The sequence below is a fragment of the Bactrocera neohumeralis genome, chromosome 5 (genome assembly GCF_024586455.1).
Source record: "Bactrocera neohumeralis isolate Rockhampton chromosome 5, APGP_CSIRO_Bneo_wtdbg2-racon-allhic-juicebox.fasta_v2, whole genome shotgun sequence".
Classification (NCBI taxonomy): domain Eukaryota; kingdom Metazoa; phylum Arthropoda; class Insecta; order Diptera; family Tephritidae; genus Bactrocera; species Bactrocera neohumeralis.
Window position 1 is genome coordinate 15,581,725 of NC_065922.1, and position 110,724 is coordinate 15,692,448.

The 110,724-nt window shown below is 36.3% G+C and overlaps 5 protein-coding genes and 2 long non-coding RNA genes across 8 annotated transcripts; 5 read left to right on the forward strand and 2 right to left on the reverse strand.

Moving 5' to 3' along the window:
- Nucleotides 1-21,882: 21,882 nt before the first annotated feature.
- Nucleotides 21,883-22,926, reverse strand: LOC126758821 (40S ribosomal protein S14a). The gene is made up of 3 exons (XM_050473205.1): nucleotides 22,850-22,926; nucleotides 22,286-22,541; nucleotides 21,883-22,223 (listed from the first exon to the last, which is right to left on the reverse strand). The coding sequence occupies exons 2-3, from the start codon at nucleotides 22,520-22,522 to the stop codon at nucleotides 22,005-22,007; spliced, it is 456 nt and encodes a 151-aa protein (XP_050329162.1). The 5' UTR covers nucleotides 22,523-22,541; nucleotides 22,850-22,926; the 3' UTR covers nucleotides 21,883-22,004.
- An 849-nt stretch (nucleotides 22,927-23,775) lies between these two features.
- On the forward strand, nucleotides 23,776-25,048 carry LOC126757949 (uncharacterized). Its single transcript, XR_007666806.1, has 2 exons — nucleotides 23,776-24,060; nucleotides 24,222-25,048. It is a non-coding gene; the product is annotated as an uncharacterized LOC126757949 (long non-coding RNA).
- A 332-nt stretch (nucleotides 25,049-25,380) lies between these two features.
- LOC126758233 (zinc finger SWIM domain-containing protein 8 homolog) lies at nucleotides 25,381-52,368 on the forward strand (the record flags this gene model as incomplete). Its single annotated transcript, XM_050472363.1, has 9 exons — nucleotides 25,381-25,819; nucleotides 44,423-44,665; nucleotides 44,750-44,913; nucleotides 44,986-45,296; nucleotides 45,366-45,860; nucleotides 47,181-51,260; nucleotides 51,329-51,667; nucleotides 51,739-51,888; nucleotides 52,265-52,368. Coding segments are annotated over 9 exons (6,288 nt in total), but the record flags the coding sequence as incomplete, so codon positions are not given.
- A 95-nt stretch (nucleotides 52,369-52,463) lies between these two features.
- LOC126757948 (DNA N6-methyl adenine demethylase-like) lies at nucleotides 52,464-55,307 on the forward strand. Its single transcript, XM_050471877.1, has one exon. It carries the CDS (start codon nucleotides 52,467-52,469, stop codon nucleotides 54,060-54,062), a length of 1,596 nt encoding a protein of 531 aa, XP_050327834.1. The 5' UTR covers nucleotides 52,464-52,466; the 3' UTR covers nucleotides 54,063-55,307.
- A 7,937-nt stretch (nucleotides 55,308-63,244) lies between these two features.
- On the forward strand, nucleotides 63,245-69,741 carry LOC126758436 (uncharacterized). Its single transcript, XR_007666851.1, has 2 exons — nucleotides 63,245-65,593; nucleotides 65,655-69,741. It is a non-coding gene; the product is annotated as an uncharacterized LOC126758436 (long non-coding RNA).
- Nucleotides 69,742-72,121: 2,380 nt separating this feature from the next.
- Nucleotides 72,122-89,364, forward strand: LOC126760560 (alanine--glyoxylate aminotransferase 2-like). Its single transcript, XM_050476271.1, has 4 exons — nucleotides 72,122-72,574; nucleotides 75,774-75,892; nucleotides 87,881-88,115; nucleotides 88,183-89,364. Exons 1-4 carry the CDS (start codon nucleotides 72,486-72,488, stop codon nucleotides 89,189-89,191), a joined length of 1,452 nt encoding a protein of 483 aa, XP_050332228.1. The 5' UTR covers nucleotides 72,122-72,485; the 3' UTR covers nucleotides 89,192-89,364.
- Nucleotides 89,365-89,718: 354 nt separating this feature from the next.
- On the reverse strand, nucleotides 89,719-99,778 carry LOC126760557 (putative vitellogenin receptor). Of its 2 annotated transcripts, XM_050476269.1 has the most exons (12): nucleotides 99,478-99,778; nucleotides 98,914-99,164; nucleotides 98,380-98,829; nucleotides 97,674-98,318; nucleotides 96,386-97,288; nucleotides 96,180-96,324; nucleotides 95,153-95,961; nucleotides 94,818-95,084; nucleotides 93,624-94,688; nucleotides 92,741-93,554; nucleotides 92,461-92,676; nucleotides 89,719-90,369 (listed from the first exon to the last, which is right to left on the reverse strand). In XM_050476269.1, coding segments are annotated over exons 1-12 (5,712 nt in total). In that variant the 5' UTR covers nucleotides 99,480-99,778; the 3' UTR covers nucleotides 89,719-90,224. The 2 variants fall into 2 exon arrangements, with proteins under 2 accessions (XP_050332226.1, XP_050332225.1); XM_050476268.1 differs by having other exon boundaries at nucleotides 92,461-93,554.
- Between the last annotated feature and the right edge of the window lie 10,946 nt (nucleotides 99,779-110,724).

Sequence of the window (110,724 nt, forward strand, 5' to 3'; positions counted from 1 at the left end):
AGCCATACACCTTTTGACGATGTCTACGGGCACTATCTGCAAGATGGCGTTAAGTGCCATGGTTGAAGTGGACCTTAGTGCACCACACATACTGATGAGCGTCGCCCTTTGACCGCTTTGGAGTTTGTTTCCAAGTGTGGTCGTTTCTAGAGGCCTCCACCACTTAAAGACTCCGTAGAACATAATGGGCTTGACCATGGTGTTGTAGAGAACCACTTTTGGTAAGAGACCCCACTTTTTGACAATGGCTTCTCTACAGTAATCTACGGCAATCGATGCGTTTTTTGCTCTCTCTTCGATATTCAGCTTCTGTGAAGCTTCCTATCCAAGATGAGCCCTAGATATTTCCCTGCATCCGTCGGTTGCAGGCAGATGACTCCCATTTGTGGCAGTGGTGCCACCGGGATCTTGTATCTTTTAGTAAATAAAATCATCTCGGTTCACATATCCTTATACATAGAAATATATTAACGTTGTCGAAGAACAATCAAGCCATTCTTTTGTATGCTTAGTTAAAAATAGGGCATAATATTTTATTTCGATCAAAGTGGACTTAGCAAACAATCACTGTCAATTGCAGCGTCGAAGACATTTTCATAATTTTCCAATTATATGAGAAGCAGTTATGCGTGTAAGCAAATGGGCGACGGCGACAAGCTAAAACTATAAAAAAGAAAGTATAAAAGCTTTGAAAAATGATGCAGCTGCGCTGGGCTAGCACTAATACTAACACAATTGCACAAGCCGTTGCATATACGAATTTCCATGCATGCCATTATATAAAAGTAAGTAAGCATTTATATAATATATATATATATATAACTGAAATGCATATGCAAAAGGGCCCTCCATTTGACTGCCACTACAGCCAACAACAACTACACGATCGTATGCTCGTGTGTGCCTCAGTCGATGGTACAATTTTTCACTCTCAAATCCGCATGAAAAATTAAATCGGAAAATGATACGGAGATAAGCAACAACAGCTGCAACCAATAAATGGCTGCAGCAGAAGCTGAAGATTTCACTTCTTGGCACAAGGAAGGCAGACAAAGATTTTGGCAAGCAAAATTTGGCCAACCGATAAAAAGAAGTAAGTAAAACGCAGAAGATACATTGTTTACTTACCGTCGGCGAGAGGAGTGTAGCGGATTGGCGAAGCGCAGCTGCAAATGTTGCAAGACGCATATTGTTGCATGGCGCGGTTCATTACATATAATACATACATATACAGAAGCACACAAATATGTGCACTTGCACGCTGACTTATTTAAATAAAATATTTTTCTTGAAAAACTGCTTTCACGCAATTTGGGTCATTGTCAGTGTGATTGCAAAGCAATGCATATTGCTGCAGTTGCACGCGCAAACACAAACATATTCCAATAAAAGTGTTTGTGTGTGTGTATGTAAGCACTCCATTTGCTACAAAGGCACGTTTTCTTTTGCGTATGGCGTGTTTTCCTCAAACAATAATCACATTTGAATATGAAAGCAATGATTTGGCGGCGTGACAGCGAGGGACGCATGCGGTGCGGCGTATTAGATATGCAATCAATTATGCTTTGCGATAAGCAATGATTATTTCTATAAAATCTTCTGTGATTGGAAGCAATATAAGCATAACAATTGGTATTGGTGTACTGTGGCTTGCGGGGCGTATGAGTAACATTACAAAGTGAATTGATACGGGCGAAAGTCTTATGGAAAATTCTATTAGATTTGTCCAAAAATGTTAAAAAACGATTCTAAAAATTATGTATTTGTAGATATTTACTCCTTTATAGCAATAATTGCCAAGTTTCCTTTGTATTCTATGTGACATGGCATGGTTGACATGGCGTATGAGTAACTTTTTTTACAACAGCGCGCCACTCGTTCTTCTTTTTCCATATTTGGCGCTAATTGGAGATTCCAAGTGTAGCCAGGTCCTTTCCAATGGAGTGGCGGTCTTCCTCATCCTCTGCTTCCCCTGGCGGGTACTGCGTCGAATGCACTCAGAGCTGGAGTGTTTTCATCCATTCTAACGATATGACCTAGCCAGCGTAGCCGCTGTCACTTAATTCACTGAACTATATTAATGTCGTAGTATATCTTGTGCAGCTCATCGTTCCATCGATTGCGGTATTCGCCGTGGCCAACGCGCAAAGGACCATAAATCTTTCGCAGAACCTTTCTCACGAAAACTCGTAATGTCGACTCACCAGATGTTGTCATCGTCCATGCCTCTGCACCATACAGACGGAGATGATGAGTGACTTATAGAATTTGGTCTTTCTTCGTCTTGAGAAGACTTTGCTTCGCTTTGGTTTTCGAGGCTGACGTTAATGTTGGTGTTAACGCTGGTTCTAAGATAGACGGAATTATCGACGACTTCGAAGTTACGACTATCAACAGTGTAATGGGAGCCAAGTCGCAAGTCTGATGATTGTTTGTTTGATGACAGAAGATACTAGGTGTGTTCCAAAGTAAACAAGACTTAAAAAAAAAGACAGAACAAATAGTTTTTTCGGCAAAATCAATTTATTTTATTCAAATTAGTCTCACTTTTGACTTCTCCATGCGCGGTTTTTTGGGTTTCGGCTTGTCCGGTGCCTTCCATTCAGAACTCTGGCGTTTCATTTCGGGATCATATTGGAAACACCAATTTTCGTCACCAGTCACAATACTGTAACTTCACTTCCAATCGATGAAATATCTTGAAATTCTCACTGGATAAAGATAGCAGATTCTAACGCATCAGTCGACATATAGATGGCGCCACCAGTAGGCGCTAGATTCGAAAAGTCCTGTTTACTTTGAAATGCACCTTGTATTTTGTCATGCCCACGTTCACTTCCAAACCCATTTGCTTGGCTTCTTTGTCCAACCTGGAGAAAGCAGAACTAGCGGCGCGGTTATTGAGGCCACTGATATCGATGTCATCGGCGAGATCGCCAGCAGTTGTACATTCTTATAGTAGATTGTATCTTCTCCATTCAGATCTGCAGATCGAATTATTTTCGCCAGGAGTAGATTGAAGAAGTCGCACGATAGAAAGTCGCCTTGTCTGAAACGAAGTTTGGTATCGAACGGCTCAGACGTTTTTTTTCAAACATTGTGATCACTTCTTTTAATTATTTAACCTTAATTAATATACTTTTATTTTCACTTTCAGACATCTCAAAAATAAATATTCCTTATGACCATAATGAAAAAATATTTTTAGGTCATCCTTGACATCCGGTCAATACATATTCAAGTGAAGTATGATGCAATGCCTACAGCCAGCCCGCACATAATTTTAGGCTATTGGAGTTAGACTCGGCGTTTCTACGGGCATTGTGTTATATTCGATCTTCTTAATGAGCGCGTGCGAAATTGGTATCGCAACCGAAAAAATTGAGTTTCATGAAGTATTAAATACAATGTTTTCATTCCCTCGAAGAGAAGAATAGATCAATGGTTCTGTGATCGACTCGGCGATGAAATCTATATATTCTTCTTCTGTAGTAATCAATATTCAGAAGGAAGCTTCAAACTCAATGACTATAATTCAGTCTTTCTGTCCGAAATTGTTACTAATTTGGCTTCTGTTCTTAAGCGACAATTATGGTAAGGTTATCAGTAGCTCTTACACTAAGTCTCACTGCGTCAGGTTATGCAAGAAGGCAATAGCTAGGCACTCAACTCAACTCAATTAATATCTTCTAGAATTAAAAGGAGGACGAGCAGGTGCAGCTAGGAGCACAATTCTCTTAAACTGTCGTAGACCATTGAGTTGCTTCAATGGTTGTTTGAAGAATTTAACCCTAGAGGAAAACCTCAAGTTTTGGAACACTAGCCACACTAACAACTGATCCACAAAGTTACTATGCAAGGCAAGTGTTATTGGAGACAGGCCAAAAATCTTCTATTTCTAGACAAAGGGAAACTTAGTAGTATTGGAGAGGTCACTACAGGACCCTACCATAAAGATGCCAACCGCACAAAATTGTAGAAATGGTTTTGAGGCTGATGAGACACTGGAATAATATTAATATAATATAAGAATTGGATAGGTTTTCTTAGAGGTGTCTAGGAACCCACCTACTGCAAACAGGATGATAATCGTGCAAATTTTTACTCAACCAAAAAATCACCACATGCTTTTTGGATAATTTATTTCTTTCCAACGAGTTATGTGTATTGATCCCACGCTAAACTTAAATCAAACCAGAACCACTCGCCGTGACTGACTAATATTTACTTTCCAACAGTGTCCTTCTCGCCAGCTTTGTGTAAAATGCCGCTGAAAAATATGTTATTATGCATATTTTCGTAATAAATAATCTTCGTTTGTGGCTTCGCTTGACTTACGTTGACCTTTGAAGCCGAGGCAACAAAGATGAAAGCCCGGCGAACCATGCACTTCGAGCAAGAATTTTAACGACGCTTTCAAACAATGCTCGCAACTAGAAAATATGTACGTAACTTCTTTGCTACTGTTATGTACACACATATGTTTGCACATATGCTTAGTTTGCGTATATGAAGGGTGATTCATTTCGAGTTTCTCTACTTTTTTAAAGGAAAACCACTGAAACTTCAAATTTAATGGAAACGTTTATTATCATTCGAAAGAACATACTGTCGCCTTAATTTTTCGAAGACTATCTCTTTTAAATGTTGGCCGCGACTATGTCTCAGATGACCCATCCGCTGAGTCTAATTACCGATGACTCGTTCGAGCATTACGACTGGTGACGGGCGAATGACACGCGTGATGTTTTGTGCCAAGGCTTGAATCGAAGTGGGATTGTCCGCATAGACTTTAGAATTTATATATACTCAAAGAAAAAAGTCTAACGGTGTGATATCACACGATCCAAAAACGTGAAATTATCTGCTCACCGAAGTGTTCTCTCAATAAATCCATTGTTTGACGCGATGTGATGAAAGTGGCGTCATATTGTTGTCGCCGAGATCACGAGCTAAAATTTTAGATATGAAATAGTCGATGATTCCATCGCCCCACAAACCACACCAAACCATTGTTTTTTCTAAATGAAATGGCAGCTCTTGAATCTCTTCAGGTTGTTCTTCGTCAGGAATGCGGCAATTTCGCTTATTTACATACCCATTGAGACAAAAATGGGCCTCAACGCTGAACAAAATTTGCCGCGAAAACATCGGATCTTCTTGGAAGTTTTCAAGAGTCCGTAGAGCGAAGCGATGTCGCTTGGCAAGGACGAGGACAGCCTGGCACGACTTACTGCTAAAATGCCAATTTTTAGGCTATTGAGAGAAGAACCTCCATTGGATCACCCGTTATAACAGTGCAATCAGTAGAATGTGAAACAAAGCCAAGCTCTAACTGTAGCGCTTTTCAGCGTCGCATGTGCGCTTGTTTTCTCTGGAAATATTTACACTGACCGAGCTTGTTGCATGTAATAATAAATAATCCCCTGCCAATATATACTAACGTATATTGTATAACGGAGTGTTTGTGGTGAAAGCTACTCTTAGTTAGCACATATGAATATATGTATGTATGTCTCTATATGTACATATGCGGTTACGTGCTCAAAAATGCTGTTACGAAAATGTGTGTGTGTATGTGTATAAAGTATTTTTTATGGCAACGAGTAGCGCGCGCTTCTAAGTGCATTGCCATGTTAGCAATGAAACACATTCCTGATATACTGAAGAACAGCGTTAATCAGATGTTTTATAATCACTGCACTTTAAAAAAATGGTGGATATTTCAAGGTCACCTTTCGGGTTTTGTTCTCCGAAAATGTATATTAAGTACATATTAGTCGGTGTCTTCTTTTGATCTTCTTAAGGAGTATATAAAAATATTTAATTATTTAACAATATTAATTTTGTCACCTTCAATGTAATCCCCACCCACATGTAATAATCTTATGCCAATCGATTTTTCTAGTCCTCAAAACACTAATTTTTCATAAAGACTTTTTGGTTTGACCTTCAGCTCCTTTAGCGAAGTTTGTTTTATCTCTTTGTTCGACTGAAAACGGGTTCCATTCCGATGATTGATGTCTTGTTTGCATATCAAACAACAAACCCATATCTCATCGGCAGTTATAATGCTCTCCATTAATGAGGAATCGAAATTCGCACGATCAAGCATGTCCGAAAAGACCTGTTTACGATATTCTTTTTGAAAAAAAATTCAGCTTTATCGGAACGAGTCGAGCAAGAACGCGTTTCATACCCACAATATCCACCAAAATCATTCCATATCCTTCACATTTTTAATATTTCCATCAGTTGAAGAGGCATGTCTTCAACGATCTCTCGACCGTCTTTGAAGGCTTTGTACCACTTGTGTTTTTGGTAAAACGGAATCACTGTTAGACTTTTCCAATATTCGCAACGACTCAGCACACGAATTTTTTTAGAAATACAAAATTTGAGACAAATTCTTTCTTCGATATTTTTATCCGATATCCGACTTAAGCAGTTGCTGTAAACAAACTGGTTGACAGATCGCGCTTATATTTGCCACAGTATTAAAAGACAGTTCTTCCATCTTAGCAAAATACATTTTTGTGAAATATCATTTACCCGGGAATTTAATTAGATTTTTCGGGTTACTGTTTTGTCACAATGTATCATTGTTGTATGCAAACTGCAGATGCTTACTCTTAAGTTTATGCTTGATTGCGCCACTACAGAGAATTTTCGGGGTAAAAGTCATGGCTTTTTAATTTCAGAATAAAATAAATTATTACTGACAATTAGCCAGTGGTTAAACTTCTAGGAGAGAATGATGAGATGCCGTTTCTTCGTCTTGTTCGACGAAAACTTCCAATACCTGGGCTAAATGCTTAGAGAAGTTCTGGACATTGCCGCTATCACATCTGCATAACTCTGAAGTTTACATATAGTTTCTCCAATCTTCTTTTTAAGATCAAAACTATCCCAACTATTCCAAAGGACTTGTTACGGATATGTTAAAAAGTCAATTTGTGGCTATTAATTTACTTTCACTTGAATTGAAAGTACTATTTCAAAAATGTGAATGTGTTAGACAACGGAGATCCTGAGTTCCACAATATGTCGAAAACATGAAGAGGTATGGAAAACGTTGGTTATTTTGGGACATACCATCTGAACAAAAGAAACATATTTTCAAGTATTTGCTAGATGGTAGAACAGTCTGAAGGCAGCTCTGATGAATGCAGAGGCTTCAGCTGTGTTGTCAAGCATATTTTTTACGATCTCAGCTTGAAGTCGTTTCTACAAAAGATTCAGGTCTTTAGCTGTGTTTTCGTGGGTAAAAGTCAAACCAGGAGATGGTGAACACGATTCCCCAAACGATGACGATGGAGCAGATGTTCCATTGCCCGACTATGAAGAAGTTCGAATAGCAATTACCCGCCAACAAAGCGGCGGTTGCCTACAGATTGCTGACCGAGCTATTCAAACATGGCGGGCGACGAAGAACTGATAAGGAGCATGCATCAGTTTCTTTGTAAAATATGGTCGGATGAAAGCATACCCAACGATTGGAATTTAAGTGTGCTCTGCCCAATCCATAAAATGGGAGATCCCACAATCTGCGCCAACAACCGTGAGATAAGTCTCCCAAACATCGCGTATAAGGTTCTATCGAGCGGATTATGTGAAAAATTAAAGCCTACCGTCAACAAATTGATTGGACCTTATCAGTAAGGCTTCAGGCCTGTAAAATAAACAACTGCCAAATCTTGGAAAAGACGTGTGAAAAGAAAATCGACACACACCACCTCTTCGTCAATTTCAAAGCTGCTTTTGACAGCACGAAAAGGAGCTCTCTTTATGCCTCGATGTCTTAATTTGATATCCCCGCAAAATTAAGCTGACATTGAACAATACCAAAAGCTCAGTCAGGATTGGGAAGAACCTCTCCGAGCCATTCGATACCAAAACGAGGTTCAGACAAAGCGACTTTCTGTCATGTGACTTCTTCAATCTACTGCTGGAAAAAATTATTCGAGTTACAGATCTGAATATAGATGGTACGGATGGTATGGATGGAAGCTTAGCAAATGGGTCTGAGTAGGCAATTGAGAAGGAAAGGCGTCTCATGACGAAGAAAGACCAAACTCTATAAGTCGCTCATAATTCCCGTCCTGCCATATGGTGCAGAGGCTTGGACGATGACAACAACTGATGAGTCGACTTTGCGAGTTTTCGAGAGAAAGGTTCTGTGAGAGATTTGTGGTCTTTTAAGCATTGTCAAATGAATATTGCCTAACCCATTCGAGGCCGTCGTTTAAGCAAGAACTAAAAACATTTTCTATTGCAAAAGCTTAGCACTTCAGTTGCTTGTGAAGTATGCCAAATTCCGCTTCATAAAAGACAGGCTTTCAAATATAATACACACACATACATATATGTATGTATGTATATACATTGAAATGAAATTATTTTAACCGCAGCAGCCTTTCGAGCGAAAGCGATAAATTGCAAATTGTTTGCAGTTCAATGCGTAATGACTTAACTGTGCAACAACAAGGGAACAAAAACGATACAACAAATCATATGTTGGCTTAACAAGAATTGTTGCCTTCGCACACGCACATACACACTCACACAACGCCCAACACACATTTGACATTTATGGTAATTGCACTTTTATTGCTAAGCAAGCGAAGGATATCAAATTTTTAAGTGCATATTTCACACGCCAACAGCCAAGGCGGCAGCATATTTCGCAACAACAACAAAAACAGCCACAATGGCGCAAGGCTAGCAAGCGCTGTTCCTGCCAACAATCGCGTTAGTGGGTTTTTGCAAGTGACTGTGTGTATGTGTGTGCGTGTGCGTGTGAGTGACAGCCGAAGGATAAATGAAATGTGACAATTTGAATAAAATGAAGCGGCAAAAGTGTGCGAGTGCGCAGAAAGAATTTCAAATATTTTACATTTAATTTATGAATATGCATACACCGACACCGACACATACATATATTACATATGCATGCGTGTGTGTGTGTGTTTGTGTGAAAATGCAATTAAAAGTTAAATTGCATCAAACGCAATTTACATGCAAAACTACTTAAGTATGCATGCAACATTTTCCTGCCTTCCTGCCAGGCGGTGGAGCGCCTCAACAACCGCACACACACACACACACACACACGCTCACATACTTGTCAAGCAGCTCACACCGTTGTGTTGTTAGGCATCCGCTCGCATTGCCACGCAACGTTACGGTGTCTTGCAGCCTTTTCCGGGCAACGCACCGCTGCTCACTTTGCTGTGCGTAACGCCAGCGCTGGCATTGTTGCCACATGCGCGTTGCATGTGCCGTTGTTGCATGCTTCACTGCCATTCATATTGTTAATGCTCTGTTCTAAAAGTAATGTCGCCAGCATTCTTTTTTCACCAACAACAACAACAATAACAACAAGTTGTTGGCATTTCCTACATGCCGTTATGCCAGTTTGTCGTCGCTACAATGAAATTCTGCAATTCTGAGTGATGTTGCTGGCGTGGCGACTTGCAACTGCGTGAATGGGTGAAGCAGCGGGCGACTGTTGCTCAGCAGTGTGAGCCGTATGACGTTTGTGGCATGTGTATGCGGTGCTATGCTGTGCTGCGCTATGCTACGCTCGAGCCGACGTGTGAGCTGCTGGCTTGCATATGCCTGTGTGCGCATTCTCATGCATATCATCCGGTTTATTAGTGTTGGTGTCGCTGCGTTTTAGTGATGAATTTGCACATGAATTGGGACGGCCGACAGTGTGACGCTGTTGCATGTGCCACATACCATTTTGTAGAATATATTTTTGTATATTTTTCTACTTTTAAATTCACTTAACGCTCTCTGGGTATGTTGTGCAACTTCCGTTAAACACATGCACTGGCAACTGGATATTTTAAATAAGTGAAATTCAGTTTGACTAGTTTTATGGGAGTCAAATGGTAACTAGTTGCGCGATTAAATACAATGTCACCAATAGTTACGAGCTGGAGTGTTTTCATCCACTCGGACGACAAGACCTAGCCAGCGTAGCTGCGGTCTCTTAATTCGCTGAACTATGTCAATGTCGTCGTATGTCTCAAACAGCTAATCCTTCCATCGACTGCGGCATTCACCGTCCGCAAAGGACCATAAATCTTCCGCAGAACCTTGCTATCGAAAACTCGTAACGTCGACTCATCAGATGTTTTCATTGTCCATGCCTCTGCACCATATAGTTGAACGGGAATAATCAGTGACTTATAGAATTTTGTCTTTGTTCGTCTCGAGAGGGCTTTACTTCTCAATTTCCTGCTCAGTCCGACGTAGCACTTGTTGGCAAGAGTTATTCTGCGCTCTTATTGATGTTAATGACCAGCAAGATAGAGGAAATTATCTACAATTTCGATGTTATACATATCCTTCAACAGTGTCGTGGGAGCCAAGTCGCGATTGCGACGACTGTTTGTTTGACGACAGGAGGTATTTCGTCATGCTCTCGTTCACTACCACACCCATTTGCTTTTTGGTGCAACCTGGAGATGTTATCAGCGTACGCCATTAGACTCTTGTAGATGATTGTACCTTTTTTAGTCAGATCTGCAGCTCGAATTATTTCCTACAGCAGAAGATTGAAGAAGACGGACGATAGGGAGGGAGTCGCCTTGTCTGAAACCTCGTTTGGTATTGAATGACTCGGAGAGGTCCTTCCCGATCCTAATGGAGCTGTTGATATTGCTCAACGTCAGTTTATACAGCCATATTAGTTTTGCGGGGATACCAAATTCAGACATAGCGGGCCTTTATGCCGCCCATTTTCGTGCTGTCAAAAGCAGCTTTGAAATCGCTGCTGTGGTGTGTGTCGATCTTCTTTTCACGGGTCTTTTCCAAGATTTGGCCATCTTGGGCTGTGGTGGATGGAGCCATGTGCAGAAGTTCACGCATGTGTGGAAAGTTCTTTGAGAGCCATTCACAAGGGAACGATTTCAGAAACGATTCTTTTACATATGCCTCAAACAGCTCACGACTTCCGGTCTTAGACCAAGAATCCTTTGGATAGCAAAAAAATATCCGTTTGAAGGCGGGCTAAAGTAAGAACCTCCCCAGGGTTGTGCGCTGGGTTTGGGACCTACAACGTTAAAAAACACCTCCAATGAAAAGAAGAAAACAGTCTCGGATGAGACACCCCCCTTTTGATGACGACCACCGCAAATGCTTAAGGGCATGCACATGGAATGTCCGGTCCCATATTTGAGAAGAAGCTGGTGAAGCTGGTACTCGAGTACGAGGTTTTGAGCTACGTATGTAGAACTACTTTTGAAAGCTCTTGCCTTTTGAAAACACAAAAAGCCAAAGGACATCAGCGCTAGCAGAGATCAGAACCATATTAGAAGACTTTTCAACAAGGCAGGTAGAAGGGGCTCTAGCGACGATTTCCCGTTGTATAAGGCAGTACTGGCCATATATTAGTAGGAGTTAAAGAAAACCAATAGACACTTAGGGAGAAATTTCTATGGAGGGCTAGAAGGCTATCATAAATCGTCAAGTTTTAGGCAAATTCTTGCGAAAAAGCCTGCTCCACTAGGGTATTCAAGAAATGTTGATAGTGAATGGACCGCGAGCTGTGGTGACTTGCTAAAGCTACGCCTTGACGCACACTTTTCGTTAAATCTTTGTCGAGCGAAACTCTTTCAAGACCCCAATCATATATGTATATACCCTCGTTAAAGAATTATATGTGCAAACTTATTTTTCTGTGTATCCCGTGAACTTGAAACGATAAAATTTGTTCCCTCCTTCCTTATATGCTCAGCCTGTCATCGTCCCTAAGAGCTAGAAGCAACTAGTTACGAAACTAATTTCAAACCCAAAAACTAAAATCAACTAGTTACGAAACTAATTACAAACCAACCAGTTGCCTACTAGTTAATAAAAAACTACATTCAAAAAATTCAATGTTATCGAATTTCTCACCATACAAAATTTATCAAATTAAAATTAGTAGCGATTTATCTGACACCAATGGAGTAATTAACTCTAAACGAGTTAACTTTCCTATGTGGTCAACTGTCTTATCTTATCTATACAGTTGTTGCACGAGCTTCAAATGTGAACGGAAGCTGCCACATTGGCATCGCCTCAGCAGCCAACTTCCGACCTGAAGACTTGACTGCAATTTATTACGTCGTTTCTTCTTATTCTTTTTCATTTAAATTTCACAGCTCGGCTGTGGTAAGTACGTGTGAGTGCGTGTGTGTGGGTAATTTTTATGTCAGCAAAGCGCTGGGAAATAAATAGCACAATAGCAACATGTGCTGCATGTGGAATGCAACAATCAGTCAAGCAGTCACATGCACCCACAAATAACCAAGTATATTTATATATGTGCGTGTGTGTGCGACCGGGTGCACAGTGCTGTTATCACGGCAGCCCTGCGTCACACAGTCAACCAGATATGGCGATGCATGCCACACTTGGCAGGCAAAAGCAATGATGTTGTCCATTTAGGTGGCAGACATTTGAAATGCATGCCAGCACACACTCACACATACACACATTGGCTGCACTTTTGAATTCGTTATATTTATTTGCAATATGTAGATATATATATATATGTGTGTATGTGTGTGTGTGTCTGTGACGACAAGTCGGAAATGCACAAAATATGGTAAACTTTTTCACATCCGTTTTTGTTTACATTCATTACTTTCGTTTTCATCTCCAACCATTCGGTTGTGCCACCTCTTCCCGTCAACTTTCCTCCCCTCCCCTCGCGTCGCTGGCATTGCGGATAGTTATGCGCTTCATAAATCCTTGAAAACTTGAACAACATTAGTCAAGTGATTGTTACTTGTGAAATTGTTGTCATAGCTGTGGCGGCATTGGGGTTCACCAGGCGTATACGTGACTTTTCTTCGGGGAGCCGACTGCTGATGTGCGTCGAAAAATTTTGTGCATTTTTCATGTGATTTGCGCAAATTCACATGTGTGCACACTTATACTTACGTATGTAAGTATGTATGTGTGTATGTAAGTGCATGGAAGCGAGCTGGGGCAAGAAATTGAAAATTTGACAGTCACGAATATTTGCCACATTTAAATTGCTTGTGTGCTGCTGGCAGCTAGGCACTTACGGTTAAAGTTTGACTTTTCCAGCAATGTTTAGTTAAAATTGTTTATTTTTGTTAGCAAAAACAACAAAAAAGTGTAAACGTTCTATGCAAATACAATGGTCATCTACCAGTAAGTTTTTCGGAAATAAAATTTAGAATGTTAAAAGAGTTTTTGTATTTGGAAAAAACACAAATATATCTTTAATATAATTTTTTTAAACTCAAATTATTTTCAATATTATATTTTCAACGTTATAGTCGTTTTACCGGCAGGTTTTATCTTACGACGGAGACGCGGCCTTATTTTCACCTCTACTGTGGGCAAAAAATAGTAAGACGTTTTAATTTAAATTTCACGCGAAACCCTATTCATTGAAATAATTTTTTCCTATGTTGGTATAACTGTCAGTGAGTTCTCTGTATCCTCTGCGCGGCTGTTGACTGGGCAATGGGTGTAACTGCTTACAGCGCACGGCTGCCACAATGTATGAAGACCCGGACCAAGAAAGCGCTGTAAGCATAAGAAAGAAGAGGTGAAACGGCTGACTTGGGCTAGAGAGGGCTAATCGCTTTGAAGAGCATATCGCTGCAAAGAGGCAGCATTCAAAGCAGAGCGAACCGAAGGCGCCCTCGAAAAAGAGGAAGTACAGAGACGTAGTCAGGAAGCTAGACGTCAAGCAGGCGGACGGCAAACCAACAATGTCCAGCCGGCAATATGCAGTCAGTGAGATTGCGAAACGACATTTCACCGTCGCGGTAATAGACCACAGTAAACCGCTGGCACAAATGGCACTGGAGCGGTGGAAAATAGTGAAAATAAAGCTATTGGAAACACTCTTCTCGAGAATATACGCCGAAGCAAGCACAGCTATGTCGTCATTTGATAAAGCAGGACGGCTTAGCAGTATCAAAATTTTGGAATGTAAAGTTAACCCGACGCTAACATGGGTAAGGAAAGCGGCCCCCTTTAAACATTTGTAGAACCAAAAAACAAAAAAAAAAACAGCAACAAAAGCGCCAAATGAATACAACTTAACGTATATTTTCATCTACTCTGCCTGAAAAATTCTTATCATTTTAAAGAAACCCTAATTTTTTACTGCCAAAACATAAATCTATTGTTATAGCTCCTCTTGAGATCTTAGAACAGGAAAAACTTGCTATCTTGATGAGAAAAATATAAAAAGAGTCAGAATTTACGAAATTTTGCATTGTTTTCTTCAATTGGTTGTGATAAAAAAAAGCATCGTCTTCTTTCTTCTTTAATTGTGCCCGTTTTTCCATGATTTCGTCTTTTAAATGTTACAAAACGATTTCGTCGTTTTTTCCGGCTGTTTCCTTTTCAAGATAATCGATGAAAACTGGATTCGTTTCATTGGACGGACACAGTCGGTTTTGTATTAGCAGAGCCGGCCACAGTTGGTTATAATATATTTCCTCTTCTAAAAAATGTCTAACTGTTAAAAAGATATCTCCGAAATTTTTGGTGAAGAAAGGTTGTACGAGCAAATGCCTAACATCCTTAGTTGAGTCAACTGAAGCTTTTCTTTCAATGCTTTGATATTTCGTGCTCTAAAAATAGGTTATATAGCATTGACATTGTTATTGGGCTACATTGCCTAACTTTCGTTATTATTACAACCTTATGATTGAACGAATTTCTCAGATTTGATAACTACCAATTTCTCTTATGACTTTTGGCATACAAAATCCACGAAGTGATGAGAACTGACGGTGCTATACTGATCTGGTATATGCTTGGTAGATATACTTAAAAGATATGCTAATCATTTGATATGGTTTTCTTAGTTTTTATAGATACGCTAGATTTCAAACATTTATAAAATATCATAGAAAAATTGCCATTGCCTTGAAATGACTTTTTCGATTTTGGATTTAATTACGATCGATATACCAAACCGTATAGTATCGACTCTTCTATTGAGCCTTTATTAAATTTCAGTCCCCCCGAACTGCAGCAGCTTTGATTGCAAACCACAAGTATGCTTCGGCACAGCAGGCAATTGCACAATATTACTACATTTTTGTTGTTTGTGCTACGATTGCCACAAATGAGCACGTGGTTGCATTAGTATTGCCGTTAACGTTGCATTATTGAAAACTTTGCTCATTTAAGACGCATTTACCACACTCAGTGCAGACTTCCTTCTGACCCACATATCTACAAATTGGTGGTTTGGAGCTGGCCATATGGACACTACACACTACACTACAAACTAGTTTGGGAAGGAATGCATTTATTCTAGCTGCGTTCAGAAAAAAGACAAATAAAAAAGTTACGAGTATTGACTAAACGCTATAGAAAATACGCTGCGTCTTATATACTACGTTCCCTTGCCGAAAACATACCACATGAAGAGCCCGAATAAGTTAGTTTACTACTCAACCCTTGCTGAGGCTTTCTAAAATCCCTTTGAAAATGGTTGAACTGCAGAAAGAAAACACTATTTCTACATTTATAGCCACATATATAATTTGAAATTTATAAAATTTAAAAAAAAAATCGACAAAATTGAAAATTAGTGAAAAAATCGACCTTTTTTTTGAGTAGCCGCCATTTTATGAAAAATTTTTTTATTTTTGCGGCTTCATGACATAGCGACATTCGTACTCATTAAGAGTCTGTCATTGTTTTATTTTTCAGATGACGACAAGGGTAGAAATCATGGCGATGAGGACACGGCCTCTTTTTTCCCCCCTTTTCTTCAAGGACGCATAACTCGATGAAACATTTTTTTTTTTTTTGAAATTTATTTTGTGTACTCTTCTAAGTTTAATAAACAAATGATAAAAAAACGGATAGTAAAAATATTTAGTGCTTCTTTCTTTATTGAGTGAATTGTTGAAAAAAGCTCGAAATTCGAGCCTCTAGACTAGAATACCCCCTTAAGAAGGGATCGAGAAAAAAGCAATTGCGTTAAGTCAAACAAACATTAGGCTTACAGAAGCCGCTATAAAGGTAAAACACTCCGTTATAATGTACCATTATTTATTTACCGATTATAAATCATTGTTCATTCTGGCTACGTAGATCCAACTTTCGTAGGAACCCGAATAACCTATCGTTCTAAACAACCTTGCCGTTAGTTTTCTCTTCTTTGGTGTTAGTTCAGCGAGGACAAGTATCTTCTTTCAACTATTATACATAGTATATAAAATATCATAGGTTATATTATACCAAAAGCTTCTGCAAACTCACATGAGTTATGGTTATCATGAAACACCGAAAGAAACACCCAACACAATTATAGTCCTGAATCTAATCACTCAGACTAAGGTAGTGTTTTGCAAAAAAAGACCTCTCTTGACAAAAAAAATAAAACTTTTTAAGTGTTTCATGACAATTATAATAATATATTGCCAATGCACTATAGGCTACTGACAATGCAGCGACTCTTTAATCTAATGGCATCTCAGCCAATATAGAGTACCTACCACTGAAAGAGATAAAACTTCACAGCATTAAAAATACCAAATGGAAAAGTTCTTAACTTTATTAGTGTTTCGCTTAGACTCCAACTTGACTTTATACGTCTATGGAACCAATATGAACTTGTTTGGTAAAAGACACAAACAAGAAAATAGCCAATAATACAAAATTATTGGGGCTATCAGTGCTGAAGAAACAAATTTGTCACACCGTAAGTGTTTCCCGCACGACTAGCTAATAAAAGTAGAGAAAGAGAACTATTGAAAGGAGTAAGAGCAGTGGCTAACGAATTGGCGCTAACTTGTAACAGGTGATCCAAGTAGAGTTACTTTTTTCAATAGCCTTTTTTTGACAGATCAAGCGTAGTCGAGTCAAGCTGTCATGTTATTTTGGTTCAGTATTGTTTTGCATTTCATCATGGAAAGACTTACTGACTGAACACCGTTTACAAATCGTTCAACTTTTTTACGAGAAAGAATGTGTTTCGCGCGCTTCTCTCAATTTATGGTCAACACAATCGGCCTACTGAACGTCCTATCCGCAACTCCATCACCCATCTTGAGACCCAGCATTCATTATTGGATAATATTCGCCCGAATGAACCACGTCCAGCACGCAGTGAAGAAAATATAGCAACCGGAACTGAGAAGGTACACGAAGACCGTGAAGAGTCGATTCAGCACCGTTCGCACTAACTCGGACTGACGAATGAAAAGACTTGGCTCATTTTACGTCGAGATCTTAAATTGAAAGAGTACAAAATACAGCTTGTGCATGAACGGAAGCCGCTCGACTTTTCCAGGCGACATTGTTTTGCTTTTTGGGCACTTGAAAAAATCCAAGAAGATTCGACGTTTTCAAACCTAATTTTGTTTAGCGATGAGGCCCATTTCTGGCTCAATGTGTATGTAAATATGCAAAATTGTCACATTTGGAACGATGAACTACCTGCAGAGATTTCAGAGCTGCCATTTCATCGAGAAAAACACATGGTTGTGGGCCGGTGGAATCATCGATCCATATTTTATATTTCTTCAAAAATGATGACGTTGAGAACGTAACCGTCAATGGCGACCGTTATCGCGCCATGATAAAATTGTCGGTTATCATGGCGCGAAATTGAAGTTCGCGATCTCGGCGACATTTGGTTTCAACAAGAAGGCGTCATTTCGCACACATCGCATCAATCCATGGATTTATTGAGAGAACACTTCGGTGAGCAGATAATTTCACGTTTTGGCCGATCGATTGGCCACCAAGATCGTGTGATATCACACCGTTAGACTTTTTTCTTTGGGTATATGTAAAGTCTAAAGTCTATGCGGACAATAACGCTTCGATTCAGGTCTTGGAGAAAAACATAACGCGTGTCATTCGCCAGTTACCAGTCGAAATGCTCGAACGAGTCATCGAAAATTGGACACAACGGATGGACCATCTGAGACGTAGCGGTGGCCAACATTTGAAAGAGATAATCTTCAAAAAATAAATGCCAAATAATGTCCTTTCGAAGAATAATAAACACTCGCCATTAAATTTTAAGCTTCTGTTTTTTTTTCTTTAAAAAAGTAAGGAACCTCGAAATGAATATAATAAAGAAGAAACTACGTTCGGAAAACTGCAAAAAGTATCGAAAATAATCGAGGAGCACGGATGCATAATCGGGCAGGCTCTGTAACTGTAACTTTTTCGCTTTTACAATAACAATAACAATAATATTCTTCACAACTTGAAGAGTTTTCTTCAATTTCTTGCACCATTGAAAGTTATACAAAAAGTTTCTGCGGAAAATATTTTCTCATTTATTTCACCATATTTCCAGCGAAGCAAGCGGATTTCTGTAGAAGAAAATAACACTCAAATCTCTGTATACGCTTCTGACCTTTTGCATCACACACAATTCCTCAAACTTAAATGACTTTTTTTTGTTGTTGCACGCCAGGCAATTACAATTTATTCTGCTTACTGTTCGCTTTTCGCTGTTAAGCGTTTCATAATTCCTTGCAACTACACACACCCACACAATCACTCGCTTACAACATTTTATTAGCAACATGTAATCAGAGTGTGTGAAATCTTCAAATTGCAATCAACTTTTGCAACATGTTCATTACTGGCGAATATATCAACTTTTCGCCAGCACCCCAACACATCCTTGGCCGCAGCGGCAGCGGCAGCGGCAACGGCATAAATATGAGCGCCAACATATGCAGGCAGCTACTGTTGCACTTGCAACACCACACACACTCGCATACACATCCACTTTGCATGGACGGACGCAGAAGACCAGCTCGAACGGCTTAAGTGTACACTTGAATTTTCTCGTTATAAGCGCCGCCCAGCGACCGTCCGTCCGTCCGTGCGCTCCTAATGCACAATTCTGCCAATTACGCGTAAAGTATTACAGTTAGTTGAGGCGTGGCGGCGCGGGGCGAGCCGGCGGCAAGCTAAGTGTTGCTGGATGCGTTGATGGCGTTTCATTCGATGATAATGCTGGCACATTAAGTACATTTTCTGCAATATGTGAGTGAGTGCGAATACGAGCCGATCCAGCTGTTTGCGGTCGGCTCATGCGGCGGCGGCGAGTTGTGCGGCAAGCAAGCGGCGTAGTGAAGTTGTTGCTTGCGAAAATGCCAAGCAGGAAGCTGCCATAGTTGTTGTCTTTGTTATTATTGTTATTGTTGTTGTTGTTGTGGCGTCGCTGTGGCATATGAATATGCATGCAACACAATTTAAAGCATCATTTAACTTTCTACGGCTATCCTCACACATTACACATACAAGTGTGTGTGTGTGTGTGTGTGTGTGTGTGTTTATAGGCATGTTTGTAAATGATCTTAGAAAGTTCCCCTGGCACACATGTCCAAGCGCACACACACACATACAAGTGCAGCTGACAAAGTTTGCGATGTTCTTCGGCACCTCTAAGCAGCACTTCAAATGTTAGCTATTCACATATGTATCTGTGAGTCCTGCCTGTGCCTGACACACATTTAATCGTTCGAGTCATCATATGCCGTAAACCTTGACCCCCTTTTGGGATTACAATGAGCCAATTAAAAGCCCGTGCAATTAAAGTAGCTTGAATTGTGCCAGCTTCAGGTTTTGTCATAAATTAATAGGTTAATTAACGTTAATGATGATATGAAAGTGCTTAGCTGCAAGATCTAAGATTGAGAAAATGTCTAACGAAGGTGTTTGTTAACGGTTATAGCTTGATTGTAGGGAAGAAGTATGTGCAAGCGCCTTAGAACACTTTCCTCAATCAAATCAAAGGAATATAATTATTATTATGGTTTTTATAATATACACAGGGTGATCCATGAAACTTATTTTTTTACGCAGTATAATAGTTATTATCATTCGAATGCACATTCTTTGGCATTTATTTTGTGAAGATTATCTCTTTCAAATCTTAGCTGCGTCTATGTCTCCGATGGTCTATCCGTAGAGTCCAATTTTCCATGACAAAACGTGAAATTACCTGCACACTGTAGTTTTTTCTCAATAAATCTATTGATTGATGCGATGTGTGGAAAGTTGCGCCGTCTTGTTGAAATCAAATGTGACCGAGATCACGAGCTTCAATTTCCGATATCGAATAGTGGTTTATCATGGCGCGATATCGGTCGCCATTGACGTTTCCTCTTTCATCGGCATCATTTTTCAAGAAACATGGACCGATGATTTCACTGGCCCACAAAGCACACCAAAAAGTGTTTTTTTCTGGGCAAAATGGCAGCTCATAGAGCGAAGCGATACCGTTGGGGAAGGTCGAGAGGCTTCAGTTCATACAAAAGCTGTATTTGGTAGGCTTTCAATAAAAGATCTCAACGTAAACTGCGGCAAGTCGTTCCATAAGTTAGTCCGAGTTGCTGCGAACGGCGCCGAATCGACTATCCACGGTCATATATTTTCTTCACTGCATGCTGGACGTGGTCCATTCGGTCGAATATTATCTAATAATGAACGCTGGTTCTCAAAAATTGCACGATTCTTATGTCATCGACGTAGTTAAGGAAAGACCTCCTGATATTCCAAGGAAGCGGCTTTTCTTCAAGAGGGCGACTGCAGCGATGACACCACAACAGAAACTGCTTGGAGAGGAATTCGTTATGTTCCTTGACCAGAGCCATACGGGTCTCTCCGGGTAGGTATTCGATCGGGGACATCAAGAGGCATCCCGGTTGTAGTCCGGAGCTTAGTGTACTGACATGTCTAAAGCTTCTTCGTCTGCGTTTCACTACATCAAGGCGACCATATTATTGCGGTGTTGTTAAGAATCGGATAATGGCCGACCGCTCAGTCAGTTCATAGTCCATCTCTTCAACCCTGGAAGGAGCGTGGATTGTTTGATGTCCTCAAGTAGCGTTGACTGTGTTCAAGGCTTTTGACAAGTCCAATGCTACAAAGATCGTCCTTTCACAAGTTGGTTTTTGGTTTATGCCATGAACTATCTGGGCGTTTTTGACGCTAAGTGCTGTGGTGGTGCTGTGCACTTTGCGGAAGCCATTCTTGTGGTCTACTAGAATCAGGTGGTGAGTGAATGTCGGGAGTAGCAAAGCTCAAGTGTCTTCACAACTGAGGAAAGAAGAGTAGTTATCGGGATTTCAGTAATGGGACCACTCTTCCGACTTTCCACATATTGGATATTTGAAGAGTGGCCAACGACAGGTTGAGGACCTTGATATGTGTTGCCTTAGACGCAATATTTTTCATCACGGCTGCTCGGCTAATAATAAAATCGGAATAAGAGAGTTAACACATCCGTTGCCACGACAGTCGGGTCTAAGTAACCGGCATCTATTTCTCGAAATTACTTCAGGAATGTTTGTTTGAATGTGTCTACCAGAAATGTATGAACAGTTTATAGGTGCTTCTTAAAGAAAGATAGTTAAAGTACCAGAAACTCGAAAACAACGATTACCCCTTTCCCATTTTCAGTAGTTCCGAATAGTTCGGAATATTCATATTATTTATGTAAAAAAAAAAATATTATTTCAGTTACACTGAAGTCATGACACCCTTCACAAATAAAAAAAGTTTTCAAACAAGAACAACTATAGCTTGTCCAATCTGAACAAATTCTACGGAGATTGTAAGGCTGCCTTCTCAAATAAAAAAGTTTTCCACACAAGAACTCAGTTTGTATATGATCATTGAATCGGCATTGCAATTCTCTTTTTGATAAAACCAGGATTTATCTAATATACAAGTTCTTCACCAGCACCAGCAGAACATTGCGATATGTTTTCAATTGAAATTTATAGTATTTTTCAACACTAGCGTCATTCACGAAACCGCTTAGAACACACCTCAAACACTACACTACCAAATCACAGTCATTCACCAGTGATTTCAATTAATAAAAACAAGCACACATTTAAGTTTTCACCACTTATATTAAAAAATCTGTATTTTTTCTAATGTTTCCACTTTTCTGCTGTACACAAATGTGTACGAACAACAAAATATACGCACAAAGAACAGAATACGTTCCAAGTTTAAAGACGGCGACCACGACGACCTCCCTTCCTGCGTGTGGAATCTGATGGGATTGGTGTAACATCTTCGATGCGTCCAATTTTCATTGAAGAACGAGCCAAAGCACGCAACGCTGACTGGGCACCGGGTCCAGGAGTTTTGGTCTTGTTACCACCGGTAGCACGCAATTTGATGTGCAGAGCAGTGATGCCAAGAGTTTTGCATTTTTCAGCGACATCCTAGAATAAGACAAGGATTGGTTAGTTTAAGAGCGTAAAAACTAAATGCAAATTATGCTTACTTGAGCAGCCAACATAGCAGCGTAGGGTGAAGCTTCATCACGATCAGCCTTCACTTTCATACCACCAGTGACGCGAGCAATGGTTTCACGGCCAGACAAATCGGTAACATGAACGAAGGTATCGTTGAAACTGGCATAGATGTGTGCAACACCGAAAACGTATTCACCATCACGTACTTGTGGGCCCAACGATACTTGGACTTCTTCCTTTTGAGCTTTAGCCTTTCTGGGTGCCATTTTTGTTTGGTAGGATCAACTGTAATTGAAATAACATTATTTTCGATTATTTTTGCCACTGTTTAAGTAGAAAACACTTTGCTAAGTACACATTTTTGATGGTGAATTTGTTTATCGAGTGTTATATGCTATACGCAGTGGAGAACACAATCGGGGGCTATATTTATTTGTTAGCATCCATTGACACTGCCAATAAGAAAGTTACATTTTTGGCTTAAACTGCTTAGAAATATATTTTGAAGCTTCACACACATTACTTTTGCAAACAAATTCACCATTTCTTAAAATATTTATTAAAAATATTAAGAGCTTAAATAAAACACAGACCAATTGCGTGAACCGGATATTGAAAAAGAAAGAGCAGCAGTTTTTAGCTGTCAAAAGTGTCATTAGCAGCGCAAACGTCAAAACTGCTAGAAAATCAGGGTTGCAAACTCGATTGCTTTGTACGATTAGCACAACGGATAAAATTTATATTTTTACTTATATTTTCAATCCAGTAATATTTATTTTCCAGGAAGATTTCGTGCTTAGAAACCTATTTTATTATTTTGAACTTGATATAATTATGTACAATTTTCGTATAACTATAATTACTGAATACAAGTTGCTCTGGATGGGTTTTATTAAAGGATGTAGAGTGCAACAAGAATTTGGAGATGCTTTGAGGAGCCATAGGCAGCAAAAACACATCATAACAGTTAGCTTTTATTAAACAAATTTCGGAAAATTCGGAACTGATATAACACTGTCATAAGATTTTATTACTCAATTATTTAAAAGGAAGACGAAGAAAGCATATAATTTAATAAAATCAAACCACAGTCCTCTGTATGAAGGTATTTGATTACAGATACAACCCTGCATTTTAGAATTCGCCGCACTGCAATATATAGCTATCACTTTCATACAGTTTGTTATCAAAAACATTCCTTTTCACTTACGCCACCGTAATCAGGTGAGAGGGAGATGATCATTTTCCTTTTCCCAAATGCATCGATAATCCAAAGCGTTGCCACTACGGCAAGTTCAACGGCCTTCTGTAAAGTTTTGAATATTTTTATAGAAGGAATTGTCTGTTTGAAGCGTTTTGCAACTGTAATAACGTAAATATTAATTACTTATTTTGCTTTTTTTTCATTATTTGATTTTATAATAATATATATAGTCGACTTAGTTCCTAATTCATTATTATAGTGTTTGAAAAATTTGTTTAGAAATTTTGGGAGATTTTAGCTGAATTTTGTGCCCCACTTCTTCATGCTGGCAGCATCGCTGGACCGTACGAGTGTGTGTGTGCGTTTTGTGTTCCAAAGAAATTCTGTGTGTGAAAATTTGGCGATGAAAAATTGGGAATTAGATGAAATTATCGCATAGAAAAACTGGAAAATGTGTAGAAAACTATATTAGAAACGGTTTAAATATGAATTTGTTGAAATGATGTGCGAAACGCTGTTATGAAATGTCAAAAATATTAAGTGAATGAGTGGCTTGAATCTGCCTACGATTGTCAGGGGCACTCGTTCATTTTCCTTTCGGTAGTAGAATCGAATAATTGTCTCAACTTAAATTATGTGAAAATTAGCTGAAAACTTAAAAAAGTGTTAAATTTATTTAACGAAAAAGTCATGTGACTTGACAGTAGTAATTCGAAACGTCCAAAAGAGTTGTAATCGCCTGAAATTGTATATTATTTTAGAAGACGATTTTCAATGAAAAGGGGTAGGGGAATATAGTTAGAAGTGAATGTTCATGCAAAGGAAAGCAAAAGTGGTGGAAGCATAGAAAAAAAGTTGGTGGAAAAAAAGAACTGGTTGCGGAGCGAAGAAAACAAAAGGCGAAGAACGAGTGGCAACAGTAACAACAATAACAACTGCCAGAACGTAAACAAGAACAAAGTTATGATTAAGGCGAATTAAAGTGTTGGATGACAATTGATAGCAAGAAAGTGGGTAAAAAAGAAACGAAGGAACATCACACGAATAAGGAGTTGTAAAAGAATTTAAAAAGACGAGCAGCTGGTTGCTCAGCCAACAATGCTGCTGCTGCTGCGCTGCTTTAACTGTGCATAATTTTATTTGTGTTGTGTAGCTGCGCTGCCTTGCGTCATCGTAAACGTTGACGTCCAAACGTTGTCGAACTCATCCGTGTACGATTGGTTTGTATTGTGCTATCGCGCTTATTCGTAGCATGCAATCCCGTTTGGTCGCTTCTTGATTTGTTTTGCGGTAGTGTTCGTTCGTCTTATTGTCGTCGCAATGTTCCGTGTTTCTCATGTTTTGGTAGGGGGGCAAATGAGAAAAAAATTATTAAATAAAAAGTAAATCAAATATCCCCAACATTCGTGAAAGGCCGCGCAGACATCGAGGACGTGTTTGTATTCATCAACAACGGACTCGTTTATGTAGCACATCTCATAAGACTTGAAACTTTAGTGTAGACCACTAAATGGACAAAATTTAATTGTCGTGATCGTCATCGTCGTCGAAATCGTACGGGAATATCAGTTGACAATTAAAAAAGAAATACGGGTTGAACACAGTAAACTGACTTGTAATATAATTAATATATATTTAACTGTACATATATACATATATTCATAAACAGTAACATACACATAAGTGAAGTTAATTAAAAACATACATAAATTTAACTGCTAGTGGATTAATTTAGACACATACGCACACACACACACACACTGAGACTCAGAAATTCTATGAACTCTTCATACGAAAAGGTTAAATCATCCGTCGCGTCGCGAGTGTAAAACAACATAAATTAAAAGAGTGCTTGTTAATCACGTACGCAGCCCGCACAATTTTTGAGAAAATATTCTCTAAGCAAAGTTTGCATAATATCGAAACACTTGGTATATAAAAACCAGCATCCTGGCGAACCGCAACGGTAACAACGGAAACGGTGGTGGTAGCGGTGGCGGCGGTAATAACGCTGCTGCTGGCGCCGCTGGTGGTGGTGGTGGTAATGCAGCAGAGGGATCGCGACGTAACGGCGCTGCTGCAGCGGCCAACGTTGCGGGGGGTGCTGGTGAGCAAGGCGCCGCAGCAGGTGCCGGAGCAGCTGAGTGGAATCCAGAAGAAATCGACCGTTTTAGCTTCGATGACTCTGATCGTTTTGAAGAAGATTCACTCTGCAGTTGGAGCTCTGAGCCAGAGTCACTATGTAATAATTGGCGCGGTTGGAAGAAACCATCAAGTTTTGGTTTGACCAACCCAATAACGGCCAGCGCTAGTTCAACGCCTGCTAGCATTGTAGCGCGTAAAAGTGACACTGATGGTGGTAAGTATATAATAACAAAACATATGACAAGAAGTACATAATTGTTAGGTACTTATATATTTACATATATCTTTATGTCAGTTTACTGTTTAATTTGCAGTTACAAGTTTTCTTTAACTGTAGATAGGCAAAGGGCAGGACTGCTTTTCGGTTTTGCAGTATTTAATTTCTATATGCATTAGAATCTTGTACTAAATTTGCTTTTGTCAAGAAGTTTGAGAAACAGAAGGAACCGACGGAGTCCCTATAAAATATAAATGTGCAATGGACGCATATAAATGATCATACTATACAAACTGATGGTTCAAAATCAAGTTTACTTTATGGAAATTATTGTCGAAGGCATCTGTATAATCTCCGAACAAATTGTGCCGATTGCACCGCTATACCATAGCATATACATATGTAGCTGTAATGCAAACCGAAGGCTTATCCTTGTATAGACAACTTTTTTATTCGGCAAGATATCCTCACGACAGTTCGTGTATGCAATCTTTTGTGTTTGTGTAGGGTATTATGCATCTGTTCAAGCGAAATTAATGTTTCTTTTTATTATTTTAAGCTCAAAATAATTCATAGACTTATCTGAAGAAATGAAGAAAAAGGAAGGGAAAATATTAAAAAAAAGTTTTGAGTCCGGAGTGGAGTTAAAGTTGATCAGAAATATATTAGAAAACCTAAAAATGTATTTCATTGGAACAATGGGAATCTTAATTTATTTTCCTCCAGTCAAATAGATACTAACAAATACTAACCTCTTCGTTACGTTTACAACAAAAAATGCAGTAATAAACAGAAAAAAATAAACAAACCACCATAAGAGAACAATCGAAAATAATAAAAACAAATTTTTTTCTTTTATATTTGAATGGAAATGTGCAAAAGGCAAGCGAAAAATGTAAACGCATGTGCAACTTGCTTGTTGCACCGAATACAGGCTATCAGTAGTTTGCAATTACAACAACTTTAGTTGGTAATTCTTTGGCGATTCTCTTTTACTGTCGCCCATTACCTTCACACGAGCAACTTGTGTTGCGCAACTCTGCTCGAGTTTTTTTCTCATTCTCTTTCACTTTACTTTAACCCATTGTCGCTTCTTTTTCCTTATAGGTATTTGGGCCACTCTATCACATATATTAATCAGCTCTGTCAATTAAGAAATACATTTTATTTATTAAAACAAACATATATCACCCTTTTTACTATCGTCTAAATCAATTTGTATGGCTTCCTCCATACATTTCACAATATCTTTAATTAATTCGATTTTTTCGTCATACTCCATTTTCTAAAATATTTATATTATATTATGTATATTTGTATACATATTTGCAAATTACTTACCAAAAGATGAAATTAAATTTTTTAAATATATTCAAAATATTAATTTCAAAAAAATATACGCAAATGCAACTATGTTGTCGAAAATCGTCGCATCGAACTCTACGAATAAGAACACAAAAATGCGAACAGTTGCCGCAACAAAAGTTGCCTCGCATGTAACCCTATTGCACAGAGCACTGCCTACCCTATTGCACAGAGCTAATTCCTGCCTAGTTGCAGTTTTTTCGAGCATTGAATCCATAGAACGCCCGCAGCTCCTGCGCTTCCAAGGCAACAACATGAACAGACACACACATGTGTGTGTATTTCATCTGCAAAGGCAATGACAGTGGACGCAACATACATTCGTATGCGTTCATCCGGTTTATTTTAAATGCACAAATACAATGGTACTTTGTTGCAGGGCTAATGTTGGTGCAACATTTTGCGTTTTTTTTCTAGTTCATTGGCTGCGTTGCTTGCGCGTTCTCGCAGATATTGCAACATTTTTATTTTATAACTTTTGTTGCAATATTGCTTTGAATTGTCTAAAAATAACAAGTTGCACTGAGTTCTTTTTAATTTTATTTTTTATTTTCTTTATGTGTTTATTTGTTTTTTTTTTTCATACCAGCTGGCTTCATGTTGTGCTCTTGCCTCCAGTGGCGGCAACATACTGCTCAATGTGTGTGTTTTGTGCATGGTGTTTTCCTTCTTTTGGATAGGAGTCGATGCTGTTTGTATCGCTTTGAAAAATCACGGAATGAAATGCGTAGTACCATATAATCCTCTGTGGCATATGCATATAATGTTTGTTTTTTTTTTACTATTTTGCTTCTAATAGGGTAATAAGTGCCTTATAGTGCATATGCCACATGTGTTCGCTTCTACCTAGCCATCATTCCTTTAACCTCGAGCATTTTACTTTTCTTTACGTTAGTTGCACGTAGTGTTTCATTGTAAGCCTCTGTGTTTGTGGCTGAGTTTGTGTGAGTTGAATTGCCTGTGTTCGACATCACCTGTGTCTTGTCCTGTTGCTGGTTTCGACGTATTGCCTTCTCTAAACGTTGATATGTATACAGAGGGGGTAAAAATAATAGTCCTGTGACGAATAATACTTATTCAAAATAAATTTAAATACAAAAATATTTTTTTAACGGTTTAGAATATAACAGTCAAATTATTGGATTAGCGCAATATTAGATTGAAAATATGCGAAAAAAAAGTTTAGTATGAAGTTTCAGTATTTTATAATTCTTTATCCGGCCAAGAACTCTCAACTCGGCGGAATTCTGCCCCTACAACAAAAACAACAGGGTAGATCTCCAAAAGTACAGCCCTTTGTCGGATAAAATCGGGGTACTTTTGTGGGAATACGAATTCCACGCTAGTGTCCTGCGTGGATCTATCCCCCATCTATGTACATATGTCCTGCTACCCCTACACATCTGACACCCCTTTTCCTATGGTCTGCACCCGTCGAAACAGCACGTTTGCTGAACCTACCGTTGAATGCCCTCGATGACAACTTATCTAATCCTTGCCATCCTAATGGGGACTAGATAACCATTAAAACGGTTATCAATCCCCGTTAGGATGGTAAGGGTTATCTGTGTTGTCATCGACGTCATCTAATGGGAGGCACGGGAAGCGTGCTGTTTCGACTGGGTCGGACCAAAGGGAATAGGGCGTTAGATGAGTGCGGTTGGTGGGGCATGCAAAGAGGTGGTCAGTATCATGCGGAGACTCGTTGCATGCAGAACATATATTGGGTATGTCTGGGCACGACAACCGGGTGTACGCTACAGCATCCACTCACTGAATATCTCTTTCCGACCCGGTCGAAACAGCCTATTTCCTAGACCAACCGCTAATTGGCAAATAATTATTTATTTATCATCAAATTTTTGTTTAACAGGAATAACATTTTTGTTGCTTTTATTGTTTCTCATTTATGCCTTGTAAAATTCTTCTGGCACAGTTCCGAAATTGTAACGGATAACTATAAATCGTTCTCTCTCTCTATTACCTTCTCTTTCTCTCATACCTTCTATCTCTCTCTTACCTTCCCTCTTTCTCACTCTCTCTCTCTCTCTCTCTCTCCAAAAGTCGTTCTTCAGGTAATAGCGACTTTATTGTCCACGAGTTTCAATTTGAAATGTTACCATTTTAGTCAAAATAACCTATAACCAGGAGTTAAAATCTTGAGTTGCAAACTGCAAAGGCAAAAGTACCGCCGCATTGCTATTTTTTAACCAACACTGTACATGTAAAAATGCCCATATGTAAGTGCAATCGTTATTATTTCTGCGTTTATTTTCATTTGCTCCTTGTCTATGCTTTCTGTCTGTCCGTCTGTCTAGCTTGTTTACTGGCCATCCTAGTGCTGTTCGGTGGTTGCTGAAGTTCGTGGCAGTTACAAGTTCTTGCCATTATTACCGTTTTCCAGCTCTTAAGATAAAGATATCCATCCACGTTCAACGCCGTGCCTTCACTACTTGCCACGTTCTGCCTTTGTTTTGACCATTCTCTTGTCTCTTTATCTGTTTCTCTATATATGTTTGTGTGTGTGCGTGCCTCAACTGCTTCCCCTTGCCACTAGTGCGCGGCAGTGGTTATCTGCATGTTGGTCATACGCCATTTAACAATTGCCTGTTTGCCAGTCCTCCAGCCTTTCTGCTTGCTAGCCTGCCATTTTCCGATGTCAAGAAACCATTTCAAGGATTCTCGCGCTGTTGTTTTAAATGAAATTAAAATGATGACACGATTTAAACTTTTTTCCAACACAGAATATACTTATGTGTATGTTTGTTTGTGTTCACGAGAGCTTCGTTCGTCCACTTGCCATACTAATTTGGTGCTTTATAAAATGTAAGTGGTTGTTCATTGATCTGGTGCTGTTGTTTTTATTGTTGTTATGGTTTTGTTAGTTTTTTCCTTTTGTTTCAGCATTTACTATACGCTCGTTGTCTGCTGTCAGTTGATCAGCTACTGATGATGCGGTATATTTAAGGTCCAGTAAAAATAGTTCCACTATTTTGTTATATCGGTTAAAATGATTCGATTTATTTTAATTTGTTTCTTGTAGTACCTACTTCTTCTTCTTTATTGGCGTAGACACCGCTTACGCGGTTATAGCCGAGTTAACAGCAGCGCGCCAGTTGTTCCTTCTTTTCGCTGTTTGGCGCCAATTGTCTTTCCAACGGGGTGGATGTCTTCCTCTTCCTCTGCTTCCCTCGGGCGGGTACTGCGTCGAATACTCTCAGAGCTGGATAGCCAGCCCCCGTCTCTTAATTCTACTCCATCGTCATCGATTGGGGAATCGGGTTCGCCTTCTCCAGGCGTTAGGCTATCACTGCTTTTTAGCAGGCTGGAGAAGTGTTCCCTCCATAATTTTAGTATGCTCTGGGCATCGGTTACTAGATCAGTTCTGGGGATTCCACAATAGTATGCTCCGGTCTTGAAACTTTCTGTTAGTCGCCGAATTATTTCGTAGAATTTTCGAGTATTACCCCTGTCGGCCAACTTGTCAAGCTCTTCATACTCACGCATTTTGGCCTCTCTTTTTCTGCCTGCAAATGCGTCTCGCTTCCCACTTCAACTCTCTGTATCCATCTCATCCCGCACGTGTTGTGGTCGATCGTAACGTTGCGCGGTAGGCATCTTGTCTGTTAGTGGTCCGAGTCGATATTAGGACCCTGGAGCGTATGCTCATTTAAAACACTAGGAACGTGTCTTCCGTCTATCACAACATGATCAATTTGCTTGGTGGCTTTTCGATCCGGAGACAGCCAGGTTGCTTGATGAGTTTTCTTGTGCTGGAATCTGGTACGACAGATAACCATATTTGGGCCCAGCGGAGACGATCAGACTCAACCCTCTAGGGGATGTTTCATCGTGGACAATGAATTTACCGACCGTTGCACCAAAGATATCTCCTTTGTGTTGGAAGAGCGTTGGCGCTCATGTTGGAAGAACGCTTCGCTTTGATGCCGATTGTGGCAAAACTTTCATCCACCGGGGTGAATGCAAGGACACGGCGACGCAGTCTCTCTTCCAAAAAATGACATGTCAATGCCAAACTTCCGAAGATTATTACTTTCTCAGACGAGAATCGATGGAGAAAATCTGTCGTCACATACGTTTACTTTATTTATATAGCTAAGAAAACTATAAACTGTCTCCACAAGCTCTAATTTGGACAATTTATGCCATTTTATGTGCTGTTTCCATGAGCCCAAGATGGAGAGACACCAAACTATGAAATATCTTGTATTGACCGAATATTGAAGTAGTCATTGAGTTCATTAGTGTCTGCAGCGGAGTTTCAACTTCAATATGTCATATTCTTTCGCCGTTGTTGTTGTTGTAGCGGTATAAAACACTATTCAAGCAATTTCGAGGAATGGTGTCGAGTTGAGAGTCCTTGACCAAATACAAATTGGTGTCCGTTCCAGTTTCTTAGACCCGACTGTCGTGGATACAGATTCTTCCGTCTTTCTTTATTAATGCTTCACAGACACTTTCAACCTAGTAATCTTGGAAGTTAGAATTGTGGAATAACCGAAAAAAGAGTCTGCATCATATTTTCTAAGAAAGAGTTGAAGAATATACATTCAAAACTTCGAGCAGAAAGTAGCATGTGATGCATAAATCAGAACAATTAAAACGAGAAGCCATAACATTCCGATTTCGTAACCTTTGCGAGGCTGACATTGAAACATCTCGTCAGTCTTACTCTCGAACAACCTGGAGGCAAACTGAAACGGATATTAGCCGTCTCAACGGATTTGTTGTAGGCTCAAAGCGCTTTGGTGATTCCTGTTAGAATAGAGCTCTTAATGACCTGATGATAAAACCAAACCCAGGCTCTTTAAAGAGATCTAGATAAAAGAGTGTGCTACCATTATGAATATACCATTATTTTTCGTTAGAGATTGTCCACTCTAAACCCTGTTGAATAACCCAGTTTTTGTCTTAAAAGTTAAAATTTATATACATGCAATTTCCATATGCATTTCCCTCATATAATAAAATTGGCAAGTTTTCTATGATATTTAGTTTAAGTTTTCCACACATTTTATCTAGATTTCATATCGTCACTTCCGTGTGCACCGAGCGCCGAACGTCGCGCGAGCTTTGAGCAGCAGCGAACATTGAACGCTGAATTGACCTGACCCGCTTCGATGGCAATCTTTGGCGCTGTTGGTATTGTTGTTGGCGTTGCAATCATTTTAATTGAGGTTGTCACCGTGGCGATTCATGCTTGTGCATAGCCATAGCCGTCGGAAGACGAGGTGAACACCTCAAGAAAATTAAACACGCGATAGGGTAAAAAAGTGCAATGAAGTGCAACGAAAGGGCTCCATATTTAAGTGGCGCTGGCAGTTACAAGCGACAAGTTACGAGGGTTACTGTGAACATAATTTTTAGCTGGTTAGAATAAGGTGGATCAAAAAACAGGAAAATTGTTTGGCGAATTAGAATAATATATATGAATGATCAGAGTAACTAATTGAGTGTTTGAGATATCTCTTTAAAATTTTACACATGTCCTTTTCTCCGAAAGAGGATGCACATTCGACGGAATCGCTGATGTTAGATCACTATATCATAGAGCTGGCAATCAATTGGACTTTGAAAATGAAGTCCTTCTATGAAAAACTTTTTTATTTACTAATATATCTTCAGAAAATCGACATGATCGGCTCACTATAGCATATAGCAAGCTAAAGATCTTCTTAAAGATATTTTCCGCTATAAAAGAGAGACTCCATTCGACTTAGATGTTGCGGCTAGGAAGATCTTCATTAAATAAATTATCTACGATATTAGATTAGGTTAATCTGGTAGGCCAATAAGCATAAGACCAGTTTGGTCCTTTGTCTACGATATTACTCCTAGCTCAATCACGACAGCATTCGCTTTTTCAGGATTTGTATAAGGAAAGGTACGATTAGGAAATATCAGCTAAGGTCTTATTAAGACGTAATTTTTCCAATTGAAGTATGTTGTTGTCAGACAAGAAAAGATTATTCCCCAAGTGATTTTGAAGAATGCTGTCGATTTCATAGTTCTTGGATAAATAACATTCCGGATCGGTTCCGGTTTCGTAGAACGGACTGTCATGGCGATGGGTTTTCTGGTCATATTACTTCTGTGTCTTTTCCTCTCTTTTTCTTATAAATACCGCTCATGTACTTGTCAGTCGTTCTTCCTTTTCGCTGATTGGAGCCAATCAAAGATTCCAAGCGCAGCCAGGTCCTTCTCCACCTGGTATTTCCAACAGAGTGGAGGTCTTCCTTTTTCTTTGCTTTTCCCGGCGTGTACTGAGCCGAATACCTTCAGAGCTAGAGTATGTTCGTCCATTCGGACGACATGACTGTTTGTTTAATGACAGGAGATATTTCGTCTTGCGCTAGACCCATTTGCTTCGCTTCCTTATCTAGTCTGGAGAAAGCAGACCTAATGGTGCGGTTGTTGAGGCCAATGACATTAATCTCAATATCGTACGCCAGCAGCTGAACAATCTTATAGAAGATGGTACCTTCTCTATTTAGATGTGTACCTCGAATCATTTGTCCAAGATTAGATTGAATAATTCTGGTATTGCTTAACGTCAGCAATATTAGTTGTGCTGGGATACCAAATTGAGACATTGCGGGATAAAGGCAGCCCCCTTTCGTGCTGCAGCTTTCAAATCGACGAAAAGGTGGTGCGTGTCGATTGCCTTTGCACTTAAAATCCAAACGTCGGCCATGCTTTCGTCCGACCATATTCCTCAAAGAAGCTGATGCATGCTCCTTATCAGTTCTTTGCAGCTGTGTTTGAATAGCTCGTCCGGAAATCCATCGGCGCCAGCCGCTTTGTTGTTCTTTAGACGGGTAATTGCTATTCGAACTTCTTTATGGGCGGCAGATGGAGTCATGTGTAGAAATTCACACAAGTGAGGAAAGTTCTCTGATCGCCATTCACTTGGGATTGGCCAAAAACGATTCTTTTACATATGACTCAAGCCGCTCACGACTTCTGGTTTTAGACCAAGTATCCTCTGGGTAGCCAAAGAACATCCGTTTGAAGGCGACTTATAAAGTGGGAATGCGAACCATCCCTCCTCAGGCTTGTGCGTTTGGGTTTGGGACCCGCCACGTAAAAAAACGCCCCCAATGAAAACTAATCAACAGCCTCGGACGAGAAACCCCCTTGTGATGACGACCATGGCACTTACATCTTACATAAGTGGTACATGATTTCCCTTTCTAAGAGAATTCGATACTATAAAAGTCAGTTCCAGTCAGAAAAAAGGAAAGAACTGTTTCTTTGTGAATTTGTCTGGAAAGAATATCTAGTTCTAAATCGGACCCGTCGAAACAGCGACTTTACTGGAGCTACTTTTAGAAGACTTCGTTAACGATTAACGTAGCTTTTCCCTAAAAAGATTTCAGGTCTACAAAAGCAACCTCGAGGTCTTCCTTGAATGACATAGGCAGTCATCCAGTACTAATCCTCAGTGCGACTATTCTATATATGAACATATCTTGAGGTTTCTTTAAGGCTTGCTTTTGATTCTGAAGGACCACACGGGGACGCCGTTTAGCTGAAGCTTACCGAATCTTTCCGATACGAAATTTTCCTTCCCTTGCCAAGATTTTGAATATACCTGTCCACCCACGTACCATATATGATAAGTCATATGGCTGTACATATGTATGTATGTATGTACATATATTTACTCGACATAACTTCTTATAAAGCGTTTATTTATGGCACAATTTATTGTTTATGGCTGCAAGAATGGCAAAAAGCAAATGAACGAACACGCTAAAATAAAAGAACCCAAAACAATTTGCAATGCTTTTCAAAGTTTTTTATTTTATCTTTTAATTTTTTTGCATTTTCTCTTGCGTGTACCAGTTGTCGTTGTTGTTGCGGTGGTTGCATTTACAATTTCCTTTTCGTTTTTTTCTGCGGTTATGATTAATTGTCGAATTTGTATAAACGGCGGAGGTGAGTCCACACTCCGAAAGCAACAACAATCAGCTGTGCCGAATGCGTACAACCAGTAGCTGACACGCTGACAGCCAGTCGCCGACTTAGTCAGGCGGTGGAACTGTGGGTAGTCGAGCGCTTTGGGCGACAAGCGACAGCACGTATACTTACATACATATGTATGTACATATATGTAGATAGATATGTGTACCTACTATATACGTGAGCAACGCCACGACCTGCACGTGGCAAGGACAGGCAACGAGTGCTGCCGATTGGAATACAAGACGAAGACGACAAAATGGCAACAAACGCAATGTTCAAGCTCTCATCTCTGTGTGTGTATGTGTTTTGTGGCACAAGAAGCGCTGAAGCGAAGGACGTAAAGGTAGCTGCGTACAAATCCACGACAAAAGCAACATCGAAAGTTCAAATTGTGTTGTGTTCGGGTGTGGGTCCATAAAACGTTCGCTGCCGCCAACAATAACTACAGCAACTTGCATTTTTGTTTGTCGGAGACGAGTTGAGTTGATTTAGCCATTTGTTTACTCGAACTATTCCCTGAGTTTCAGAGATATCGTTCGGAAATTTTACACAAGAATTTTTCTCCTCTAGATGTTGCTCATTTGCCGGAACTGCCGATATCGGACCACTGTAGCATATAGCTGTCATACAAACTGAACGATCGAAATCAAGTTTTTATATGAAAAACTTTTTTTTTAATTGAAACCGGATTCTTTGCAATCTCCGAAGAAATTGTTTTCGGACAACTATAGCTTATAGCTGCCATACAAACTGAACGATCGAAATCAAGTTTTTATATGAAAAACATTTTTATTTGACAAGACAGCTTCACGAAATTCGGCACGGATTATTGTCGAAAGTAATGTTACAATCTCCGAAGAAATTGTTTAGATCGGACAACTATAGCTTATAGCTGTCATACAAACTGAACGATCGAAATCAAGTTTTTATATGAAAAACTTTTTTATTTGACAAGACAGCTTCACGAAATTTGACACGGATTATTGTCGAAAGTAATGTTACAATCTCCGAAGAAATTGTTTAGATCGGACAACTATAGCTTATAGCTGCCATACAAACTGAACGATAAAAATCAAGTCCTTCTATGGAAAACTTTTTTATTTTTCAACATACATATACTCACCAAATTTGGCATACAATATAGTCCGAAACAACGCCACAATCCATATATTTTTTTTATAGATCGCAGCACTATAGCATATAGCTGCCATACAAACAGCTCAAAATATTCTTATATGAAAAGTTTTTTATGCGTAAAAGGTATTTATGTTTTTCTTATATTATATCTCCTTTTTGTTGTTCTTGTTGCTGTTGCTGTCGTTGTCCGATGTCACCGTCAGCTTTTGACTTCACTATGGTTAGCGTGCAATGGTGCACAACAACGATGACACAGCGTCTTTTGTTGCCATCAATGGTCGATTTTTTTAATAAATGTGTAGTTGTTTTTGTTGTTGTAAGGGTTTTGCGATATTGTTGTCGCGCTTCGCAAATATTTGAATGTAGATATGTAATGTAAATATTTTTAAGTTTCGGCAGCACACTTTGTTTTCAAAAGTGACATTGTTTTTGTTGTTATCATTGTTATGACTTTGTTGTTATTGCTGCTGCTGCTGCTCTTATCGCTGGTGGGGTTTGGTGGTAGCAACGTGCTAGACGCTGACGTTGCTAACGACAATGAAGCCGTCGTCATCGTCACCAACGCCATAGTCGCACTTATTTTGTGCGTGTGTGTGTGTGTGAGTGCGAGTTGCGAAAAGAAATAACAGCGAAGAAGCTGATGGAAGACGACGATGAATAATGGTGCCACTATGTCTGGACTTAACCGAAACAACATGTGTTTGTTTTCGTTGCTTACTCACTGTTGCTTTTACCATATTGTTATCGAGACGCACAACGCCACACACATACACATTCACATGCACAGATACTTTTATACATACATATGCATTGAAAATTAAGCTTACGCATATTGGCACAAATGTGTTTGTTTGTATGTTTGTTTTGCATTTGCCCCACTGCCCTGCCGCCTCACTTCGTGCGCTCGCTTCTTTGGCGCTGCGCCACACACACACATGCTACCCTTATTTCGCCTTTGGTCCTTTGTGATTCTTGCTCTTTTGTTCGGTACGCTTCGTCGATAACGGTGGCGGCGACGCGCATTTTCAGTGGAATTTGTCTGCTTTAATTAAAAGGATTGCAAATTTCATATCGAGCACATAGCCGTCATTTAATTAGCCGACGTCTTTGTTCAGTCTTCGCTTTGTTGTTATTGTTTTTGCCATATACATATATGTAGGCCTTGTACATATATGTACATATATATGTTTGTGCTTGAGTAAATACGCAGGGTTGCCTTGCTAATTGGCGCATCCCTTCAATTTTAACCGAAATTATAACCAAATTTGATGTGAAAACAGCGGTTTTAAATTCGTTATCGGATTCGATTACATTTAATAAAGTAAGACTGGGCAGAAAGAATAAAAAATTTAAGAAAAAAAAGACAACGAAAATAAAATGGTTTTAACTTTCTCTTTCTAAATCAATTTAAGCCCCAAATTATTACTCCATAAGAAATAAAGTCTTTATCCACATTGTCTTTTCAACGTAGAGAAGATATTTTGTTTATGTTGCCGGAGCCATCATCCATTCGCGGGACATTTCTAACTCGTTGTAGTCTACCTTCTCTTACAAGTAAAGATTTTAGATTAAATATGCACCGTTTTTTGCGACAACTTGTCATATTAATTTCCGCTACAAACAGGGTTAGATACACGACGTGAACCCTGAGTGAACCTTGCTCAAATTTGTTCTGAGTATTGTAGCATGCTCTGCATGCAATGAGTCCCCGCATGCATCAACTCCTTGCATGCTCAATCAAATCAATTACTTTCCAACTCCCTTTGGTTCGCATCCGACGAAATAATGACTTCGATGACAGTTAATCTTTGCATTTCCACTAAACAGGGTCTAGTTAATATTAACAGTAAGAACAACACAACTTGTCATTTGAAGGCAATTTCATAAATCCACTCTCATAAATCACACTCCCACGACTCTATTGAAAAACCCGCGACAGTCACAAACTTCTTTTGAGACGAAATTTTCATTCCAGAGACCGGAATAGGTAGTAATCAATTGGCACGCCAAGTCCGGAATATAAGATGAATTCACAAGAACCTTCTAAAGAAGCCAGTGAAGTTTCTGGGTAGACATTAACGATGTGTGTGTTCAGGTATTGTCCATACGCAATTCCACTCCTATTTCTTAGTACTGTGAAGTCGATGATTCCCCGTCAATCCCACCAACCACCAGCAAAATCTTCCAAGCAAGCTACTGAAGGTTCCGGTGAGTTATTAATAATGTGTGTGACCAGGTGTTGTCATGCAGGTACGCCATTACTATACTATTGCTTAGAGGTAGCCGCATCTGAGTGTTCGGCCGTAGATGGTAATTCCAAGTCGCTGATTCCCCGCCAATCCCACCAACCGCCGGCAAAATCTCTCTGATCATCTGGCTTGGCTCCCGTTTATGTCGGCTCATCGCGATTCGACCACGAACGTTTTCGCTTGACGTCGTAACTGACCCACTTTTCATCATCGATGAACATTCGCTTCAAAAAAGCATAGATTTATGCTGTGATTTGTGGAGATTTGCAGATGGAAATTCGGTTCATGAGGTTTTTAGTGCCAACTTGCACTCATACATCGAACTTCTGTTTGTATCCAGTCTTATTTATTTGGTTCCTAACAGTTTTTTGTGCTTAGCTCCTGGGAAACTGGAACAGCGCTCGCATGACTGGCGGACTCCAGAAAGTCTTAAAATTAGCTTATGAAAGTCGTCGCTAAAGTTTGAAGAATCCAATGCGAAGTCCTCACTTATGAAAAACTCTCTAGAATAAAACAAAAAATAGTATATTTAAAATTATTTATAGTAATCTTCTTATTCCATTTCATTTAACTCTTCTTTTTAGCTAAAAACTTCCTTTTAACTAGAAAAGCTTTGCGCCAGACCCGGGATAACCGTGGAATAGTTTGCTCAAAATTTAATTAATGTCTTCACGTCTGCAGCTACTTGAGACTTACATATGTACATACAGACATATTAAACTGAAATTTATGTTGGAAACAGTCGAAAATGTGGTAGCTTTCGACAGTTTCGTTCCGTTACTTTTTTGTCAAATAATTTGACATGAAACTACATTTATTTGTGACGTCATAAAGCTATTTGTTTGATGACAAGCGCGTCGCAATTTTGTCTATGGTTTCTTTTCTAATTAACGAGATCCCTTCTAGATCCTCGGACATAACTGAGCAAGTAACCGATGTGCATATTAAAATATAGGGTCAAAAAAGAAGCTACTTCTAACTGTTCATGAAAAAATACCGTACAAATATAATTATGTATATCTCCTCGCCCGCAAAAATATAAGTTCCCAGAAACTTGGCACTATTGTCCGCAAGCTAAATGACACTTGAGTGTAAAATGCTCTATTATTAATTTCCAATGAAAGACGATGGTGCCGTAAAGACAGGGGCGAGCAAACACACAACACAAAAACTGCATAAATATCTACAATGAAGTAAAACCTTTTTTCCGGTCATTTGATAAACTCCACCGACAACTGTTGCCCGATGCAAAGCAATGCAACATTTTTTTACCAGCGGAAGACAAGTCAAGACCACCGCTTATTGTTTGTTTGGCTGTCTATCTGTGCGTCCGTCCGCATGCCTCGGCGTATAATTCAGGCAATTGCTTGTTCCTAAAGTATCACTTACTCAGTGCCAAGCAGCAAGTCGTGTTGCTCTCGGCCTGCCCCGTTTCCTTCCCAGCTGGCCCTTTAGCTTCACCTGTTTGCAAGTGCCACATATTCACTCACTCACCCCATCCCCTCTCGATATGCTTGCTGTTGCATTATGTTTTTATTTTTATCCGCCGCCGCGCGCTTGTCCCTCCGTTGGCTTCTCACTTGGCCAATCCTGTCGGCCAACTACTCGAAACTGGCGCACTTACGCTCGATACAAAATGCCTGGCTGCCTGTGTCGGTGGTTGGCCTGCCCTTGTTCTGCTGTGCCATCTCAATTTTATATGCCCGTTCTCTACCTTTGCCGCCGCTTCGAATGTTTATCGCTTCGTGGTTGTTGCTTGTTTTGGCTTTTGGTTGGCAGATAGACAGACAACAACATTCAACAGCCACATTGCGTGCCACTTAAAGGTTGTTAGTTACACTGCACATACATACATTGTTGTTTTTGTTGTCTGTCTTTTGTGTTACCTTGTTGACTAGCTGTCCGGCTGCTTGACGCTTCGGCCAACTGACTAGTTGACTGCTTTACCGGTTATTGCTATTTTGTTCGTTATTCTTGTTGTCTGTCCGCTTTCGTGTTGTTGCCTGTCGCACGTTTGTTATCTTCAAAACTTGTCGTGTCAACATAACCAAAAACTGAAAACCAAATATTACATTAAAAAAGTGCAAAATAAAGAACAACAATAAACTGCTTACAAAGGCTGTCGGTTAAGTCAGTGACTTTTGAAGTTCCCCCTAACCTCAAATGCAGCACTGCAGCTGTCAACCGTCATCCATTAATAACCGAAACCAAAGTTTACGGTTGGCTTAGTTTATGAAAACGGACAGGGAGGTTAAAGGTAGCAATTACAAAAAAGTGTAATTAACTTTGCATTGTCATTAATCGATAAAATAGTTAGAACATAGACATTTTTCGGTTTGAAAGCCTTAGGTAATGTCAATCAACATTTGAAGACTGTCAATGTTCTTGTTGTAGCGACGGAAAAAATTCCTGAAGAAATTTCGAGGTATGGTGCCGGGTTGACAGTCCTTGGTCGGATAAAAATCCGGGTCCGTTCCGATTATTTAGACCCAATTGACGTGGGAACGGTGTATGTATGTATGTGAGTTTAACAATTGACGATTTCGTAAAAGCTTCCAAGAAAAGGTCAAATCAATATTTCGATATGCGAAAGTTAACTGTATAGACCCTTTCGAAAAAAGTCTGTGGAAGCTCAGTTGTAATCGGTACAAAACATCGTTGTGTAAGCAAAAACAATTCATAATTCGATTATAGATGAGCAGAGAAATGCATATTGGTTAAAGGGCACTTATCTACTTGTTCATGTAAAATTATGTCCTAGAAGGTCAGGGCGAGTTTCTTACAATACATTTTTCGGGATGTTGATGGTTATCCTCCTACTAGAGAACGGGTAAAAATTATTTCCAATAGCAATAATAATACTGTTACCACTAGCTAAAAATTCGATAAGAACTCGATATATTTTATGTTATCGATTTTCTGATAATTAGCGATAACTCGATACACATGTGTGGAAAGACACAATTTGTGTGCTAAAAATTCGATAAGAACTCGATATATGTTATGTTATCGGTTTTCTGATAATTATCGATAACTCGATACACATGTGTGGAAAGACACAATTTGTGGGTAAAAAAGGATACAAATCATTGATGAGACTAGAAATAATGTTGTTATCCTTAGCCAGGATGATTTAATGAATTTATCGATACATGTACATATCGATACATGTACATATGTACATACATATGTTTGTAGCATTATTTAAACCAATATTTTTGATGGTTTTCCTCTGGTAATACTCTTTTGCTCATGGAAATTGATAGGCAAATTTTAGAGGTAACGAATTATTATGAGAAATACCAAAACTGTGCTGTTATCGATATACATAGTTTTTATAGGTACTATAATTTTTCTGAAAATTCACAACAGTTTTATGCATGACTGCAAAGAGTTAATTTTAAGGTGACCAGAGCTTTCAAACTATTGATAGCACTAATATTAATACTATTACCACTGGCAGAATTTCGATAAACAATCGATATATTTTTATGTTATCGACTTTCTGATAATTATCGATAAATTTCTATAGTGTGTAAGAAACAAGCGACAATTTATGGTAAATTTTGCAAATACAGAATTCTTAATAACGCTAGTACTAATAAAAAAATTCAATAAAGTTATCGATATGTTTTTATATTATTGTATTTCTGAAAATTGCCGACTTCTTTACCCATCACACATGAATAGAGGAGATATACAGAAATCTGATTTGGCTATATCGATAGTTTCTAAAAATTATTGGTAATATTCGATAAATTTCAAAAAAAGGAAAGTACTAACTTTTTTTAAATTAACATTCAAATTAACAAGAAAAGGCATTCACTTGTTCCATTGAATTCACTATTTTTGAAAAAGTAATCGATATTTTGAAAAAGTTATCGACATTTTTGAAAAGGTTGTCGGTATTTTTAAAATTTATCGATCTTTTGAAAAAAGTTATCAATATTTTGGATATTTGCAAAAAATAAAATATCGATACATACATACATATGTGCGACGATTATAATTTTAACACTTATGTATAAAAGACTTTTGACTTTTTTTTTGTGAAGGGTATAAAAAATTTTGAGAAAATGCTGGTGGTCCAAATACGATAATTAAAAAAATGCACTGAAAAAAATTTTTAATTTGATTTTTCTTTCGAATCACAGCTCTCTCAAACTGCCCTCGTAGCAGTAAAAAGTATAAAAAGGTTGCAAGTATGAGCAACAATCGCACATGTGGAAGTGTCCAATCGATTGACAGTGCAACACACACTTGTGCATTTATAAGTATGTACATATGTGCGAGTGCAAGCACGTTTCCGAAACCGTTTGTAGGTTTTTTGCCTTTTTTATGAAAGAATCAACACGACCTCTGGTTGTTTGTTGAGGCATCCACTGGAGCAGACAGCCGCGTGGCACGAATGCCTTGCATCCATACCCTTGCATATGCCACCCATACACATACACATAGCCATATTTGTGTATATTAGGCACACATGTGCACATGCTTTATTTACTGAAGATTTTGTACACGCGCTTGTTTGTAAATTTTTAGCAAATAAGTCATTGGCATGAATAAGCGTTTGACCGCGGAGCATTAAAAATTTCCGTCGAACATATGTACCTACGTACATATGTCTGTATGGAATTGTGAATGCAAAGTGCAATTAACTCCTTTTGTTTACCGTTGTTCTTTTGTCGCTGCTTGCGTTTGATGCGTTCACGGTTATTTGCTACACCTTGAGACAACCAAATCTTTTGTGGTTTGGCAATGTGTCGCGCTTAGTTTCCCAATTGCTCGAGAGCCAGTAGAAAAATGTTTTATTTTTTAATTTTTTATTTCATAAATTTGATATTATTTTTATGAAAATTATAAATTTTTCCTTTCACTAAGTTTATGTTTCGAAGATGATAGATGGCGCTGTGATGAGATTTCTGTTTTTCAAGAATTTTTCTCCTGAAAAAATTTACTTTTTGGGGGTTTAGAACTCATTTCCTTCGTAAATCCTTTGCTAGATGGTGTTCAAAAATAATTTTTGATTTTACCAAGTTTATGTATCGAAGATGATAGATGGCGCTGTAGTGACATTTCTGTTTTCAAGAATTTTTCTCCCAGAAAAAGTTAATTTCTATGGGTTTTAGTACTCATTTCCTTCGAAAATCCTTTGGCAGATGTTGTTAAGACATAATTTTTGTTTTGTTAGAAAATTAATTTATTTGAATTCGGTAATTTCAGTTTTGATTGGTTTACATTTTACGGTCCTAAAGCCATTATGCAATTGGTTCGTGATCCAATACGCTGTCGTGTCGCATCGTTCGGGTTATAGTCAGCTGACATGAACTTGAAATGCGTTGTTTTTCGAACTGTATTGATATTGTTGTTGTTGCGGCAAAATTCTGCCGAGTTGATAATTCTTAACCGAATACAAAATCGGGTCCGTTTCCGTTACGTAGATCCGACTGTCATAGGAACGACGAACTGTCTTGATCAAATCGTACGTTGATGGTACTGTTGTTGTTGTTGTGCAGCAGAAAACGTTGCTGATGAAATTTAGAGGAATACTACCGAGTTGACAGTCCTTGACAGCATAAAAATTCGGGTCCGTTTCGGTTACAACTCCTATAAACAATTTACTGTTATTTTTCGGTAAATTACTGCTCGTCAAGATCCTCTTGAAAAAGTTGATTCCGAAGATTGGCACAGTAGCCGCCATTTTGTATCAAAATGTTATTATACATTTTTTATTACAATCAATACTCCTTTTCCTTATACCATCTAACCTTTAATTATTTATTTTATGTCTTAAAAATGAAAAAATTCTTTATTGCCCATTTTAAGCCTTACTAATTTAAAAATTTCAATATTCTTTCAGATGTTTCTTCACTCACCGAACTTGCTGCACGCTGCGTGGCTTCATATATCCCCTTCGAATTGGTCGAACACGTCTATCCGCCCGTACCGGAGCAATTGCAGTTGCGCATTGCTTTTTGGAGTTTCCCCGACAATGAAGAGGATATACGCCTGTACTCGTGCTTGGCTAATAGCTCAGCGGATGAATTTAATCGCGGCGATCAGCTGTTCAAGACACGCGCCGTCAAAGACACACTACAAATCGGTACGTATATACATACATTTGTAGCTGTCGGGTATGCCATGAGCTACTTATATATGTATTAATTTGCATTTTCTTTGCGCGCAGGTTTTCATTTATCCGCCACTGTAGTTGGTCAAACGCCACGTGCCCACTTCAATGTGGCCGTCACCTTCGATCGTAGGCGCATCTCGTCGTGTAATTGCACTTGCACCTCGCCCGCCTACTGGTGCTCGCACGTGGTCGCCGTCTGTTTACATAGAATTCATAATGTAAGTCAGCCACAATTTACCAAAATTAACAGTTATAAATAATAATTTTATGCAATTTCTTGTTTTCTGCAGCCCCTAGAAGTATGTTTACGTGCACCCGTCTCCGAATCATTGACGCGCCTACAACGCGATCAATTGCAGAAATTCGCGCAATATTTAATCAGCGAATTGCCGCAACAAATACTACCAACAGCGCAACGTTTGCTCGATGAGCTGCTGAGCTCACAGCCCACTGCCATAAATACAGTGTGCGGTGCGCCTGATCCGACAGCTGGTGCTTCTGTACACGATCAGACTAGTTGGTATTTGGATGAAAAGACATTGCATGCTAATATTAAGCGTATTTTAATTAAATTCTGCCTACCGGCACCCATAGTTTTTAGGTAAGTTCAAATGCCATTGCAGACCTCTCTTCCATACTTATTTATATTCATACTCTCTTACACCTTTAGCGATGTAAATTATTTAACAAACTCCGCCCCACCGGCGGCTGCCGAATGGAGTTCACTCTTACGTCCGTTACGTGGACGTGAACCCGAGGGCATGTGGAATCTATTATCAATCGTACGTGAAATGTATAGACGTTGTGATCGTAATGCTGTACGCCTGCTGGAGATCATCACCGAGGAGTGTATGGTGTGCGATCAGATATTGATATGGTGGTTCCAAACGAAATTATCGTTGATGATGGGCTCGCATGGGCATAGCGGTGGCAAACACTCGAATACTCATTCGAATTCGACAGCCCTCCAGCATGCATGTAGCTCGCTGTGCGACGAGATTGTGGTGTTGTGGCGTTTGGCGGCGCTAAATCCCGGCTTGGCGCCGGACGAACGCGATATGTTGCATGCACAATTCACTGCATGGCATCTGAAGATACTCGATCGTGTGGTGAAGTGTCGTATGATGCCGCCGTCGTACAGCAATAAGCACCAACAGAATTCAAGGTAAAGTAATTTTGAATTTTATTTGATTTTTAAGTGAGGATTGCGTTAATATTTCAGTTAGTGTTGTAATTCCTATGCGATTACTTTGATTGTAATCATTATTTTATTTGTATTTATAAAAGCTGAAAAATAAAAATTATATTTTATCGACTAGTGGCACTTGCAATCACCGAATTTTTAAAAATAATTGTAATCTAATAATCCTTACGATTGTTGTAATCATACTTTTTGATTACAATCTTCATGATATTATATTTTATTATTAAATTTTATTTTTAAATGATATACATATATCTTTAATTTTGCTTTAATAGTAATCGTCGAATATTTACTATTGATGTAATCATAATCATTATGATTATTGTAATCGAAATTTTTAATTAGAATCATTATGATTATAATTAATAAATATTATTTATTTTAAATAAGTCTTTCTGTAATTGTAATAATTGAAAAATAGAAATTACAATAATCATTACTATTATTGTAATCGAAATTTTTGATTACAATCATTATGATTACAATACTTCAATAATATATCATCATATCTTAGATATATTTTAGCAATAATTGTAATCATTAAAAATTTTAAATTACAATTACTATAATGATATTCATTACGATTACTCTAATCGTAATTTTTGATTACAATCAGTATGACTATAATAATTAAACAGTAAATATCTTTAATTTTGCTATAGTTGCAATCGTCGAATATTTGGAGTTTCAATTGTTGTAATTATAATCATTACATTTGTTGTATTGTATTTGTAATTTTAATTGCATTAATTATGGTTATAATTGCTAAATAGTATTTATTTTAAATTTTTTTTCAGTAATTGTAATTGAAAAAATACAAATTACAATTGTTGTAATCATAATTATGACGATTATTGTAATCAAAAATTTTGATTACATTCGTTATGATTATAATTCTTCAATAATATGTATGGCACATATCTTAAATTTTTGAAAAAAAGAACTGAAAAGTTTTGCTGTAACTGTAATCATCAAATACTTGATAACAATTACTGTAATCATAATCATTACAATTTTTAGATTACAATTTTTATTTAATTATATAATTTAAATATAAAATAATATATATATCTGTATTTAAAATTACTGAGTGTTAATAAATATTATAGTATTGGTATTCAGACATTTTGTTATTATATTTACAGTAAACGTATTGTTAAAAATTTATTGATTACAATTACAGTAATCATCATCAGTGATTAAAAATTATCGCAATTTTAAATTACCATCTCCATATTAAACATAAATAAGTATTTTTTAATTCCTAATTTTTGCTCCTAGATCTGATGCCGAAATGTTTGTTGGATTCAAGCCAGCTATTGAAGCTTGCTATCTGGACTGGGAGGAGTATCCAATACCGGGCATTACACACACGCACGATACCAATCCCATATATTACAGCCCTTTCACATGTTTCAAGCACACCGATTCGAAAAGCGAAACAAATAATGGACAACTAAATGCTACACAAGCGGTAATGGCTAACAACAAACACTACAACTACATCAGTTCATCTACAGATCACGGCGCACGTGGCACGTTCAAGCAACGTCACGAGCGTCTCTTCGTTGAACGTTTCTACATTTCGTCCAGCAATAATTCGAGTAACTCCTCAAGCGATAGCGTACATGCGCGTCTACATCAAGGACTAGGCTCAGCTGGCGTATCCAGCAACGCGGGTGGTGTTAATCCCGCGGCATTGGATGGCACAACCAGCAATGTTGGTGCAATGGTCGCAGGCGCCAGCAACGCCTTGGCCAATGTGGAAGCTGCCAACAGTTTACGTACCGATGCTGGACCAAGTGGGAGTGGTCATGGTGGTGGCGGCGGCGGCGTACCGGGAGGTGGTGTCACCATCAATAGCATCAGCGGTCCATCTGCTATAGCAGATTTGCCACGCTTACCGATGAGTAGTGTTTCCGGTGGTGGTGGCAATGCTGGTGTCGGCGCCGGCGGTGGTGGCGGTGATGGCAATCGTTCCAGCGCAAGTAGTGAAGGTTTTTGCGAGAATGAAGACTTTGGCGGTGACAGCAGTAGTAATAATCTTTGTGCGGAAGGTGGACAAACGCTGGAGCCGGCACATGCATCCATCGTGGGATCCGCAATGCGTTTGGAGCAAGCGGATGCACAACGCAACTTCACCACACTAGGCGCAGACGTACCGGTCATGGTTGGGCCAAGCGGCGGTTCTTCATATCATATACAAACGACCACTTCACTCTCATCCGACACCTCCTCGTCTACATCAAGTTCGTCCTCGAACTCCTCATCGTCATCGATGTTGATGGGAGCAGCCGGCATAGATACCACACCCGAAATTACAGCGAAAAGTAATAGCAACAAGTTAATATCTGTAGGAGATGTCAGACGTTTATCGAAAGATGAATCATTCTCTTCATCTTCCGATGAGTTCACCACACAAGATTCGCCAACAGCGGTAAAGTCAACGGAGCTTACGACAGGGGCGAGCACATCAGCTGCGGCGGCGGCGGCGGCTTCGGCAGCGGCAACAGCGCAAGCTTCATCGGCAATGGTACCGACACAAACAGCAAGCAAACAAACGCCGCCAGCCAGTACATTCACTGCTAACGTGCATGCAGCTGCAGCAGCAGGAACAGCGGGAAATCATCCGTCAGCATCCACCTCGAACGCAGCACAACACACAGCCACAGGTAGCAACGAGAAGCCGCACATCTTCTCGAATGTGCGTCCCACTGAGGATGCCTGGGATATACTTTTGGCACGGTCGGAAGGTCTACATGCGCATGGCCACGGGCGAGAAGCTTGCATACTAGCCGTACGATTGGCGGAAGAAATGTTGGCCAATCCGCCGAACTTGATGGTGGAACTCCCACAAATGCCGAAGCGTAAAGGTAAAAATAAAAACATAAACCCCATTTCACATCACCTAACTGTGCTGGCGTCGTCCACTTTGTCGAAATGTGCATTCCTGTGTACGGTGCTGTCGGAGAACTCCGAACACTTTCACATCGCATTCAGAATTTGTCTATTTGCATTGGAAATGCCACGCCCACCAGCTAGCACAAAACCGCTAGAGGTCAAATTGGCCAATCAGGAAGCTGACATACTCACGCTACTGAAGAAGATACCACTGAACGAGCCGGAGCTCCAAGTGATACGTGAACGCGCTGAATGCCTGCGCAACGGCACTTTTAAATCACGCGGCGAAGCATTGCTGCCCATAAATCTGGCGACATTTATATTCGATGCGCTAGTTATGCCCATGATAATGGTCAAAGAACCACGCAATCCCGCACTAGACGTGATGTATCGTCTGCCATCCGATGAAAATTTAGGTTTCGAAGCCGCTGTGGCCGCTTTGGGACTGAAAGCGAACGTCTCGGAAGCTGAACATCCGCTGCTGTGCGAAGGCACACGTCGTCAACGTGGCGAACTGGCATTAGCACTACTCTGTTATTACAAAGATGAACCACGTAAAATCGCCAAGATCATGGAGAAACTATTGGATCGCGAGATACATGTACTGTTGAAAACACCATTGCTGCCAGCCTACTATTCGAACAACCCACCCGTGCGCACCGCTGCTTCATCGATGTCGCGGCGTGAGGAGCACGAATATGCCAATGCCATCAATGGTGGCGCACACAATGCCAATCTCAACGATATGTTCCCGTCGGACTACGGTTCTGTAGGTGGCAATAGTCGGCCGCATAGTTCGACCAGCGCCGAACTGGAGGTAGGCATGAGCGCATTGAGCGTCTCATCGTCACAAGGTGGTGGTAGCGGCACGCTAACCAGCGCTACTGGCAGCAATCAACCGATGACCGGGCCGAGCGGTCAAACAAACGTCACTGCCGGCGCCACCAGTCGCAGTAAGGACAGCCGTTATAAAGGCAAGCGCGCTTACCCCTCCATACCCAATCAGCCGTCGGAGGCCAGCGCACATTTCATGTTCGAGCTGGCAAAGAATTTGCTGATAAAAGCAGGTGGCAATTCATCCACATCGCTATTCACACAAGCCACCACCAATCAAGGCCACCACGGCCCACATCGTGCACTGCATATATGCGCCTTTCAGCTGGGTCTCTACGCGCTCGGACTGCACAACTGGGTCAGCCCCAATTGGCTGTCGCGCACCTATTCGTCGCACGTCTCATGGATACTCGGCCAAGCAATGGAAATCGGCGCACCCGCCATCAGTTTCCTCATCGACACTTGGGAGGGTCATTTAACGCCACCCGAAGCCGCGGGCATGGCCGATCGTGCTTCACGCGGCTGGGACAACAATATGGTATATCCGGGCGCTGAATTGGCGCTGTCTGTCTTGCCACATGCCGCCGCTCTCAATCCCAACGAAATTCAACGCGCCATCCTGCAGTGCAAAGAACAGAGCGATCACATGCTCGAACGTGCCTGCATCACCGTTGAAAACGCTGCCAAGGGTGGCGGTGTCTATCCCGAAGTGTTATTCCAGGTGGCACGTTACTGGTACGAGTTGTATGGTCATAATACACCGAACAACGAACATGAACAGCACGACGATCATCTGGATCATTCGGCGGTCAGTTTGAGCGCGCTCATCGAATCGCATCAGCATCATGAAATGCAACAACAAATGCAGGCGCAAGTGCAGGCTCAACAGCAGCCGCAAGGCGGTATGGTCGGTCCACCGCCGGTCATGCCCGCAGCACCACCGGGCGGCCCCAATGCACCCGGTCAGCCGGGGCAGGTTGTGGTTAGCACAGCGCCGCAACCCTTCCAGCAAGGTGTTGCCACACTGGCGCCCATAGCCTTACCACCATACCCGCCGTATAGTTTTTGCCAAAATCTATACCATCACAATATCACCACCTATCCGGGCAACCAAATGCAAATGTACATTTCAACCGGTCCACCGCCACCGTATCCAGGTTACCCGCCAGCACAAGCGCAACAGCAAAATGCATCAAACATACAGCCGAGTGGCTCTGCGCAACCGAATTCCCCGTATGTGCACCAGTCGAGTGCGCCGAGCGGCGGTTTTCCACCACAAATGCCACCGCAACAGATGCCGCCACAAGCATACCAGGGTATGCAATGCGGCGCTGGTGGCGCGCCACCTACCGGCTTCCTGCCACAACTCGGCCAAGGTGGTCAGCCGCAAATGCCGCCGCAGAATATGCAAAAAGTTGCCGCTGCCGCCGCCGCCGCCGCGGTATACTTTGCGCCACCACCCCAGCATCCCGCTCAAGCAGCAGCAGCCGCCAACGCGGCCATGGCGCAGCACCAAATGCGTCAGCAACAGCAACAAGGTGTTTATCCGCCGTTTGTGCAACAGCCGCCGGTACATGCGGCGCCACCGCAACCGCCCTTGCGCCAACGCCACCCACACCAATTCACGTAAGTCCCATAAAAGAACATCTTTTCTTTAGAAATGTGTAATTTAAATTTTTACTTTTCAACTGCAGTTCAACACAGTTGCGCTACCTACTCGCCGCCTACAATGTGGGCATGTTGGCTATGGAGACATTAGCGCGCCGCGTGCACGACGATCGTCCGCAAGCGAAGTACGCACGCAATCCACCCTATGGTGAGGATGTCAAATGGTTGCTGCGCATCTCCAAGAAATTGGGCACCCAATATCTGCATCAGTTCTGCGTCTGCGCCGTAAATTCGATTGTCAGCCCCTTTGTGTTGCACGATGTGGCCATCGAATCGGCGCACTATCTGGGCCGCAACAATCACCAGTTAGTAATGCAGCATTTGCGCTCGGCGTTAACGCCTCTGGTGCAGAAATGTCAGCAGATGTAAGTTGCACTGTAATGTGAGCTTTTTTTATAATGAAGTTACTAATAAATATTTCATTATTCGCTTGCAGGTATATTCAGTGTATACACCAGAAGTTGTACCATCTGACTCAGGCTGATTATGAGGACTTCGCAAGCATTATCTTGGCAGCGCGCGCCGCGTTCCAGATAACACCAGAGGGCAGTGCGCAGTTCAAGGATTGGCTGCAATCGATTAAGAGGTGAGTGATAGCCGGCATTAATCGATGAATAACGGTTCTTGGTATATAGCAAAGGAATTTCTTTATAGTAATACTAGTTTTTACTGAAAGTAAAACGCTTAATGCGTTCCGATTTCAGTTTTTGAGGTTATGTCTTATACCATAAGGTTGAAAAATTGTTTGTTAATTCTCTAAACTGCAAAACTACTTGACCGTTTGAGTTTGTCCAAAAGAGCTCCTTTTTGGCGTTTGTTACATAATCGACATTTCAACCTAACCTAACATACATATGTACATATATTTTATAAAGAACTTAACAAAATTCCAGCACATTTTTACTACCACATTTCAATTTTGACCACCCTAATGTATATAACTACGATTTTCTGCTCTCTAGATCGAAATCCTGCAAAAAGGAATTGTGGACGCAAATCAATGCAGCTCTGCAAAGCAATTCCAAATGACAAAGACTTGATTCATTTAGTTTATCGCATTCAACAACATCAGCACCCAAAATCGACAATTACTTTTCCACCAATAATTCAACGACTTCGACAACAACAGCGGCAACGAGCGCTGCAAACGTCCATAACACCGCAATGGACAATACAACAGCAAAAAACACGATAGATAATGCCACCAACGCGAATGCTGCAACCACAGCGACGGTTGGTAATGAAACTGTGGTCAATAGCAATAGCTGTAGCGGTGGTGTTGGTGGTGGACGTACCAGCGGCAGCAGCAACAACCAGAACAACAGCAATCACACCAGTAGCACACACAATGGCAGCGGTAGCGGTAGCAACACACAACAGAACAGCGGCTGCAGCAGACACATGAAAACGAATATGAGCGGCGCTGGTGTGCCGACACTGCCCGCAGCAGCGCTACCCCTATCAGCAACATCCGTAGGCAGCACACCACCGAGCAGCGCTGAAGCGACAAATACCAACAATTTCGCTTATTACACGGGCGCCACTGAAACGGTGGCAGCAACAGCTGGCACAGCTGCTACGCAGCGACATGCTGTAGCAGCAACGTCACCATTACCACCCCCACCACAAACGTTGCCACCACCACCATCAGCTGGGGCGGCCTCATCAGCAACAGCGCACTATCCACCACCACACCAGCAACACTATGCCACGGGCAACGCAGTGGCGCCACTGTCGGATGCCTTTCACCACCAGCAGATGCAGCTACAGCTGCAACAACAATACGAGCAGCATTATCAACTGCAAACAGCCTATTATCACCAGCAGCAGCAGCCGCCGCCGTCGCAGTCGCAGCAAGAAGTTGTGGCGCCACAACAGCCGCCTATACAATACCAACATGCGACGGGCACAACAACAACAGTCAATCAACATGCTGCGCGCAGCAACAGACAAGCAACGCCGTCGACAGCCACACACCACGCAACGAACACATCACAAGCAGCAACAACACAGCAGCAGCAGCAACCCGCAGCAATGGCGCACGCGTTGACACACACCACACAGCAACAGCAACAACAACAACAACAGCAGCAGCAGCAAATATACCCCACAGCTATGTTGGCAATCGCCACCGCACCGCCGCCGCCAACAACGTACGGTGTTAGCGGTGGCAGCGGTGCCTCGGCGCCTTTGGCCAACATAAGCACCGTTAATGCCACACAAAACGTCAATGTGATTTCGGCCGCGCCGATCGTGGTGGAATTCAGCAATTTTCAACTGAATTGTATGCGCACAACGGCCACAACGACGACAAATGTTGGCGCTTCAGCAGCAGCAGCAGCAGCAGCGGCAGCAATGGTCGCAACAACGCAAGCGAACAGTGACGCGAACCGCGGTTTGGCGGGCGGCGCCATCGGGCAAGCGAACACACAACACCATCATCATCGCCACCACCATCACTACCACAATGCTGCGGCGGCGGGCAACATGCATGCGCATACACACCAACAAGCGCTGCTGCAACAGACACAACCGCAACAACAACAACAGCATCAACATCAGCACCAACACCCGCTGCAATCGGATGCAACGCTGGCCGACCGACAACAGCTGCAGCATCAGCAATATGCGCAGCAGCCAGCGCAGCCGCTCCAGCAACATGCCACACATTACGGTTATCACCAGCCGCATCATCATCACCATCATCAGAATGTGCGGCATTATCATCATGCGCCGCCGCCACCACCAGCGCCGTTGTAAGGCGTAGAAATAAAGTAGCAATAAACATGTTGCGGAACATGTTGCAGCAACATTGCTGTATACACACACAGTTTGCTATTGGTGGCCGAAAGTTAATGTTAGTAAGAAAAGTAGTAGTTATAGTAAAGAAAATAATAATAGCATAACATAATAAAAATAGTAAATAATACTAATTATTAAAAGTAATAATATTTATAAAAAAATTAATGATAATAAATAATAATGCATAATAATGAAAAATAATAATTTTTAAAAATATACTAATAACAACAAATTTTAGTAATGAAAGAAAAATTTATAAAAATAATAAAATAAATTAAAATTATAACAAAAATATAATTAAAAAAATTTAATTAAAGAAATATTAGTAGTAATAATAATAAACAAACAAACAAATAAGCAATTTTTGAACTTACCACCGTTTCTCATAATCATAGTTTGCTTTGTTTCGTTTTGTTTCATTTATTTATAATTTAACCTTTTCTAAAATGTATTTGGAATAATTTTTTTCGTTCGTTCGTTTATTTATTCAATTATTTATACGTTTATAAAGCTCTTTTCGCAATACTAATCCTGTTTGTAATTTTAATACAATTTTTTGCATATATTTACATTGTATGTACCGTTTTATATACATACACACACATATATTTATATGAATATAACTTCAGTTAGTTAGGGCTGGACTGATTATTTAATGTAAAGCAACATTTACCACATGCTTCAGGAGTTTTTTTTTATATATAATTTATTTAATGTTTATGAGCGCGACGCAAATGTTTTTTATGTAACATTTACACATTTACAATTATTATATTTCAATAATTAATAATTAATATGGAGAATTACTTGAGTAGACGTAGACACGCGAGCGAAATATGTATGCAACAATTGTGGAAAATTTATGAAAAAAAGAAACTAAACTTGTAAAATTCAAAGTTGAGTGTAAGAAAAACAACAATGGTAAAACAGTAGCAACAACAACAACACGAAAATCGCAAAAATCTACCGCTGACGGCTGGTTTTCTCTGTTTCCCAGCTGCAATGTGTTCAAAATCGACAAAAATTTAATATTGATTTTTTAATATTTTTCAACTCATATAAAATAAATAATAAAATAAAATAAAATGCAAAAAATTATTTTGGAAGCTGTTGCTTCGCTTACATGCAACATAATTCGTAATTTCAAATTGTAATGTTAAAAAAAAAATAAATTAATTGATTATGCATATAAATTTTATAAAATTTCAATATTTTTGTTTTAGCATTAGGTGCGTAATTGTACGTGTTTTATGTTTTTGTATTTTAGATTTAATTTTTTTTTATATATTTTAAAATTTTTTATTTAATTTTTTTTAATTTTTTATATTTTTTATTTTACATTTTTTTATTACTATTATTATTTTTTAATGTATTTTTTTCAATGTATTTTTGTATATTTTTTATTTTTTTTTATATTTTAATTTTCTTATTTCAAATTTTTTACATTTTTTATATTAAAATTTTTTTATGCTAAAAGGTGTTTTTTTGTACTTTTTTATTTTATTTTTGTTATTTAAATTTTTTTTTATAAAATTTTTTTTTATTTTTAAATGTATTTTTGTATATTTTATTTTTCTTTATTTTTTTATTTTTTAATATTTTAATTTTTTTATTTTAAATTTTTTTATATTAAAAAATTTTGTGATGTAATTTTTTTTATGTCAAAATTTTTATTTTTATAATTTAAATTTTTTAATATAACAATTTTTTTTATATTTAAAATTTGATATACCTTTTTTATATTAAACTTTTTTTATGTCAAAATTTTTTATTTTTATAAATTTAAATTTTTTATACTTAAGTTTTTATAATAGTTTTGTGTTAACAAACTTTTTATACAATTTTTTTTTTATAATTTTAATTTTTTAATATACCAAATTTATTTATATTTAAAATTTGAAATATCTTTTTTTATATTAAACATTTCTTTATGTAAAAATTTTTTGTTCATAAAATTTTTATTTGTTGTGTGTAATTTTTTTTATATTTAAAATTTTTTATAGATTTTTTTTTATATTTTACTGTTTTTTATTTTAAATTTTTTAAAAATATTTATTCATTTTAAATTTTTTTACAATTAGCTTTTTTATTTAATTTTTTTATTTTTTATTATTATTTTTTTTTGTTATTTTAGATTGTTTTTATATATTTTCTTTTAATTCAATATTTTTTCTATTATTAATATATACATTTTTTTACTTTTAATATATATTTTTATATTTTTCACATGTCGCATTAATTATTCATATACACATGCAACGCAAGCAAACGTTGCATAAATTCATATTTACATTTACAAACATATATACACATATAGTTTTACATTAAAATATTTTTTATTTAAATTTTTTCTTTGAAATATATTTATTGAAAGCAACCACACATGTATATTGTCTGTTGTGTGTAGCATAGCTGTAAACATGTTGCATATATTTTTATGCTGAATTCTAAGTTGCAACCGTTTTTCGACATTTTTTGTTTTTATACACGTTTTTAGTTTAGGTTTTGTGCTTTTGTGAGCAAATTTTTTTTATTTTATACAATTATTTACAAGAAATACCTACAATTACATTTACATTTACATACACACATACACAATTAATGCTAAAAAATATATTTTGTATTTTTACATACATATATTTTTTCAATTATAAAAACGTTTATTTAAAAAAATGCAAAAAAAAATTATATATTATAAAAGTAGTTTTGAATAAATATGATTTTTTGGATTTATCTCAAAACTCGCAAAAAAGATAAAAACAAATTGACTCTTTATTTTGTGTTTAATTTGGTGAGCTTTAACATTAAGTTTACTGTGTACAGTTATAAAGGAGGAAACAATTGATTGAAAGGCAGTTTATGGAAGAAAAAAAATATTTTTGAAAATATTTTGAGCTTAGTAAAAGGACATACATACATACATATGTATGTGCCAACTAGGCATTTTAGGAAAATATTTCCTATAATATATACACAAGCTACCATAAATATTGGAGCAAATATTGTATAAAAATTTCTTTTAAATTTTCAAAACCTTGAATCCTGTATCTACCATCTTTTCTTAAGCTTTAATATGTGGAAAATTTAGCTGCTAGACAAAAATATGCAAAGTTAAGCGGAGTGAATGGATACTTGGGCAGATATTGACATTATTGTTGTTCTTGTAACAGCAGCATTAAATAGTTTATTTCTACTTCTGGAACAGTTGTGTTCAGTTCAAAATTCTCGCTGATGTTTGAAATTGTTTAGCTCTCTTCAGTACCGCCATCTCTTATATGTAGCTTGATTTTAATTATTTTCTTAGGAATATTACTTCTGAGTCACCAAAACAAATTAAATGTAAAAAATATTGCTTGTGAGTCAAAAAATTTAATTAAGTAGACAAGTTCTACAATAATGCACATTGTGGTAGCGGCCTAATGTCACCAGCGGTATTTTTCATTTTCTGTAGTATCTTTTAGGCTGAAATTTTATTCACACGACGCTTATAGACAATTGGGTTTTTGTTGCTTGTAGTCACGTAGCATATCGAATTTGTACGAATATGTGATAATTTATTTATATAAAATATTAAAATAATAGATTTGTAACTGAAATTTAATTTTTACTCGATTTGAAGCGCTTTTTGCTGAGGAGTTTTAGTTTTTTTTTTATTTTAGGAAGACTAAATTGGAAAAATATAATTTTAAGTAAGTAATATTATGTATAAAAAATATTTGTATTTTTTGTTGGATTTTTTTATATTAACTTTTTTTAATGAACATTTATATTTTTTCCATATATTTTTAGATGATGACTTAAATTTTTATTTCAAAATATAATTAAAAAAATAGGGCAAAACACAAAATTACGGCAAAAAAAATTAAAAAAAGTTGATTTAATTTGAAATGAATTTTTTATTGTTGTTATGTAAGTGAAAAATATGCCGGAAAATTATGTTTTTATGTTTTAAAAATACAAATCAAAAAAAAAAAATTTTTTATTTTGAGCTTTACAATATAAACCGGAAAAAGTGTATAAAGACACCAGAATGGAAATAAATATGTTAAAAATTCGAAATTTTAGCGAAACTTGATTTATGATGAAAAGTATATAATTTACAAGAATTTTATTTTATACATATGTACATATGTATGTAGCTATCGTTAGTCGCCTGCTGAGATATTCGAAAAATATTAAAAATATAATTTTCACTACTAAAAGTGTTTGCAGATTATGCTTTTTTTCAAAAACTATATATAATCAAAAAAATATGTATTAATTTTTTTACAACTTCTGACTTCTTCATACATCTTCATACATAATGTTATTAATTGTATTTTTTCACTTTTTAATTTACATTTTTAAATTTTTTTACCTTTTCATAATTAAAATTTTTAAAATTGTTTACTTATGTTAAAATGTTTTTGAATTAAATTTTTTATACATATTTTTTTTATTTTTTTGTGTATGATTTCTCTTCAAAAACTATAAAAAATTAAAAAAAAAAATTATTAAATTTTTTTTTTGCAACTTCTAACTCCTCATACATCTTAATTGTTATTAACTTTTTTAATTATTAAGAAAGTTTTGTTTAAATTAATATATTTTTTGTTATTTTTCCACTTTTAATTAACATATCTTATTAATATTTTTTTTTTAATTTTTTCACTTTTTAATTAAATTTTTTTATGAATTCTTTGCAGTTTTTGGTTTTTTACTTTTATTTATATGATTTCACTTCTAAAACTAATTTTTCAGAAAGCCTTTTTAAATTTTTCGCTTTTTAGTTACATTGTTTATGAGTTTTTGGTTATTTTTATTTTTTTAATTTTTTTTATGTTTCTTTTTAATTTTTTTAAAATTATTTTGTAAATGGTTCCTCTTCTTAAACTATATATAATTTTATAAAAAAGTCGTATTAATTTTTTTGCAATTTCTGACTTCTTCGTAAATCTTAATTGTTATTAACTTTTTTTTAATTTTTAATAAATTTAACTTTTTTAATAGAATTTTTTATAATTTTATTTTTTTTTGTTTATTTTTTTTTTTTTAATATAATAAAGCAGATCCAATAAATAAAATAATATTAAAAACAATTTTTTTTTTTACATCTTAATTATTAATTATTAATATTATTATTTATACAATTATTTTCTTTTAATTTTTGCTTTCAAATTATTGTTATTGTTGTTTTTAGTTGTTTTTGTTGTGTTGTATTTATAAATGTTCCCGCGCTAATATATAAATAAATTTAATTTTGTGTTTTTTTATATTCTGCTCTATAATTATTATTTCTCTTTAAAAGTGTTCTTGTGCTTTCCCCAATTAAATTTATATAATTTCACAAAAGAATTTGTTATGTGTTTCTATTTTTCTACCGCTTACTGTTCATTTAAACTTACGTGTTATAGAATATTTAAACATACATACATATAAGAAAAACTGCCAACTTGCAATAAAAAAAAAAATAAATATAAAAATAACTGATTCTGCTACACTATATTTTTGAACTAACTTCGTAGGCAACAACACTACTCTTTCTTGATGAAATCCATGTAGTTAAATGTAAACTGTTGTAAATAAAGGTAAACAAAAAAATTAAATAAAATACCTACACACACTTCTTAAAAACGCTGGTTTTGTAAATAAGTCTTAAAAAAGTATTTAAATCGAGAATAAGCATAAAGGGTGTATCAATATGGTGTACTTGAAAATATAAGTGAAAATTTTTTAAATTATATTTTTCATACATTATTATTACAAAATTGTATAACTAAATATTAAAAAGAAAACTTAAATATATTTTACATTTTTAGAACAGACTAAACTATTTTAAAAATATTTTTTTTGTTTTAATATTTGAGAATTTTTATCATACGATTTTTTTAAAACTTTTTCATACAGTTTCAATTTTTCCGTATTTTTTTTAATTTTAATTAAGTAATTTTTATTTTTATTTAATTTTCAGAATTCTTTTCATACATTTTTATTTATAATTTTCAAATTTTTTTCCTAATTTTTTTTTTTTTAATTATTTTAAAGATTTTCCAGAATTTTTTATTTATTTTTTAGAAATTTAATAACACAAAAAAATTTGGCTTATCTTTTCGAATAATTTTTTCATTTGCAGAATTCTTTTTATAATTTTTTATTTCAATTTTATTCATACTTTTTTCAATTTTTTTTTTTTAGGTATTTTAAAGATTTTTGTTCACTTTGAAAATTTTTTTAATTTTCAGGACTCACTCATTTTTATTTTATTTTTGATTTTCAAATTAATGTTTTTAATTTTTCACAATATTTTTTGTTTTTACGTTTTAAAATTTTTTCCTTTTTTTAATTTTAAAAATTTTTCCCATAACTTTTTTTCAGAATTTTTAATTTTTTTAATTTTTTTCTGACTAACTATTTAATTTTTTTTGTTTTAATATTTTAGATTTTTTTTTCATAATATATTTGCAGAATTTTGTCATAATTTTATTTTCTATTTTAGATTGTTTTTTTTTCTTAATATTCAGAACTCTTTCAGTTTTATTTTATTTTTGATTTATTTCATATTTTAAATAGTCTGTTTTTAGATTTTTTTTTCATTTTTTTTTTTATTTTTTCAGAAATTTTTTTATTTATATGTTTTAGAAATTTTTCATATTTTTTTTAATTCTAAATATTTTTTCAAATTATTTGAAATTTTTTTCATAATTTTTCAAAATTTATTTTTATTTTTACAAAAAAAAATTGCAAATCTTTTCTAATAATTTTTTTAAATTTTTTACACAGAAAATTTGTTAGTTAAACAAAAACTGCTATAATTTCAAATAAATTCACGCCAGCGAAAATACTTAGCTAAAGCAATAATACGATTAAAATTTTAAAAATATAAATCACAAACATACATACATTGTACAGCAAATAACAAACGAGTTAAATTAATCAATCAAAACGCATGTATTGTGGTAGTTGAATAAAAAAGTTCGAAAAATAATTGTGTAAAAGAAAAAATGTGTAAAAAGTAGAGTTTTAATTCCAAATAACCAGCAAACTAAAATTGTACATCAACAGTATTCATATTGAAGACAGTAAAGAGCGTGACTTGCTTCATGCAATATTAAAAAAAAATTGTATATAAATGCTAAACTCCCTCCAAACTTCCCCTCACCTAAAAAATACAGCAATGTAATTAGCGTTTTCGAACAAGCCTATATGCATATGTAGATATTTACATGTATGTATGTATATATACAAGTATTTTTAAAGCAACGGCATTGAATGTTACATTTAGCAAAACATCGTTTGAACTCCTAAATATTTTCTTTTTCAAAACTATACAACTATTTTTCAAACTTTAAATTAGAAAATTAACATTAATTTTGAAAATAATTTAATCAATCAAACCCAATCTCAATTTTGGGGATTTTTTTGTTCCAAGTCTTTTAAGATCTTTAAAAAGACGCTTTTGCCATGATCTAATAATCTACGAAGAGGGGATCGCTTTGATGGAAGCTCCCAGATAAGTTCTGACACAGTTAAATAATGCTATTATACTTTCTGGTTGAATATAAAAGTCAAGTAAAATTAAATTTCGAATGATATTCTGGCCCCAATTTCTAGCTAAATGTTTTTTTCGAAACTACTCTTCAACTATATATCTAGAAAATTGCTCCAGAGGTCTCTAAGATTGCTACATACTGGAAACACCAGGTTTGAGAGAACTTTCTAAGCCTTCGTTTAGTTGTAATCAGGAAATTTCGATGCTTATGGTGAATTATCTGAAAATCTTGTTGTTTCATTTGGATTCTGGATGGACAATTCGTTCGAAAACGTTTAACAGAACATGTCTGCAATCACAATTTAATAATTTTGAAAATTAGCATTATATGAGAGTCAATATAAATCGATATCATAAATACTCGTATAGTTGAAATTATTCAAGTCTTTTTTAGATTTTTTGTACATATGCTATATATGTATATGAATATTCATGTTACATATACTAAGGCAATCCTCAATTGATCAAGTAATCCTTAGTACAATCAAGGCTAGAAGAGTTTGTGATTCCAAATAGTTTCACATGGATTAACATTGTCTGATCATTTGGTAAAGACTTACGGGACTCTTATACGTACATATCTAAGTAGTTATAGAGATCAAAACAAACTGACAGAATTAAACTGTTATATGTAGTCCTTAGAGAGCACGAAAAGAACTGTGTTCGAACTTATAAATTAGCAAAACGCTTAGTAGCCAATATAAATTTGCATAGGCGTTTAATTTCCCTTTCCGCCAGTTCTGTGGGATGTCTAAAGGTATGCGCTCCCAAGTGTATAAGGCTTGACCTCCCAAACGTAAGTCAAGAAGGAAGTGTTGAGTTGTTTTCAACTCATCTTCTTCCATACAGCTTCTGTAAATGGCATCTGGTAAGATTCCAGCACGGACACCAATAGAACAAAGACCAGTTAAAACGATCACAACTAGGGAGAGCCTTTCTGTAGATCACTAGATCTCTTGACACAGACTCGCTCCCATTCTACTGATAGCGGTTTTAGGGTGCCTTTCCTTGCTAGCTTAGATACTTCGAATTCAACTTTTTATAGGTTAAGTTAAGTTATACTAGCCGCCTGTGACGCAATACATAGACCTACTGATTCTTAGTAATGCCAGACGGAGAAAGTTTAATTTGAGCGAAGTTGTTCGTCAAACAGTACGTTAACATGCTTCTTGATTCAACATTTAAGAGCGACATGTATCTCTCTAAGTTTGATACGTCTGTCAGTCCCTTTTGAACTGCTAAGCTAATCGATATTTAGAGACTTCCATAATTTCTTGGACAGAGACCTGAGAGGTGTTATTCTCTCTAAAATTTTTTTTTCTTCAATATAGAGCATCGTCGTTACTTCTTCTGATCTTTATGTGGCTTTAGAAACATTGTACAACGTTTGTGGTGACTTCCGTATATCCTGTACTTTTCTAATTCTATTTTTAATTTGTAAAAATTATAAGACTTTCAGCTTTTTTTAAATTATTTTCTAATTTTGCTCGAATAATTTCCGAAATAATATCGATTACGATAAGTCGTAATTCTTTTATTATAGTAATTAAAAAACAAAAGCAATTTCTTTCAATATTTTTTTTTTTGGCAAATATTTATATATGTACATAAACACTCAAGTACATAAGCTTTTAAAATAAATATATTTGAAAGTAATGATTTATGCTTAAATAGTTAAAAAACTAGATACTTACTTACATACATACGAACACTTGTATGTATATACTTCAGCATACATATATAGATATACATATATGATAATATTTACACTATTAATTAAGCTATTTTAAAAGAAAAAAATACCTCATTCTTTACAATTTTACAAAATTAATTAATTAAAAAAGTTAATGATAAATATTTAGCGTATGTATGTACATATATCTATTGAAAAAGTAATGAAAATATTCATTTAAATACTCACTAACACAAGAAAGTAGTGGCAAACGCAAATTTGTGTATAGTAATCTAATGCAATTTTTAGCGGTTTATGTAATTACATTAAATTGCATTACATGGTGTAATTCAAGACGTACTTGAAACTAAATGCTTTGTATTTAAATAGAACACACAACAAAAATTTAGCAACGTCTTAGCTGGCAAAGAAACTGTATATATGTATAAATTAGTGTATTTGTGTGTGTGTGAGTGTAAAGGCCGGTGATTGCGCGGTGCAACACGTTAAAACATACATACACATGCATTTATGTAGGTTTGTGTGTGCGAAAAGGTGTTTTTGTGCTTAAAGGCAGGTCGGTAAACAAAAGGATCTGCTTTGTTATTTAATATTTGAAGAAGCCCAAAATTTTATAAGGCATTGTTGATGGTTATTTTTTTAATTCTTAAAAAAATTTTGAACAATTTCTAAATTTTTTTTCGTGTCTGAACACGCTTTATATTTAAGTTTAATTTGGGAAAGTACGTGCCAGACTTTTATATAAATATATTAGGGTGTGTTTTCTACAAAAAAAATTTAAGGCGAATTTCCTTTGAATATATTAGGATGTGTCTTCTTCATAAATTTTGTAGTACGACTTTTATTTTTATAACCAAGGGTCTTTTGAAATTCATATGAAACCTTAAAAAAAAATTATTGTATTATTATTTTATTCAATAAGTACTTAATAACACACGACCATAAAAAGTGAAACTTAGAATAGTACAGTCAGGTTGAAAAAACTGAATCTTTAGAATTTTCAATGAAAGTACAATGCATATTCCCTTGCAATTTAATAAATATTTATTTTGAACCCTTTTACTGTCTGCACATATTTTTGAGGGCTAATGTTGACATGCATTCATTTCTGATTTCGAGCATTTCATTAAAAATTATATTTTTCAAATATAACCTCAATAGACATGTCCATAGTATAATGAAACAAAAGAGGTACTGTTATCAATCATTCATACAATTTTTTCTGAAATTTTAAGGGGTACTCTGGTTTGGATGACTAAACTAAGATAAAAACTAAAAAAAAGGAAAAAAAAAATTTTTAAACTTGGATAAAAAATGAAAAACCTTGGAGTGGGGGCTGTCAAAAAATGATGTTTCCTAATCTAAAATATCCGATATTTTTTTCTCTAAAACTGTCGCTATCGGGTTGACCTTTGCCAAAAAAATTTACAAAATGTCGTCAACTTGAAAATAATTTTTTACTCCTTTTTTGAAATTTTTCGAAAATACATATTTAAAATTAAAATTTTACAAAATTCGAGGCAAGCGCTATAGAGAAAAGTATAACAAAGATTTTTTTGCAAACTTCAAAGTAATGAATTACGTAGAACTGGAGATATCAAGTCAACCACCTTAAAAAAGCAGTTTCGAGATTAAAACGGCTATAATTTCGGATATAATTTGAATTTTGAATAATATCTTTTAGGGAAAAAATTTTGGATATCTAATCTATCAAATAATGAAAAAAATGTTTCAAAATGTTTTTTTTTTTTGCTTTTTTTAAATTAAAATTTTGTATTGCTTTTTTCATATTTAAAACTTTTTTTCCTTTTTAAATTTGATTTTTTTTTACTTTTTTCATGTATCAAATATTTTTTTTTGCTTTTTTCATATCTAAAAACTTTTTTGCTTTTTTCAAATGTTTTTTCTTTTTCCAAATTTAAACTTTTTTTCTTATTTATTTCAATTCAATTTTTTTTTTTAATTTCTCCATAAGAATACCCCCTTAATAAAATCAATAAAAACAAACTATTAATAATAACTAACTATTTCTTTAATCCTCCTTATTATAGCGTTTTATGGTTAAAAAGGCTTGAATTTTATTTGGTTTTATGGCCTTAACCGATTCATTTCGAGTTCTATGATTCAAATATATATATAAAAATATATATTTTACAAACTTTACTTCAAATCCAAAACATCAGTAGTCGTTATATAACAGATATTGAAATCCTCTGTTATTGGTAGAAAGATGATTACTTTATATAGCTCTATTGCCTTTGGTTGGTTGTTAAAAATCAGATCAAATTTTATTAGGGTCTCGAGACAATTTAATAAATCTAATTTGAAGAAATTAGCTTTAAGGTCGTTATACTATAGGATGTATGAAGATACATTTTAGTATACTTTGGAAAGTGTACTTTAGAACCATAAATATTTTTTCTTTCGGTGTTTCCTCCTCCGAGAAGTAGTCATACCAACAAAAGATGTACGAAAAAGTCTGCTAGATTAACTATAAATGTTAGGAATGTATATAATTTGTCCAAGTTTTTAAGCCTATTTTTTATACCAAAACCAACTGAAGAAATGTGGAGAGATTTTTTCACTATTATAGAGCTTGTAAAATACTTCCAAGTCAACGTAAGAAAATAAATATTGGAGACTTGCGTCCATTAGTATTTCGTATCTATTCTGGGACTGTGCTTAAAGCTATTGACCAGTAGCGGATCCCCGGAGGGAGTTTTGGGGGCCAAGTTTCATGTGCGAAGTAGTTAATAGAACGATTCATAGAGTCCGCTATGATAGTAGATCAGAACGGGGAAAATAATTTTTTTTCGAATTCAGAAGAATTTACGAAATATGTTAACATCAATATCAAAAATATATTGGAAGGAACACTTTTTTAATAGAACCTCCCAGACAGAATCTGTCTATAAGAAGCGTGGTAGTAGACCAAAAATTCTTTGCAGTGCAGGCGTGTCACTTTTAGCGGCCATTAGCATCTAAACAGCGTAACTTATTTGACTCAAACTATTAATTTGATGTAGCCGCTCAGATGCACCTTCATTAGAGGCACTAAGCGCCTATATAGCCCCATTAGGAGCATGGAAATCGACCAGAGATCACTTTACAGTGACGGAGTGTCACTCTTCATCGCCAGTAAAACTATTCCAGATATAAAACTTGTGTTTGGGTGTGAAAAAGTTAAGTCGAACCAAGTGTTCTCATTAGATGCTGATTCATTTCCAAAACATAAAACAATTTGCTGACGTCACTTTAGCGATTATTCAAAGAAAATGCCAGTTAATTAATGTTTGCATTATTATTTTGGCACGTAAAAAATCAATATTTATAAACATAACAATATTGTTTTCATATCACTTCCGGTAATTGAGCTTCTTTGCATAAAATGTAGACACATAAAATTTAATGAGTGCAAAGACTTAACATTTTTTTCCCAAAAATACATATGCAAACACGTTTTATGCTCATTTCCTTATGAATTGAACTTTTAGGATCATTAAACGTACAATTAATTGCGTGTAAAAATTTCGGCTGCGCCTTAGTAACAACAAAAACAACTGTGATGCAATATCCGTCAACAGAATTATTGGCAAAAATTAACAACAAGCTGAAATTATTGAATGAGGCGTCAATGGAGATTATGCAAAAGCGAAGAATATGTGTTTATACTCACACACACACATACACGAACGAGATATGCAATATAAATATAACATAAAATTAACATAATTAAATGAATGATTTTAAAAGCGCAACATTGCAGTTTCGCCTTCGATATGGACGCTGTATCAGCAGGCATTAAGAGACTTCACACTCACGCGAAAATAAATAGTATACATGCAAATAAATTGTATTTGTACATAAATAACAAAATACATACAATTGCAGCTTGTGAGCTGTTGGTAGTAGATTTATGCGTTAAAGGAAAAATAGAGGCAAGAAAGCATGGCACAGATATGCACATATGTGGTGCTTTCGTGGCAAAAATGTGTACATATATGAGAATATACAAATATTTTAATGCCAGCTAGTATTGAAAAATATATTTTTTTATATTTTAAAAATTTTATTTTTTTTACATTTTTATTTTGAATTTTTATTTATTTTTTCATAATTTTTTTTATTTTTATTTTTATTTTAATTTTTTATTTTTTAATTTTGTTTTATTTTTTTTTTAAATTTATTTTTATGTGAAATTTTTTTTATTTAAATATTATTATTTACTAAGCAAAACTCACACATATGTACATATATAACTGCATATAGCATGTAAAAACTATTTTAAATAGCATTAAATTAAAAAAAAAATAAAGTAAAATTACGAGTTTTGAATAAAAAACTTTTTAATATTACAAAATATGTGTTTCAGTAACTTAACAGTTTATTACAACAACAAGAAAAACATGTAATTAGAAATTATGCCACAAAATTAAGCAAATAAAGTTTTAAAGCTCTCAAATATACATATATACATACCTACATACATACAAGTGTAAGTAAGCAAGCGCCAGAATTTTAATGAAAAAGTATATAAGTATATACATAAATAACAAAAAAAATGCAATAAGTTGACGAAAAAATTGCGATTTTAATGAAATTACTGTGCACATATTAAAAAATTATTTAAAAAAATAGTTGCGAGTAAAAAAAATTAAGTAAATAATTTAATTGGCGTTATATATACTATATATATACATATACATACATAAAATCTAGCATATATGCAATATATACAAACATATGCTGTAGTTATACATAAATTAAAAAATCACAAACACATTTAAATACATAAAAACACACGCGCTATACATAAATTTACATACTTACATTCAAATATACACATACATACATCTATATATATACATACATATATACATAAATAGTAAATGAAATACATAAGCAGGTATATACAGGCATTGTGTGCGTTTTAAAGCAAGAAAGTAGAGTTAGCAGTAAAAAACACATACTTACACACATCCACACACACATGCAAGTGATTATGTATTATATGCAATGATAAAAAGTGTTCTTGAACCAAAAACATACATACATACATACATAACTAGTTAAAAGAAAATCACCGTTATGCAAGTCTAACGGTGAAATGCGCAAAAACAAAAAATATTTGAAAAAAAACAACAACAACATATGTATTTAATTAAAGCAACTGGATTTAAGAAAAATTTTTAAGCTGTACATTGAATGCAAATAGTAGTTTTGAAAAAAAATATACATAAAAAGTAAAATAATATGAATAAATAAGCAGAAAAAATAAATGAAAAGCAGAAATTGCAAAATTGAAACCCCTGCATTGTAACGCCACTGCTTCCTTCCCGCTCAACAGAAAAACAGTTAGCTGCAATAGCAACAAATTTCATAGCCAACGAAAAACAATGAAAAGTAAAGCTACAACAAATACAAACATGCAAGCCATTATGTGCTTGTGTGTGTAAGCATTCTACTTTGCTGCATTTTTTTGCTTTGCCACTGTGAAGTTAGCACTTTTCGAAGTAAAAGTTGAAAGGTCGCGCCACTAAGTTTTCCCACGCTAAAATAATAAACGCTTTTATTGAACTGTAATCTGAAAAGACACACCCACGCACACATACAAACAAACAATAGAAAAAAATCCATAAAATTTCAAAAATAAAAAATTTTAAAAATAATTGCAACAACAAATTCTTTGTTTCTTTAGCTCCAAACAATGCCATAACTAGAATGTTATGTAAACACAACAACAGCGAACTCTAACAGCATCTTTAACCGAAAATGTTTGCAAAAAAAATCTTGTATTATGAATTACGCCATAGCGCAACAACAACTACTACAAAACATTATTGTCAGAAAAAATACATTTAAAAAAACAAAAACAACAATAATAGCTTACAACATATTTTTCTTTCATTCTTTGAAAATATTTTACTTCACATGAAACTTAATCCTTTTTCAACAATAACCAACAACAATAAACCAAATTACTTGCCACAAAAATCATTAAGAGAAACACACACAAATTAATTTGTCACAACAACAAAAAATAAACCAAACTTTTCAATACTCAACCATATTAACTGCTTCTGCTCACAGCCGTGTGCATGAAATGCATAACCGCTCACATACATATATTGATAACTGTAAACGTAAATAGATTTGATTAATTAAAATTATATACAAACAACCGACTACATGCATACATATGTATTACGTATAAACAAAAAATAAAATATTTGAATTCTCAAAATGCTAAATTTGAAACCGTAAAGCATATGAACTCCCCCAAAAAAGCAAAGCAGCGCATACTAACAGAAAACAGAAAATAAACCGAAATTAAGCAGAATTTTAAAGGCATAACGAAAACACTAAACATCATGAAAAATAAAGCAAAAAATAAACAACTTCAAGAAAAAAGACAATTTGAGTTTTATTTTCATTCGAACAATTGAAAAATCGGAGATTTTCTTTACACATTGGCGACAACATCTTCTTTATTGGTGTCCTTTTCTACCTAATCTCTTCAACGCAGTAGAGGTCTTTCTCTACTTCCATCGGCGGGTCCTGAAACGAATACTTTCACAGCTGGAGTGCTCACTTCCATCCGGACAATTTAATTTCCATTTATCCAAACATGAAAACACTAAACCGTCTGTTTCCAGGAACTATTTTTCATAATGTAATTTTTAAAACTTCTGCATATGTTTATCAGTTAACATAATTTTTTAACAAATCAAAATTTCATGCTCGACATATAATATGTATGTTTTTATTAGCTTCTTGCGGTTTTATTGTTTGTGATATTAATTGTTATTGTATCACAATAATTAATACTATTACTATTATATTATTATTTTTTTAGTTACAGTTGAACTTTTATAACTCAAATTTCCTTAATTCTTTCGAATTTCTCTGTAACTCGAACTCTTTAATTGGTAATAGAAGTCAAACTTCCTTCCATAAATCGAATTTTTCCCTTCAAAGGTCACTATTACTGATTGTATTGAGGTGATCTATGAGATTTGCTTTATATTTAGTAGGACTATAGAAAACGATGAGGAATCTGGAAAAGAAATTATTCAACTGCCAACGAAAAATGCTGCAAACCATTTTTTGCAATTTTAATTTCCTATTTAAATATGAATATTAATACAACTGCCGATCACTACAAAGGATTAAACAAATCAGAATCTTTTTTCATTGTAACAAACTTCTATAACTCGAAGTCTCTCTAATTCGATTTTTTTTTATGGATTTCGAGTTCGGGAAGTTCTACTGTATTATTAATAATTTTTGTTTTTTAAGTTTTAAACAATAAATTTAGCATAAAATGTGAAAATTCAATTGTTATGTTAATTCATTGACGTACTCTGCTTTCAGTCTGTATAATTAACAGTTGACTGTAGTAAGTAACAGCAAACGACCTCTGACTAAAACGACTGAATTCATACGAGAATGAATAAAGAGAAATGCTTTGAAGGAAAATATGCAAAGTCACACAAAGAATGTAAAGAAGCATTCTCTGAGTCTTTACATTCTCTGTCTGGACAAACTAACATTAGCTGTTATGTAACATTGTTAATGTTAATTTAACATTCGTAAATATTTCTTACATTACAGAGTCGACGAAAGTAACAACTGGCTTTAGTAATTAGCAGCAAACGGGCCCAACAGCTAATGTTAATGTAACATACATATGTACAAGTATAATTTCTTTTACAGAGCCGATGAAAGTAATCCCCGATATAGATAACGTTTCTGAAAATTTCCGCTCGAAGATATCAACGCACACATTCGCATACACAAATACAGTACGTGTAATTTCTTTCGTGGTTATCAGTGTGAAGTAGATATGTACATACATACATACATATGTATGTATATAAGCTACACGTGTTTCACATGTTGTAAAGCATTGAATTGTTGTAACCGCAGAATCGTTGCAACGAAATCCAAATCAATGTTACAATAACTGTACGGAACAGCTGTTAAGCGTGTGAATAATTGGAAAAGAATTTTATATTTGTATATTTTTTAATGTTTGTTTTCGATATATTATAATACGTAGATTTATGGCTATGTAAGAAATAAATATGCAATTCGTTAGCGAATCCGTGTGAAAATAGTGTCTCAAGAATATCATCTTCATTCCATAAATAAAAACTATATTGCTCATTGTAGCCCACAAGATCACATGCATAAAGTCATGCCGCATAAAACGTCCGACGGTCAATTTGTCACGCTGTCGCACTTTGTCCACATTTAGTCCATCATAATTTTTATGGTTTTATTGCAGATTCATTTGAGTTTCGCTTATCAGCAGCGCGAATACTGAGTACACTCACTTTTTTCGAGATTTGAGTACTTAAGCAACAACAATAAACAACTCAGTAGTAAATCACACTGGCAATAGACTCAACGCCTTGTGCGTTGTAAAGCTCGTAGCGCCGCGTACGTACGACATTGTGATATTCAAAATCCAAGTCATAGGCCCACAAACGCCATTGCTATCATTGTTAGAGGAAAAAGCGGCAAAGCTGGGAAGTGAACGCCTTAATGCCAGCATTAAGAGCAAGTATTGTCATCAACAACCGTCACACACACACACACGTAGAAAGTCATGTAGAACGCTTACTGGCAATAAAGCGCGCGCTAACCGGGCCTGTCTGTCGGTTTGTTTGCGCGCCCGCTTGCCTGTGTGTACTTGCTAAGTGCTGGCCGCCTATCGCTCGCTCGCTGGCTGGCTAGCCGGGCCTGCCTGCCCATCTGGCGCTAACGGCAGCGGCACATATAAAAACGCTGGCCAGCCGCACCGCATTCGTCATTCACTGGCAAGAGGCAAACCCAAGCAGCTGAGCGTGTCGTCGTCAGCGGACAAGTGCCACTAACGGAAGAAGAACAAGACAAGAGCATTTTAGCGGCAAACATACACTCGTATCTACTACACCTACACACACACACATATGTTAAGGTAACAGTGTGTGAAAATCACGCGAGTCATTTGACGACTTCGGTGCAACGGCAATTTTGTAAAATCAGTTGTTGACAAGCTGTGAACGCGTTAACAGCAATTTATTTTGTTTGGAAGTAAAACCAAAGTGTTTTGTATTGAATTTATTAAGTGTTTTAAGTAAAAGTTTTGAATTAAGTAAAAAGTTCCTTAAAAATGTCTTTCACACGTGAACAACTGGAATCGGCGATGAGCGAGAAGTTGTCCAAATCGGACACCATCAAATTGCGGAACAAACATATTGGGTAAGGACGAAAAAATTTTTTATTATTATTTTTTTAATTTCAACATTCAATTTTTAAGAATAAACTACATAAGTGTCTAAGTGATTTATTATGTATTTAGTAGTTAATTTATATTTATTAAAAAATATACAGTTTTGACTTAAATAATATTAAGTGGCTAAACAATTTTTCAAATATCTTGAGCAATGTTTTGAAACTTTTTTTTAAGAAAAAGTGTTTGGAAAATAAAATATTGAAAACAGATTTCGGTTTTTTAAAGAAATTATCGATATGTTATTATTAATTTTTTTAATAGTTTTAATTTATTTTTCATTCCAAATAAAATTTATGAGAACATATGCAAAGTGTTTTGAATTTTTTTCCAAAAATTTTTCATTCCAAAAAAACAAACGAAATTTTTGAAATATTTTGATGTTTATATTAAGAAAAATTGTTTTGAAATTTAAATATTAGAAACCATTTTTTCAAATGAATTACAAAAAACGAAATTTTTAAAATTTTGTGTATAATACATATCTTTTGATGAAAAATATTTGAAATAATTTTTTTCTTACTTTTCACTCCAATTAAAATTCATGACGACATATTTAATGTATTTTAATTTTTTAGAAAATACAAAGACGATTTTTAAAAAATTATTGAAATATTTTTAACTTAATTTTCATTCCAAGTAAAATTTCAAAATATTTTGATTTATTGTGGAAATTTTTTCATTACAAAATACGAAATTTTTTAAATATTTTGAATTTTTTAATAAGAAAAAATATTTTGAATATAAAATATTTGGAAACCAATTTTTTTAAGTAAAATTCATGAATTTTTGAAATATTTTATGTTATATCTTTTTAAGAAAAATAATTTAAATATTTTTTCCTTACTTTTCACTACAATTAAAATTCTTGAAGACATATTCAATATATTTTAATTAAAAAAAAATTCCAAAAAAACGATTTTTTGAAAAATAATTTAAATATTTTAACTTAATTTTGAATACAATTTTAAATTCAGTCTGCCAAAAACAAAGGTCTGTGCTTAAAATCATTTTTGTTCAAAAGTTTTGAAATTTGTAATTAAAATACCGAATTTGTTAAAATCTAGTACAAATTGGATTAATTTATCAGTTTAAGATTTTTAATGAAAAAATTAATTTTTCATTTATTACAATATTTTTATATTTATTTCAATTTTTGGAGTAACAAATTTTTTTAATTAAAGTATGGTTAAAAAGATTAGAAATTATTTACAGATAATTAGTATTTTATTTAATTTTTATAAATTTGTGGTGCGATTTTTTTCAAATAATTTATTATATGTTTTACGAATATGTTTAAAATCTTTCTTTTTTTTTGACAAATGCTGTTCTTATAAGTTTGGTAAAATTAATTTTTTATGTATTTTTTTACTTATTTACTTAATTCTCAAAAATTGTATCCTCATTTCTCCCTTCTTCGTTTATTATTTATTTAAATTACTTCTATTAATCCACTCACTTTCATTAAACTGCAAAACTTTTTTAATGGCGAATTCAAAGAACTAAAAGCCCCAAAGTTCATGCAGACAAAAGCAAACACAAAAGTAAATACATACAAACATATGTATACATGTATGTTTGCAAGTGCTGCTTAAGTGCATAAGCATGACACTCACTTCGTACGCTGATTCGTGGCACAAGGTCGTTGCCTTGGCAATTTCATTATCAAGGTCACCGGCGGCGCCAAAAGTACTGCATACGTCAAGTGGACGCACACTCACAGCCTGGCGGCAAGCAGCCTCCTCGTCGAAAGCACGAAAACAAGCGAAATCAATTTTTCAGCTAAGCTCTTGGCGGCATCCTTTGCCGCTGAGCTTATGTATAATAGGTTTCTACGCATGTAACTACATATGTAGGTCCTTATTTACCCACTTGTTTGAATTTTTTTTGAACCCTAATGTTGTCAGTGTGCGTGCTTCTTGGCAGGAGCTCTTCAATTTAGCTGCACAAAATAATAAAATAATTATTTTAATATTAATTTCCAGGTATTTAATGAAACTACAGGAAATTTTATTATAAAAAAAATATTATATTAAAATTCACTCAATCAACTTTATTATTATCAGAAACATTTTTTAAATTCAGAAATTCTTTAATTAAAAAAATACAATTTTTTAGTTCAGCAATTTTTTACTAAAAAAAAGTTTTTTAATTCAGAAAGCAAAAAAAAATATTTTGAAATTCGCAAAATTTAATTATTAAAATTTTATTATTCAAAATTTGTTAAATAAAAAAAACAAATTATTTTAAATTCAGAAAATTGTATTATTAAAAAAATATTATTGTAAAATTCACAAAACTTTGTTATTAAAAAATATTATTTTCAAATTCAGAAAATTTTACTATAATTTTTTTTTAAATTAATTTTTTCTTTAATAATTTTTTAATTAATTTTTTTTTAATTCAGAAAATTTTATTTAGAAAAAGTATTATTTTGAAATTCAGAAAATTATTATTATTACAAAAAAATATTGTTTAAATTCAGAAATTTTTTAACTAAAAAAATTATTGTTTTTTAATTCAGAAATTTTTTAACAAAAAAAATTATTTTTTTTTTTAAATCAAGAAATTAAAAAAAAAAATATTTATTTTAAAATCTATTTGCCTAACAAAGAAATTAAAAAGTTTCATACTCAATAATTTCTAATTTTAGACTTGTAATATTACCCATCTTTGTTGCAATGTTCAGAGATAATAAATCGGCTGATAAGCGTATCTTGTTCCAGCACATAAAAATTTATTTGCTTTCAATGTTGCTTTTTAAATGATAATAACAAGCTAATTTGGTACAGTGCTAACAAACCATACGCTTGGCTTATCAGCTATGTCCGATCATTTGTATGCGCTATTAACGGTATTGTGTGCAAAGCTTGCGTCACATAAACGTAGATATAGAGGGTTACCCCCCAGCAGATGACTTTAGGCTGTTGTTGTTAGTATCGTCTGAATTTCAAGTACTGTGAAGCAACACTTGACCAACTCTCTTTTTAGTCACACAAATTTTGTATTATTAACTATACAATGCATATATACTTACATAGTATATCATTATATATTATATCAGCTAAATTATTCTAAATTAGTTGTTAAATTCTCTCTTACAATGCAACAATCACAAATAATGTTTTTTTTTTTTCTTGCTTTTCTATGTTATGTTTCAAAAAACAGCCAAGCTTGCCAACTGTTCTACCGTTCTGACCCATTGAAAATTGTGCGTGGTCAGGGTCAGTATATGTTCGATGAGATGGGTACTCGCTATTTGGACTGCATCAATAATGTGGCGCACGGTAAGTTTTCTAACAAAAATATGTAAAAATTACTCATTTAATGTTAGTTATAGGAGAGAAACATGAAAATAAGAAAAAGAATAAAAAATAGAGAAACATAAAAATGAAAAGATATTAAATAAATTTGAATTAGAGCTCAAAAAATCAATTATGCGGGCAACTATACCCAGTAGCCTTGCGTAATACGAATGTTAGACAACAAAAAATACCAGGCTTATTAATTTTATTTCCCGCTTTTATGCAAATATTTACTATTTTCAACAAAAAGTTAAACAAATTGCAAAAGTAAAAAATTTCAAAACATTTTTAACAATTCATTTCATGGATTACCTCGCAATTAATTGATAATCTTAAACTTTAAAAATGTCTTTGAACTTTCTAATCATTTATTATTGCCCCAAAGACTGATACGCTTTTTAGTTAAGCTTATCAAGCAATATAACATTAATGCATATATAAAAAAATAAATAAAAATTAAGTTGCTATTAATATTTACCTAAGTTTGGCCTTTATCGCTAGGTGATCACTCATTATTTTTATTGAGGTTAATTTTGATTGATCTATTTTTAAATTTTTTGCGATTAATAATATAACACGATTATTTCAAGTGCAGAGATTAGTGCCTGCTTTCTGATTGTGAGTAATCTATTTTTGTTTTGTTTCAAAAAAACCTAAAAATTTGGTTGATTACGTCTCAGACTTTATTTTGGATTGGCTTTCTTCTATTTTTAAAAAAACCGCTTATATTTTCTAAATAGATCTTTAATTGACCATACAATTTTTGACTTTTAATCAATGTACTTTCACTCAAGTTTCCTCTAAGAATAGTAAAATTGGTAGCACAATCACTAACGATGCATCCTCCAAAAAAATCTTTTATATTCTTTTTTGGAGAAACACAATTTTTTGCTGTTTTTATAAACTAAAAATCTAGACCGCAATGAAACTATCACCTAAAATGTGATTTTTTTGCGATATCAATGATTAAGAAAATGTATCATTAGTGATCTTCAAAAGTTCAGTCAATTTCAATAGATTTATTTTCAGTTCCTAATTTAGTTAGCATAGAAAATGTATTAATATCATTCAAGATCACCTAAAATCGCAATAATAATAATCGCGCAGGTCTCAAATAATGTTTTTTGTTTTCTCTAATGAAACTGAAATTTAGTACGATCACTAACGATGATCGCTCCAAAAATTCTTTTATATTTTCTTTTGAAGAAACAAAAGTTTTAGCTATTTTTATAAATTAAAAATCTAGACTGTAATGAATGATCACCTATATCGCTTTTTTTGCGATACTATAAATGATCAAGAAAATGCATCAGTAGTGGTATTTAAAATATCAGTCAACTTCAATCAAGATCACCTAAAATCGCAGTAATATAATCGCGCAGTTCTCAAAAAATTTGTGTTTTAAGCTTTTTCTAACGAAATTGAATGATCACTAACGATGATCTCTCCAAACAATCTTTTGGAGAAACAAAGTTTTCATACAAATGCTCTGCTTATCCATTATTCCATTATTTGATCTGAAGTGTAGTAAAGCAATCGCTTAAAATAATATCTAGTGTGATTCCAATGATCAAGAAAATTTATGATTAGTGATCTTCCATAGATCAGTTAACTTCAAACGATTTATTTCCAGTTCCTAATTTAGTTAGCAATGAAAATGTATTAATATCAATCAAGATCACCTAAAATCGCTATAAAAATGATCGTGAAGATCCGAAATAATGATTTTTTATAACACAAAAATAAGAAAACTTTTATGAAAATATTACTAAAATTGTATAAAATAATACTAAAAATAATATATATGAAGAAGTGATAGTCCAAGCCTCTTGATCAAGGCACTTGATCATCTAATTAACCTCCTTTCATACATACTGCGTTGTTTCTCCTGATCATTATCATCTCAGCTCAAAAATGATCGTTTTTTTGCTTAAAATGCATTCAATGAACAACCAAACATACAAATAGAACACAATTATAGCTTCTTCCCTGTTCTTTCTTAAATAATTTGCATAAATGGTGTTACGTTTTGGCGCGTCAGTGGCATATCATTGCTCAAAGTCACTTTGCTTCAAGGTCTTTGTGGCACAGGAGCCCATATTATACATCTATACATTTAATTATGCATGGGTGTGTGTGTGTGTGCCTTATATCTCTTAGTCGCTCGACACCTGGCAATGCACCAAATAAACTGCGCGTTTCGCTGCTTGGGAGCTATTTTGTTTTGATAAGATTTGAAAAACAAATGACAGCGCAGAATAGATGTTTACTGATCATGCATTGCATTTAACTGCATACATACAAACAAAAACAATGCAAGGGCTGATAATTGAACTCGCTACACCTGTGTGTGAATGTTTTACATAATGTTAGATCGCTTTATTATTACACTCGGCTGTAATCGCGTAAGCGGTGTCTACGTCAATAAAGAAGAAGAAGTTTCTGTTAAAAAAAAAAATAAATAAAAAAATATTGAAAAGATCAGTAAAAAATATGCAAAAATATTTCAAAACAAGTTGCCATATTTTTCCACTCGACAATAATATGGGTATTGTCGTCTACGGCGGACACTCTATTGTTCGATTCAGCACGTTTTCATACCACTTACTTAATGTACATACATACGTACTTATTATACTTACATATATCATATATGTATGTATGTGTGTATGTAAATGCAATAAAAGCACGTGCTTGCAAATCCACCGAAATTACAGAAATACCTTTTGGGTATTTTCCGTCCGTCAGCAAGTTAGTAGGTAAATCAGTAAGTGATCCTCTTTAGATCAGCAACTTTTACTTTTTAGTTCGACTGAGGCAAACACACATACATAAGTATGTATGTACAAATGTACATCTGTGTGCTGTAAAAAGGAATATCCGCAAACAAATTTTGTCAACGCCTACACACGCTGGCAACGCGAATTCTTTGCACGCGTTCACGCGATCGCTCGCTGAGTTGGCTAGATGTCTTTTGTTTGTGACGTTTTTGTACTTTTTTCGCCAAAAATTTTACAACATTCATACATACACACATACATATGTGTAAGTTTTTCTTAACAATTGTTATTGTTTCTAGATTGATGCATCACTTTTTTTCGGCTTGCAGCAGATGGGTAATTTCCACTGCACAAATATTTGCCAAAAACAAAAATTACCACAAAGCAACAAACATACAATTGTTTTTGTGTATGTGTGTACACACAAAGCGTGAAAATGTCTGGTGTGAATGGCCTTTAATAAATATTTGTTTAGCTTCATGCTTCACTTTTGTTGTTGTCCCATTGTTATGACTTTTCAGCTGCGCTTTTTACATCACTGCAGTCATATGCATATGTATTGTATATACATACATACAAACATACTTTTGTAAAATTTATAATCAATTGATATGGATTTGTGCAGCGTCAGCACAAATATTTACTGTTTCGGTTTATATTGACATGCTCGTTTGCTGCCGGGTACAATTCCACTGCGAAGTGGTCGCACAACAAACGACTGGCGTGCGATCACGTGTTTTCACGGATTCATTGAGTGGCTTGTGTTTATGTAAATTTAGTTGCACGTGTTGTAAAAATATTGATGTAAAAGGAAAGCATGTAAATATGTAAGAACTTTATCTAAATATAGCAAATTTACGGCATTAAATATTGAATATTTGGGATGATTTTTGAAATTTTGAGTTATGAAAACTGAAAAATTTTTTTTTAAATTTTTTTAGAGGATAAATGAAAGAAACATGTTTTAAGTTTAAAATTAGTTATTTATACCTAACATATAACCAACTCATACCTAATTAATAACTAATTTATACCTGATTTATACCCAATTTATAACCTTTGGACTTTTAATTTTTTATCAACAATTTTATATACTATTTTTAATTATTTTTGCCTTGTAAATATGTAACAACTTCAGCAAATATAGCAAATTTATGGCATTAAATATTATTTTGTGCATATTTGAGCTGGTTATATTTGAAAATTGAAGTTTTTTTTAAAGATTTTTTAGAGGATAAATAAAAGAAATATGTTTATATTTAGAGCTAGCCATTTGTACCTAATTTATAACCAACTCATACCTAATTTATAACCAATTTATACTTAATTTATACACAATTCATAACCTTTTGATTTTTAATTTTTTATCAACAATTTTATATACTACTTTTTAATTATTTTTGCCCTTTTCGACAAGCATTTTACATAAAAATAATTACATATTTTAACAGAAGTTTTGCGTTAGATGATGCCAAGTACAAAAATTTACACTAAATTTGTATGAACACATAAAAAAATTAATTTTATTTGTATTTTAGTAAATTTCTTACAACAGCTTTTACAAAACTTTCAACTCATAAAATGTGAAAGTGAAATTTAATACAGAAATATTAATTATACTTAATACACAATTGACCAAAATCACTCGGCTGATTCTCCTCCGTTCAATTATAAACGCAAAAGCTTGATTATTTCATTTTATTCACATAAATTTTGAGGTTATGTGAAAAATTTTCATATACAAAAGTTATAGACCTGTTTATTACCTTCAACATTGTTTTATAACTTTTTTCTATGGGATTCGTAGTTCTGCCGGAAAACGAGATAAACCATTCTTTCCTTAAAAAATGAAACCAAGCCCCTACCCTTCCTTTACCCGACCACGGATCGTCCGTAACTCATTTTTCCCTTAATGTTTGTTATTTTATCGTTTAATGAGTTCCATCTACTTTGAATTTCTTTCATTTTTATTATTTTCAAAGGCTGCTGCACTAGTCTAAGGATTTCCCATTTTAAAAGTTATTTGTTAGAAAATAAAATTAACTAAAAATTTAATATTTTGAAAAATAACCTGACAGTTATTTTTTTGTATATTTAATTGATTGAATTCTCTTCAAAATTCTAAAGTTAATTCAAATTTTACATAGCACTAAATTCTTCTATACAATTTGGTAATTGACTAAATAAGACGCAGTCTCAATTACCGCTTAGATTTCCTTTCTGTGCAATAAATCAAGTTTGAGAGATTTAGTAATTAAAAAAAATCTTAGATGTCCTCTCTGTGGCATAAATCAAGGTTAGAAGATTCAGTAATTTGTAAAAAATATGATATAATATATGAAATTTATTCATTCTAAACCTGCTTCTCGTCAAATGAAATAAAATCTTAAATACTTTATTCCGACAGTTCCGTTTGTATGACAGCTATAGTTGTCAGCTAACAACGGTTCCGACAAATGAAGATCTTCAGAAGAAAAGTACGTATACACAATTTCAGATACCCTGTTCGAGATACAAATGCTTCTAATTGCACAATTAAGAGAATTTAGCCACTAATTAATGTAATTAGCTTAACTAATTGCTTAATTATTATTTAGTAGCTATAAAAGTATTCTTGCCTTTCCGTGAAGTGTTTTCCTTGAGATTCCGTTTTTCTCAAACCAAAAACAGAAAATCAAAATATTTTGTATAAATTCTGCAAGACACAACACCTAATCTCTCCTTACCTTTGAGTAATTGGTTATCCATTTCTTGGAGTGCGCGTTTGAGGCTGATTACCTATGTATATATTTCCTATAAAAAGTCAGAAGCAAAGAACTGCATACAATAGTTTGGTTATAACCTAACTTTTGAATCAAAATTGAGTTGTTCTACATTTCATTGAGACGAACAACTCAGCACACAAAGTCAAAGCATTTTTACGTAGCTCACAAACACCAAAATCATTAATTGTTTAAACTAAATTTGGTATGATTGGACGATAAAAACGATGAGGAAATTAACTCCTTAATCGCCTTAGCTAATTGACCGTCTGAACATGATATAAAATAATATATATGTAATTAGTTTTGCTAAAATTTAATGCAATTACTAAAATATTCAAATATTTGGCAATAAATAGTTTAAGGTTACATAATTATAATTTTATTTCGAATAAAATAATATACATTTATAGCATATTAATATTTTTTTTTAACTTTGAATCAATTATCAAATAAAATTTATAATGCCTCAAAATATCGTAGAAAGCTTAAAAAATCGCATGCAAAAATATTCACGGAAATAATTTAATATTTTCAATTAAAGAATATACACTTGCGTTATAGGTAATACATATGTATGTATGTATGTACGTACACAAAATATTTTTTATACCATAAATGATCTTACATCAGTGACAAGCCTCTTTCTGCTACAAATTGACTCAATTACCCACACGACATAATATCTCTGAAAACTTACGTCAATGACAATAAAAGTAATTGAGTGACACGCTGTGAAACTACAGAATTCTACGCAGTCAAAGTCAAAATTTTTCAGAACATGCCGTTATGGAGCCTTCAAGGCGTAACAATTTATTTATATTTTTCTACAATATATTTTTTTAAGCAAACTCATGGACAATTTAAAAATAGCGCAATTAAAAGTGTGAATTATCAATTTAAGTGCAAAGCAATCACGTTTCGCAGTTCGCAAGGGTCACATACATAACTAGTTCGAGCAGAGTGAAAACAATAAAGCAATTGCGTTCTAAAGAGAGTTCTTTAAATACACTTAAGTACATATGGCATAAATATTTCCTTATCAGCAGGCAACTATGAGCTATGACAGACAGTCTCAAATAAAAGATTAGTGCCACTACACTCAATTACCTAACTGATCGTCGCAATACACACCTTCTACATGTACTGCCATACATACATATAGTGTATACATATGTACATATGTATGTAGCTTTAATTACATGCCAGGCAAGCATGTGCGCCACTTACACGCTTCGTAATCGCGTGCGGTTCACGTGAAGAGCGCGTTGTTGTCGGTCGAAGTGACCCTCAGGCGTGCAAGCTCTTACAGAGGGGTGCGTCCAACAGACATGTGTTGTAAACATACTTACATATGTTTTTATGTCATGTATTTCGCTGGAACTTGTTTGTTGTAAGCGCCGAAGCGGTTGAAATGTGGGCCAGCAGTGGCGATAGAGACGATTACGGCGAGTAGAAGGTCGTTTATTAGCACGATCGCATCGCTCAGTTGTGAGCTTGTGTGTATTTTCAGCACATGTCCAACTTTTTATGAGATTTGTAGTTAATTGCGCGCTCGTGTTCACTTTTATTTACAGTTAGCAAATTTATATGATCACCGAACGCCTTGAGTGCTAAAATTAAGCACAACAACATCGCTTGAGCTTTGTCACTTGACAGACTTATGTTAGAATTTATCAATATGTACATGTATGTATGTATGTATATTAGGCGATAATGGCGCGCTAGCACAATGAGTTTAAGATACACACACCCACACAGTTGTAGATATTTATATTTGCACTGTGCCAGCATTTCTTCACGTGATCAAGCGTTCAATTCGCATTTGGGTTATCAGCCGTTGCCGGCGTTTGGCGTTTGGCGCTTTGTGTTGGCGTGATATCTCCAATCGGCATTTGCAAGTGTAATTGCTCGCCGAGATTGCAGCTGTCGGGGCAGCTTGTGAAACCTTACGCAATGCAATACACGCCGTACTTTGTATATTATTTGTTAGGCTAATTAGTTAGGGTTAATAAATAATATGACCCATTTATGATCGTTTTGCTTCAGCAGCTGATTAAATTTGTTGCGAAAGCGCATTTATCGCCAATGCTTATGAATAATAATATAAAGTGGGTGTGTGAAAGGAAGGCCATGTTAAATGGTTGGAGGGAGGCCTTGCCTACTTTCATACTGTAAACAAGTTTTCGAAATAAAAATTCAGACTCAAATCAATTGAAAATTTAAACGAAATACTTAATAGATGCTTATTTCGAAGAAAGCTGAAAGGCGATAATCAAGCGTAGGCAAGTAGGCTCATGGCGCTTCCTGCTCATTAACTTTTGGAACGCAAGTCACGACTACTGAAACTTCAATACACAACGTGCCATTCATACCATTTTTAAGAAAGTGTTTAACGATTTATCCATTAATTACTTCATTGAAATTTTAACAGAAGTTTCAAGTAGCGCTCTTGGGTAACTAACCAGTTCTTTAACCGATAGTTGGCTTGCATGGCTTATACCATATGTATACGCTAATTATACTTTGAGAAGGTAGAACTTTTCTTAAATATGATTCGAAAATAACCGTATGAAAAGCTATCATAAATGAACTTTTGGAAATAAAGATATTTGTAAAATTCTAAACCTATCTCTTAAAATAGTAAAAAAAAAACTTTTTTAGTTAAGCCTACCAATTTTTTATTAAAAATATTAAATTAGAAAATTAGAAATTAAAAAATATTAAATTAGATTCTACAAAAAAAAAAACAAAAATCTTTTTCCAAAACATTAAATATTTTTCCCAAAAAAAATTTATCCCAAAAAACTCAAAACAAACTTTAACAAAAAAAAATATATTTTTCCAAAAAATATTTTTCCCGAAGAAAAAAAGTTCCTAAAAGCAATTTGTATCCAACAAATTTAAAAAAAATTTCAGGAAACAAAAATCTTTTTTTTTACCAAAAATAATTTTTTCATAGCAAATACTTTTTTATCCAAAAAAATTCAAAAAAAAATTTTAACAAATTTAAATTTTTTTTTCAAAATCTATTTTACTTTCCAAAAAAAATTCAAAAAACGTTTTTGCCGAACAAAACAAAAATTTTCTTAAAAAAAATATTTCTAGTTTTAATAAAATAATATTTTTACTAGTGATTTTTGACTATCTTCGCAATCATGATATTTTTATAATTTTTTTTCAAAACAGAAATATACTTGAAACTTGACTAATTAAAAAAAAAAAAATCCAGAAAACAATCCAGAAACAAAAATCTTTTTTTACCAAAAATATTTTTTTCATAGCAAATACTTTTTATCCAAACAAATTCAAAACAAATTTTAACAAATTGAAATTTTTTTTCCAAAATCTATTTTACTTTCCAAAAATTTTTTTTTTTCCCGAACAAAAATAAAAAAAAAATATTTTTAGTTTTAAAAATACAATTTTTCGAGAGATTTTTGACCATCTTCGCAATGATGATTTTTTTATAATTTTTTTTCAAGACAGAAATATAGTCGAAACTTGCGTAATTTTTAAATAAATATGACAAACATATTAAAAATCTTTTTCCCAATAAAAAAATGTTTTTCCAAAAAACGTGATTTTCCCAAAAAAAATATTTTTCACAAAAAAAGAAGTTTTTTTCCAAAAAAAAAAACAATACAAAAAAATTTTCCCAAAAAAAAATCTAAAAACTGCTAAAATTTTATAAAAATATTACAAAGATATTAGAGTTATACATTTTTTCCAAAAAACAAAAAAAAAATTTCACAAAAAAATATATTTTAATTTTTTAAATTAAAATAATATTTTTAAGAGGCTACTCCAAAATATTGGTCATCGTAGCTTTGAAATTCTCTCCTTAGAGAAGCTAGCTTTTAGAAGTGATAAAATTTAGAACTCTTGCTTCGACCAAGTTTTCACACAACTACTTGTTATACCAGGATACTGTGCTTTCTCCAATATACTATACAAATACTAGATTTCGAAATGTATCCACATATTTGACCTGGTCTACGAAAAGGGAGCTAACGTGCGAAAACTAGTTTTCTGGGAAAAGCTGTTAAAAATAATCGTCAGTTTCTCGTTATCTTATTAATTGTTCTCCTTTTTTTGACACCTAAGCCCACTTTCCGTAGACCAGGTCACATATGTATGTAATTATACTCACATTATGTTAGGTTAAGTGAGTCGTTGGTACGAGAGTAAAAATTTACATTGATCACAGGGCAGAGAGTAGGGATAAGTTAGGCTAGGTTAAGAAGTCAATCTAAACAGCGATCTCACTTAGAACGTCTATTAAAATACTATAAAAGAGTTAACTTAGGGTATCGTGTGGGACTGTACTATCGATCTAGGAGTATATTTCAATGGTGCTTCCGAGTGTACACAGATTTTAAAACCCATAGACTCTAGTTTCAATAGCATAATCCAACACTAGAGTGATTCAACACAACAGTCATGAAACTAACTAAATTTTCTTTCAAGTCCTCCTTCCCACTCTACCTATGAGGAATATTTATCGCTACTTAAGCGATCTCACACTTCTGGTTATGGAAATGAGAAACAGGTCTTATTTAATAAATCCATTTGGCGTGAAATAGTCTTTACAATTTTCCATTAAATAACAGCTGATAATAAAAGTAGATTAATAGTCTGTTTGAAAAGTAAACATACAATTATCAACAGTGCATACACACACAATGGTGCAAACTAGAAATCGTCTACTACAAACAGCTATAAATACAACACAGCATTATTTACCACTTTAAGTAGTACGAAAACATGTGTACAACTGTTTACACGAATGTGTGTACATTTGCCTTAAGCTTATCAGTCGTTTAATATTTCCACACGAGATGTTCACATGTTTTCTGAAGTCCACAACTAACGCCGCGCGAAGCACGCGAGTCCAAGCGATCACAAAAGCACACGATCGCGCTACTCGGCATGACTCGTGAGGCGCTGAACGCTATGCTTTGATATATGTATGTACATATGTAAGTAGTTGTGAGAATCCATAGAGTAACAGGCGGGGTAATTGAAAGTGAGTTTCGTTTGTATGCAGTGAGTGTGTGATTTGAGAAGGAGAATAGTAGAAAAGTGAGGCGATAAAGGGGGCCTGCGCGTTGATTGCAGCGCTTATGATCGGTCGATGCAGAATATATTTTGCTAAAAATAAAATTTCAAAAAAAGAAACCATATAGTTAATAGGAAGCACTTTTTCGGATTTGGAGAATTTTCTTGTTTACTTTCATGCGATCCGAGCATTTGAGTGACCAAGCGATCATGGCTGTACGCATGGCATGTGCTGCTGCTGAGCATTTATTTGTTGTTATTTAGCGCTGTTTATTTGTTAAGTTAATTAAGTTGTCGTTATCATCAGCACAACGGGGTATCGACGGGAGGGAGGGGAACTGTACTGTGTGCGCTTGGAAAAATACTTGACGTAAATATATGTATATTTGAAAATCGTGTGCAGCAAATTGATAATGGCGATCGCATGCTTTTCTTACGCCAGCACGTTCTGGGGGCTGTTCAAAGTTCCTCAATACTAGAGTCGAGGTACTAAAGCAATTAATTGCTGTTATTTTTTTCAAACAGAAGTGGGTAATGATATAAAAAGTATATGAAGTTGACATGGAAGGTTACTAGTAATGGTTATAAGAGACAAAATGATAAAGTTGAAGGAGGGACCTTACACAATAGGTTGATGGAAAATTGTAATAAAAATATTTTTGACATTGTTGTTGATATTCCTAATCGAACATAAATTGTCATACAATTTGTTTCTAATAACTAATTGTTTAAAATTTTGAAACAAGTGGCAACTTTGGTAATTTTTTTCAAGATTTTTTCTTCTTACTTCGATACCTACATACATATATTATAAAAAAATTGTAATCCTATAATTTTTTTAATTAATTTTAAATAGCTGGCAACACTGCTCAAAAATATTTTTAAATAAAAGCTGTTTTCAATATATAATTTATATTATAAAAAAAAATTTGAAGCTTATACGTTTTTTAAGTAAAATTTATTTAAATAGGTGGCAACACTCCTTAAAAAAATTTTTAAATAAAAGCTTTTTTAACGTCTTCAGTTTGATAATTTTATTATTATTTTAATATTATTTCAAATTTTTTTAAAAATTGATAGTATTTAAATCTGGTGGCAACATTCAAGAAAATATTTTTTCAACTGAAACCGTTTTTAATGTTTTTATACCGTTTAGGTCATAATTACATCATTTTATAACATTTCAATTAAATTTTTGCAACAGGTGGCAACGCCTAATGTTTTTGTTTTAAACTTTTCGTGTATATACCAAGATAATAGGATCCAAACTCACTAATTATATAACATTAGTAAAATTTACTTTTAACACAGTTACATTACTTAAAGACATTTTTTAATCTTCTCTTTTCAACTCCCTTTCATTCCAGTCGGTCATTGCCATCCGAAAGTGGTGCGCGCTGGCAGCCTACAAATGGCCACCATCTCGACGAATAATCGTTTTCTGCACGACGAGCTCGTGCAATGCGCCAAAACGTTGACCAGCAAAATGCCCGGCGATCTGTCGGTCTGCTTCTTTGTCAACTCCGGTTCGGAAGCCAACGACTTGGCTCTGCGTTTGGCCCGTAACTACACCAAGCGCCGCGATGTGATCACACTCGATCAGTAAGTTTGCCAAAATTAAACGAAGCAAGTGATAATTTTACTAACTCTTTACTCTTTTTCCCTCCAGCGCCTACCATGGGCACTTGACTGCTGTTATGGAGGTCTCACCGTACAAGTTCAACCAACCTGGCGGTGAACCGAAACCCGACTATGTGCACGTTGCGCCCTGTCCCGACATCTATCGCGGCAAATATGTCGACAAAGAGCATCCTGGCGAAGATATGGCTGAACTCTATTGCGCGCCCATTGTGGAGGTATGCAAGAAATTGCAAGCGCAGGGTAAAGGTGTAGCTGCCTTCATTGCCGAGAGTTTACAGAGCTGCGGTGGTCAAATCATACCACCAGCCGGTTACTTCCGCGCGGTCTACGATGCTGTGCATGCCGCCGGCGGTCTCACCATCGCCGATGAGGTGCAAGTCGGTTTCGGACGTGTTGGCACACATTATTGGGCTTTCGAGACGCAAGATGTCGTACCCGATATTGTAACGGTCGCCAAGCCTATGGGCAATGGTCATCCAGTTGGCGCTGTGGTCACCACACCAGAGATAGCGCATGCCTTCTACGCCACCGGTGTGGCCTACTTCAATACCTACGGCGGCAACCCGGTTTCCTGTGCCATTGCTAATGCTGTAATGCGCGTCATCGAAGAGGAGGGTCTGCAGGAGAATGCACGCAGTGTTGGTGATTATTTGCTGAAGAAATGTCTTGAATTCAGCAAGGAATTCGACATCATCGGTGATGTGCGCGGTGTGGGTCTCTTTGTGGGCATTGAATTGGTGAAAAATCGTGAGACCCGCGAACCGGATACCAAGTCGGCGCATTGGGTTGTCAATCGCATGAAGTCGCTGCACAAGGTGCTCGTCTCCTCCGACGGTCCCAATGACAATGTGATCAAACTAAAGCCACCCATGTGTTTCAATCAGGAAAATGCCGATCAATTCCTGCAAGCTTTCCGCGAATGTTTGGCCATGCTCGTGAAGGAGGGCAACGATGCGCACTTCATGGTCGGCGCTGATGCCGAGCAGAATACGAGCACGATGTTCGAGAATCGTCAACGGCTCATCAAGTCGTCATAAGGTCTGGCTTGTGGGTTTTTCGTGTGAAGGGAAGTGGGGTAGTCAGTTAAGCGCTTTAGTAGAGTGGAGTGTGTTTGTCTTCTATTATATATAATAGTATAGTTATTTAGCCAGATCAATATTGGTGCCATAGTTTAAGTGTAGATTTATGAATATTCAAAATTTTTTAAAAAGTTATGTTATATAACTGTAATAATTGGTTATATATATACTATAATAATCTGTAGAGAAGATAAAGTTTAGAAAAGTTATGTTACTTGTCTTATATATAATATAATAGTCTTTAAGCATGTATTAACTATTTAATTAAAGTAAAATATTAAAAAAACAATTTAGTTAAGCGTATTTGTGAAAAAAAAAAAAATATATTTAAAGAGTTGAGAAAATTCAAAAATATGTAAGATTTTTATTCAAAAAAATATATATATTTCTATATTAAAAATTAAATATTTCAAAAAATGCCAAATTTATTCATAATACTCGTACCATTTTCAATAAAAACTGCATTCCAAAAGAAAGTTAGAAAATTTTTGCGTTTTACTGTTATTTTATTAATTTTTTTTTGGATTTTACATTCTCAAAACTTGTTTTCCTAAAGACATTTCAGGGACGGGGAATACTTTTCAAAAACACAACAGATAACAACAAAAGAGTTTTTAAATTATAAATAAGGCAAAATTAAAGCGAACAACCAGCCAACCAACCAACCAACCTTATGTATAACTAATTATATGAAATTGACTGTTGTTACTAGCTATGAATAATAATTTGTACTAATTAGGCTGAGCGATAAATATGCTTACAAAAATAACAAATATGTAAGCGTTAGAAAGCTTAACAGAAAAATATTTACATACTACATTTTTTACAAAAATAAATACAAATAACTACAATAATAACATGCAGGAAAAATATATGGTTTACAATATAATAATTGGTGAATTGCTTGTAGATTCTGTTAGAAAATCTAGAAAAAATTGTAAAAAAATAAAATTAAAATAGAAATCTTGTGCTCAAGCTGGAGGTGCTGCGCTTATCTAGGGGACAAGGTCCTTTGTGGCATCATCATCACCATGTTGAACTCGGATCGTGCCAGCGGTGGCATAAAAAGGTTCTCGCTCCATTTGGACGCTGGGCGTTCGTTGAGCTGGCGCCAACCCTTCTGTTTCGGCGGTTGGCTGGAAGAGAATTTACAAAAAAAAAAATTTGATAGAAAAAATATTTTTGTAGAAATTTTGTGTGTATTTGATTTGATTAGAAAAAAGCTAAAGATAATCGACTTTTAAAATTTTGTCGAAAAAAATTTTTCCTCCAAAAATTTGGCTTTAACGTTAATGTGACATCCAGTTACAATCCGCGCTAATACGATCTATTATAGTACTCATTAGTAATTTGGACATCCAGGTTTTGGTGCTAATAATATTGTCTGTCATCTTTCAGGACTACTGCGTTTTTGTTTCACATTTTGGTCCTCAAATCTCAACAAGTTTGATCTAATGGAAGTCGTTCTGCGACAGGTCTCTGGTTGTATATTCATTTTATAAAACCTGTCAGTAATATTGAGACGGCTTTAATTTTCATTCTTCGGGTTTTTCCGAGTTACCCCTGAAGACGTAACACTTGTACAGCGGCAACAGGAACCTAAATTGTCTGCCATAATAGAGAGCTATTCAAATACGGCGGCGAAGAACTGATAAGGAGCATGCATCAGCTTCTTTGCAGAATATGCCCAAAGATTGGAATTTAAGTGTGCTCTGCCGAATCCACAAAAAAGGAGACCCCACAATCTGCGCCAACTACAGTGCGTATTGTGTGAAAGATTAAATCAATGTGGCTCCATGCCTTTGACAGCACGAAAAGCAGCTGCCTTTATGCCGCTATGTCTGAATTTGGTATGCCCGCAAAGCTAATACGACTGTGTAAACTGATGTTGAGCAATACAAAAAGCTCCGTCAGGATCGGGAAGGACCTCTCCGAGCCGTTCGATACCAAACAAGGTTTCAGACAAGGCGACTAGTGCGACTTCTTCAATCTACTCCGGGTTCGAGCTGCAGAACTAAATAGAGAAGGCACCATCTTCTATAAGAGAGTACAGCCGCTGGCGTACGCCGATGATATTGATATCATTGGCCTCAACATATGAAGCGAAGCGTGTGGGTGTGGTAGTGTAAGAGGGCAAGACGAAATAGCACAAGCCTTAGATAATTTCGTCTATATTGAAACCAGTATTAACACCAACAACAATGCCAGTCTCGAAATCCAACGCATAACAAAGACAACAAATAAAGTCCTCCAGTCCTGCTATATGGTGCAGAGAACGATGACAATATCTGATGAGTCGACGTAACGAGTTTTCGAAAGAAAGGTTCGGCCTAAGATTTATAGTCCTTTGCGCGAGTACCGCAGTCGATGGAATGATGAGCTGTATGATATATACGACGGCATTAACATAGTTCAGCGAATGAAGAGATAGCGGCTACGCTGACCAGGTTATGTCGTCCGAATGGATGAAAACACTCCAGCTCTGAAAGTAATCGACGCAGTATCCACAGGGAAAGCAAAGGAAGATGAAGACTTCTACTTCCTTGGAGTGCACTGGTGGAGAAGGATCTAGCTGCACTTGGTATCTCAAATTGGCGCCAAAGTTACTTCTTATGAAGGCGTAAGATAACAGTCAATTCGTTGTGGAAGTTTCCTTAATCTTTCAATCTTATGTGTGGGAGGTTGTTAGATTGAGCAGCTGGTAAGAAGCAGCCTAAATCGTCTGTCATGTGAAAAAAAGTATGACGTCTGTTCGATTACCAGAGTATCTGTCGAGAACTATTGTCAGATAGAGACATCCTGAAACTGAAATTCTTGGATACAATTTCATATTCTGTCCTATCAATGAAGAGTTATAGCATTTCTAAGTAGTCTCAGTACTGGTGAGGTTATTTTATAGAAATCCTTTTTTGGACGGAAAATTCAGGAAAAGGTACAATCAGGATAATCTTAGCCTTAATATTTTGGATTCCATATAGTTTTTAGTTAAACTAACTTCATTCAATTTCCAAAACAACGCATTTTGAAACATAACGAAGAGCTAAGCAGATGAATCAACAGACTTTAAGATTTCTGAAAATCTTGGATAAACTTTGAGATTTTACAAAAATACACATACTATCTAGTTAAGGTCGAACTATGAGCCAAAAGTACCAACCAAATGCATTTTTACTTTCCTCCGAATGAGCTGGTTAGGTGCTAAAAGTTGGCTTTTAATTTCTACTCACCGCTGCCGCTTCGAGAAGTATCTCCGCACCCGATGGTGAACTGTTCCCGCTTTTGCGCAAAAATCGATAAATCGGCGGAACATATTGCCGCTTCTCGTGCCCTCCATCCGTGCCGAAGTCTCCCTCAAAAGAGGCGGTTGTGCTGCTGATGCCGCTTTGCTGTTGCCCGCTGCCTGTAGATTTTCCACTGCCGCTGGTGAATGCAGATAGTGGATTCTGGAAATGCAGGTGGATATTGAAATCGCGATGACCCTGAGAGTAACGACGATAGTACAAGTACCCAAAACCAGCGCACAGCATGGCCAATAGTAAAAGCACCAAAATGATTGTAACCGCGGTATGCGCAGACGATGTGTGCTCTTCGTCGTGTGGACTCCAGTTGAGCAAGGCGCCGGATACGATCTCATTCGTGTACTCTTTTGCACAGCGTACATGTTCGCTCACAATATTATCGCCACACATGCACTCGTAACCATAATCGGCTTGTACACACAATCCATGACATTTAGCCATGTTGCAGGGATTTGTGGCATGCGGTTGACGTGTAGCGCCATCGACAACAACATCCTCAGCATTCAGTATATTCAAATTGAACGCTTTACAGTCATATACACCGAAGAGTTGACAATGCACCGCCTCCTTCGAACCGATGTTCACGATGTAGGCCTGATTCTCATAGACCGTCAAACCGGATGGATGCATGATGACATTGCCCTTCTGAATGATGGTGCGTGGCATATGTTTGCTGCCCGTTTTGTAGTCCAACGCCTGCAAGGTCTTCGTATGCATGTCGACGAAGTAGAGCTGACGTTTGTAGGGATCGCAAGCTAAGGCGGTGATGTAGCTACCACTTTTAAGCAAAAGCGTAACAATTTGCTTGCCATCTAAGTGCGACATCGTGAGCACCGAAGTGGGTGCGCTAAAGGTTTGTGCGCGTACAGTCACATAGAAGAGCCGACGACTGAGCGCGTCAACAGTGAGTGCGCGTATGGTTTCGCGTGGATTGGCCTGCGCGATGAGTCCGCACATTTTGGCGCTGAATGAGCACACCTTAATGCCGTACTGTGACGAACGCGTGATGACATAGACATTATCTGAGGGATGGTGAGAGAAAAGTGTGAAAGTATTACGCATGCTTAGGCTCTAACAATTGCATTGCTCACCTGTTACCCAGTCCACCGCAACTTTTGTGGGTGTCGGCACATATAAGCCACCCATAACCATACCTTTCTCCATATCCACTTTGTATAACACGTCCTCGACATCGGTGGTGAAGTAAGCCACACGTTTGTCCACATTCAAATCGAAGCCGGCGATCTTCGAGTCGTTTACCGCCCAAGCGACGCGCAATGTGATCGGTTGTTCCGTCATGCTACGGACTTCGTTATACGTAGAGAACATGAGTGATGACTCACTTTCGATGGATTTGCAAGTGGTCTTGTCCGGTCGCAACATAAAGTCCGGATAGCATTTGCAATGGTATGAACCGAGCGTATTCTCACATAGCTGCGCACATGGCTCACCATCTTCGCACTCGTTGATGTCTAAGCAAGTGCGCTGATCCGTATCTAAGCGATAACCGGGATAGCAGGAGCATACTGCACCCATCGGCGTCGGACGACATTTGTGTGAACAAATCGGCCGATTAGATACAGCACTGCAGGCGGTATCGCAAAGTGGTCCTTCATCGGCGCCGGAATCGCAGTCCTCGAAATCATTACAAACACGTGACATTTCCACACATTGCCCATCTCGGCAGTCGAACATATTCGGTCCACAAGCACGTTCATTCATTTTGCTCATCATAGTACCAAAACCGGTGGTAGTATTTTTATAATGTTCACAGTTCATTTCGTCTGAGCCATCAGCGCAGTCTTTATCGCGATCACAACGGAATTCCATACGTATACATTCGTCGTTGGATTTGCATTGGAATTCGTATATGCTACAAACTACGCCACACTTTGCTTCGTCCTCGCCGCGTGGACATTCGGCGGTGCCATTGCAACGACTGCTTAACTCTAGACAAATGCTCATATCGCTGGGACACTGATACATCGGATGGTTCGGTGTGCCACAGGTTAGATTGCGCTGTTTGCCAGTGACGAAGTCGCAATTCAGTTCATCCGAATAGTCACCGCAGTCGTTGTGTCCATCACAAACGAGACGTCGATCGATGCATTGACCCAGCATACATTTGTGCATATCGGCTGGGCATTCCTTAATGCCTAAAAGATTAAAGAAAATAGGGTAAAGTTATGGAGTGAAAATGAATTTTGAGGTTGAATGGTTCCAGATATCGAGAAAATTCGACGTTGAAAGAGTGTGGAGGTCGAATGAATGATATTTTTACTTACCGCATTTTTCGTGCTCATCCGACGCGTCTGTGCAATCCAGTTTTCCATCGCATTCCCAGCTCTGCGCAATGCAAGTGCCCGAGTTGCACTGGAACATATTCGCCGGACATCCTGGTAGATCGCCAGTTGTTTGTGTGGGATTCGATTTGCAGTTTAGCTCATCCGAACGATCGCCGCAATCATCGAAGCCATCGCACATAACGCTCTGATCCACACAATTGCCGTTATCGCAGGCATGCTGATGTTCATGGCAACGTTTGTCCTTATCTACAAAGAGAAAGCACCAATTTTATTACTGGTAATCTGCTGACCGAACAATTTTCGAAGGTACCAACCGAATTTCTCGCAATGCGTTTCATCCGAACCGTCACGGCAGTTTTTAGAACCGTCACAACGGCTTTTCATACTAATGCACTGCGTACCATCGTGACAAGCGAAATCGCCAATGGAACAAACCACTTTGCGATATTTAGTACTGCCTGCATCGCAGCCCAGCTCATCGGAACCATCCGGACAGTCCTTGCGTCCATTACAACGTCGCGATTGTGTCAAGCACTCGCCTGAATGACAACGGAATTCACAGTCCAGCGCCTCGATGCAGCTGGTGTTGGTCATATCGCGGAAAACCAAACCCGCAGGACATAGACATGCGCTGACAGACTTTGTAACGGTTACACAAACATGCGAACACCCGCCATTATTATGCTGACAGGGATGATCAAGCGTAGATGCCGATCGACTAGCCAAGAGCGGTATACGCGTGGGTAATACATGTGTATAAGCCGGCTGAGTTACTTTGATTTCGATGCGCTTGAGTGTACCCATTTTGTTTTTGGACGTCCAATGTATTGCCGACGAACGTAACTCTGTCCAAAAGAGGTCATCTTCGACTAGAGCCAGTGAGTAGGGACGTTTGAGCAGTGTACGAAATGTGATGTCATGCAGACTGCGGTAGTCAGTATAGGAGATGCGACCCAACTCACTATCGGACCAGTAAAGCCTTTTCGTTTCAGAATCTGTGGTAAACCTGAAATCATCATCGCCGAGCTCATCCTCAAAAGCGTGGGTATGTGGACCGCGACCGTCCAGCGGCAGTTGATCGATGTGTACATACCTACGCGTGCGTAATGCGACAAACATGACGCTGGAGGGGAAAAGAGATTATTTATATTAAATGTCGCTTTTTCAAAGTGAAATTAGACTGAGCAAATGGGCTGAGTGCATAGTGGAGTGAAAAACAAAGTAGAGAGTTGAGTCGATTAAAATGGTTTGTTCTACTTTAAACGAGTCCCCCTTGGAAAGGAGTTGCTCTCATCATACTTTGGGTCTTCATTCCATTACCATTAGACTTGAAGAACTTACCCCTCTTCTGGTATCACCGCCAACGCTATTGGCACTTGCATGCCGGCGAAGAAGCTAACAATTGCGCGTTGATGCGTCTGCAGAGAGTAGACTTCCACCACATGACGTTCAGCATCGGCCCAGTATACATTGTGCGACAAGTGATCTGCGGTGGAAAGGCATATTAATAAGTTCCTAAGACTCCCTTAAATTCTACAGATACTCACCAAAATCAATGGACGTTATGTTTCCGATGTTCTCTTTTATCAGCACTGATATGGCGTTTGTCAACAAATCGAACTGATAGATGGTGCGATGCACATTATCTGCGATAATGATCTTCTCATCGATATTATTGTAGGCCATCTCGCTGATATACAACGGTAGCTGATGTGTTTGCAGTATAGTGTGGCGTCCAAACTTCGTATGCTCCATCTCGAGCAAAGAATTCATCACACCAATGAAGAGACGTTGTTTCCTGTGTATTTTCACGCAACGCGAACGATCGGCGCCCAACTGCATGCCATCGGGGCAGGCGCACGTTGCGCTTTCGTTTTCAGCGAGCAAACACAGATGCGAGCATTGCAGACGCATGCATGCATGATCGGTCTTCGGCTGTTTGGCGCTGTGGTAAATGTGCACCGCATAGATGGTACGATCCTTGGTGACCACTTGATGTCCCTTACCCGTAAATTTATTGCACTTATGCACGCTCTTCGTACCCCAATCCGACCAATAGATGTTGTCTTCAAAGACTGCTAAACCATAAGGATGTTTCATTATGTTGTCGAGTATGCGACGTCGATCGGTGCCATCGGACCGCGTACTCTCTATGGTCGCCAACTTGGCATCCACCCAGTAGATACGATTATTATGCATATCTAAGGCGATGCCGTTGGGCCAGTGTATGTTCTCGGTGACCAGTGGCAGTGAGTTGCTGCCATCCATGGATGCGCGCGCTATCATCGGCTTCAGACCCCAATCCGTCCAGAACATTTGTCCACGTTGCGGCCAGAGCGCTATGCCGCGCGGTTGATGTACATCGACGGTGACTAGCGCCGCGCAATAGAGTCCATCGTTGGTACAGACCGCTATGTGACGCATCGTGTTGTCCGAGAAGTAGATATTGTCTGTGGGACAAAGAGCGCGTGTTTTAGATATATAAATTGGCAAGAAAGACCGCGATGTGAAAGCAAATACACAAAAAACTTCAGCTTTTAAATAGAAGGTTCTAAAACAGAGGTGACTTTTTCCGAAAAGGAGGACTCTACGGAAAAAGCTTAGTGCTGCTTCTCATGCTAGAAAAGGGGGTTCACTATTTACTGGGTGCTATTATTCTGGTCTTATAGATAGACAACTGAGAGGTTAGTAATTGCAGCTTCGAGGTTAGTAACCTGGGGAAATGGTTATCTTTCCAGAGTCTCGGAAAAAAACTAACTGTTGAGTTGGTAATCCTTTTAGAAAACCAAGAATACTCGAGTATTTTCCATCCAATATTTTTTCTACTTTACTCACCTGTCAGCCAATCGACCGCTAAGTCTTCTGGCGCATCCAAGCCGGCAGTGAGTAGAATATCTTGATTGGTCCCATCGGCGTTCGCCTTCACAATACTCTCTGCCTCATTCTGTATATTCGTCCAGTAGATATTCTGCCCATCAAACGATACACCGATCACTTTGGTCAAATTCTTGGCTACCGCATAGACTAATTTATCGCGTAAATGTACACCCATTACGGCCATTTGTGTGGTATAGAGCAGTAACGGATCGCCACCGTAAGCCTCACAGGTGTGATTGTCCGCCTTCAGCACATAACCTACATCACAGGTGCAACGATATGAGCCGCGCGTATTCTGACAACCCTGCGAGCACAAGCCATAGATCTCCAGACATTCATCGATATCTCGACAGGCGTTCTCCAGCATTGACATGCGATAACCCTTGGGACAAATGCACTGAGCACCTTGTTCTGGTAGCATTTTACAAATCGCTGCTGGCGGGCAAGTTTTCGTGCTGCAATTGTTGCTGGTGGATGAGCAGAGTGGCGACTCATCGCTGCCGTCCGCGCAATCCGCCTTGCCATTGCAGGCTGCATCGATGGTTAGGCAGCTTGAGTTATCACGGCACAGGAAGCTGCCTTGTTCCAAAGTGCAATTCACACCTGAATTAGAGGATGTTTATATGCACCAACTATATGAGATAAAAGAAAAGTTGTGACTAACCGCACTTGCGTTCATCGCTGCCATCACCGCAATCGTCGACGCCATCACAGATCCATTTCTTGCTTTCCAAACATTTCTTATTGTCACAAAAGAAGCCTTCACAACTTTTTCTGGCGCGCTCACAGCCATCCTCCTCATCGGAACGATCGTGACAGTCGCTCTTGCCGTCACACATAAAATCCAGCGGTATGCAAGTTTTGTCCGTGCGACATGTGTATTCGTAGGCGCTGCAGTTCCGTTTCGTATACCAACCGCCTGTGCCAATATCACCGCTCTTCGACATGCCCTTGCCACCGGCGCTGCCCCAGAAGCTGGAAGAGCTAACGCATTCCAATTCATCTTCGCCGCCGGGACAATTCTCAATGCCGTTACAAATCAGTTCCGACGACAAGCAGGGTCCATTGGGTTTGGCGCACTGAAACCAATCCGGCTTGCGGCACATCTTCTTTTCTGTAAAAAGAGTAGAGACGGATGGTTTGGTAAACCAATTATTCTATATAAAAATGGTTGCTTCTAGTTTAGTCCAGAGTTTACCGCAGTTCATTTCGTCCGAGTTGTCCGGACAATCATGACGTCCATCACACATCTTCTCCTGTAAGATGCAACTTCCGTCGCGGCACTCGAAGTGATCGGCGTCGCAGTGTTGGAAGGCTGAGACACGCGCGAAAAATGGCGGCATGAATATTAATATGACGACAACAACAATGACGGCGCAGTTGGGCGCTGCGGCGCTGGGTTGTAGCTTCTTGCGCACATTTTGTAACGGTAAATGAAAGGCTTTTGCCCTAAAGAAAAGTAAAATAAAATGTGAAAGGTAATTAAAAGGTGATTTGAAGGGGAGAAGGTGAGAATGTGTAGCTTATAAAGGAAGAATGATGAAAGAAGCGGAAAGCGAAATAGGCGAGCGAGCGAGCTCACATGGAAAAGTTCTGGTCTTCATGTGAAAGTGAGGTTAGTTAGAGAGCTATTAAATTAATTAGATAAATTTCAATAATTTTGATTTTTTTAAATATTTTTTTGTTATTTTTTTTTTTAATGAAATTTTATTTCAAATAAAATTCTTGCTTTTGTATTTAATAAATTTTTTTGAAAACTTACATTGATTGCCTTTAAAACGATCGATTTCAACACGCAGCTTGAGTAAGCCGCGAATTAATACACTTTACTTCTATTTTACTTAATACTTTTTTAATATTTAAACTTTATTTTCAATCACTTTTATATTTTATACAAATTTAATTTTTCACATAAAACAATTTTTTAAATTTTTACAAATTTTTAACACTGCAAATTACACAAATTTTACACTTAACACGTTTTTTTTCGGATCGACACAATTATTGCCGCGCATTAGCGCGTTAAAGCCGAAATTGACTGAAGATCATTGATCGACTGATCGCCGCCAAAGTGCCGCTCACTGGCATACCAAGTCAAGTCTACATAAGTACCGTTAATTATGAGTTGCATTAAAAAGTTTAGTGTATAATTATTATTATCTGACAAATATAGATTTTTTAATGTTTAACATATTAAAAAATAAAATTTAAAATATTTTTATAATAACTTTTTTGAATAATTATTAATATATATAAAAAAATTCTTGAATTTGTTCATACATTTTATAAACAAAGTTACTAAAAAGGAGGACGAACTGCAATGGAACTAAATTTTTATAATAAACTTATATATTTAATTTAGTTTAACGGAAGTACACAGCGTCATCTGCTGTGTACTAGCTATGGTTGCTGAGCTGACTTAAGGCATGAGAATGAATAGGGCCATCTAGCGGTCAATAGGAAGATGAATAGAAATTTTTTTCATTTTATTTTAAAACAAGTAACGAAAGGCTTAGTTCGGGTGTAACTCTTGCAACTTGCGTTACGTATTACGTATATGGGAGACAGGGGTAGTATTGACCTGATTTTTGCTATTTTTGGCTTTACGGCATACTATTATTGGAGAAAGATACCCTCTGAGCTTCTCTGAGGTACCTCACTTGCCATCACCAATACATAAGGAGTTAGGTTAGGTTGGAATAAACTGGTAGGCCAATGAGCCACGCATAGACCAGTTTTGGTCCTTTGCGATACCAGTTGGAGTTCAGTTACTAGGCGTAGTCATCCTTTAGTTTGGCCGCGCTTGACGCGAATTTTAACAGACTCTGCGGACCATGGGGTGCCAGATGCTTACAACGTAGTCTTGACAATGCGTGACTAGTGCACAAGAGATGCCCCATTGGTTTTCTGGTGCCTTGTTCTAGACATTTCCTGCAGTCTTCTTGATCTGTCAGCCCCATTCGGCGAGCGTTTGTCGTCACCAGACTGTGGCCAGTTAGTATTCCGATCATATTCCCACAGTCTCTTCTAACGAGTGCCAATAGGAATTTTGTGTACTTTCGATCCACCGCTTTGCATATGACTTTTGCAGTTGTGCACCTAGGTAGCTCGTTCCATCGGATTTTAATTTTCTTTGCCAGATCATCGTATAGACAAAGCATGAGTTTCCTGGTTTTGGTCACGTTGTCGCGTGTTAGCTGTACACCATTCTCGACAATCTCGTACACTATTTCATTCCCCTCGATGCCTTTGTGGCCTGGCACCCAGTAGAAGTGTAGTTGCTTGCTTCTGACAACACTTTCCACTGCTGTCCGGCTTCCCAAGACACTTCTGACCGATAAGTGATACGAGGGTATGATTGCTGATCCGCTGTTGACGTAGATGTTGACTCTAGAATTTCCTGCAGGTGCATTAGAGGTCAGCTCCGCGGCTTTCGTAATAGCAAGGACCTCAGCTTGAAAAATACTACAATGGTCCAGCATCTTATGCCTTATGTGTAACTCTGGACAGTATATTCCCGCACCAACTTCATCGTCTATTTTCGAGCTATCCGTATGTTAAGAATGTTGCGCACACCTAACCTAACTTTACGCCAACCATATTTTTCTATGTTTACTTTGAACCTTCTTTCCCAAGTGGGATCATGTCTCTTTTCCAAACCACCATTACCCACCGAGCTATGCCCGAAGATTCTATATGTGAATTCTCCTGCACTCAGTAGTCGTCTATTTATCGAAAGGAACCTCCATAAAGGAATTTTGTGCTTTCTTGCGAACACAAGCAGATCCATTTTCTCTCGGTTCAACCCCAGACTTGCTTGCGATACCCATATACTATATATAAGGAGCAAAGTCAGCCGGATGTTTCAAAATGCTGAATATCACTTATATGTAGGGGTTAGGGCTAGTTTTCACTCTATTTCATCAGTTTTAGTATCAAAGATCCACTGTTAATGGCAAAACACGCTCAAGCATAATAATATCAGAAAAAGACTGAATTTCAATAACTTATTTCACAGATTGACCAACATTTTCGATAAAAAGTTCGCAATAGGAACTTGGGTCCACATATTTGGTAGATGGGTACTTGAACAGTTGTCGCCCGATTTGAAAATTTTAAGTCATAAGGTGGCACACCGCAAAGGCACTATTTGTGCTAAGTTTAATCTGGATACATTGGTTTGCATACTGGAAAGTGAAATAATCAGATGGAATTTAAAATTGTGTTGTACGGAAAGTAGGTGTGAATTTTGTCCAATTTGCCCTGTAATATAGGAAGTTTGTGATAATATTACATGCCGAATTTGGTCCCACTCCCGTGAAGGCCAGCTATTCAGTAGTAGAACCCGCGTGGAAAGGAGAACTAACCCGTTCCCATTCTGCTGATAGCAGGGCTAAGGTATCGTTCCTTGCCAGTTTTTATTCACTTCCATGAGTTCATATGCATAGCTGGATTCTACCGAAGTCACTGGTATTGTGAATTTTGTAATCATTACAAAAGCCCTCTCTGTCCAGCCTGTAAGGAAATGGAGGATAAGATAACTCGCTTAAGGCTAACAGAGTGGATAATATGATAATATCACAAGCCCATTTGCCGGTAAGATTTCACTTCTGTTCAATTATTTGACACATGTGCATGACGTCAAAAGAGTCTCAAACCTTTGCATATGACGTCAATGGTCTATCTTGTCTGCTTTGTACTCAGATCACTATTAATCTCGAGCACGTGCGCACACGACAACGGACGCAATGTTCCATTACTTTATTGAGCCTTCAATCTCTACAGCTGTTTGGCTTGACTTAATAAAAAAAATATTTTCGCACAAATTTGCAATTTAATTCCAACGCGCATTGTAACAATGAAATTAGCCAAATAAGCAATCGACCGCAGCTTCCTTATTGCCTGACGAGTTATTTGGTACACGAAATGCAATCATTTTGACTTTTATTGCCCGCTTTTAATCAAAGAGCGATAATAGCGAAATTCAAAGTGTGTTGTTTGAAAAATGTGTGTTGTCTTATTTGTCATTAGTGATCTTATTCGTTTATTTTAATTTTAATTATGAATTATTTTGGTTTTGTCTCTTAATTCTTATGTCTTAAGACGCTTACAAGGAGCAACAATGCATTCATTTTGTCGGTAGTTTTCATAAAGAAAATGCTAATAAGATGCATTCTATATATAAGAACGTTCTTTGAGAACCACAATAGGGTCAATGAATCGGTGAGGTTATTTCTCTTAATTTCCGTTGGTAATAAGTTCAAAAAAGAATCTCGAAATTAAGTTATGTAACTCGGTATAATTTTTCTTAAAGTTGGACCGTTTTGGTTACCCCATCATTGTCAGATACTTCTTAGATTAACCGAAATACATAAATAATTAATTTTTTTCTTTTAGTGATCGTTCATCGAAATCCGATGGTTCGGCTGCCCTTCGCCAACGGGCCAGGGGATTAGGAATTTATCCGCGATAGGGCTTGATTATCGTAAGAGGCGGCTAAAAACAAAAAAAAAATGTATTGTGTCTTTTGTAAGGGCTGTGCCTTAAAAAAATAAGTTAGTCTAATGTCACTAGTCATGTGATGAATGGGTACTCAACTGGAAGTAGCTTCAGGGGAAATTCTGTGGCTTAAACCCAAATGCGGTTGGAACTGACCTTGTGTGAGATCAATGTGAAATTTCATTGTGGCCAGTTGCCGGACCCAGCGTACGGCAGAGGTTTAAGATAGGTCTCGGTTCCGACCAAAGTGGAATTAGGTGTCCATTCCACCTTACCGATTGTTACCAAATAAAGCTTGTATTGGTTGAGCTGCTAATCAAGACATTTTTTGATCCGCTGTGCTGTTGAGCACTGTGAGATTAAGTTCCGGTAGGTAACCCCGATAAATTCAAAAGATTTTGTTGTTCATTTGTCCTTGCAAGCGAAATCTTGAGTCAGTCAATTGGCTCACATTCTGTGGAAGGGAGAGACACGTGCATTGAACCAGTTGTAGCCGCTTCAATGTGTATTTCTTAAAAGTAATTTGGAACTACTTAAGTACAACTTCGTTCCTTGACATGTGGTAACTCTTTAGCGGAACACTCCTCCTCTTCTTTAAGGGGTTGTAGCCAAGTTAACAACAGAACGCAAATCGTTTCTTCTTTTAGCATTTTTGGCGCCAATTCGAGATATCAAGTGCAGCCAGGTTCTTCTCCACCTGATCTCTCCAACGGTGTGGAAGTCTTCCTCTCCTCTGCTTGCCCCGGCGGATACTGCGTCGAATATTTTCAGAACTGGAGTGTTTTCATCCATTCGGACGACGTGACATAGCCAGCGCAGCCGCTGTCTTTTAATTCGCTGAACTATGTCAAAAGCGTCGTATAACTCGTATCATCGATTGCGGCAAAGCTTAAGAGAGGACTTTACTTCTCAGTTGCCTACTCAGTCCAAAGTAGCACCTGTACTGTCTTTGAAATCGACAAAAAGGGAAGGGTGTGTCGATCCTCTTTTCACGGTTATTTTTCAAGATTTTGCGCATGGTGAAAATCTGGTCATTTGTTGATTTCTCAATAGAGCCTGTTTTCTCCTTTTCTTTGGGACTGTTTTTCCCCCCTTGGCGGGTCCCAAACCCAGCGGACAATCCAGGGGAGGAATCTTTTGCCTTCTCGCTTTAGCTCGCCTTCAAACGGATTGTTGTTTTGGCAACCCAGAGGATACTTGTTCTAAGTCCGAAGTCGTGAGCTGCTTGAACCATATGTAAAAAAAAATAATTTCTGGCCATTCTCAAGTGAATGGCGCTAAGAGAACTATCCTTACTTGCTTGTAAGTTGGTTGAGTAGATCGGTTAAGGTATATAATTTTTTGAACAGCGTACAAAATAGTAACAAAATGGGTTGCTTTAGACAACACTACTATTAGCTGTGATTATCAGGGATGTCAGCCCTCCAAGATCACTTGACAGGCTAACTCTCATACCACATAGTTTTAGTATATCGGGCTTTATATGAAAAAAAAATCCGTTGTTCATTTATACTTTAAACAGACGCTTCTAAAAATAATGAATACTTTATAATATTGATAACTATTCGTACTCGTATAAGTATCTAGTATGTAAATATCCAGATATACCATATGTATTTATAAGTACATATGTATGTATGCAGTGGCGTAGCTACAACTTCGAGCGCCCGGGGCCAAGGATGTTCTGCCGCCCTCCTTTATCTACCTACGTACAAGTTTCATGAGGTGGTTCGAACAAAAGTGAATTTTTACAAAATATCTTCGATATTAAGTATATAAAATTTAGGAACTAGAAGTCACGCAAATTCTGAAGTTCCAAAATTCTCACAATACGGTTTTTGAGGAAATTGATAGTAAATTTACAAGACATCTTATTAAAAGCCATAGAAAAAACCCATTTTCGCCCTATATCTTGTACACTTTTGACACAATTTGCAGGAATTTTTGCCAGAATTGGAGTTTTTAAATTCCATTTTTGAAAAATTTGGAGAAATAAAAGTATTTGTTACATTCAAAGCATAGGGTAACTGTGAGAGTGACACGTCGCGAGGACAGAGTAAAAATAAAGATACTGTTTTTTTTGTCACTCCCACTCTCACAGTTTGCCCTATGCTTCAACTGAAGTATTTTTCTGAATATTAAAAAACAGCGAAGATCGTTTTGCCGCCCCCAAGATGTTGCGCCCGGGGCGACGGCCCCCTTCGCCCCTCCCTAGCTACGCCACTGTATGTATGTGAGCATATGTGTGAGTAAGTATGAAAATTTAATTATAATGGACAAGATTTGCTATTAAGGTTGATACAAATCCGAAATGTGATGCCTAAATCAAAATCCGTCACTGCTTCTCTACTGCACATATGTATGTGTACTTATACATACAATATAATGTACATACATGAACATACTCTCGTAACTGTATGTGCGTATGTTGCCATGCAAATTTGCGGCATTTAAGAACAGCTACTGACCTCTTCTTCCACGCCAAACGCCACAAGGGCAACAAGTGCTTCACTCGACGCACAAAATTTATGTTATTTCGGCCTTTATTACATTTGCACACACGCACACACATATATATACTTTTGGAAATATTATATTTCTATTGTTTGCGGCTTAGATGGTTTAATTGGCGGTTAAGAAGTGTGAAAAAAGCTACAATTGAAGAATAGTAAAAAAGTAGTAAAAATTAATAAATAAAAACTGGAAATAAGAAGATTTTGTGCTCCACAGTTAAAACTGTAAGTAATGCATTAACTATTTTGCCTATTTACATTACTGACCCTCTTAATAATTACAGGTACTTTTCATAACAATGAGACGCGGAAAATAGCTGAAACTGCCTAAGCACTTCTACATACATATGTATGTATTCATACTATTTATTTATATCATGAATATATGGTACATACATTAAAGTCTTAAGTGCTTACTTATTTATGTATGTGTTTGTATATGTATATGTGTTCAGCTAATTTCCAGTTGTGCGCTGACTCAGTAGTTTTAATTAAATTATAAATTTTGTTGTCTTTGGCCTTTGGAAGATGACTTGTAACAAGTACAACAAGTACGTGTGTATGTATGTATGTTTGTGGGCTAATATATGCAGTTCAAGCATTAGTATTATTAGTTATGAATAGATAGAAAATAACATGATAGCAATATATGCTTGTAGAATAATAAGTACCAGTAAGAAAGTGCAGACGTCCTTAGGTTACATAGTCAATAACCGAGTCGGAGACTCTATCAAATATATTAAGTATGTATAAACGATCAGCAGTTTTTGAGATATCAATCTGAAATTTTGCACACATCCTTTTCTCTGCAAGAAGCCTTTCGTTTGTCGGAACTGTCGATATCGGACCACTAAAGCATACAGATGCCATAACAATTGACCTATCAAAATCATGTTCATTTATGGAAATTTTTTTTATTTGACGAGATATCCTCACGAAATTCGGCATAAATTATTTCCAATGCATCTCTATAGTCTCCGAAAAATTTGTTTAGCTGAGTTCACTATACATAGCATACAGCTGTCGTACAAATTGAACAATCACGTTCCAGTTCTCGTTTAAAACCAATTTTTTGGACCAGATGTCGGCACGAAATTTGGCGTGGATTTTTGTCCAAGCTACATATTATACTGTGCCCATTATAAGAAAAATATTTACTAGTCCATAAAAACTTCAAACGGTTTGTATATTTTTGTAGTATTTCAGATATAAAATAGTACAACCAGTGTCTTCATAGAACATGTTTGAATAAAACGATTCGTTCCCCATAAAAAAAGTGTTATTAATCATAAGGTTTTCAATCCGGACCTGTCGTATTTTTTCCAAAGCATTTTTATTGGCCATATATTTTGTTTTGCTTCATTTTCTATAATTTATTCGTCGCGAAAATAGTCGATATAGCAATAAATTACCTTGAGAACGCAAATGTTTTTAAGATTTATTTTTAAACAACCCCAGAAACATAAGTTATCGGAAGTTATTCTGAAGAATTAGATTTAATGTTATCTATTTTTGGTTTTAGGCATTCAAATTTTTTTTTCTAATAAGGTGAAAAGTTTGATCACTATATTAAATGATGAGTTACTATCAAGAACTTTTTATCCATTTATTCATCCATTAATTTCTATGATTCATCGATTTCCTTTGATTTTAATTTAAAAACATATATATGTGTATAGATATCCCATTGATTTTGGCAGGTAGGTAGAACAAAACAATAAATTTTTGATAAAGCCATGAAGTTTGATGGATCTCGCATGATTTTGCCGCTCACCATCGAGTATTACTTGGTCTCAATGCTCATCAACGCTGAAGTTTTATTGAATTCTTTACATTACGTTGTTCAACGCTTCAATGAGTTTAGTTTGGAACGTGCCAATATACTATACAAGGGCTGGCAGATAAATATTTAGTCTACCAAAAAAAAACGAAGCAATTTTGGAAAGTTTCGATTTATTTCTATATATGTATGTATAGTTTCTTTTACCTCCATACACTAGTCCCATTGATGATCCAACTGCTTTAATACGTCGGAAAAAATAAAAACTTTTTTGAAGTTCTGCAAAGTTACTGCGACTTAGATTTTAATGCAGTGATTGATTTTTCACGTTTTGAAACAAAAAGAAGTCGCTTGAGAACAAACACCCTTATTTGACTGCGATATCCCACATGACATCAATAGAAAACTATGAGCCGGATTCGGCTAAAAATTTGACATCTAACGTGTGCGAGTATGTACTACGCAACTGGTTTAGTCATTATTGGACCGTCCTCGTACTATACACAAACTCCATTATATGCCGTATGTTCTTTGTGTATTTAGTTACGCATACGCGATGTATGACTTTTAGAATTATTTAGAAGTAATTTTAATATAAAATATGCAAGAATGTTAAATGTCGTATGTATGTAGTATACATATTTACGACTAGGTATTATTTATGGTAAATATTTGGATTCGCAGAAATATTCATGAATTATGTATAAGTATGTACTTGAGTATAATAAATGCATATGATCCAACTCTATTCGAGAATTTCGTGTTACTAACACTAGTTTACCGTCATTTTAAGGCTTTTAATATAAATACCATCAAAAATATTTTAAATATTCAATATAAAGTAGATAGTAGACTAATTAGAAGAATTACAAATGAAAACTTAACGACCAAACGCCCATACCAATCACTGTCTAACACCACCTCTTAATATCTCAGTCTTTGATCTTCCTACCAACAGCACTAATGTATGTATGCATGTAATATATTTTATATAATATATACATATATTCAGTTAAGTAAAAACATATTTAAGGTCGCAACTGTTTACTTCAACCAAATCTAATTATATTCCAGTTTTATAAGGCGTAGCTGTGACGTTGGCTTCTTCACTGATATGCTGCGCTCTAAGCATAATTACTCACGGCCAACAATTATGTCTAACTGAAACAGAGAAACAAAAAAATAAATATCTTAAAATATTACAAATTCTTAGGCTTGGCAAACTGCTAAGTGCTTTGTGACGCTTCGTTTCACAGCTTATTGTCGAAATAATTTATGACTTCTAATGTGTAAGTGATGCGGCACTTTCGGCTCAAAGTTTATTCTTAGAAAAAACAAGAGAATCCTCATTTGTTACGGAACTCGCATGCGTAACGGATTAGTGTCTAAGTGTAGTATGGGCAGTTAGCATAAATCAGACATAAGGCATCTCATCCAAAACTATATGCTTAGCAGAGCTCTTAACCTTCTTCTTCTTCTTCTTCTTTATTGGCGTAGACACTACTAACGCGGCTATAGCGGAGGTTACAACAGCGCGCCAACCGTTCTTCCTTTTCGCCATTTGAAGATCCCAAGTATAGCCAGGTCCTTCTCCACCTGCTCTTTCTAACTGAGTGGAGGTCTTCCTCTTCCTCTGCTTCCCAAGGCGGTTACCGCGTTGAATATTCTCAGAGCTGATATGACCTAGCTAGCGTAGCCGCTGCTTCTTCGCTGAACTATGCCAATGTTGTCGTATATCTCGAACTCATCGTTCTGTCGACTGCGGTATTCGCCGTTGCCAATGCGCAAAGAACTATACATCTTCGGCAGAATCTTTCTCTCGAAAATTCGAAACGTCGACTCATCAGATGTTGTCATCGTCCATGCCTCTACACCACATATCAGCACGGAGATCTTATAGAATATTCTATTTAGCTCTGCAACTCCTGCAGCACGTATAATTTACTACAATAGATGGAAGAAGTCACACGATAAGGAATCTCCTTGTCTTCTTGTATGAAACCTCGCTTGGTATCGAACGGCGCGGAAAGGTCCTTCCCGCTCCTGACAGAACTTTTGGTGTTACTCAACGCCAGGTTACACATCCGTATTAGTTTTGCGTGCTGTCGAAGGGGGCTTTAAAATCGACGAAGAGGTGGTGTGTGTCGATCTACCTTTCACGGGATAACAACCAATCAGTTTGTTGACGGTGAGCTTCAGTCTTTCACAGAACCTTATATGCGATGTTGTAGGGCGGCTAGTTTTCTCAGAAAGATGTCAGAACAAAAAAAAAGAAAATAAAAATTAATTAAAAAATATTCTGAATCATTTGCTCTTAACGAGGAAATTAAAAAGTATGACAGACGCCAGTTAATTTCACACACTAATTTTAGGATCGCCTGGTTTATCCCATTATGTCTATAATTTATTAGTAAAACAAGAAAAAAAGCGGCAAAAATGTTCTTGCTTCACCGGCGGTCGTTGGAAGCCATAAATCAAAACCATTCCAATTTCGATGACGCGCTCGAAATTGTTCGCCAAATTAATCAAATATCGCACAGTGGACGTTTAGTCGGAAGATATACATTATTAGCTCTCTACTGGCGTACATCATAGATATGCAAATAAATAGTTATTGATTTTGAATGACTGTGTCTAAAGCGAAGAGGTTGTTAAACTCGTTTTTTTTTTTGCTTAAAGTTTGAAAACTAATTTGTAATTTGGCAGAATTTTAAATGTAAGTTTTCAGCATTTGTGTAGTTGTTTTTGTGTGAAAAACCCAGGCTAATTATATTCTTTTGTTAAAGAATACAATACAAATAGTTTTTAAATTATTATTTGGTCAATTAGCGTGGGTGTGATCGCCAAATCAGTGAGGGTGGCGATAATGGCTACAAATTCACGCTACATAGCTTGAACAATGGTTGAGCTTTCTTGAACAAATATGAGGTTAGGTATTAAAATGGAGATTATTTAAACTGATACATAAAAAAATTATGGATAACAGATAAATTTCAACTATTAAAGGATTAGAAAACGGTTGTCTGGAATCTGTAATCTTCCATCACTTCAATTTATATCAGATTCTCAAATCTTCCAAAGCCATTATTGAAGCAGTATCCTTCAATACGATAACATGAATGTTTGAGTAAGATAATGACATCATATTAAATTTATTTCTGTTTCCATGAGAGGTCAGAAAGAAGTTCTCATTATCTTAGGAATGATCTGTTTATAT

Bases quoted from the DNA above. Each gene is read 5' to 3' on its own strand.
- LOC126758821 (XM_050473205.1), bottom strand. From the start codon at position 22,522: ATGGCACCCAGAAAGGCTAAAGCTCAAAAGGAAGAAGTCCAAGTATCG. The intron at 22,224-22,285 runs GTAAGCATAATT...GTCTTATTCTAG, and splicing joins CTGCTATGTTGGCTGCTCAA to GATGTCGCTGAAAAATGCAA.
- LOC126757948 (XM_050471877.1), top strand. From the start codon at position 52,467: ATGGACAATACAACAGCAAAAAACACGATAGATAATGCCACCAACGCG.
- LOC126760560 (XM_050476271.1), top strand. From the start codon at position 72,486: ATGTCTTTCACACGTGAACAACTGGAATCGGCGATGAGCGAGAAGTTG. The intron at 72,575-75,773 runs GTAAGGACGAAA...TTCAAAAAACAG, and splicing joins TTGCGGAACAAACATATTGG to CCAAGCTTGCCAACTGTTCT. The intron at 88,116-88,182 runs GTAAGTTTGCCA...TTTTCCCTCCAG, and splicing joins GATGTGATCACACTCGATCA to CGCCTACCATGGGCACTTGA.
- LOC126760557 (XM_050476268.1), bottom strand. The intron at 97,289-97,673 runs GTGAGTAAAGTA...TTTGTCCCACAG, and splicing joins AGCGGTCGATTGGCTGACAG to ACAATATCTACTTCTCGGAC. The intron at 90,370-92,460 runs GTGAGTAGAAAT...ATTCTCTTCCAG, and splicing joins TACTTCTCGAAGCGGCAGCG to CCAACCGCCGAAACAGAAGG.